This window comes from Harpia harpyja, chromosome 22 (assembly GCF_026419915.1).
Source record: "Harpia harpyja isolate bHarHar1 chromosome 22, bHarHar1 primary haplotype, whole genome shotgun sequence".
NCBI classification, from domain to species: Eukaryota; Metazoa; Chordata; class Aves; order Accipitriformes; family Accipitridae; genus Harpia; species Harpia harpyja.
The window spans coordinates 17,288,770-17,432,948 of NC_068961.1; the positions used below are offsets into that span (position 1 = coordinate 17,288,770).

At 41.9% G+C, this 144,179-nt stretch overlaps 1 protein-coding gene across 2 annotated transcripts; it reads left to right on the plus strand.

Moving 5' to 3' along the window:
- Nucleotides 1–18,478: 18,478 nt before the first annotated feature.
- NCK2 (NCK adaptor protein 2) lies at nucleotides 18,479–106,949 on the plus strand. Of its 2 annotated transcripts, none has more exons than XM_052773851.1 (5): nucleotides 18,479–18,684; nucleotides 52,062–52,133; nucleotides 73,531–73,772; nucleotides 94,355–95,076; nucleotides 104,543–106,949. In XM_052773851.1, exons 3-5 carry the CDS (start codon nucleotides 73,547–73,549, stop codon nucleotides 104,735–104,737), a joined length of 1,143 nt encoding a protein of 380 aa, XP_052629811.1. In that variant the 5' UTR covers nucleotides 18,479–18,684; nucleotides 52,062–52,133; nucleotides 73,531–73,546; the 3' UTR covers nucleotides 104,738–106,949. The 2 variants fall into 2 exon arrangements, with proteins under 2 accessions (XP_052629811.1, XP_052629812.1); XM_052773852.1 differs by lacking the exon at nucleotides 18,479–18,684 and adding an exon at nucleotides 20,821–20,841.
- The last annotated feature ends 37,230 nt before the right edge of the window (nucleotides 106,950–144,179 follow it).

Below are 144,179 nucleotides of genomic sequence, written 5' to 3' on the forward strand. Positions count from 1 at the left end.
GGAGAGGAAGGAAAAGATAAGGCAAACATCTCTGCCCCTCCAGCCCCGAGGTGCTGAGGGCTGGTGTCCGTGGGGCTGCGGGGCCGTACGGGACGGGCGCTGCGGAGGATGCTCAGCCCGCTTTCGGGTGTGGGAGGAATGCGGACCATCCGGAGAAGATCCCTGCATGTACAGATTTCAGAAAGTATGTTTTCTTCATCAGTAAACAAACAATGAGTCATTGGCTGTCGCATGGGAGAAAATGAGATGACAAAGAATGTATAAGTAAATAAATTAGTTCCCTTTAGCCATGGCAACAACTCAGTGTTTCCACCCAAATGTTTTATTCCAATTCATCTTTCTTCCTTTATTTTTTAACATTGTTGCCCTTGTACTTTGGGGAAACAAAACTCTAACACTTGAAAAGATATATTTTCAAAATGCAGTTCTTGTGTTAAACTGCATTTGAAGAGGCAGTCTTTATTTTCTGACATTTATGTCCAGGGATGGAGCTACGGAGGAAGGAATGGAGCTGTAACCCACTCTGTCCTGATGGTGCTGCAGGTCTTGCGTGTGGCATTTATCACTCGACCTGCAAAAGGAGCTTTTACCATACAGACGTCTCTTGCTCAGCCCCCTGCCCCAAATGTGGGTGCATTATGCTTTATCTGTTTTACAGACGCCATCCATAAGAAGAGCTTTGGAGGTTTGCTGACCCCTGTCGCCAAGCATCGATGCCAGAATATTGTGGTCCAAAGAACTATATCTCTCCGGGGATATCTCTATTTAAAAACATGCTTCTGGTCCAATCCTTTCCATTGCATCTGCATCTTAGAGCAGTCGATGCAAAATTTTTTGTTTTCCCCAGATCCTGCAGAGGTGGAAATCTTGCTTAAGAGCTGTGTTTCAATCCTTGGTTTAAGTTTTGTTATTTCAAAGGCCATGTTTTGCTCATAGTAAATAGTCTAAAAATTATACAAGATGTTTTAAAACTGTATATGTATTACAGCTCCTATAACCTCAGTCCATGCCAAAAGAGTGCTCTCCAAAGTAGGGGAAGTTGGAAATTGTTGGAATCACATCTTGATTTAAATGCCTCAACACAGTCCTCATCTATAGGCTGCCACGAGTGGATGTTACCTTTTTCACTAAGATGGGAAAAAGACTTCAGGGAGCATTCCAGAGAACTGAATTATTTAAATATTACCTTCATTCATAGATTTCCCCAAAGCTATTTTCCCTTTGGTTTTGTCTCTTATTATGTGAGAGGGAAGGAATTTAGGTAGATGGCACAAGCACCTTTTCTGGTACACTCTTCAATGTTTGTAACAGAGGAAATAATTACTTCTTTTAAAATAATATCAAAAAGCATTTTCCCCCTGACTGCAACTGTTTCTATACCTACATCTGAGTGATGTTGTTGCATATATCTGTTCTAACTGTAAAATTCACTTAGGCTATTCCAAGCTATGAAGGTGATGGCATTTTCTTGGTCAGGAGGACTGCAGAAGTATGCATGCGGCCAACATCAGCAATATACATCTCTTCATACTATATAACTGAATCAGTTTGATTTGGTTTGAATGTTTAGGTCAGTGGACCAAAAATGTACTTTGACCTTTTGTTCCGCTGTATTTCCTGTATCTCCAATGACAGCATTTTATTGAGAATATTGTCTTTAATCACCCAGCAGAGATGATGCGTGAGGGGAGGAGAGGGAGAAAAGCAGGGTGGAAGGGGCTTTCGCCCCTGTAGGCACCATCAGCTGCTGCAGGGTTTGCAAACGCAGCAGGTAGCCAGCCTGGAGCCATCTCTTCCCTGCCCTTTAGACAAGGACTCTTCTTATTCCCGGTCTTGCAAAGATCTTTAGGCTGCAATAAATTGAAACTGCCCTGTCAAATTCTCAATGCTCTCGAAACTCGGAGGCAATGTTAGTAAAGATTTAAAATAGGGGACATCACAGATTATTCATGCAGGCAGCTTGAAAGGCTGTGGGATTTGTTCCGGTATGGCAGAGAACTTTTTCATTATCGGTGGTAGCAATAATCATAAGCTGAGGTCTGTGGTTCAGTTTATGGTGGTCTTAATTTACGATGGAAGACTTTATTTTAAACAATAAAAGTGAGGGGATAGCAAAATTCTGTTAAAGGTAATTAACTCCAGGGATGCAGGACTGAAGGCTGCTCTGAAGAGTGAAAAAAAAAAAAAATCTATATGGGTGATGGATTTTATCCTCTTTCTTCCCAGCAGGTTAACTTTAAGGTATCTTTTTTAATTGACACTCTTGATGAAACAATTTAAATACTACAAAACTATATTTAGTTCTTGTTATTGTTGATGTCAAGGACATTTCTACATGAAATCTGAACAAGAACAGGTCAGGCGGAGCAACGTGTGGGTGAAAGCACTTCCTCTACACAAAGTATAGTAAGACAGACTGTATGTAAACAAGTACTGATTCATGGTCTTGTCTTTCTTTGAATGAAAGGAGCAAATTTGGTTCTAAATTCTCCATCTTCAGTTCTGAGTGAAGAACTGATTCTCTGATGCTGGACTGAATAAATTACAGCTCGTGCTCTGCTATTTGTTTTTTCCTTCTATTTAGGTGGTTTTTTTCTTTGAAGGATGGAAAGTAGATCTTTATGAGAGTCTCATGGAGAAAAAATAAATTAATTCCTTTCAAGGCAATCCATCTGATTTCAGCTGTTCATTTAACAGAGAGAAAAGAGATTAAAAACAAACTCTCCAAAGGCTGGCTCTGGTAGAGCAAGAGGGTAAGACTTTACCCATCACCACCTGTCGAGAGCTGATGCTATTAGTCCCTATGCTGCTGTCTAACATATAAGTAGGGTTAGTGGTTAAGGGATGGATTTCTTCATTCATTAGATTATAGGTGAGGTAAGAAATTGAGGGCTGGGTTTATTTTTTTGAATACTTTTGAGACATCAGAAGCACTTGAAGCAAAAGAATTTCAATTCTTATTTTATGAAGGTAAAAACATTTATTTTCTTGCTGAGACAGTGGGTGGGAGCAGTGGAATCAGGAGCTTTGTGCTGAATTTCGTCTCTGATAATGAAATGCTTTTTGATCAAAGGCAAGTCTCCTAACTGCTGCACGCTGTGATTTCTTTGTCCTAAATGTAGCTGTATATAAAGTATACCTGCCTCATGGGATACTCCAGCAATGAATAGAACTGTCTATAACGAAAGTACTACATAGTGCAACTATAGCTGATATTTAGGTTGATACCTTACAGCCTAAGTGTCTGGAACACTTTTCTCATTACCTCCTTATTTTCTTTTCTGCTTATATGTGGCCTGTCCAGGCAGAATCAATTAAGTAGTTACAAGGAAAGAGGCAGAGGTGTTTATGGTCAGGTCACCAAAAAGTCCAAAGATCTTTTTCTTTACAAATTTAAAATAATTTGCAGCCGGGGCGGGGGGGGGGAAGTTAGGTTTGGGGATTTTTTTTGCTTTGGTTTATTTATTTTTTTTTTTAAGACTCCGGTATTTTCAAACATGTGGATGGGTTTTGTGGTTCCCAACTGTTGCCTAGCTCAAGATGGTATATAAGATGTAAATGTACCAGCTATTTTCTGAGATTCTTGGGCAGTCACAACATAGGCAAAGGTTACCATCAGAACCACACTGGAAATGTAAAAACTCAAGCACCCTAGAGTATTTATTTAGGTAAGGAAAGTTTATGCAGCTTATGAAAGAATTACTCTGTGAGGAAATTCAATTTCAGTAGCTTTTTTATCTCATTTCCTCAGTTCCCCTGTCATCCCCCGAGCTCGACCCTTTCTTTAGAAGCCCAGAGCAAGCAGGGAGAAATGTATTGAATTTAATGGCTGGCTTGGGAAAGTTTTCCCCAAAGGACCGTTTGTCCGTTGTAACTGGCTATCTGCTGCATTTATTTTATTTTGTTTTACTGGCTGTAAGGACATGAGTACTTACATTTACTCTCTTTCTCAAAATATTGTGGTTTGGCTGAGTGGTTTAGACTAAACTGAAGAGCTGCATCAGTACTAGAGAGGATGGTTTATTTTGGTCTTTTTACCTGGCTGTTTTCAAACTCCATCTGTACCCTGAGCATCGGGCTGTGCGTGGGAGCGATGCCGCGGCGGGAGGACGCGCAGGAGCCCTCATCGCCCGTTCCTCTGCACGCACACGCAGAAGCGCTTTCCCCACCGGCTCCGCTCTGTTGTAGAGGGAAATTCGGAGATGGGAGCAAGGCCAGGGACCCCTGTGCGGGGGGCTCGGTGTGTTGGGGAAAGGCAGATTTCACGGGGACTCACCGCCGCGTCCCTCGCAAGCGCTGCAAGATGTAGCTGTAGGCAAGGCAGGGTCGACCACGCTGCGATTCGCATTAATCGCGCCGTTCAGACCGAGCCAGAGGACAGAGCGTTGGCGAGGTCGACCGGGGCTGTCCTTGCAGCCATCCTGACCTCTGCCGCGGTGCGGAGGACCGGCACAAGCCCCTTCACCCCCGCTCCCCGAGGAGCCCACGCCGTTTCAGCCGCGATGCCCGGCTGCAGAAGGGCACAACTACGTTTCACCAGCATCCAGACGCTTCCACAAAATGGTTTTTCAGAGGGACAGTCAAGACCCCTGAGCTCTCGCACCTTCCCCGGCAGCCTGGCTTCCATCTCCAGACGCCTGCTCGCCCACGGACAGCCGGGAGCCGGCCGGGTAGCAGGGCTCGGCACCCAAAGAAACCTGTTCGTAGTCCGGCTGCAACGAGTCCGGCAGCCTATTGCTTGCTTGTTCCCTGGGAAAAAACGACGCTTAAGAGCCCAGCAAAGCAGCCCGAGCTCGCTCCGGTCACGCGCGGAGAGGATTTGGATTACCACACTCTAGCTGCACAGGCAGCCCAAGCGTCCTGGCCTGGTGCAAATGCAGTGGATTTTGCCTATTGATCTATTTTTTTCCCCTCCAAGATGACTTTAATACGAGGAGACAGTTCAGAAATTAATTCATGCTGCACTAGTATTATTATTGCTCCCATGCTGCTATGGATATAGATGGTATTTTACAGGAAATCGTGAAGAAAAGACTATTGCTTTGAGTCGGGCTGTAATTTAAAGTTATCCAGACAAGATGACCCATGCTTGTACCCTCATCTCTGCACCGCTGCAGCGGTACAGCACCAGTCTAGTCCAGCTAATGTTCTGACCTAAGTTTTCAACACATACATGTCTATTCTAAATCAATAGGTTTAACATTTTAGACCTGGTTCATCATCCTAATATCTGAACTCGTGAGCACTTAAACCTGAAGCAAAATTTCCCTGTGTATGAATAAGAGATGCAGGCTTCCGGTATGTATACTCAATGTAGAGATGCCTTCTCTTTTTACCTGCCTGGGCAGTATGAGATGTATCTATAGTTCATGGTTCTGTTTTATAGAAGGTTTATTTTATTGCCTCAGACTTAATGAAAATGAAGAAATCCGTAATCATATTTGATTAGTCCAAATGGCATGACTGCATCATCTGTAATGGGAGGTAAAATACTTAAAAATGTGCCAAAGTAAATTGCTTCTTGCATACATATTTCTTTTAAGTCTCTCCTAGTGTGAACATCCCCCTTGAACTCTTTCCTGTATTGGACATACTGATTACGCTGTTCATTTAGCAAGCAGTAAATGAATGGAAGGGTTATTAAAATACACAAGAATTTGGATCGGAATACATCCACTTCCTCAAAAAATGAAAGCTGGGAAGAGCATGTAGGAATAACAGCAAACACACAAACTTAGGAGGAGCAGTTCAGTCAGGAGCCGAAGGCGGAGGCGATGCTCCTGCGTCTGGCAGCGGCCGCAGGGCTGGACAAGCCAGGGCTTCTGCTCTCTGGGGCCGGGGGTGTTACTGGGAGCAAAGGGAGCCAGGTGGAAGGGGTAGGGTTACTGCATGCTGCCTCTCCCTACCAGAATTAGGGTCATCCACGTTCCACTGATTTATTTGCGGGAGAGGAGTTAGGGGAATTCATTTGCTAATCCTACACCCAGTCTCCCTCTTCCCTGGCTGCAGTCTTCCAATAATTTCCCGATATAGACTCTACCTCCCTCTCTGCAGCTGTTTGTTATTTGCTATTTTAATAACAAAATGCTGTTGCCTAAGGCTGATGCTTGGAGACTTTTGTTTCTTCATCAAATCCACTTCCACCTAAAGTACGTAAAGGATTTGTTCCTAGTACAGGAAAATCTGTAAAATAAGCCACTCGTACTAGATTTTTTCTTGTCTAAATACATCTATCAATTTAATCTGAAGAAATTATACACCTGCTCAAACAGTAAACCAAATGTTCAAGAAAATTAGGGAGAATCGGAAGACTGATTCTCCAATCACTCATAAATCATGAAGGTATACTTTACTTTTGAGTAGCCATGAAATAGTTTGCAGCAATCATTTTTAGGTGGCTAAGGATGGCTCACCGCACTCCTGCAGTTGTTCAGCAGGGACAATGTGGGGGCAGTGGCTCTACGTGACATCGCTTTGGCTTCCTGATTGTATGACTGCAACTTAATGAGCTGCTCAGGGCTTGACCCAATGAAAGGTTTAAGTGACTAACAAAAGACTTATGTATTATTAAGATGCCTATGCTCAACATCACAAATCCATACCTTCCTGTTTGACTTCACAAGTCTCTAAACACGGCCAACTCTGCGCCTGCGTGTGCCTGGGACCGGCCCTGATGCTCTTGTCATGTCTGGGCTTGATCGTAATCCAAAAATACAGCGCTCGTTTGCCTTGAGGGCCTGCCACAGTGGGCTTGGCACACAACCGCAGGATGGATCCACCACGGGAGGTAGCAGTGGTTATGGAGCAGCTTTCACTACAAATACCCTCCACCTTTGCTGTTGAAGGTAAAGACAAGATTTATGGGGCCGGAGAAAGGGTGTGTGGTGTCACTGCTTAATAAGTCAGGCACTCACATGGAAAGGAGGGAGTCAGTAAAATCCACAGATCTCCACCAGCAAAGCAAGTTCAGGATCCCTCCGTCCTGGCCAGAGGAGCAGGGGTGGGATCTCTAAGGGGTCCTCATGTACCATGTCTCCTGGTGCCGGGCTGCAGGCGCACCCTGCAGAAGGTGCCGGCTGAGGGTGTTGTTATTCTGACTCCTTTGCCCCAAGGGTTTGGTTTCACAAGTCCTGGGGAGTCAAATAACTGCTTTGTGACCCCAAAGGTGGAGGTCCTACCCATCTCTCACGCCTTGCCACCGCACGGTCCCACTCTGTATCTCACGGTGACACTGTCACTCATGCGTTGGCTTTGTACTTGAACCACATCAGTTCAACAGCCCGGAAGAAAAACAACCAACAGCAAAACCTACATAGCTTTGTGCCACTCTAGTGAGTCAAAGGGGAGGTTCCAGTCAGGGCCAGAGCTGGTGTAAGCAGGACGCAGGATTGGGAAAGGAGGAGAGGGACGCGCAGCCTCTCCTCTTTGTCCCGAGCTGAGCATTTCGGTGGCTGCGTCCACAGGCTCCGTGTGTGCTCTCCATGGAGCACCGAGCCCAGCTCCGGGCTTCGGTCCTGCTTGCACATGATGAACACCTCTGCTGGTGAAAATATTAGCAAAGATCTGAGGAACGAAGAAGATCGGTATAACTTCATCAAAAAAAGGTTAATCAGTATGAACATAGGTGGCTGTCCAAATAGTTACATACAGCCTAAACGGTGGCTGCTGGGGATATGTTCATACTAGATACATGCTCTCCTAGCTTTGAATAAACGTTTTCTCCCAGAGTATAAACATTTATGATTTAATCTAGGAATTAGCCTTAGGGAAACCGCAAATGTCTAGAGTAATATTTACATTTGTTTCAGATAATCAATTGCTGTTGGTCAGCAAATAATTAATCTGAATTAAAGAGGACTCAGGCGACACAGGTCAAACACACACGCTTCTGCACTGCTGCAGGAGAAGAACTGAGACCAAATATAGCTCCAAATGGGACAGGTTGCTTCCTTCTTGGCATTAGCCCAGCTGATGTACGTAGGCAGCAAAGACCGAACAGACTTATAGCTTACCAAGACCCTTCTGCCCATCCGGCTCTTCAGAAGGCAAGGAACTGCCAGGTGAGGGCACATAAGCAGATCATAATTTGACACAGAGATACATAAAAACAGTACAGCATTCATCTAACTGGGAAAAATTCATCGGCAGATATATTCCCCAAACTGCTTTATTCAGTTTATGCAGAAAGTTACCTTTAATTCCATGATTCTGCATGCCCGCAAGTCTATTCTTCCAGTATTTAACCAGCACTGATAAAAGACATAAGCAGGAAGCACCTGGGAAATTACAACTGAAAAGTCAAGTGGATTTGCTATAGGTCTTAATCTTAAATTATAGCAAAAAAAGTCATACAGGCCCATTTGAGATAGAAATCCTTTTCTCGATATGTTTCTATATTAGAAAGAAAGAAAAAGAGAAAGAGAATGAAAAAGAGAAAAAAGAGAAAGAGACCGAAAAAGGAAAAGGAAAAAGTATTTTGAGAGTTAATTCTTCAGCCATTTTCCTCTCTTTCTGAGTTGGCACTTCATGACATTTCCATTATGTGCTGTCTCTGGTGTATTGCTATCAAAGCATACAGAATTTTTCCATTGAGTAGAAAATTGGCAAGGCTTTCTTGTTTACAACTGCAAAGGTAACAACTCTGATAAAGTAATGCACCTAATTATGCCACTTTTAGCCAAATTGTGGGAAAAATAACTTTCCATTCCGTTAGCCTGGCTGCTGCACCTGAATGTGTTTTTCTTAAAACCAACGCTGATGTTGCTTATTAGCAGCATCCCTGCTCAGAGAGGGCTGCACTCACTTAGTGACTTCCTGGCTTCACAGCAAATCATAAAATTAAAAGGGTTCTCCCTGCAAGTGCAGTTTAAGGATTTTCACAGTAATTGGTGCTCTCAACAGGCTCAGCTTTGGCAGAAGAGTGTGAGATTGATATTACTGTTATCCCACAGGTTAGAGGCAGCAAGTGAAGCTCTGGGCTAGAAGAGGACTGGGCGGTTGCACCCATCTCAGCAGATTCCGCCGCAGTCCTTTCGGGCTCCGCTGTATGCTGCTGCTTCGTACTAACCACCCTTGAAAGACCAAGTCAGGTCTAAGACTGAAATATAAATGGGTAGATGCTGCATTGCTGTAGCGATCATGCCATCCCCATTATAAAGATTCACAGGCAAAGCAGTGTAGTGCAAGCCCACTTAAGAAAAAAACGCTGAATGCAGTTGAAAGTAGACCTAGGCTATTTAGAAGCACTTAAAAAACACAGGACTACTATTCTTTCAGTGCTTTCCCTTTGTGGATCTCAAAGCACTTTATGAACATTCATCGAGCCTCACCACCACCCTGTGAGGTGTTATAACATCGCTCCTTTCCCAAGGGTGGGTAATGCGATTTCTGGGCGCCCACATGGAGATATGTGAAAATTTCAGAGATACCAAACACCCAGAACTGCCAGCCACTGGTATGCATAACTCATGACCCCAAATAAGCACTATTAAAAGCGCGATGGCAGGCTTATTTTTATTTACCTCCTAGTAAAAAAGAGCTTAGGAGTACACATTTTCAAGTGTGCCTCCACAGCTTTGAGAGCAAGAAACTTTTTATTTGCTTGCTTTTTTGCCTAAAGAAAGCTGAGAGTAGATGACCTAACTAAAGATGCGATCCAGGCAGTTCAGTCTGTAAGTAAAACAAAGTACACACCATATTGGATGACTCACAGTGAAATTGCAAGAGCAGATGAAATCAGTGAGAGCCATGAGCTTTTCCGTAAACAATTTCAAAGTTACAGACACCAAAGCACAAGGCAGCACAGCGTTAGGCCCCCGTTAGGGGAGGAGACCATTAAAACACACGGCACTGTGATGCGATACGCCGTGCCGGGCAAAGAACAGTGTGGGGACGAGCACAAAGCCCAGTTTGCAACATCTTTAGACCTATGTGAACAATAACATCTGGACCTAAAAGCACAATTCATTCCCTCTAGCCTGAATACTTCCCAGGAATTCCCCTCCCGGGGTTATTTCGGTGGAGAGGGCCCAGTGACTAGGAGGTTTAGGACAGGAATGGGGAGAATGCAACCACTCCCCGTTATCGTTTTTCCCACCCACCCTCCCACGGCGTGGAGCTTTTCTCCCGCCCCGATGCTTTTGCGGGAGCTCCGAAGGCAGCAGCTGGCAAGGGGAGGCGAGCCAGCTACAGCTGTACCCGTGGGGGCTTTAAGGGCGGCTGCAGAGGCAACGGACCCCGAGCCTCGACCCTCTGCAGGATTCCCTGCGGTCTGCTGGCAAACTCCCATGGTAAATGAACCTGTTCTGTGGGGTGCGGGCAGAGGAAATGGTCTTTTTCCTGATTGATCTGCGAAGGGACCGTCAGGGCCTACCATTATCAACACAAAGTAAATGAGCTGCAATTCAGGTTGCTTACACGATTTGCCCTGTCAGCTAGGGACCTCACCCACCAGATTAAAAATCCCAGGAGAGCGGCAGGATACTGCGGTGGTGAGCTCTGCAGAAAACCCTCCAGGAGCCAAGGAGGAAAACACCGTGTAAAAGTTTGTAAGAATTAACTCGTTTCACATACATTTAAACATCAATGTGTAGGTAATTTCAAACCTAGAATAGACCTGGTCGTTAGTATGAGGTCAAATAACTCCTTGGATTGGACCACTGCATTTTCGTACAGCAGCCGAGCAGCACGAGGCCGCCTGCTCGCCGTGCCTCCTGCCTGACGGCAGAGCGTGCGTTCACAGCTACGGCGAGCAATCTCCACTCAAGAGAGGTTTGGCATTGAAAGAGCTGCGATATTTTAAATTGGGGATTTGGGGAACTATGCGGACCCCTCATCCGGAATAGCCGATTTCTTGCCAAGAGTAGAAATTGCTCCTACTTTTGGCAGATGGCACTGACTCAGATGCTCGTCCGGAGTCCTCTGCTTCATATGCCCATGTATGTTGGCGGACTACAGATAAAGGTTCCTTGACTTACGTCATACTGACAAAGGTATTTGGCTAATGAGTGTCAAAACTACAAATAGAACAGATCTACCCAAAATTTATTTAAAACAAAATAGCACCTGATATGTTTCAGCTGAGCGCTGGATTTTTCAGCTAAGTCAGAACTGACTTCACTGCTGTGAGTCATAACACTAAAATATACCACCTGTATACGATGCCCTCCATGCTTTACATCTACAAATTAGCCCTCCATCATCCCAGTGAACTATTACTATAATCATATAAAAAATGGGAATGCTAAACTGCCAAAGCTTTACCAACTAAGCTAACGCTATATAGCGCTTGGGTGACAGTGACAGATAGAAAACAAAGGCTGGGAACACTGATTTCTGAATTATTTTTCTTGTCTCTAGACAATACTTATATGTAATAGAGATCAGCTAAAAGAATGGTAGTGGAGCAGATCTGAGGTTAGATATGCTCAGCCATTTGCTATCGCCAGGTTGCTGTCTTTGCAATAGCTGCTTAAAAAGGGATTGCTCTAAAGCTGAACCCTCCCCCCCCCCGTAACTGTATTTTGCAACCTGGTTATTTTTTTCCCAGCTCTTTTGTCACAACTAAAAAGTAAGATTGCTCCTTAAAATAATTAACTCTATAGAACATGAGTTCTGTTTAAAATACAATCAATATTGAAAATAAGTTTTACTTTATCTTGATTTCAGTTAACAAACTCTATTTAGAATTTTGTATAGTTAAATTTTTTTCCAGCTCTGATTTAACAATTCATTGTTTCCAGATTCTTTTATGTAGTATTTGTATTTGACCAGTGATTTTTATATTGCTGTCTAGTGTTCAGTTTTTCTATTATGTATAATCATTCAGCAATTTCAATTATAACTGATGGAGTCACAGAACAATTTCTCTTTCAATCATGTTACTTCTTCATACTATTTTTCTTTCAGCTAATTCTAATTTTAATTAGTTAGAGCAGCAATTGATTATACTGATGTACTACTCAATTAATTCCACAGTGGTGACTGAGGTTATTTGCTGAGTGACAGCAAAATACCAGAGTACACCGTATTTTACAATAATTACGTACCAGTTCTACTGGAAACAGTGGTCCATCATCTTGTATATCCAAATTCTGATTTTAAAACCACACCTATTTACATATTTTTTAACCTATTTCCCATTAGAAAACAAGGACGACTTCACTTGTTAAGTGTAGAGATCATAAGCTCTGTAACGTTAAGAAGGAATTTTAAAAACTGACCATACAAAACATCTTAAGTTTTTCATCAGAAGCAGGTGGAGTCTTGGTTTGTTATTGTACGTCCATTGTGTTTTACTCCCTATTATTGTAAGTCATGTAGATGTAGGGAAAATTATCTAGTGATCACTCTACTGCTACAGTCTTTTTTGTCTTTTAATTCCAGATTGAAAGGCAAAATACAGACTATACTTTCGTATTTTCTGAACCAGACAAAGCAGATTTGGCCATGACCCGTGTAGATTGTAGATGATGTTTGTTCTGTGTGGATTGTACATCTGTGTAGACTGTAGACTAAAACCTTGTGTACTGATTGCAACAGTCTGTATTCCCTATTCAAATATGAAATGTTGCATGAAGGTAAACCTCATGCCAGCATATAATAGCAAAAAACTACTTACAGCATCTGACCTAATTCAGAATCGCTAACCTCAAACATTCAAAAACTCAATCAGGACACCAATCATGAAACTAATGTCAAATTCTGATTTAAAAGCACATTGATTTTTCTTTTATCTACAGGTTTCTAAGTTCACAGGGATCAGGCTTCCAGCCTTTCCCTGGCAGTCATGAAGGATGAAAACATCGTTTGAAGGTTGAGCTTCTCACATAGCCTTATGCTTCTTGGAATCGGTGCTCTGAGAGATAACAAATATTTTGTGTAACAATGACAATGCTATAATAATTAGCAATACGGTTTTCAAAGGCAGGGCCTACAATTAGTCATCAGTTATTAGAAAGGAAATGGGAAGGCTAATAAGGAGCATTCATCTCCTTCTCTGCAGTCAACTACAGTATTGTTAGCTTGTGAAACTCTGACACCAGCTAGAGCTCTTAAGGATGAAGTCGCCTCTCGCCTATGAAGTTGGTAATTTAAGGCTGTAGACACATAGTACAGAGCTGAGTAGGAACATAAACCCAAGTCAGCCTCACATTACAGGATTGTTGCATTGCCTTCACTCACAACCTGCAGCTACTTTTCCAACCTCTTGGCCCAAATCAGTGCCACCGACCCCTGCTCCGTTTGCACACGGGCTTGGGCTGACAGGGTCCACCACGTAACTATGGATCTGCAGCAAGTCTCTTTGCCCACCTCCCCAGGCCGTGGCTGCCATGCCAAGCTGGGATGGGCCAGAGAAGAAGTCCTGCCCACGCACGCAGATGCTGCAAGATTGCGGCTGATGGGTCCCCAGGGAAGCTGCCATGGAGTTTAACCAGGTTGAGGGCCCTCCGGGTTGAGTTTCCCTCCATCAGTAGAGATAAACAACCCCATACACTTGAAAAATGCTCCTTCCAAGCAAAGAAAGCACCGGTCCCTGGGCTTATGCAATCCGTAAATCGGTCATGCAGCCTACTGGAGCTCCAAGTAAGAGATAACTTCCTCTCTTTCTCTTCTGTTGCCTCTCCCTGCATGTTTTTCCCCGTGAGAGGGGAGTATCAGCTTGCAGTCCTGAGCAAAGTCCAGTGTGGGGAACTAGATTTTGCCAACATAACCTACCCTGGCAGCGGGACGCTATATCCTGTGCCGCTTGCTCTGAACTCTTGCACGGCCCTGCCGCGTGTCAGGGTGTTGTGCTCCTCCCTCGAGACAGCTGCACCCCATGGCTGGAAGATGCGATGTCCGGGTCTCTGCAGCGTGCGGAACGGCCAGCTCTGGGCAGGACTGGGTACTTAAATGCAAAATGGAGACTATGCTGCAGAGCCAAGCCATTTAGCAGCAATATTTTGAATTTCAAAACTGTATGAAAGATCAGTTTTAACCTTTGAATAGAGTTCAAAAGATGTCCCTCAGCACACTTTCACTTTTAAATAAACAGGAGAATCAAGGGCCCTGACATTTCCAAAGCCCAAAACACCAGTTTGTTTTCCTTACATAAATACTTTGAATCTTAGCAACTGTCTACAAAAGATAACGATAGAATTTGTCATAATAAAATGCGATCTGCTGATAGATTTAGCTTGCAGTTTTACAGCACCTTTGGGTAGCTTTGGTCCATTGAAGAGAAGAATTTGGATGTATTTTGAGCTCTAAGGACACGTTCTTCCCCCTCAACATTTTTCGTAAATGTCATTGAAGATGCAGCAGCCATGCAGCAAGTGAGAAAAGCAGCTGCGTTACCGTCAGGCTGAATTAGAATCATTGTGCAAATATACTTAAGTGACTCAGCAGTAACTAATTGAGTATTTGGGATCCGTTCTCCCCTGGTAGCGGTCATGTAATTCCCCTTCATCTACATGGGAACCGAGCATATGCTTTAAGCAGAAACTAGATGATGTGTAGTGATGGAAGCCCTTTAAAGAGGTTTTTTTTTTTTTAGAGAAAAGACACTGACACTGCTTTCAACATTTTAAAATTAAGTGAATAGAAAGCTGGGAAGTTTTCTGAAAGGTGTTATTAAAATGAACATCTTTTTCAGATTAGAGAGAATTAAAAATCACCTTTTTTTTTTTCCAGAGTACCCAGTGTTTCTTCACCTCTCCATCTGTTAGTGACACAGTATTACAACCCCATGCGTATAAATGGAGTTTATTACAATATCAAGGCCTTTAAAAGGCAGTTTTGAAAAGCAGTAGTAGTGATTTTTAAAACAGGTTAATTCAGATTTAGGTGTATTTTCTCCCCCATGGACTAACACAGGGTGACCAAACGTCTTTGTTGTCCGCCTCTGAACTGGACAACGCCGTTTTCCAGATTTAAAAAAAAACTTTCCAGTCCCTCCTTCTCACATCCCCTCTAAAATATCTCCCAGCGGCCTACAGGAGCGGGTATTAGCTCGTACTCTAGACAGAGCAACTGGTGAGAAAACCTGATGCACCTGGAAAAAGGATCAGGTATTTGCACAGAAGGTGGAAGGCGTCCCACCTGGGAGGTGGCAGTTGTCTCCTCGCCACAACAGGGTGTAAATACATTAGCGTGGTTTGGATCTGCATGGCTGGGATCTGTGGCGGAGATTACGGTCGCATGCCCATCCCGAGGAAGCCACCTCTCTGCCGGGCGGGTGGTAAAGCACAAGCAGCATCACATAGGGGACAGAAAATGGGTAGTCATAAAAAAAAGAAAGGTGAAGAAAAATGAAGAAATACAAGCCGTAAGACACAATACGATTTTTTAGCCTCTTGTGCAAGATACGAATGTCAAGATGAATTGACTGCCATTACGTAATCGCGAAACAGGTCGGTCACACAACCTTTGGGTTCGTTGTTTGCCTGTAACCCTGTTCGAAGCAGCAGCATGAGGCAGGACGTTTCTTTGCCAAAGATGAAGGGGAATCTTTCTATTGCTTAACCATTTTTTCTTTTATTTTTACTATACGGTTACAGCCTTAGGCTGGGAGAAATATTCATGCTCTTCTCTCCTGCGTATCTATTTTCTAAGGACTGCAATGCTGTTATGCATATGCAAAAGTGCATGCTTTGCATATTTACTTTCTTTATACAAAATAGCGTGCCCGCCACATCGTGTACCGCTTTCACTTCTGTGCAGATTCCCTCAAATTTATCATCTTCTTATATTTAGAATGTAATTCTCACTCAAATCACAAGCAGCCAGCTCTTCTTAGTAACAGTTATTCCAGAGATAACAGCTAATTACGACATTTAAAAAAGTGTACATTAATATTTCAGTAGGCTCAACATTTTGAAATATACTCAGGGCAACAACTTGGGGTTTTTTGCTGGCGAAACATAAGGATCCGTTCAGCAGACAGGCAGTTAAAACACCCTTCGACATACTCTTGCAAATCCTTTCTACAGTGTCTTCCGTTCATCATAAGCCACAGTTTGGAAAAAACAGCTTTAATGGATCATTTCTTAATGTAATTAAATATATTTAACAACGGTATGCTTCAGAGTCCTTAAATTAGTCCTTTGCCTGAAGACAATGTATTCATCCAAATCCCTCCCTAAAACATTCTTCTTCTGTAAAGCCTATTAGCATTAATCTGCTAAAGCTAGGTGTGCTTTATCATTTTTTTTTCAGATACCTGGAAAGCTTTTAGATCTACTGCTCACTTGACGTCTTACGGTGCTGAACAATTTCGGAGGTCTAATTTAGCCTGGAAACCTTGCAGGGTCACGTCACCTTCCCCTGGACATCCTCAACTCAACGGCAGTGTAGGGGAAACAATAAAGTGGAAGGTTTCTGTAGGACGGCATTAGCAAGGGTGTGATAAGAAGGGACAAACCTGAGACTGAAACCTAACTGTGTATTATAAATGCAAAAGAGAGCAGGGATAATTCACCTCTCCTTTATCGCTCCCATGGTGCATTTTGTTCCAGGAACAACAGAGACTTCTATCTGAAAGTCCTTGGATGACCGATCCCATTTAAATTCAGCCTAACTCTCTGCAGGCTGGAGTGAGGCCTGACCGCCTGGTGAGGCGGAGGCAGCAGGGACCCCAAATATTTTCCAGCTCTCAAAAAGCACGGTCAGATTATTGTTTCAAAAGGAAGATTAACACCTCCCTGAATCGAAGTCAAATGCGTGCATGAAAAGCCTGGAAAGGAAAGGGGCTTTCCGTTCCTCCCTGAGGTGCATGCAAAGTCTTTCTTGGAAGAAAGAAGTGGCTGCATTTTCCTTTCAGGTTTATCTCACAGCCACGTGAAAGGCGCTTGGGGCTTCCCAAACCATCAATTAAACGCTGCAAGAATTAGTAAAAGTTAACAAAGGGAAGAGGGAGTTATCTGAGGATTTCTAAACTATTTTAAGTAGGAGCATGGAACCATCTCGGAGCCCACATTTTTCAATCGTTACATTTAAAGAGCTGAAACTCTTTGTCCAAAGTTCACCCTGCTGCTTTTAGCTTGGTCAGAGAAAACAACACAGCGGGGCTGCCGACTTTATTTTGGATTTGGGAAGGGTGGTGTTGCGTAGCCTTGCCTCCCGGGCCGGGAAACGCGTCCTGAGGAGAGCCCGAACCAGCGCGGTAAAGGCGCCAGCCTCCCCTCTTGGGAAGCCGCCATGTTGGGAAGGGTTAACGGTTTTAGAACCTTTCAGAGCGGCTTCCCCCCCCCCCCCCTCCCCGCAGCGCTGCTTTTTACTCTGAACTCCCCGGGTTACTCCAGAGGGACGATGATCTTTCCCCCCAGCCCAGGGACAGTCACCCCCGCCGAGGGACTGTGCCCCGGGACCGTGACTGCCCGTGGCCGGTGGCCAGACCGGCACCTCGGCCCTTCCCCGGCCTCCGCGTGTGTGTGGGGGGGGGCTTCTGCCCGCCGTCTTCCACCACCCGTGGGGAAACCCGTCTTCCACCACTCGTGGGGCGGCCCGGACCAGCCCGGTACGCGTGGACAGGCCTTTCTTTTGGAAGCTAAAAGGCGGCTCGGGGTGATTTGCGCGCTCCGGCGCCTTTTCCTGAGGGAACGACACCTGGGCAGGTACGTACCGCGCCCCACCTCATAAAAATCACCGCCTCAACGCGGTTAATATGCGGGGCGCTGAGGCTGAAACTTCGCCTCGGCGTGGAAGGGGAGAGGGGAGAAAAAGGGAAAGAAAGGGGAGAAGAAGGGAAAGAAAGGGGAGAAGGGAGACGGAGAGAGACCGGGACCGAGCTGTTCCCGCCCCGGCCCCGGCCGCCACTGTGGGGCTGGGGCCACCGCCGCCCCGCGCGACGTCACGGGCGGCGGCCAATGGGCGGCGGAGGCGCCCTGATGCCATGGCTGGAAGTTCCCCGGCGGCGGCTCCGTCCCCGTCCCCGCTGCGGGGCTGCTCCGCCGGCCCCGAAGTGCTCGCCCTCCCTTCCCCGGTTCTTTCAGCGCTCGGCAGTACTCTCCCCGGGCGCTTCCGCTCCCGGTGGGGGAAGCTTTACCGGGAGTACCGGGTCTCCCGGGGCTTGAGGGGGACGGGCGGCGGTGGGGGTGTGTGTCAGTCAGTCAGTCAGTCAGGGCGCTCCCCCGGTCCCGGCCCGCAACCCCGGCGGCGCACAGGGGAAGGAGCCGCCCGGCCCGGCCCGGCCCAGCCTGGCTCGGCCTTCCTGCGCTGGGGCGGAGGGGAACGGCGGTTCTCCTCGGCGGGAGAAGAGAAGGGGGAGTCCGGGGAGCTCCTCCCGCGCGATCCCGGCAGCGGCAGCGGCAGGAAGGGCAGGGCGGGGGCGGGGGGGGGCGGGCGGTTGGCGGGGGAGGGGCTGCCGCCGCCGCCGCCGCCGCCGCCGCCGGGCGCAGCAGGCTGAGGGGAGGCAGGGAGAGGAGCCGGAGCCGCCGCCGAGGGCCGGGGCCTTGGAGGCGTCCGGCGCGGAGCGGAGGAGGAGGAAGGAGGAGGAAGGGGAAGGGGGGGAGCCAGCCAGCCGGCCCCTCTCGGAGGACGCGGCCCTCATCCGCCCGGGGAAGGGCAGAGGGAAGCGGAGGGGGGAGCGAGCGAGCGGGCGCCGCCGCCGCCGCCGCCGAGGAGACAAAGAAGCGGAGCCCGCCTGGGCTGGGAGCCTCCCCGCCGCCTCCCCGCTCTGCTCCCCGCCGGGCCGGCCGGCCGGAGGTAAGCGCGGCGGCGGGCGGGACGGGGAGGGGGCCGGGCCGGGGGCCGGGGCCCGCCGTAAACTTGTGGCGGCCGCGGGGGGGGGGGGGACGGGGGGGACGGACGGGAGGGAGGGAGGGAGGGAGGGAAAGGCCGCCGGGAGCGGGGGGAAGGGCGGGTGTCACCTGGGCGGTGGAGGCCCGGGGGGGGGGGGGGGGGGAGGTGTTTGTGTGCCACGTCCAGCTGCGGGGGGGGGGGTGTTGTGTTGGGGGGGGTCGGGGTCGGCTCCTCCTCATCCTCCCGAGTTGCCTCTTGTGAGTGCGTGCGTGTGTGACAGCCGCTGCTTTGTGCCACCCGCCGTTCTGCCGCGGGGGGTGGCGGGGCGGGGCGGGACACCCCGCTTTCCCCGTGTGTCCCCGTACCCCCCCTCCCCCGGTCGGGCGAACGGAGGCGGGGGAAATCGGGCAGCGCCTCCCGGCCGGAGCGCGGCGCAACCGGAAAGTTTCCCGGGCGGGAGAGCGGCCGCGGTGCGGGGCGGGCGGTCACAGCGGGGTACGGCCTCCGGGGACCCCCGGGTCTGTCTGTCTTCGTTCTTTCCCTTCCCGACTTTATGAGAGCTGAAGGGGGGGGGGGGGGGGGTCTGGAGGAGCACGGTGCAGTATGCCCCCCCCGCCCCCCGGGTCGAGGTCGATGTAGGTAAAGGACGTAAAGCTCAAAGAAAAAAAAAAAAGAGAAAAAAAAAAAAAAAAGGTAAAATTATACCTCGCGTACCGACTGTTCGGTAAAGCGCATCCCTGGCTGTTTTGGCAGGAAAATTACTTAAGCTTCTAAGTCTTTTCACCCTGTTTTTAATTAAAAATGTGCCCACGCTAACAGGTACCCCTTGCTGGCAGGCTGGGCGCTGTGGCCCACCCCAGATAAAGTTGTCAGATCGGGATTCAGGTTTGTAATTCAGGTCTGACCTGCGACTGGCTAATCGTGAGTGCCTCTCGACTCTGGTGCCTATGTTAATGTCTTCCACGGTTGGTTTTTTTAACAGTACATGTGGCCCTCTGCATGTATCGTGGTTATTCCGTGAATTTCGTGTAGCATTTGACTCGGAACTGTCTTGTTCTTTTGTGACTTTAAAACTTGAATGCTGGCCGAACCTCGGCAAGAATTTGAAGCGTTCTTTAGCTGAACTGCGTTTCTTCCCCTTGCTGTGAAGCAATGTTTGTTTCTGAGGAACATACCGCTACTGTTGTAGCAGCTCAACGTAGGAGAATCAGGCTTCTCTTTCATGAAACGTGGTAGTGGCCTTTGTAAAAACAAATTTTCATGGCCTAACCACGCGTGGTTTGTATCATCGGGAGTTCAGGCTGGTAACTTAATATGGAGGAATTTGAAAGGGCTCACTGGGTAGGAGCGAATGAAGAATTTCTGTTTGAAAGTACTTGTTTTGCCACTGCTTTTTAGGAATCTGAAGCAGTTAGCACCACATAGGTGATGTTAATGGTACCGTGTTTCCATTTTTAGGATTATAACTTCTGAAGTAAAATAATGTTGTTGCTTCGTAGAAATACTGATTTCACAGCTCTGGAAATTGAAATCCTCTGTCTGACCCAAGTCAGCCTAAGCAGCTAAGCAGATTGCTTTGTCTTTGTAACTGACTTGCTTCTGGAGACTTTGACAGAAGATGCCACTTTTGGGAACAGTGAATAAGTGTAGAGATAGAAGGCACCTGTACTGAGAAGATCAAGACTGTAATTAGCAAATATTTTTATATAGGCCATGAAACAGATACAGACTCGTTATGGTGTTAACTCTCATTGCTGTCGTTCTGTCATTGCAACGTTAGCTGTTGTATTGCCCTTTTACTTCTACCAGATGACAGTTCTGATTGCTGTTGTTGTATAATGATCCACAAAATCTCTTTTGCTGTATTTTTCCAAAACCAACAGCAGAGTTACTCCGTGACTGTCTGGACGATCCTTTTTATTACATCCTTGCTACTGAATATACGATAAATTCAAAACGTCAGCCTTTGGCTTGTTACTGCAGTGGAAAGGGAACTTATTATCTCCCCTTCCTCTCTTTTCTTCTATAGTTTCCTGGCTAGCTGTGTGGGAGCGTAAGGAAAGGTATTTGCTCTCTTATGTGTCACCTCGCATCTACCGTCAGCTAAAGAAGAGGGACAAGGTCAGCGGTGTCCGCTTCTTTTCCAGCCTTTGTTTTTTGTACCTTGTGTTGCTGTTGGCTTCGCAGAGCTCATGGCTTTCCTCGGTAGAAGCTACAACAGTAGCAACTCAAAAAGCAATGCCCAGATAGCTTTGTTTGCTGGTCATGGTCTTGAGCAGCAGCAAAACTACCCGGAGTATCTGTGTTTTTCATGCTCCTTGGGCATAAAAGCTGCTTCCAGACTCATGGAGACAGGTGCTGTATCAATTTACTTGCTGCAGGTTTGAAATCAAAACCAAGGCATCTTTGAATCCGAAGCGTATGTTCTAGAAAATGTTTCCCATTTGCGTCGGACTGATGGTTTCTAAGCCGTGGATATTCCCCCCCACCCCCCTGCTCTGTGTTTTGAGGAAGGGGGATTGCAGGTGGGGATTTATTAGAGGTGTCTGAAGGAGTTTTTAGATGGCTGAAAACTGGCTGTGAAACCAGATGCTACCGTGTTTCAGTTAGTTTATTCAGACCCGGGGCAAGGTGCTGGGCGCTCGTTGCTGGACACCCTGCTCCCCTGAAGTAGGTCATCTGGCTTGTTGAAGAGGCGGAGAGTTGAGGCGCTCTGCAGGAAAGCTGCTTTCTACTTCTACTGAAATAATAAACTTAAAGGCAATACGCTTCATCCTTGTATTTACTAGGTATACAGAAATGTTGCAGAACAATAGTTTCCACAGAGTGAAAGTCAAGAATCCTTATTAGTTCCTGGAGTGGAAGACCTTCAGAGAGAACCGGGATGGTGTTTGTAATGTGGGAAGTAGCGTTGTTTCTTCCTCCTGAAGTGTAGAAATGAGGCCTGTGCTGTTCGTTTAACCCATGCACCGTTGTTCGGTCTTCTGAAAAAGGTACTACATGAGATCCTGGTGACTTACACCTTTTGAAAAATGACTTTTCTGTTTGTTTTGCTTTGCAAATTTATGAATGTCGGCCCAGGAATCCTAAGCTCATTTCTGTTTTAGGTAGTTCCATTTAAATTTTTCTTGCCGATTCAATTAGGCCCATTAGTTTCCTCATAATAACGTAGTCGTCGGTGTTCTGCCCAATTAAACCGTTGCTCTGTTCAGTGGTGGGTAAAGTAATTCTTTCAAGTGTTGAGTTGTTTTTTTTTTCTTGGAGTAATCTTTTTTTTTCCCCATCATAAGGATTCTTAATTGTTTCATAAATGCTAATGAAATGAGTAAATTGGAAGTGCATTGAAATATGAAATACACATTCTTATATTCCATTAAATATATGTGACACAACAAATGAATTTGTTTCTCACCATTAATGAAGTGAGTTCATATTTTAAACCCAGCAGAAATAACTTTGTGTGCGGTGGGGTGGCCTGGCAGTGTATATTTTTAAGCATTAATACGAGTATTGTAAATTTTAAGAATGCAGGTGCAGAGGAATAAATCTTGATTAGAGAATAGCAACCCATTGTGTTTTAAATTACTGCAGCTATGCACAATAACCCAGTGTCAGTAAAGTTTTAGAAATACTCGTGCTAAAAAACCCATCTGTTGGAGTGGAAGTTCAGGTATGTTCGTATAGCCAGTATTTGTTCAAAGTTGTAGAAACAAACTTTGTGGCTTAGAGGCTTTTTTCCTCTGTAGGTTTGTTGTGCTGGATTTGGTCCGGATCTCATTAACAAGTATTAATATGGTGACGTGTAACTAATATTGATTATTCTGTGAAGCAGACAGTGGGGTGAACATGCTGGGACTCTTGGTAGATACCTGAATTCTCAAAAATGTTGCTTCTCTTACAATCATGACAGAATACAGATGCAAAATAAAATGCAATACAGGTGTGTTTTCAATCTAGGCTGAAGAAACTTGATCTAGTTTTCCTCAACTCATCTAAGTTACTAACTGCAGAGTACACACAGCTGTAGAAATGGGTGCAAAACCAGGTAGTGAGATGCACCACAGATAGAGTATACCTGAAATTTTATTAGATAAAACTGGTATATTTAGTATGTTTACAAAATCAGGTAGTAAACTTCTTGGGCAACCTCCTTTTTTTAAAAATTTTTTTAAAATCAAATGAAATATAAACTTTGTTTCCAAGAAGATTTTTTAATTAAAAAAACCCACAAACAACCCCCAAAATATGGTTACATGGTAACTCATTACTGTTGTGTTTCAGCAGGTTGTGCTCTTTTGATAGGTAGAGTGCTTTCTTCTTCTGTTGCTCCAGCGGGTATCTAACATGTGGTCCTTGGAAGCGATGTGGATAGCATTTGCTGTGTCGGGGCTGGACTCTTTAGCCAAAATGGATCAATAACCAAAAATAAATGAGCAGGCCTTCAGATTATTACTTCTTTTGAAAAAAGTCAGATTTTAGCCTTCCGAGCCATTTAAAGTTTCTGAGTTCTAGAAATGATCAGAGTATTTGTGGGAGCCTTAATAAGGAGAAGTGACAGGGGTGTGAAAGTGGGTACCAAAGTTTAGCAAGAGGCTAGAGGCTGCGAATGCTCTTCCTGACACAGGTGAACTGGGTCATGTCCTCTTATGGTGTGAGAAGCTGCTTTTAGCTGAGTGCTGTCTCTTGGCTGTCTTTCCCTACAGGTTACACTGGATCAGCTCCATGTGAATACAGAGGAGCCGTCAGACCCTGCAGGAGAATGGGAGGAGGGTTAGCAAAAGCAGGTGCTTTTCTGCTTATGTTGGGATGAGATTCTGGGTTCTGCTAGCAGTGCAGCATTTAGAAAAAAAAAAAAACAAACAAAAAACCAAAACACAAAAACCCCCAACTTTTTATTTTTAAGAAAATAAAAGTAAGCTGTTTAAAAAAACCCTAGTCCATTTCTCTCCTGATGTAACTATATTGTCCTTATTTACATTATTTTTAAAAAGTCATTAAACACTGTTTTAGAACCTTTCTTTCAAAATGAGAATAGAGGCTTGCGGGGTGGGAAGGTTTAGAAAGGAAATGTGGTGTTCATTAAGCACACAAACTATAAGTTAAATATATTGGGATTTTCTAACTTGTCTTTCTTGTCAAATTTAAGTTGGCTGAAATAATCCTTTTTGTATACCAATTAAGTTTTTAGTTAACTGTATAGTAAAACAAAGCAGTTCATGAGTAGTCCCTTCAGAGGTTTAGGGGAGAAGAGGAGCACTAAATCCTGTTAAAATTTCCTCTACATATGGGGAGTTAAATTGGTGTATTACTCTGAATTTCTTTAGGGCATTCTGAACTAATAAAACAATTCAAGGAACAGCAATAAATTAAGCCTCCTGTTTAGCAAACTGTGCCACTGATACCAGAGGAGAGGAGTCCCAAGCATCGATCGGACTGACCTCTTGGTTTTAATGGAATAGGAACACCCTCAGCGTAGCACGGCTGCAGGGTTTTTCCTTCCTGTCGTTGCAGTAACAGTGTATTCATCACACTTGTTTTCTCCCGCATCCATTGTGTGTCGGACTTGGCTCCCAGTGCTGTCCTGGGCTACCACTGTTCCAAGGGAGTTGGCTTCTTAGTTGACACCCTAATGATGTTTCGGGTGACGATGAGGAAAGTATTTTTCAACCTTTTAATGCAGAAGGAGAGATACGTGGCTGTATGATATGTTCTTGGGCTGAATTTTGATAGCTGTCATGACAACAAATCACACGTTCATTTCCCTGAATGGATGGTGTCCCTCCGGACACACACAGAGTGTTATCAAATTTGACAGATCTTGAATGATGACATGTCAAGGATTCTGGATTCCACCACAGGAGACTTGGGCTGCTGCAAATGCACGTTGCCGCCTGGCTTAGCAAAACTTACTGTAGGCTTTTTCTTGGTTTTGAGTTCAGGTGGAAAAACAAGTGCCCTTTGGGTTTTTGTTTGTTTTGTTTTAAACAGATTCAGTGTGTGTTGAAAATTTAATTGGTAACTTTAGATTGAAAGTTTGCTTGCTAGATTGGTAGAAGAAAAAAAAAAGGTGGTTGGAATTGATCCAGCAACTTAAAAGGTGTGTATGATTTAGATGCTTTCACTGTTTTTAGTAAGAACTTCAGCAAAACCAGAAGGACAAGTGTTGAGTATTTTTTAGGTCGGAAGTGAGCGCTTCATTCACTGATTTTTCATTTTGTGTTAGTGCTATCGGTCGGTGATGATACAAACACCCCACGCTAGTTCTGCTGTGGAGTGCAGGGACGGGAGCTGACACCTGTGTAGACGGGCTGCGAACAGGGGCAGTGGCACAGATGGTTTGTTTGGCTTATTTTTAGCCTTGGTTGTTGTTTATTTGTGAAGTTGCAATTTCAGTTGGACAGCTGTTTCTGGTTTAACCAGACTGCAGAAGTCTTGTAAAGTTGGATAAAAACCTGTAAATACTGATTTTTGTGTGTTTTGTATGGGAATGTTGTGCTGGGTTATGGTCCTTGAGCATCTAGAATTCTGGTAACTCTGACTTGGATGATCTGCAAACAGCAGTTTTACATGAGTGGGGTTGTGTTTATTTATTTATAGTTGCGAGTTATTTTTTGTTAGCAGTACTGTCTGGCTATACCTGTAACGTAAGTTAATTAAATTGGTACCATTTAGCTGCTGGAAAAAAGGTACCGCGTTTGTATCTTTAATTTGTCCTTCCTACCAGAACTCCTTGAAATCCTGTGCACGTAGCAACTTTGGAAATGTAAGTTAAGACGTAGTGTTTTTCCCAGCGAGTATTGAAATTTTGTAAAAGTCCCTGCTATTTTTGCAGCTTTGTGGTTTTAATTAAGAATGTTTTTGTTCCAGTTGTAAAAGAAATTGGCTATGGTATATCTTGCTTAAATGTGTTTTCCTTTTAATCATTGCATGTTGAATACAAAAATATGTAGATGGCATTTATAGACGTATATTTCTACATCAAAAAAAGAGCGTAAGCCATTTAGAATATAAACATTGAGCTTCACCTTTCCTGTCTTTCAGAAAAAAGATTAAAAGAAAAATTGATGATCAATCTCCTTCCTTTAGACTTTCAGGTCTGTAAGCAGTCTTTCTGCTAGTGCTGCAGGGATAATATAGAAATAATTATATTGTGGACTATTCATAAATTCACACTGTTTTGAATTCCATTTAATTCAAATAGAGAAAGAAATTAATGCTAATATCCCAAATAATTAATGCTATAATAAAGGATCTGCCTTCCACTTGACACTGAATGACTTATGTTTCGTTACATCAGAGGACTTAAATCATTTTGAGCATTCAATATTAAAATTCTAGTTCATGAATATTAGAAATTTAATCAGATATCTCAGTAAGGACTGTGTGGATTGTATTGGGTTTAAACACTGGTAATAATAAAGCTTTGTGTTTAGCACAAGTATCAAAATATGACACATCGTTTTTATTGAGCTCTGAGGCTCTTAAGGGATGCATGGGGAATCGTAATGAACTGAAATGTTATAGACCTCCTATGACAGAAAACTATTAAAGTCTCTGTAATGTTGTTATTGCGGCGATGTGTGTCTTCTGCTGTTAGTCCTGTCTTGTAATACTGATGGTTGTATTCCTTTAGGATCTTTTCCGGTTCTGCTGACAGGAGATCCTGGATATTTATTTTGCTCAGATATTCCTTTTGCCGCTCTGGAACCTCAGGAAGATGCAACGTTGCAGCTTTGCCAAAATGTTCATTCTTTGTCTTGTATCCCAGCTTTTCCCACTGTTGCTGTGGCCCTGTGAAAATGCGAGCATGTGCTTAGTACCGCTAGTGGTCCTATTGGAATGAACATCTCTTATTTACGAAACACGAAGCTGAGCCATAAGTACGTCTTTTCAAGACAAGAACCACAATTACATTGCAGGTCAACTCTTTTTTAGTTATACATTCTTTAACTTGTCACGACGTGTATGTTAAATTGCATGTTGAACTTTTGCCTGCAGTGTCACATAGCCAGCTTACTTTTACAGACAGACTTTACACCTATACATTGTGTATTACGTTACTCTATCAGCAGTCCCATAGTGTCAGTGGGACTGCTAGTAGTTTAGTGTTGTTTAATGAATGATGATACTGAGATGTTAAAGAACAGGGATGGATCAGGCAATGCTTGGTATAATGCCTGCTTAAGTTGATGGAAAAAGGAAGTTAGTTCCTCATGGGGGAAAACAAGGAATGGTTTAGTTTGGTGTTTAATTTTAAAATATGGAAACCTAGAATTTAAAACAGAAAACCGGACTGTATGAAAGCAGAAAATTAAAATGCGATGCAGGAAAAGCCCTTAAATGTATTGAGGGTTATAATACCTGTTTTGGAGGAATCGAGGTTTGAAGATAAGTGTATTAATGCAGATCACTGAAATAAACAATTTTTAAAACTCTTCCCCCCCCACCCCCCCATTTTAACTATAATACATTGTTTAGTGATGCAATTAGACTGTTTCAATCTTCTATGATAAAACTCATTTCAGCCTGCCCTTGTGATTTATCTGTTCTTTGATTTTTTTTCTTCTTTCTGAATGGATAATTTTAGCGGTTAAGTAGTTGGTCATTTGGATTCCTTTGAGATAACATAAGTGACATACTCGTGGTTAAAAGAAGATACCATACATAACTGCAATATGAATTAATGGACATTGCCTTACTCTTCTGCAGCAATGGCATGCATACCATTACTAAGTGTACACAGCGTTAGAAGCAGCTTGGTATTCAGTAGATTATACTGTGCTTGCTAAGGAGGTAGTAAAATTTTAAATGTGTCATTCTTCAAAGATAGCAATCCTGAGTCTTATGTCAGCGAATCGTGAATGCAGGTGAGCCAAGGTGGAGTTACACTAGAGAGAAGGTAATTTTTCTGATGGTTGAGGTAGAGCACCTGTTGCTGTACTATCAAGTCACTTCAGTTACAGAAAAACCTGGGAGGAGTCCATATGTATATATAGACCATAGATCAGCAAGATAATAATCAACTAACTTGTGCTCATACAGCCTTTTTCTTGTTGATTGTGTAGAGAAGAGCTTGGCATTGCTAATTCCAGGTGCATTTGGCAGGTTAGAAATTGTTTTACAATGCCTGAACCGAACGTGTTTGGCAAAGGAGCTGGTAAGGATGAGGGAAGGGCCGGTGTCCCCCACGTCTCCCATGCTCCACAGCTACGTGGGGAGGGGTTGATAAAAGTGCAGGGCAGGGCTTCTAAACTGTGAGCAGCTCAAAACCCAGGAAAACGAAATGTGGTATCAAACAGCTCCAATCATGTCCCCTGGTTGGCTCTCATCCCAGCCAGGTGGGGGAAAAAAAAAAAAAAAAAATCAGGTGTTGCCTTTCAAGCCCCAACCCTCAGGCAGTGCCCGTCCTGCCTGCAGGTGAGTCCCTGCCCTGTCTGCCTGGGCAGTGCTGGCAGCAGACAGCTGTGACCTCTCTGCCACACCGCTGGTCCGTCCTGCCTGCCCTGCCTGCCCTGCCTGCCCTGCCTGCTGCCTGCCTGGCAGCAGCCCTCGGCTCTCGTTTCTGCTGGCTTCTGCCCCGTTTTTCTGGGACCAGCTTTTTCAATGGAAGGGATGTGCCCAGCTTGCAAGACGCCGTGCCTGGTGTTAAGCAGGCAGATTTCAGCGGGTTAAATTGCTGACACCGTCCTAAAATTGTGGTGCCTACTAGATGTAAGAAAACCCCAACAAACCTAACCCCCCAAAACCCCATCAACAATCAAAACCCAGTAAGAATACTTGCCCCTGGTATCAAATGTAATTCATAGTTTGGGTGGTTGTGTAGATGCACCCTTAGATTTTCTTAGGGAAATACCATTTTATTTTACAAAGTCTTAAATATTTGATCTTCATTCTAGAAAAACTTTAATTTAGTTGGTTCATACGTTGATTGTCGTGTTATCTAAGCAGATGGCAATCACCTCTGCTTTGTGGCTTTTTTAGTCTTTTTCCTCCTCCTTTTCCATTTTGCAGTGTTTTGTACATAGGATTGGGAATGGCCTTGATTGTGAGTGGATGTCTTTTTGTGTTGTCTGTAATCCATTCATATGGCAGAAATATTTCAGCAAATATTAAAAAAATCATTAGATAAAACTAAAACCCCCTCTATCCTATCTAGCATGATTATGCTTATTTGGGAATAAAATGAGCAAGATTTGACTGAAATATTGCAGTTAAAAGTGATGTTCAAAAATACAGTTGATGATGTTTCTGAAATGAGGACAGATTATCCACACTTGTGGACCCTCGCATAGAACATTTCTGCATAATTGTTTTAAACTTTCTTCTTCCATGACTATGTTCTGGCGTTGCATCAGGGTATTGGTGTGGGCTCCCACATGTTTCAGTCAATAAATGTCTTTCACTAAATAAAAAGAAGCATTTTCACACAGAGAAAAGTCGTGAGTGAATGTTTTACGGTTTTTGTATCATTTTCAGTACAGTTGTTTTAAAATATTGTAAATTTACGGAAGGCTAAAATGAATGTGTGTAACCATCCTGTGGAGAAGTCTTTATGTTCCTGCAGCTTCTGTGTGAGAGTGATCATCATACATTGTCTTGAATCACGCAGCCCCTTGCTCTAATCCCTCTTTCAAAGCATCCGAATCTGCCTCCTCCCCCCCATCTCCCTTCTGCTCTCTTTGCAGTGCCAGGGGGCACTGGTCATTGCCTTAGAAATACATGTCTTCTTATTAATTCACTTTTTCCAAGCGACTTAGAGGCTGTCAGGTAGCTGAATGGCATCCAGCCGCTGCGTTATGAAGCCCCTTGTCTAACGGCCTGCTCTTTAAAGTTGCCGTGGAGGCTATTACTCATGTATTTTTCATGTTGAAAGAGTCTTTCCATTAAATTAACAGCTGTGAATAGGATTTGGATGGAGATGGTTTTGTTCTTGTTTTGTTGGCTCACTATTCTAAGCATGTAGTCGCATGAAATAAGGTTGTTTGCTTTATCTGCTCAGGCTGGGAGTAAGTACACGGTGCCTTACAGGTTATTCTGTTGAATATCATGTTTTCTTTTTCTACCTACGTACGTATATGCCTGCAACTTGGTATTCGGGAATTACTCGTTAAATCTGAACTTAATTTATGAATACCACTGTAGTCCAAATTGGGGTAGGATTTACCAGCGTGAGCTGGCTTTGGACTAACATGAATTGTATAAAAATAGCACTGTACTTTTCTTCCCTATGCAGCATCTTCTTCCTGCTTGCCCACTCTTTAGCATGGGGGAGCTGCCCTAGTGCGAAGTATGTGATGAGGTCCTGCGCTGGATCTCGGTGTGATAGGGAGCTGGGGGACAGCAAAAACAATCTAACTTTTCTGTTTCCCAGTAGCTGGATATTCTCTTCTTAGTAATACTTCTCCAGAGCACCGCTGTTATGAAAAGTCTCTGTTCTTCTGTACTGAAACGTAGCCTGGGGTTTTCGGCAGATGTGTGTGTAATATGATTTGTGACAACCACTGATTCTGAGGCTTTTATATGCAACGCTGATCTGAAACTTCTAAATTTCTAAGGGTAGGTAAAAGAGAGTGAGTTGGGGAATAGAAATTGTGAGTTTAAGGGGAGTTCGACAAGAGATGCGTGATTTACAGCTAGTAGTATTGAATGTGTATGTAGCTGTTTTGAAAGAAGAATGTTTTATTTGGGCATGCTTCTAAGATTGTTTTTTAAAGTTGATTCTTTGCTTTTGCTGCAAAGTGGACATAATGGAGGTTGCTGAGTCATTGACCCTTGTAATCAACAATTTATATATCTTCAGCTTGTTTAGCTTCATACTAAGAAGCAGTAGAAAAGTGATTTTTATATAAAATCACTAGGTGAATAAACTTGTTCACCAAGGAAGGGCTTTAATTTTTCTCTGGTACGTCTAATTTTTTATCATTATGTGTGGACCTACAGAATGTGCTCAGCTGAGATTGATCACTGGTGTGTGAAATGACCAAATTATAACAATGGAGAGTTTTCTGAGGTGGGTAATATATTTTCATATGTAGCTTCCAGCAATGAGTTTAATACACTGAAGGCCACATTTTCAATGCTTCTGTTATTGAAATGTAGTGCTCTGATCGTTTTTCTGCTGAACTTCAATTTAGAGCTTCATCTGGAAAACATCCAAGGAAAAAAGCATCAAAGCAAAATAATAAGAATTGTCTAGGAATGCAGGAAGATCTTTAAGTATAAAATTAAAATATGCAGCAAGAGCTTGAAAAAGTGCATAGAACACCTTAAAGGCTAAATCTGTAAGTAAGAAAGGAAAATAGCTTTACTGGCACGTACCTTAAAGTTGTAATACTTTGCTAACCTTGGGTACAGGAAGTAAACTTTTATGTTCTTACTGTTTATAGCTTCATTTCCCATCTTGAATCTTTTGGCTTTGCTTCGGCTAAAGGATTGTTACCGTTTTATTGATAGATCCCCAAGGAGTGTATTACCACCTGCAGAGCTCTGCTTTGGTCCTCTGCTTCACTTCAAAGCCACCAGGTGAACTCTTCCAAATATTTAATCAACTGAGTTGTTACACTCAAGCCACTTACGAATATGTTTAGTTAACTTTTCTGAGGCTTAGATTTTGGACTTTGGCAAGAAAAACACATATGTGAAGAAGAAAACTGTGATTAAAAGAAGTGTGTGTATAGTTGAGAATCGGTTCTTCTGTCTCTTCAGCATTTTAGTTGTGACAATGTGAGAATTGCTATTGTAGATACTTTTGTCCATCTAAGGTAGTTTGTTAGGATTTGGGCAAATCCTAGATTGCTATCCTAGATCTAGCTAGGCTAGTATCCGGTCATTGGCAGTGCCTCTTCACTTTTGCTTCAAAGGAAGGAAATCCTACAGACTAAAACCCCGTTTTAACAGGAAGACAATTATCTACCTGCTGTATAGGATTACTATACGAATGTATTCATTAAATGTTAATACTACAATCAAAACTTTCTTAACATCATTTTGTAAAACTTTGTCTTGCTATCCTTATGTAGTTACTTCAGAGAGTCTTAGTATAGACAATTACCGCTGACTTACTGTCTTAGCAGGAGGTAACCGCGGTGACGACAGGGGTAAAACGTGGGGTCGCAGCTACGTAGGTGTTCCTATATGGGCACATACAGTTACAGCTGTTACTGTTGCCAGTGCAGTAATAGCAGTGGGAGGATGGTAGAGCGTGTGTAACTTCAATAGCTGTTTTTCTCTTTTCTAGACCTAGATTTAAGAATATGATAAAAGTTGAATTTCAGACTGATGGCCAATATGTTTTCTTGTAAGAATAATTAAAGAAGAAATTTCTTCTGAATTATCCAGGAATACCTCCATCTATCGCACTGAAGTCATTCCCTCGCTTCGGCTTCCCATGTGGGATTTTCATTTCTTTGCAGTAGGTCTGGACCTGTCAAACACAGACTTGTGTTCTTGGATTGTTCTGGCAGCATCACCAAGTGGTTTCCATGCAACCTGCAAAACATACAGAAAGTTCTGTAAAGTACAGATTTTGTAGGGTTTTTGTTTGTTTTTATTCTGCCTTGCAATGAATATTAAAATGTTCAGGAAATTTAGTGCACTTTATTTGTCTGCTGGGCACAGTAAAATTTGCTGTAGCATGTGAAAGCAGCTTTTCATCCCACCCACAAGCTCAGTATATGTAAAAAAACCCAGGTATTGGCTGGAGATCTGCTCATCAACCTAAATCTTAGCAGACATGGGGATTTTCCTTACCTCTTTGTTACAGAGGACTCTTCTGCTTGTTTTAGGTTCTACATTGTCTTTCCAGCTCAGCCCACACGTTTTTCTTGCTTTTCTAGGAATAGCTTCCCTAGATGGCAACACCAGCGGCTGGCAGCTCTGTGCTTGTTAAGCCTGGGGAAAAAGCCCTGGCTTTCTCGAAGCCCACTGCCCCTAGCAGAATGAGCAGATACGCTGTCGTCATTAGGAGATGTGACTGGCAGATACGCGGTAGTCTTGTCTCTGGATGGCTGAAACGCTCATCAGCTGGAGCAGCTGAAGGGATCCTGGTCTTGGATGAACATGATTGATTAGTATCGTGGAACAATGTCTGTGCTATGTTAAATATCCCAGTTGCTGCTGCCGTAAGTTTTTTTTGTGGTAGTTTTTTTTTTTTTTTAGGTGCTTGCAAGTATTCTCTCCCAGTTAGGGCGAAAATGCTCTTGATTTTCTTCCTTATATGTAGAAACCTTGCAGTAGGTCTGGATTAGACTCTGATTACAGAATCACCTGTACTTGCAGTCTTTCCGTTCACCTCCCCATGCTGGATAAATTGTATACATACACTGTCTCGAAAACAAATTTTGCTATGGAATATGCACACAGGAAGTTCTTCAGAGACTCTAGGATCCAACCCTCTGGAGTACGATTTTTCTTGATTTCTGTGTGTGTTTCAAAATAAAGTACTACCCCCAAAGCAGTTCTTGTCAACAGAGTTACTACTTGCTGTTAATTTTCGTCCTTGGGGTAAAAAGATGTGTGCTAAGATAACTTAGTTTCAAGAGGCAACATGAGGAGAAAAGCATGCCAGCAGAAAGGTGAATGATTCTCTGTTTCTCTTTCTCTGTATCTGTGTCAGAAAATATCATGTTTTGTGATTCCAGCCTTGGCGGGGGGGAGGGGCGGGGGAAGGAGGAAAGTTGTTCTGGTCATGTATTGTCATTTGATTGCTGCTTGCTAATCAAGTTTTCTTTCTTAGAAAAAGAAACAGGATCATTTCATCACAGATTGCAAATAGTGGGAAGTAGACGACCTTGGAAAGTAGAAATTGTAGTAGAAGGATGAATTAGTTGCTTTCTACCTACAGCACAGGACTTGCTCATTTTGGCAACAGCAAGGTGTTTAGGTCAGCTCCACCAATATTTTTTTTTTTTTGAAATCTCACTCTAATTTGCTGAGTTTGGAGAGTGTGTTAATATTTCAGCCAGCAGGAGAGCCTTATTTCTTTTTCAGGTTTAAAAAAAAAAAAAAAATCTGTTTGCTAATTGTTCTGGGTTTTTTTTTTTTTTTTGAACGTTTCTTCATAATGTGCACCATTAAGCTCTGTATGCAGGAATGGGAAGAAGTAATTATTTCTTCTTCAGTTGAATCACACTGAAATAGCCATAAAACTCTTGATCCTGATTCACCACTGTTTTGCAGCTTGTAAATCATTTATTTTGTGCTCCAAGTGCAACGTGTTTGTGTAATTCTAGTATTGATGTTGATGTATTATTTCTACTTCAGTCTCACTTAAGGCAATTGTAAATAACTTTACAGAGTTGCAAAACAGTAGGGAAATGAGCCTCCACAAGCTAAGGCATCAGATTTATTTTCTGGGGCAAATGAAGAGGTTCTTTGAAGCCTGATCAAAGCCCAGGCTCTCTAGTTGCATGTAGTATAAAGTTGGTGGCGTTTGAGCAGAACCTGTTGGCTTCAGGAGCGCTCTTTTTTTTTTTTTTTTTTTTTTTTTATTGGGGCTTTATATCTCTGGAACCCATATTCAACATATTTCTGGAAATGACAAATGCACTGCCATATGGCACGCCAGATTTCAAGCCACTCCGAGGTGCATGTGTGAATTTTAGAGTGCCTGGAAGAAATGAATGAAAACCACATTCTCAATTTTATCTATTGCCGAGCTCTGTAGGCAGAGGAGGGGGGGAAGCTTTGAAGTAAATCCTGCTGGAGGGATTGCATGCTTATTTCTGAGCTGCTGTCCTAATGCAGCAAGGTGTAGATGTAATTTATGTTTCAAAATACGCACTAATTTCAGCAGGTCTGTCAGTTTACCTGCCGCTGTGTTTGTTCTGGGAGATGCTAAGAAATACTGAGCATCCTTTTGCTGCTGGCAACTCTGTTACCATTTTCAATCCTTCATTTCCAACCCTTTTTGTACCTAACCCTCTCTTTCAGGCTTTAATGCCTGAACTTAATTCTTAAGTATTGTTGAACTGTTATTTTTATATATGCTGTGTCTCCTTAAAAGGTTCTGTATTGATTGTACTTCATGTGCAGATTTCTTAAGCTTTTGTTGGTTAGTAAAAGCTGAGGAAGCATTACTGGAGATATTTGTACCAGGGTTATTTTTAATCCTGGAGACTCTATGAAAACTTTTTAAATGCAGAAGAGATGTTTGGGAAACTTGTGTCAGGTTTTGGTTAGAAAAAACATCTCCTTGTGAAGGGTAAAGTAATAAGGTAGTTCCTTATTAAGGTTAGTTGTGTTCATGTAAGCTTACACAGATTCTGTGAGTTTTCTTCAGAATCAAAGAATGAATTTTGAAATTTTCTTCATACAGAAAGAGGGGGAAAACAACTTACTTGTGACATACATAATTTGAGTGATTAGTAGTTGCTTAACTGGTAGAATTTGTTAAAATTAATTCTGTCTTCCTGTGGCAATAAGAGAGAGTTCACAGGGGAAATCATGTTACTCTACTAAATCATTTCCCTAAATTTTTCTTTTTAAAAGTGTTGTACCTTGATACAGTAATTGTTCATAACCGCTTCCAACCCACAGCCCTTATGCTCTTTGATTCATATGAAACCCCAAGGCTTTTGATAAGGTCGTGAGTTTCCTCCATGTTAGATTATCTCCATAGTTCAGTTGAACTTGCCATGTACCCATTAATTGCTGTTTCTGACCTTGAATGAAAGCGTGTGTTGTGCACTCCAGTTGCAATAAAAATGTGACAGCGAAGGGATGGTATTCAGTGATGTAAAGCAGCAGTTTTACGTGCGTTTATAATTACCGACAGTTCTGATGTTCTTAGTCATACAGCCTTCTGGTGGAAAAATGTTTTCCTTCCTCCTGGAAAACACCGATTCATTAGGCCACTCGTAATTAATAAATCAGTTTGGCGAGGATGGATCTTCTGGTGAGAGTCAATCACCGGCGGCAGGCAGGAGGGCCAGGAGCTGCACCTGGGATCTGGATGTGTGCGTTCCTGCTCCGGGCCATGGGGCAGCTCTCCCCTGTTAGAAATCATGGTCAGGAACGTGAACGGGCACAGGGTGGGGAGTTCCTGATGCTGAGAGTGTGTTCTTTTGTGGGGGGCAATGGGTAACTGTCTGAAAATTCAGGGAGATTTCTAGGAGGGGAAGACTATATCTTTTTTTTTTTTTTTTTTTTTTTTGAAATCTATCTTCAAATGATGTTCCTCTTTCTGAGATGAGTGATTTTTTTTTTAATAATTTAAGCAAACTTTTTTTTCTTTTTTAACAGAATCTCAGTTGATATCTGTACTCCACTTAAAGACTTCCGGAGTATAAATAAAAACCCCCTAGGACATTGTTCTTTGCTCTTGAAATTCTGTAATACCATATGTAGCAGTAAGCATGTACTCAATGTAATGTTTATTTGTGATCAAGGATTTGGCATTTCTGAAATCCAACTTCTGGGTTTTTTGGTAGGAATAAAATAAAAGACACTTCAGAGTTTTTACCTTTACCTGTTTTCCACAGAAAACAACTTTTAGGCATAGTGTTCTGTGTCAGAATGGTAACACGCTTCTCAAATTTCCATCCGTATAGAAACTGGTTTTGAAATGTTTTAAGAGGAGTATTAGTGGATTTGTTAGTTAGGCCTCTTCATATCTTCATTTGAAAACTCTTGTCCTACTTTCTCTAGAAATGCTGTATGTATTCACATCTTTAAAGAAACTTTGGAAGGAAACTTTGAAAAATCACAAAATGAACACGTAGTCAGACATTTGAAGAATCCCTGTATGCTGAACCTTTTCATCTTGTGTCTTTGACTTGGGTCAGAATTAACAACAAAAATCTCCGCAATTCTTCCCGTTCTGAAAGATTGGTTCAAATTCACTGGTATTTTATTTTAGTTTTCAGGATTAGAGTTTAAGCTGTCAAATACAAAACCTTAACTAAAACCTGAGATCTTTTGGTGTGTACTCAGTGTAGATGGTCTGTTTCCTTTATTGTTTATAAATTTCCTTAAATTTATTCTCTCTGAAATTTCAGTGTATCAGAAAGGATGTCTGCACCTAGGCTATTACCAGCCAACCCTTGTTTTCTGTCAAATTGTTCTGAATACTTTAAAAAAACTGTTATAACTAATGGTTTGTCGTCAGCTTAATTAAGAAAACTAAACTCTGCATAGCTCTTGTGTGTGTATTTTTCCTTCCCTGTCTGTGCAGGGAATTGCTAATTGCGTAAAATCTTTCTGCATCTCTCTGTGTTTTTCCTCTTACGTTTTGGCTGCTCTTGTCCTGTTTATTCCTCTGCTTTTGCAGTGCTCAACCTTCTCATGTGAGTTATCACACCAGCCTCCCGCTCCGTATTGTACGCAAGGCATGGAGTCTTTACCAGCTGCTTACTAAAAGACTACATCTGCTATCCAAGCTCTCCTTTTGAAGACACCAGTGAGGGGCAATTTGGCAGATCTTTCTGCAATAAAATTAAGTTGTGATTGTATGCCCATCCAAGCTTTAATCTAGATATTGCAGGTAATGGCAGTAATGAAGATGCGATAGTGTGGTCTAGCAACCAGGATATATCCCTGGTAGATTTGTACTCTCGTTTACATGTTGGTACTGTTTGGAGAAGCTCTGTAGACCTGAAGCAGAACTCATGCTGTCCTCAGGCCATCAATTTACACATACTTTTAGTTCTGCAAGTTTTCTTTGAAACCATAGATGTGTGGGGTGGTTTTTTGTTTTGTTTTGGGTGGTGTTTTTGGTTGTTTTTTTTTTTTTTAGGGAAGAATTGTTTCGTAACATTTGGTGGTAATTAGCCTGACTCAGTCTTTCGAGTTGTGGGGGAAATCCTGCCCTGCGGAGAATTACAGAAGTCCTGTGGTTGATTTTTGAGGACCCCACAGTCTCATTCTGTTTTCCAGTAAAGCTTTTGTATAGGTACACAAGATGCCTTCAGAGTTTGCGGACGTGTGTGTATTAGTCTGATGGCTCATTCTTTAATTTGACATCATAAATTTGACTGAGTAACATGTGCCAAGAACTTCTTAAAGCTGGTGTTTATGTCAGATTACCTACTCTTCTGCTTGCCAGCGTAACTCTTCTTCAAGTAGCAGGTCCAGGCAGTCCTCCTGCCTCGCAGCTCTGGGGAGAGCACTGATGGGAAAGAGAAGTTTTTTGCCTGTGGGTATATTAAAAGGCTGGAAGAAGAAACAATACCACCCTCCTTTGAGGTGATCCTTCCTGCAAGAATCTGAAGCTTTATTCAAACAGGAGGCGTTTTCGCTCTGTGACGGCTTTGAGTTTGGTTCTCAGACCCAGTGTGCTCATTTGAAGCTCCCATCAGGTTGTATTCTGCAGAAAAGAGGAGTCATGTTTCTGTGGTGAAGCCAGCCAGCTTTTTTAGGTGGCAAAGACAAAATTGGCTTCTGAAACATAAGTTATGCAAAGTGTGTAACATTTAGCTTTGCAGTTTATAAGTGCAGCACTCTGTTCTTCAGAACTGCATTAGTGATTAGTAATAGGCATAGAAGCCCATGCTAGGGCATTTTGGTTGGTATGTGCTCTGGAGGGTCGCTTTTTTTCCTGTCCTCTGTTTCCCTTGGCGTCTCACAAAGTGAGACAGTAATCTGTAATAAAAATAAGTAGACCCAAGTTGCTTTGTTCCATGTGTATTTTGAAATGCTGAATATTGATTGACCCTCCTTGAGCTCATTAATGCCCGTCATCAGCAGGAAGGGTAAGGTAATTGTAGTCAAACAAGTAAGCTTACACATGTGAAGTTGCTACAAGTTAGGAAAATGTAAGGTGAGAATCATTTTTTGGCAAAGGAATGAATTAATGGTGTACCCCATAAGGGGCAGGACCAGTACTAGATGATGCATCATGCTTTTTGTCCTTGGTATTGCTTCACTGTGGTATGTTTATTTCTGACTGTTGGACCATCACCAGAATTTTGAATCCTGTTTGCACAGGATGTCTGTTCCTGGACTTATTTATTTATTTTTTTCTGTAATTTTTTTGCTACCATATGTCAAATGTGCTAAGAACTTGAAGCTTGTTGAACTGCTTTCTTAAGGTACCTAGTGCTTCTAAAAATACAGTAGCTATAATTTAAGCACTTGATATGTTCGTAGTCTGTATTTAGGCTCCAGTTTTGAAAATTCTTCATTTTTACTGGGAACTGTTACTTTATATTTGTCAAGAAGAAAGCATTTGTGGCATCTGTGATATCGCTGATTTAAATGGAAGGTTGCTGTAACTGATTTTTTGAAGAAAAATTGTGTGTATGCTTTAGCAATCAACAGTGGGTTTCTGAGACTGTTACTCTTAGGTTTCATGGAAGTAGGCTTTGTGTTCTGAAGCATGTGGGATGTTTGTGCTCTTTTGCAGCTCGAGAGGTGTAACTTCCCTAGAGGATAAGTTCTTGTTGTAGGAACCGTATTTGCCACCATAACCTACTGAAAGGAATGGTGAAATACAATGAAAGCAAATATGATTAAAATCCTGTAGAAAGGAGGAGAAATCGTTCCACCTCCTTGAAGGTAAACCAGAATTTTGTTTAATTTTACAAGTACAATTTAGTGTTTTCAGTTCTTTATTAGCTTTAAAAACTAAGAGATGATACTTTTAGCTTAATTTTCAGGCAAAGACATTTGGATCATGAAGCTGGCATCTTCGTATTTTTGTAAGCGAAGCTTATGTTCCTTAAGGTCTGTTATATTGCTCAAAGTTGCAGGCAGAGTTAATTCAGGGTCTGTGGTCTTTGGCTTTTGTTGTTCCCTAATGTGGCCTGCTCATGGTTTTAGATACAAGATGAAGATAAACGGGGAAGACTTAAATGTGAGCAAAAGATAGACAAAGCACTGGTGGAGGCGTTTTAAAGAGCATGCAGACGCAGCCCATGGAAATACACTAGAAAAGACCATGTGATTGAGTAATATGCATGGAAAAATGCCTCTGCCTTTTGATTCCTTTTCTAGCAAAAGGGAAAAAACAAAATCAGTAATGTTACTGTCTTTATAATCTCCGCACAGAGAAAGCTCTGGCCCAAATCTTCCCATTCTAATTGCAGAATTGGAGCACAAACCTTGAAATGACTTAATTACTCTCCCTTCCCCCCATCAACATCCTCTCTCCCTCAACCTGGAACTTACCTATTTCTCATGGTTTTACTGACTATTGGTAGTAGGCACGTAAAGGACAAAAATTAATAAAATTATAAATAAATTTGTTTAATGGGATGACTGAAATATTTGAAGTTGTTGAAACTTTGAACCTTTCTGTCCTAGCAACAAAGTGTCTGGGGAGTATGTTTGAAAGTGGACAGCATATGTTTTCCTGGCTTTTGTGCTTTTAACAACAGACCATGTGTTTAAATGTCAGCATGACATTTTGATTTCTAGCTTGCACGAGGAAGATGATTTAGTCGGGTCAGCTATTAAGAAACAGCTATTCAACAAGGCTCTTATGCATCCTTCAGAGAAAGCTTTCACTGCGGCAACTGCTTACTACAAATGAGGGATTTTTTTGTTTGTTTTCTTTGGGTTTTTTTGCATTCCCAAAAGAAAGGCCAGTCCTGGACGTCTGTAAACAGTAGTCACTGGGTAGTGACACAAGCTTGGGAAATATTGTAATGAAGGTAGAGGGGACATGATTATAATATATGCATAAATTAACTCCACTGAAGTGGTGAGGTATTCAGAGCTTCTGAAAGTTGTGCAAATTTACTTTGCAATATTTAGCAATGATAGGTTTTTTTGTATCCAGATAGGATGAGAGCTTACTGAAAAATGCCATCATCTTTTTAGTACCCTTCAGGTTGGTGGGGTTTTCTTTCACTCTCCCCTCCCTGCTTCCCAACCTGATGTTACCCTGTGTCAAAGGGTTCCTTGCCTGGGAAATTTAACCCCCCCCCCCCCCCAAAAAAAAAAAAACCAAAAAACCAACCCAACTGTGACACCTTTGGGAGTAAATGTTGAATTCACTAGGTGGTGGTTGGTAGGGTTTGCATGTGCTTTAATCATTGAGCACCAGGACAAACTTCAGTGCTACAAGCAGAAGGCTCAGGTGTTTGAGAAGTATGAAATAGCGAAGGCCAACTGGCTTCTTCAAGGGAGGGTGGGAAGAAGCAGCATTTCCCAAGTATCCCTGAAACGCCTGGCAGAGAAAGAGAAAATGCAGAGCTACCTTCCTTGTAAATGAAATTTTATTAAGCTGTGATTGCCATCTATGTCATACTGTAAAGATGGTTGAAAAACGTGCTGATGCTCATTTCGTTTAGTTTATTGTCATACCGTATGGGATTTAAATGAGACCTAATAGAGTAGTAATTGGATTTGCAGTGCCTGTGTGACATAAAGGAGGATTCATGGTACTGTGTTTGGTGCGTTCCAGAGAGCAAATGCAAAAATGAAATCTCTTCTAATAAAGAACTGGCAACAAATGGATTCCTTGTATATATTCTTAAACTTAAAAAAAAAAAAAAAAAAAAGAAGCTGAAGAAATTTGTTCTAGGCTTTGCCAGAACGTTTCTGGCAGCCTCGTTGACTGCATGGTTCAATTGGAAGCTATTTTAAATAAACTGTATTTTCACTGTAAGAAAACACTCACAGTAAAGTATATTATTATCAGGTTTAGTTAAAATTATTTTGTCTGATATTTTAAGTTATGCTTTAACATCAGAAAATGTGGTGGGTTACTGATTTGAATTTGGTCCAAACTGGTAATGTCCAAAATTGCTGGCTTGCAAAGGGATCTCTGTGCATGCCTCTAGAAATGATTTTGAGATTGAATGCACTGAGCGGGTGAAGATGGTAGCTGGTCTTCATTGGTACTGCTTTGAATTAAGGCTACCTGGAGTTCTGGAGTGCAACCCTGCATTTGCATATTACCCTTTTCTTTGAATTTCTCTTTGAATTAGCTGTACGCTCTAGGCCAAAAATGCTTCTTATTTTCAGACTTTTCTGAATATCCCTAATGACTGTGCTCAGGAAAAAAAAAAAAAAACCCACAACAACCCAACAGCAACAAAAAACCCCCACCTCTAACTGTGTGAGTCTTGGTGTAAGAAGCACAGCCTGGAATGTGTAATCCTAAATATAGGCCCATTCATAATGAATGCTTTACTCTCTCCAGAATTTGATAGTGTGTTGATAGCAGAAGCACTCACAATATGTGTACAGTGAGTTATATCCTTACCTTTGAAAGTGTTCTCTCCAGTATACGGACAGATCGGGGTTAGAAACTTGTCTGAGCCTGCTATTTTTTATCATCATTCACTTATATTTATTTAAAGGTTTATTTATCTATTCGTAATAGAGATAAACATTTCTAGTTAGAATGTTGTTACTAACCAATATATATTACTTCAGTTATTTGGCACGTGCAGTTTTTTCTTCAGTTTTGTAGCAGTCTCTTGAATAGTTTCATTTAAAAAACAGATAAATTTATCTGCAGCGTCAAAAGCAGTTACTTTAATATGCCTGCAAAGAAAGAAAATAACAATCCTTGTATTCTTTTCTTTGTTGAATTAAAAGGGTATTTTTCCCCCCACCTTGATCGTTGTCTTGTTTTAAAACCACAAATAAGCAGAATCTTGTGGCAAGGTTCAGCAAACTGAATTTGCCACATAATTAAGCAGTTACACAGACACTTCCAAGGCAAAAGGGAAACCAGTGGTTACAATGGTTTAAGGAAAGCAGCAAAAGCAGCAAGAAATCATACTCTTGAATTAAAAGCCCTGAATACCATTTGTCACTGCTGCCTAATATTTAAGTGAGGGAGAATATTATTTTCTTTTGTGTAGGTTTTAGATAAATTTAGTTCGTGCTTCTAGGAAGTTGGCATGTTCTACTACTGCTGTTAATATTTTGTTGGGAAAAAGAAGTTTTGGAAAAACCAAAGCGGTAGTGGAGGATGTAAACAGAAATCTTTTTAATTACTGGAGTCAATACATCTTTTTTCGAAGAAGTGAACCTGGAAACTATTATCTTGGGGGGCAAATTTCGACAAGATAATTGGCTTTGACCTTTTGCCAGATGTGTAACAGTTCTTTTTCCCCTCTCCTTTGTGTCCAGATAAATGTCATGCCTTTAGGATTTTGTTCCCCTGTTCTGGTTTCAAGTGTGGAGCTGCTTATGTAGCTAATCTGCACTTAAAATTATTTCCACTTCTAACCCCAGTAGGACTCTCTTTTGGGGTATTCAGAAAGAATTGACATAATTGGATTTCTGCCCAGATACTGTATTTAGATAGCTTTGGAGATGTCATTAATTTGACAGCTGCCATAGGAAATCTTTGTTTTGACTATTGTTACAGGGCCTGCAATGTTTCTATTGCATTTTCATTTGTAGTCTGCCACTGAATTGGCGTGATTAAAATGAGTAGAATAAGACACCATCAAATGTGTACAAGACATGAAAGGGAGAAAATCAGTGCTGAAAACCTCAGAAGGTAGGCTGTTGCCAAATTTTATTTGGGTATTACGAGATTTTGGAATATCTAGTTATCTTTCAAACAGCAATAATAGCAGCGCCTGTGGCTAGGGCTGCTGTATGCTGTTGTGGAACCAAACCTGTGTTAACATTTCGCTTCTTGTTGTCAACCCAAAGCAAAGTTTCTGGGGCAGTTCAGGCAAAAACTGCTTCAACAGTTTCTGGTGATTAACTTGGAAGAAAAAGGAGGTGTTTTGGGGGACTCTCTGTTCTTGGGAAGTAGCAATCCTGGCAACTCAGGCATTGGTTCCTTTTTGTGGGTCTGAGGAACCTAGCAGTTTCGTTTCGACCTGCACATTGAAGGTGCTGACTTTAGGGACTGCCATCCTGCCACGTCCAAAGAGGACAGTCACGGTACCACACGTCACTGACTAGCGTCTACTACCTACCAAGTCCTGCAGGAGCCAAAGCCGCTTCCAAGTTCTAAGTGTTTGTCTTCCCCTTACCTTTGGGTCTTAGTTGTGAACCCCTCGTTGTGGTAGTTTTGTACTTGAACTGCATGAAGCTTGTTGTTTTTCTTCAGTGGGGTCATCAGAGGAGACTCAGAAAAACTTTAAATCTGGAATGCCGGTTTTTCACAGCCTTTGATATACAAATATGTTGGGACAAAAATGTCTTGCTCCTCCCAGGGAAGACCATTTCCATCAGTGCATTACTGAATACTAACACCAGGTACTATTTGAGCATATTCCAGTTTTAGTAAGGGATTTTGTGTTGTGGTCGTTGCTTTTTTCCCCTCCCTCAATTTTACTAATGGGTTCCAGTTTATGTTTGTGTGAGTTTGCAGCCCTGTGCTTTTCAACACTGTAAATGAAATACCAAGTTTGAGTAAACAGTAAATCTATCTACTCTTTCTGCTGGTGGTGGTTGGGAGAGATTTTTTTCAACTTGCTCCCTCAGCTGAAGTCATTATAGATTTCTTCACCTGAGGGCCAAGATGCCTGGACTTCTTTCTACCATCCCTTCGATATGAAATGGCTCTCATTTATGCTGACAGTACTACAGATGCAGTTTGCCTGAACGGAATAGGGCAGAGCTTGCATACTCTTCAGAATAAGATTCCTCTACTTGGACAGTAATGCCTACAGCATCTTTATGTACCCGGTGGCTGTGCACCTGGAGGCAGGGTAAAACCCAGAAACACCCTGAGCAAACAGGCTCGGGCGCAGGGAGTGATCGCTGCAGCTGTTGGCGATGACAGCTTTTACAGCAGGCGGGGAGTGCCCACACCAGGTCTTGTTCTATTGGCGTAACGTATCAAGTTGCCACTTGGCAGTTTGAGAGTTATCAAGAAGTTTCTGACAATGTTTTCCTTGAAGACGTCAGTCAGGATCTGCTCTGTGCATTTCCTCCAACTCCTTCTATCTGCCTGGTGGTTTCAAAGACAACCATGGACCTTGACTTAGCCCTCTTAAAATCATCTTATCCTTATATTTTAGCACTGAGACAGTAGTGGCACTTTTATTTCAAATTCAGACAATGCTGTGTTGAATGTACGCATAGGAAAGATTTTCTTTGGACTAAGAAAGAATGATTAATTTACCAGAACAGGAGCTCTAGTAAGGATTGCAGCCAGCCTTTAACTTTGAATTGCCAGTGGGCTAAGTCTGCCTTACTTGACTCTACTGTATTAGTGATCTGTAGCCCCTGTTACAGCCCGTTTTCTGTTACATCTCACTCCAAAGCAAATCTTCTCTAACTGTGTAGATGTGAGATTTATTTGCTTATTTTAAACATTAGTCTCCCTAGCCAAGAGTAGTAACCAGGCATCTCTGCCTAGTGTTTCTCTGTGAGTGAGTTAGTGTTGCATCCTTCTGTGGTAGCTAATTCATCGGAATCTGTGGTTTTCACTTCTTTTCCAGTGGGGGTGTGCATTTTCAGTAATTTACACGTGCAGATTACTAGATTACTGTAAAGAGTATATTAATAAGCTGTTTGTAGTCATCTTTCACAGCCCTGAAATTCACAAGTACTGAATTAAAAGCTCTGACTCTAGTAGAGAGGTTTGGAAGAACTGATATGGTTTGGTGGGTCGTATATGTCTTTATGTAAAACATTTTAATGGCAAAGATGCAATAGGAAAAATAGATTTGTGAAGGAGCTGCTTGGGCTGATGAGTTGTTAACCACTTGGGTCCTCAAAGATTCTGAGCTGATTTTACTTAATGGAAAAGACTGTCATTGTGCAGTTTTTACAAACAATAAAGTATCAATCAGAAAAAGGCTAAAGTTCCACTGGAATGCATTATTAAACTGTATATACAAAATACTAATTTCTAAAGTGCTGAAGAAAGTTATCCAACTATAAATGCTAGGATGTTTCTAAAAATGAAATCTGTAATTTGAATAACAAGGTATCCTGCTAAGGAAACCAAAATAATTATCTCATGTTCAAACCATGGCCTGAGAAGCTTGCTTAGTTAAGCACTACATAAGGTTGAAGTCTAATCCTTTCCTTTCCTTAAAGATAATGTGAGACAAAGTTTAAGAACAGCCTTGGTAAGTATAGTTCCGTTTCTGCTTATCTATCTGCAATTATAATTGGTAATTCAGGTCTTTCAGCATACATTTGTAAGGGTTCTTGAGGTGCTTAGAGCTGTCCTAAGCATAAATCAAGACAGACCTTTGTTGCTTCTCCTATGTGGGCTTTAGGGATATTTATGTGTGCGCTTACATAGCCAGCTGGTAAACCCTTAAATAAGGAAAATTAGAAGATTGTGAGTTCCTATTCTGTATTGTAAAGAAAAAATAGGGGAATTGAGACAAAATGGAGTTTGAACTACTTCACCTTTCACAGATGGCCCTTGAATACAAATGCTTAAAAAACCCGGGGCTATTTTGGTGGCACAGTACCTTTGTTGTGAGCCTCCTTCAGCTTTTGGAGACTGGACACAGCTTGCATTTATTTTGATGCTTGATTATCAGTCTGAAAAACAGGTGTGTGGGTTTTTTGTTTATTTTTGAGACTGCAATATTACATGTCCTCTCAAAGAGTTTGTCCCCCTTGCTGGGGGGGAGGCTTCCTGGCTTCCCATTCACTATTTCTCTGCTCTGCTTTGTGGGTTTTTTCTTTTTCTCATTCAGGGACTGCCCTGGAAGTGTTTGCAGCTCAGCATAATCTAATTTGAATTAAGTCAGTATCAGTAAGTATCAAGATGGAAAATCCTGCTTAAGCCAAGAATTAAAAAATTTGCATATCACAGTGAGTTTAGGTAGTAATTTGGTATCAGTATTAGGTTTTTTAATAGCTCAGACTTTTGGGGGAAACTTCTAGCTGAGAGAATGTAAGAAGCATGTGACTCCTCTTAAGAAAGTAATGTAAATCTGTACAATATATATAGTAGAATTCTTAGCAGATGCAGTCACTAACAGATGTAACTCTCCTCATTATTTCCAGTTTAAAAAGATGCTAGTCATGCATGTATTTGGATTGCAACTACAGAGGAAGCTGACAATGGAAGTTGGTTTCTGAAATACAATATTTATTTTAAATGTTGATATTATTTAGGCAATCAACTACTTGTGTTTCATGAGTAGATTGGGAGTTGGTGGTTGTGCAAGTAGACATAAAAAATGTTCTTGTTTTTTGATAAACGTATCGTGTATACACCAGAGTCTCCAGGGGATGTGCATTTGACTGCAGGAGTTGAAGGGTAATGTAGGTCAGCATAGCCTCTTTCATTGCATGTCGTTAAAGTGTGAGCCATTGCACACTTTCTCTAGCTGCATTCTTCTCCCTACCTCTCCCTCCAAGTATATGTTTGTTTAAAAAAAAAAAAAAAAAAAAAAAAAGTTGTTTGAGTGAGCAATGATACATGTCTAATCGCTTCCTCTTTGATACAGACAGCGTGGTCAGGAGGTGTACTACAGCTCGCATGCCAGGTAGGAGCACAGAGAAGATACACAACCTCCTGCCCGTGCACTGTTCAGAAGAGACCTGAATTTTGTAGGCTAGCTCTTACAGCCTCTGGTGATGGCTCCAGACCTGGACCGCTTAAAAAAAGCCTATTTAAACACAGAAGTTCGTCTTTGCTTCAGGAGCTAGGCTCGTTTTCACAGCTGGCATACAGGCTTAAATCTTTTCCAGCATTTTAAGAATCTGGCAGTCTTTTCTGCATGCAAGGCAGCGAACCTGTTCTTGTGCCCCATTTCACTTGCTTCCTTGCGGTTAAGGAACCGCAATCTTAAGAGAAGAAAAGCGTAGTTGTGTAGAGTATATAGCATGAAAGGATTTTAATTTTTTTGTTTGTTTTCAGAATGTTATACCCATTGTAATGCAACATTGCAGTTTGCTGCCTTTTTGAAACCTTAAGTACAATGCGAATCCAGTTTTGCTTTCTGTTTCCTGCCAGTGTTTCATTAGTTTTTAAAATGTAGTATTCAATGGATGCCTTGACTTACCCAAGTTAAAGAATACTTGGGTATTTTAACATTACCATTTTCTTAGCTTTAGGAGAAGGTAATATTAAGTGAGTTTGATGAGGATATATATGACTAGGAGGTTAAAATACTAAGCATATACTAGAGTCCTGAATAAACTTGGTGGATTTCTTTTTCCTTTAAGCAAATTCAGGCACTGAGCTTTTGAGTGCTTAGGCTGATCTGTCTGCTGCTCCGTGGAACTGGATTGTGCTTGCCCAATTGTCTGCATAGTTAAAATATTTTGAACATAGCCTATTTTGATGTAACTTCATTTGAAATATCTGCCTAATGGAGAAGTCTTAATGGAATACTTTAATAGCCCAAAGTGGTTACCTGCAATTGCTCCAGTGTATTTCAGGCAATTACAAAGGAAGACAATATTTAATGTTGGGAGTGGAGCTAGATGGTGTAATGAACTGGCAGATTGCCAGCATGATCTTCTCCAGAGAAGAATTTGTATTAATGTGATGCTTTTCACTTGTTATCCAGAAGGTCACCAGTAATATGTCAATTGTTGAATTTTATCATAGTTATCGAAGTCACTTGAATGCCTTACCATTGGAGTTGAAATTCCCACTCTGTGCAATACCGGTTTATGGTCGGGTCATTCTTGTGTATTAGCATATTAAGTATCAAAGAGATTTTTTTAGCTATTTCATGTCAGAATTTAAATAGGAGGTGGTTGGGTGTTGGGAAGAGAGCCTGAGAGAATTGTCATTGAAATAGTCATTGTAAGGCTGAATCTGGATTTTAGCCATGGGGATAAAGAAAATGGGGCACATTAGAGCTATTAGTGAAAGGAAAGGTGGTTAATAACTTTGGATGTTACTTGTAATCATTACAAGACTGCTAATTTATTCTTAAGGTTGTAATCTTTAAAGATTATACAGTTAAAGTGCTTATTATATTAGATGTTACTGATATTTATCTTCTGGTGCTTGTCGGCAAGCATCAAGTTCAAACTTTTATTTCTGACTATTCAAAAGTGCTTTTCACTGTGGGATGTGTTATAGTCCTTGTGTTCGGAAGGCCTTGATGGAGAAAACAAACGAGAGTGACTGAGGTTGCTGTTCAGACATAGACAAATTTGTCTTTCTGCCTTGCATGTTTGTAATCACATGTTCATCCAATTCCTGTACTCTGCCATTCCTGTTCCTTGTCGTCTTCTGTTCCTCTGCTCTGGGCTCACGGTAAGCGTAGGATCTGAAGGCAGTTGTGAGTGGTAAGGAACCGTGGCATTTTGGATGCAGCAGGGCTGACGTTACTGCGGTAGTATTGTTATTAAGATTGAGATAATGACAAATGGACATCACACTAAATGGTACTGAAGTGATGGGCGCTGGTGATACCATGGGACATGACTGCCCAGCTCTGTGCCTCCGTTTGCCTTACAGCCTTTCAAAAAAGTTGTTGACTTCATTTCCCAAGTTTTCTTATGTTATGCCAGTTTGTCTTTTGGGTGGACGTTAAGTGTTTGCCATGTGTGCCTCAAGGCTTTTGAAGGCTGATGGAGAGCATTTTATACTCTCAAAGTCTAACTATTCATTCCCCAGCCTGGCTTTGCTATCAAATACAGCTGTCTAGAGCCCTGGCTGGTAGGACACAGCAGCAGAACCAGAAAAACCCACCTACGGTGCAAACCCTTTGCCTGGGAGCGATAGTCCCAAACCCTAACCACTGTTTCCATTTACTGCCCTTTGAGAAGAAAGATCTTAAACTTCTGTAACTGAAAGATTGTTTCAAGGAACATATTTAAAGTACAAGCGAATTATTTGCGGTTCAGGTTTCCATCCTGAGTTTGAGTCACTCTGCAAGTCATGACGTTTTGCAGGCAAAGCTTTGGGCCGTGGGGGGGTGTGATGGAAATTGGTTACTCTGCTGGGGAAGTCACTCTCAGTGTGACTCTTAGCAAAAAACTTCCTCTGGCTCTTCCATAGCAAAGTGAAGATTTTTACCAGGAGAAAAATAGAAAAGGAGGTCATAATGCAATGGAATTGAGCCCAGAGAGGACAGAGACCAGTCTTGCATCTTGCGCTCGTTAGCGCGTTAGATTAGCAGAGTTTCATTTCAATCAAAGTGTTGATAGGAATGAGGTTTTCTTGTGCGTCTTCTTCCTTTGACTCTGCACTATCACCATTAATGTTCTGAGCTACTTTTAATGTATGTTAATTGAACTGCAAAAGTAAAAACCATTCTTGCTGTACAGAAGGAACTTAGCATTGTTATATTGAGATAAACACGACTCGTGTTTAGATGGAATTTGGACTTTATTTTGCCCAATTTCATCTCCAGTTGACTAACACATACGAGGTTAGTTTTTCAGGTATTGATGATTAACAGTACTGTTTTTCAGCTCACTTTCAAACCCAAGTTCTATATGCAAACGTGCATTTGTGAAGGTGGAAGCAGTAATTGAGAGAGGTGTTGTTTTTTTCTTTAAGGAAAAAAACAAAACAAAAAAAACCCCAAACAAAATCAGAAGCTTGGTACAGTACTTCAGTGGTGGGTGGTAATGGGCAGTAGATGATTTGTGAGGTAGGAAGGGGAAAGATAGTTCTGTTCCGAAGATCTTGTAACAAAAAGTGAAGTGACTTTTATTTTCTCATTTTTTCCCCTTATTATTAAAAATGTTCTTGCATTATTGACAGGAGGAAAACATGTACTACAAAATACTCACCCAGTAGGAAAATAGATCTGCCCTGCTTCTGGGTTTTAATGTTGCTTCATTTGTTAAAGTATCTTTCCCATTTACTTTATCTGTCCTATAATTTCAAATACAGAGCAGTTTTCAGCGAGAACACAGTTAAGGTCTGTAACTGGGTAGGAAAATTGATATAGCAAAGTGTGGTTGCCCATGGTCTGTGTCTGCAGAAAGCTGAAACCCAGGTCGGGCGGTGGGGCAGCAGGCGTTCCAGCCGGCAGCCTGGCAGAGGAGAAGGGGGTAGGTCACCTTCCAGTCCCGTCTGTCCTCTGCTTTCACAGGCATATCTTCGTTCAGGTGATGGACTGGATCAGGAGGCTCTTCTGGTTGAATAACACTGCCTCATGACTTGCCTTCCTCTGTTTATTTTTTTTTTTTTCCTTGTATGTTTTTCAGAAGGGCTAGCAATGCTCTGGCTTCCCTTGCAGCTGCTGGGGAGCTGAGGGGCAGGGATTCGCTCGTGCTTTATCCCCTAACAATATGTTTATGCTTAAATGTTTGTCAAACTGTGGTTTTAGTAGTTCTGTTACTCCACTTATTAATGGGTGGAAGTCTAAATCTCACTTTTAAACATCTGTGTAAGGTGTTTATAATACCTTTGTCAATATACTTCCCCCCCCCCCCCCTTCATTATGATGCATGGGATCATTGGATGAATTGCTCTTTTTAATTGAATTTCTTCATAGGATGCTTTTGTAGAGTGGCAACTGGTTGGAATCTGTTCAGAGAAGACTTTGAACAGAAACATTTGTGCATGAGTGGCCTCAGGTTGAGTAGGAGTTGTAATATATCGTCCTTACGAGCTAGGGGCTGCAGCGCAGGAAGACGCTCAGAATTTTTTCCTTCTCTTTGAATTGGATCTTAATGGGTTTACTCTCCTTGAATTTGTCAGACATCCTATGGAGTTAGAAGCGTCATTAAAAAACAGAAACAAATGTTTAAAGACTTTGAAGTCCCTTCTGAAAGGTTACTTTTGTGGCTAGGAATACTGAACAGAAGAATGGATGCTGGGAGGGACTGCTGGAGGCTTGTGCCGTCCAGCTCCTGGCAGGGCTAAGGCTGGGGCCATGTCCTGGAGAATTTGAGACTTTCCCAGGAGGAAGGTCCCTCACTTCTCAGGGGGCATGTGGCTGTGCTTAGCCACCCTCGTGGCTTCTTTACATCCAGCCAGAATTTCCCTTAACGGAGTTCTCCAGCCCTGTGCCCAGTTTCACCGCCTCTGTCAGAGCTTTCTTGTCGGGTCAGTATCGCTATTAGACACGATAGTAATCCAGCTGGATTGCACATCCAACTGCGTGTGACTGCCTCCTGGGTGGAAATAGTCATGTCCCCAGAACTGCTGGCTATGCTTTTGCTGATGTACCTCAGGTTTCCATGTGCAACAGCATTTCTCTTTTCTTAGGAAGTATGGGCAAGTTAAACTGACTAATGTAAAAGTGAAGGAAACAGTAAATAATGGTGCTTTTTAAAACATAATCTTTCTAAAACTGGACTGAATTTTTAATTCCATTTTTTGACTGGTTTATCTCTGTACTGTGATGGCTGGATTTGTAGTTACTTTCTTTCCTAGATGGTTTTGATTGTCTGTGTATTCACATGGAGAAAAGTATGAAGATGGATTCTACTTATGCTGAACAGGTGGCTCAAGTTGGAGCCATTCTGCCTGCTCTTCAGCATATCTGAGGAGACCTTGGTAGTATGAAAACTAAATTACCTAGCTGAAGGTCTTCTAAGTTTAGTGCTGAAACTAAAATAAGTGTTGTTTGTTGTTTCAGATAGTGGTGTACATAACTTTGTTGGAGAGTCCTGCCTTTTACTGCCTGGATCCTTTTAACAGTGTGCCAAAGGTGAGTGGTTCAAGTTCAGTGGTTATTTTCGTAAATAAAGATGATGAGTGAACTGGATGTATTGCTTGGTTTTTGCTTCTGTGCAGTGTAGTACTTGTGACTTTTTTTTTTTTTTGAACTGCTGGATGGATGATTAAATAGCAAGTCTTTTTCCTTCAGTGATCTGAGACAAATCAGTTTTAGCTCCTACTTGCAGAAAAAGACAAGAAAAAAGGATATGCTCAGACTATTAATTAAGCACCAGATATTGCTACCACTGCTTTTTGGCTCCTGTCTCCCTTTACCTACTGCTTTGACTTGGGACGTGTTCCCTTGAAGGTGCTGTAGGCAGGATGTGGTGGTGTGGGACGTATGGAGGAGTAGCAGCCATCCATAGCCTGTGGTGGAGCAGGCTTAATATTATTCTTTGATTGAAATCTAAAAACTAAGTAATAGCTTATAAAGCATTGAGAGGAAAGGAGGTTTGGGTTTTCTGTGGGAGTAGAACAGAACTGCATTCAGTATATATAGAGAATCTTCCTGGGCTGGCTCTGAAGAACTGAAGTAACCTAATGAAGCTGATGTTTTCCATAGGATTCATTTTGTGGTGGAGTCTGGCTATCTTTTTTCTGTTAATTCATGTACCCTGTTGTCTGTTTCTAGTAACTGTAGTTATCTCTGTAGCTTAGCAGAGATTTATTAACAGAAGCTTTTAATAAAAGGAAACCTCATTACAACTGTACCAAAAAATAAAAGCAAAAAGGCAGAACACTGAAAGAACTTTCAGCATTGTAGTTGCTGCAGACCGGAACAGAAAACTGGGAATCTTAGTTTCATTCGTTACTTCACCAGGTGGATTTATTATTTCTTACTCCAATTCTCTGTTTATAAAATAAAAGTAATGTTACCTTCTTCAGAAGGAAGTTATGAAGGCTCATTATTGACATTTTGGAGCCTTTAAATGGAAAGCAATGTATGAAGTCCTTGTGTGCCTTGATATTTGTTGTGAGTTCTGTTAAATACTTGTTCAATGAAGTGTTATCAAATGTTGAAATTAGACTTAATTTGTTTAATAAAGTGCAGGTGAACCAGTTAGAATTAAAAATGCAACCCAGTCTTAAGTATAACATCTACATAAGTTTTTGCAAATTATTCAGTTTCCTTCAAACTGACAAGGAAATTCTGAAGTACTACGATAGAAACTCTGAGATGCTAGAATTGGCTCTTGCGCTACATTTTCAAATTGTCTGATATATGTCTTTAAGTGTAATGGACGAATTTATAACCCTGGCCTTTCCAACAGATCAGAGTATAGCCAATGATTCATCAGACTGTAGACTTAATCATAGTAAAATTATTCTATTTTTTCTACTAAAATTTCTACTCAAAATTAAGCTTGTATTTTACTGACTGTGTCCCAAATTTTGTATTGAGTTCAAATGTGTAATATAAAAGTCTTTAGAATTTTATCTTTGGAATCTCTTTCTTGTCATCTTTTATAATAGTTTTCAGTTAAATGTTCAGAGAAAATAATTGTTAAAAAAATCCACTTATTTGTTCAAGGAAATAGGTGTTTGGAATCTGAGTTATAGAGTTAGAGTCATCTTTATTTGTTGAACTTATTTCTGTGATATTTGGCTTATTGAGTAATTTTTTCTTCTACTCTTTAACACAAGAAGGGGGGAGGGGAGCCAAATATGCCCAAAGTGAAGGTGTTTACAGCAGGTGAAGGTTTTCTATACTTCCCAAAAAGTAATAAATAGATAATAGCTCACGGAAGGGAGGAGAGGAAGAACTCTTTGGACATCTCAGTTGACAGGGGGTGTAGGAGTCTGTCTTTTTTTTTTTTTTTTTTTTTTTTTTTTTCCCCTTCTTTTAAAGTATGGGTACCCAGAATACTTGCTGTGTCCAATGAGACAATACTTAATTTCAGTAACAAAATTAAATCTAACTTTTGTATTAATATTTTATGTCTTTTTCCATCCTTTGTGTGCATGTTTCTGATGGACTATGTTCAACTTGGTAAAGATGTGATTCTGCAAAACAGGGAGCATTCTAATGCCTTTCCTGAAAGGAAATGAATGCATAGGTGTAGGCTCAGTAAAGTCTACGCTTGAAATGCTTTGTTGAACCAGAACATAGTAAACCATTTGTCCTTTGAAAATGAAATGCAATTGACAACAGAGTAAATATTCACAAATTACACTCAAAATATTCTTAAACTTCACTGAACTGCAGATGATAATGTGTCATTATAGGGTTTTGTTGAGTCAGAACTACAGTGTAATTAGTATGTGGTTGTCAAGATCTGCCAGCTCATCTTTTATCTAGCTGGGCAAGCTGGCTTTTTTCAGTTGTTTGTTTTTGTTTCTCTCTCTCTCTCTCTCTCTCTCTGAAGACAACTATATGGAAAGCACCCTTTTTTAAAAAAGAAAAGATCTGTCATTTCTGCAATTAAATTAGTATGAAGTTACAGATGAAGCCTAATGTTCTGGCAATTTATTGCAATCATTCAGTTGTTGCAAATCCGAAACTATCCAGAAAGCATTTAATGTATTTTAGAACATCATGTTTTATGTAGTGGTATTCTGTACTTTTGAACTTGTTCCTCATTCACTTACGGTCTTTGAATCAAAAAATAAATTTCATCTTGTATTTTCATAATAGAATATTTTAAAAAGTGATTGCAATATTAATATGTGCCTTGAGCAGTTCTTTTTTGTTTTTTAGATAAAATCATCTGGGAAGTGTTCTTTAATAGTATAATTTTTTGAGACTTCATACACCTTTATGGAATGTACTGTTTGGTTCTTCAGGGATACCTCTGTACATATCAGGAGCAACAGGTACAAGCAAAGTTATCAGTGTCCTAGTACTCAGCAGATCTGCCAAAATGCGATCAGATGTCAATGGCTGCAGTACCACAACATTTGGTGGAAAGCCTAGTCTGTAAAGGTACTCGGAACAACTGTGAGGCCAATGCACTCCTCGTGTTGTGAGACTGGGGACCTGCTCGCAGCTTCTGAAAGACTGATCTTCCTCATTTAAAGGAAAAAGCACCACAGACATTTCAATTTGATGGAACTGTCTGCTGTACCAAAATAGTTCTTGGTATTTTTCTATGGATCAGCATGTTTGTAGTTGTTGATTTTTGAGGAGTTTAAACCCAAGGAAAACAATCCCTGTTCTTAGTGTTTTGTATGAGATAGTTATGGGAAATTTTGATTCTGACAGTAATTAAGAGAATGAAAGGTACGTACTGAATGTACTGAGTGGATGTCTGGATTCCTTTCCCTTAAGAAAAAAATGTTTCCTGTAATTACATCAATTATCCCAGGTGCCTAAAGTGTTGCTTTTAAGCCTTCGAATGCAACTTTAGCATTACTTAAATATATTTACAGACATTTAGTATAATAAATGAATTTGTAGAATACTGCCCATTATGCTATGCTAGTGGCAGAATACTTTCTGACCTGTAATTGTGGACAGTAGGGAAGAACACTTTCATCCCAATCCTACGCCCCCATAACCACAGGTATACAGCCCACCCCACCCCCCCAATAAATTGATCTTCCCTGAATTACATAATTTTAGTACTTTCTTTTTTGGATTTTTTTACATTTTTTCTATTTCTCTTTGTAATAATTGTAGTTCTTCACATGAAAATACAGGCATGCTGTTATTTACTAATAATATAAAGCTAGATTATTAAGAATCACTTGTCTATAATTTTTTTCCAGCTTTGATAGCTTCAGGTGCAACTCAGGTTTGTGGGTATCAATGGTACCTGCTGTGGCCCACAAATGGCCTTTGCAGTATACTTTAACTGCAATCCCCATGGAGTCCTCATCAGAGGACACTGTACAGCTTTCATCAATATGTGAAAATTCAGTTCAGTAAAAATAAAACAATGACCACGTTTTTCCTGGTGGAAGTAGTTTTGTGGTTTGATAGCTAGTGTGGGCTTCGGCTGTCTTCTCATCCAGCATGTCAGTTTTTCTGAGCCAAAAAAAGCTTTGCCTGCTGAAAAGCATCTAGCATGTTGCTCATGAATATAGCTATTAGTTAAGGTGTGTGTATAAAATAGATATATATGAGTCGGCTAAGGTTAAGCTTGTGCCCCAGTATATTCGTGAACTGAGTACAGAACGCTCAGCGACCAACCTTGGTGTCTTGATGAGTGTTCAGAGGAATGCCACTGGCAGAACTGGTTACTGAGCCCGTATTTCTGTGGCTTCTAAATAAACATATCCCTGCGTTACACCAGTTTCAGTTAGATTTGAATATGCACTGCACTTCTGAGGGACAACTGATGTGGCCAAGAATATGATCTTGAGAAACTCTTCAGGGTAGCTCACGTAGTTAAGCTACATCACAGGGAGGTTATCCCGAGATGCTGAACGCGGCCATGCCTTAGGTGAGTGTTGTACGTGGAGGCGTACGTCGGGAAAAGTCCGCTTGAGGCTTTTGGGACGCGGGGACGGGGAGCAGTCCTTGCGCCGGCGCTGTGCAGTGCGATGGGGCTGTATCGGTGCAGGGCCAGGTCAGGGATCCCAAACCCTCCCGAAGGAGGAAGCAGATTAGCGGCTGAGGCCACAGTCACCGGGTTACTCCAAGATCTAACGGCCCCATAAAGGAGCTGCTGTCATCTCCCGGTGGCAAATGCCTCCTCGGGTTTCTGAGGGGTGCCGACCCTGTTCCATAGCTCTTTGGGGCTGGCTGCTTGAGGTGGTGCTTTGCAGAAGCGGGTACACAGCCAGCGTTGCTGTAGGTCACTTAAAAAAATCTGTTGAAGGCTTTTTCCTCCATTTGATAATGGCTGGAAGGCAGTTCTTCTGGTGTGGAGGCTTTGAGGGAACTTTAAACGCTTTATTGTTCGTGTTGGAATTGGTGTGTAGTAGAAATACAGCTAAAGCCGTAAATGTGTGTATTTTCAGTAGTTCTGTTAACGTATTCCATACAACATCATATTTAAATGGTATGTGTTACATCAAATGTATTATGGTATTAAAAAACAGTTCAGCTTGCTGAAATACTGCCTTTTAATGCATGGGAAGAGACTGTACATGCAGTTCATCTCGTTTCGTATCTGGAGAATGGTTTTGCGTGTGTTACCCACGGGCATTCTGGATAAATGCTGAAATTGGTGAATTTCGCAGAACAGAAAATGTTTAAAGGTTAGTGTGGTATGTTTGCTGTGGAATTCTGTTTCTAATAATTCGGTTAATTAATCTTGGATTACAATTACTGTTTGCACTGTAGTAACAAAGCTCGAATTGTACTAAGCAGAGAGGACTGAGAAAATGAGCTTGTCCTGTTGTTTATTTTTTTAAGCCAGTAGTAACACAAAGCATAGAATACCATGTGTACAGATACAAATGTTTTACCGTCTATTTTTCTTTCCCTGACTTTGAGAGTCTCACTTTAAGACATCACAGCCTCCTTGCAGTCTCCTGGGTTTAACCCCCGCTTTCCTTTGTGCTCTCTTTTCACACCCTTTTGTTTCAGGGTTCCCCTGCAGCTCTCATCTTATCCCTCCTTATTTTGGAGGCTGTTGTCTGTGTCAGCTGCTTTTAGTTGTTCCCCATAATAGAGCCTCTGTGCAGCTTATTTTCTACCTGCTCCATCACTCTCTCCCCCTGCCAACCCCTTTCTTTTAAATGATCCTACTCCTGCTTTTTGATTCAGCAGCTGTATGCATAATCCTTCCAGCAGGTCCCCTGCTACTGTCATCGCTACTCACACTGTTCTTTTTCCTCACTAGTTTGAGTGCTTGCGTTTCTTTTTAGCATGTCTTTTCCTTGCGACCGCTTGTTCCACCTCTTCCTCCTAACCTTTACAATTTACCCATAGCCTGATATTTTTTTTAATGTGAAATACAGACATCTGAACAGACATGTTCCTATATGCAAGTTAAATATCTGCCTCTCATGCAAGCTGGCTGCGGTGGGTGATGTCAGAGAGATCCTTTCCCTGCAGCAGCAGGCAGTTGGGGGATCCGGATTTTCCCAAGAGGCTGGTTTTGAGTTCTCCATCTTGCACCAAAATCAGTAGTTCTTTGTCTGTCACTTGGCAGGTTCTCTGATAAGCTGGGTTGTCTCATACCATTAGTTCTCAAGTTATCACATACCAGCCCCAAAAATGCTGTTGAACGAGGGTTAGACCTCTCTTCATATTTGATCTCTGAATTTGTTTTTCAAGATTAAACAGTCAGAGTATTAGTTTTCCTTTCTTAGTTCTCCCTGAAGATTACTGAATGGCATTTGCTGCCAGCCCTGGATTTGTATAAGATCTGGAAAGGTCTGTTCCATTATTGCTAGAGAGAGTGCTGGTTTATGATGATGAAGATCAGGGTGCCTGGTGAGCTGAAGTATTTATCTCAAAAGAAAAGGGTGTGACATCCTTGGGTTTACTTAAGTGTTTTGACTAGAACTACAAACCTCGTGTGTGTGTGTGTGTGTGTGTGTATATGTTTATAAAACTGGTTTTGAAAGTAGCTCCTAAGCAAGGTTTTGACAGTTGTACTCCTCAGAGAATTGAATTTACTGTCAGAGGGATAATGGAAACTTGCATTCTCAACTGCTGACTTGCACTTCAGGCACTCATTGGATGCGTGGCTGCTATAACATACTTTCTGACTGCAGTAAGTTACTGAAACTTCAGGAAGTCTTGACCTGTGAGCTGTAAGCCTTCTCCCGTGAAACTAGTAACACATCATCGTGTGGCCAAAACGGGGGTGTCCCGTATGTGTGCTGGGCTTATGTCCAGTGGTGTGAGGAGTGGCTGCTGCTGTGTACTTTTCAGCAAAGAAGGTGTTGCAGCAGAGACATCAGTAGGTGGTTGTGACTTGCTCGCTGGCTGTGCTTTAGGAGGAGCGGAGGAAAATGACGACACTAAGCAGGTCACTGGTCAGACTGGGGATTCTGGCCTGTAGGTAGTGACTGGGCATCTCTTCATCCTGAGTCAGTACCTGACTAATTCTGCAGAATCCTTAAAAATAAGAGAAACAAAAACTGTGAGGGCAGCATCTGATGCAATGACACAGTCCTGCTTACCTTTATGGAACTAAAGCTTGATTTCAGGGTTGAGTTTTTTTTAACTACACACTAGAGGAGCAGGAACAAGGCATCAAGTAACACTTCAGTCCCAGACCTGTTCCTCAGAACTGAATTTTCAACTAGAAGCTTAAGAACAGGAACAAATAAAATAAAAAAGCTTGGTATTAGCCACTCGAAGCATTCAGAGGTTCTGTGATGTAGGAAAGGAAAAGGGATCTCTTCTGTAAGTTCTCCCTGAGGTCTGGGGGTAGAGGGGATACATGTGTCTTCCCCTTTCTCCCTATTCTCTTCCCCACCTTGAGGTAATCTGTGAATTTTTATATACTTGCTCCTACTTTTGATGAGTCAAGTGATTGTAACTTGCTGCTCCTTTCATATACTGCTCCACAGCTCCCAATATTTGTGTATGAATTTTCTTTAAAAAGCCTTTTTCATTGAGGCTTGATGCAGATTTGGTAACACTATTGGCTTCTCTTCTGTTGTAATATAAATTTTTAAATTTGTATTAATCTAGAAGGAACGAGAACTCTGTGGCTAAACTTCCAAATTTCAGACCTGTGGTTTTGAACCTGTTTTTCCTTTATTTAGTCTTTGTTCTAGCACAGATATTAATCCCCACAGTCTCTCTCCATGTTTGGAAATTATTTGGCTACTATTAATTCCCTTTCACATTTGTTGATGCGTTTTATTGTTATCTGGTGGGAGTAAGGAAGAAAATGTGTCCATGTGCATGTGAGGATAGAACATCTTCACCAGTGTAAGAGTACATAACATTTCTGTATGAAAGGGAATGTGATATAGCAGCCAAAGCCAAATGTTTAATTTTGAACGGATTTGTTTATTGCAGGGAGATTTTATTCAGAAAAGTGAGCTGTGAAGAAGTTTCTGGCAGAAGATAAAACAGTAGGAGGAGATTTAGAGGAGTTTGGAAAGATTCAGTTTTGTTCAGGCACTGGAGCTGAGAGTAGGCATAAAGGAAGATAAGAGTCCGGCATCGCTAGGCAATGTTGGTCTCTATTGAATGTATATTTTGCTCATAGAAATGTAGACTCTTCTAATTGCTTATTTGTGGTTTTTGGTAACTGTTTCTATGGAAAAAGTCAGATATTCCTAGTCTTTATCCGGTAAAAGTTTACTTTCAGAAGCTTACCTTTTTGAGCAGCAGTGGAAAATCACGTTGGGGTAATAGTAGTGGAACAACTTTTTAGGTTGTCTGTGTAAGCAGTCTTAGAGCAGCTGACACCAGAACAGCAAGGTGAGAGTTCAGAATAAGGAGCATCTTCCTAACATGCTTACAGCAGCCTGCATTCTCTGGAGCACGGCTGGCAGAAGGGTTTCAGTAAATCCCCTTTCATCCGTTTCCCCCTTCAGTGAATGGTGTTTCTCTCTTGGTTTTGCGTCCCTCCCCTTCGACTGAGGATTTAACAATGGCTGGCTGCTGTAGTTGTGTGGCAGAGCACTCACAAGTACTATTTTTTAGAAGAGGACCTCATCTGAATGGGAGGAAGATACGTAACAAATAATTTGATTGAAATATATGAATGCTGCCAACATTCCAGACCAAAAATGCAGTCTTGACTTTAGATTTAAAGCATTTTTAAGAGCTACAGGACAGGTCGTTTTGAAACCTGTTTTATTTGGAAAAGCGTGAGGGATAGAGTTTTCCCTGCACTTGTGTTTTGGGAGCAGTAAGAGAGGATTCCTGTCTTGACTCTGAAGAGCTGTCAGATGGAAGGAGAACAGATAACTTTAGGGGGAGACTGGGGCCTTTCTTGCCTGGGCTGATACTTTCCCAGTTGTACAGCATTAGCACAGCAGTCAGTCTGACTGACAAGAGACTTGTGAAGCTGCAGCATTTACTCATGTCTCATACGAGGTCCAAGAGTGTCTCTTTATTTAAATTGTGCTTTCTCTTGGTACATGTCCTATCAGGAAATTAAAAGGATAGCTGTCCGAGTAACTATCTTGTGGTCCAATCTTCTTCAGGAAGATGTACAGATTTATACAGGAATAAATGTAAGAGTACTAGCTGTTTCTTAATGAAATCTAACACTGTATCTTTTAAGCTGCCTCTTTGGCTATATACATAAGCACAGAATCAAGAATGCTATCTTGCATCCGGTGATTATTTTTACCTGTACTATTCAAAGACTCTGCTTCTAGAAAGTAGCTTTTTCCGTGAGAAAGTCTCCTAGATATGACAAATAGATGTTCAGTAGCTCCAAATTCAGGTAAAAATCTGTGGAACTGTGTGTGCCTGAGAGTTAAATTGAGAAGCATCTTAATACTTTTTTTGTGCTGCTACACGCACCTTTTTATATTGGACAAAAGTTCTGGTCCAGGTGATAAAAAAAATGATAAAAGAAATCCAGAAGTCCAAGAATTTATTCAGTATTTGAAATGACAGTAAACTGGAAAGCTCACGGCAACAGTCTGAACAGGGCCCGTTAAGTTACTTAGGGCTCTGTGAGCTAGAAAGTTAAAAATTGTTTTAATATACGTATTTTTCACATTTTCCTACTGTCATGAGGTAGATTGAATGGGTTTTTTTGTAAAGCAATTGATAAATTGCTTAAGACTATAAAGTGAACATTGTCTAGAAATGGACAATGTACTCTTTTTCCTTAAACAGCTTTGGTTGGGAATAAATGCGGTTTTGAACTGAACAAACATCTCTTCCTCTTTCTAGTTAAAAAGCGAATATATGATTTTTCTATTGGGGAACAGAAGGTCAGCAGTTCAATTTTATTTTCAGCATTTTATAGACAGTTTAAAGTGAAATCCCTTGAAAAGTAGGTAGCAGTGTTTCAAGGGATTAGCAGTAAAACGTAGCAATCCACAGTGATTCTGAGCTTTGTCCTTCTGTGCGAGATCAAGGTTAAACTTCTTATGTCTGAGGACTGTTCTTTGTTTATACAATACATAAATGTACTAACACTTCCAGTGAAGTGTAATTCCTGCAGTCCATTGAATGTTTGAGCTAGGGGAAAAGAAGCAGCAATGGAAGCAAATCATTCAATCAAATGCTTTTTTTTTTTTTTTTTTTTTTAATCTTGAAAGAAATTCAAGGATGTCTCCTTTATAAAATTTCATGGTGTTCACCCTATCTTGAGTGGCTGGCTGTTTTAATTTCAAGGTGAGAAGGAAGGTTTATTGACAGTGAGGATGAAAATGCACAAACAGCAGCACACTTAATTTGTTCTTCCATAGAGCATGTTTCACCAGTCTATCATATAGATAATATTACCTAAATGTCCTCTCGGTAGAGTGTCTGGATTTTTTTTTCTGTGATCTTGTGTGCTTGGCTCCCTCCTTACCCCCTTTTTGTAAGGGACTGTGGAGGGGTTGGTAGGTGTAAAAGGATTTCTAATTTTGTCTTGCGTAGACACCTAACATACGTTGTATTCTTCCTGGTCTTTCCTCTCTCTTCTGTCTTGTTTGTTTTTTTTTATTTTCATGTATTTCCAAATGTATAGGTAAGCTTAAATGTTGTCTGCTGGGAGGAGTGGAGATATAACAGTCCAGAGCAACACCAACAAACATTAAGCTTATCTGTGTCTCTGACTTAGTAGAAATACCTGTAAACCAACGCGGAGGAGGTGTGGCCGTTAATCACTGCTGCTGTTTTAGAGGCGAGATGAGGTCTCTTTTCCCAAAAGTTTCCTTTAGTGCAGTTGAGCTGTTTATTAGCAGCGTGGCTTTTCTGAAACTGCTTCTAAAAGAAATCAAGAAAAGGTGAGCCGACTCTCTTTTCTGACCCTCTCGCTCTATTTGTCTAAACGTGAGGCAACGTTTGGGGTTCTGTTTTGTTTACTCAGCAGCTGAGAAACAGAGGCCAAAAAAGCTGCCTCCTCCCTGTTTGTCTCATGCCGTTTGCAGCCGAAGGGTCTGAAAATGTCCTCTCTGCACAGTCTGGCTTTTGCCATTGCTGTCCAGAATGTGGAAAACCATCGCTCTTGATGGCAGTGCCTTCAAAACAAAGCAAGCAGCAGCTTTTTGCCCTAATAGTGGAAAAAGTCACCGCAGATTGGGTCAGCCGCAGTGGTTGCATCTGCGTAGGCTGCTGATGGAGGCAGAAGAACCTGCAGCTGCTGCCGGCACCTGCCTGAGCCCTGCCTGCTGGAGGAGCTTGCAGCAACAGATGCAGGAAAGGGAGGTTGAGGGCAGATGGTACGAGCATGGGGGGGCTAAAGGCTGGAGGAAGGAAGGGGTTGGTAGGAAGGGATGTTAGCTGGCTGTCTGCGGTCAGAGTTGCTTTATATTCAAGACTTCTTTTTTTTTTTTCCTCTTTTTTAACAGACAAAAACCAGCGATGATGACTTAATAATTCATGCTCCTTGTGTTTTCTGATAAATATATAATAAAAGGGCATGAAAAGATGCAATTTTGTATAGTCTTCAAGGTATGGGGAAATACCTTCTTCCAAAAATACCATCTGGGTTGGATGAAGCACTAATAAAATCATCTAACTACAAAACCCCCCTCTCTCGTTTTTTGCCTGGTCTCTATAAGGTTGCCGGTACTGTCTGTTAATCTTTGTCTTGATTTCCAAATGAAACAAAAGTACAAATTTCTCAAAAACGTCCCCACCCCCAAACAAGCTGAAATATGTTTGTTTGGGTTTTTTAATCCCTTAAGGTTGTCCTTAGCCCATTTCTTAATAGTCATCCCACGTTTATGGAAAGACTTGAGCCAGGTTTTTATTATAACTGTGTTGGTGACCATACTCAGCTTCAGCTTAGCTAAAGACCTATTAGAGTGTTTTCTCTGTAATTTCTATTACTATCATTATCTATATTTTAAGCATAGGTAAGTTATAAGGCTCCTAACTAGTATTGCAAAACTGTAACATATGTTGCTATAATACCAGCTTTTTGCTGTAGAATACCAGCTTTTTGTCCTTTGAAATAGAATTTTCAATTTAAATCATCTGTCAGAAGCTAAAAATGAACACTGCCTACTTTATATCAGGCATGCTGTTCCAAAAAGGGTATAGAAATATCCTCTTCTTTTTAAGTTAGACATCAAAAGATTTAAAAAAAACTTAGCTTCCCAAAACAGCAGAGTGTTTATCACATAAATAGAATCATAGGAAAGATAGTACTTCCTATTATGTGTTTTAAAAACTGTCCCATTGATTAAGCATTTGTATCTTGAACTGCCCCAGACCAGGAAATTTTGTAGCATAGCAGTACTACTAATGAAATTAAAAAAATAGGGAATTGGGAAGGTTAGCTTCTATGAAGGTCATAACATGGAACGGTGTATGTCGTATAAAATTAGGGTGGTATTGCATGAATTAATAGAAGGCCAGAACTCGGTTTTGTGTTCTTTTAGTGCTGCAGTGGCCTACCTTGTAATAGCCTGGATGGCTTTCTCTTTTCTACCACTAGAGATGTAGCAGGCTAAAGTATCTGCTAGTTTCTCATACAAATGTTAGCAATTTTATTCTTACCTAATAATATTGTCCAGAGTCTTACTGTTGTGACAGCATTGTGTCCTCTTCTTGCAACTTCAACTTTTTCTGAGACCACATACCTCAAAATTACGAAGCTGTATTGGTCTGAATAATGGCAACTGTGACTGTGAGGTGACTTGGGCTTACAAGAAAGGAGGAAAGATGTGAGCTGGGGCATTGCCCTCGCTGCGTTCGTTGTGCTTGGCAGTCTCTACCTTCAAGGGCATCCCCACTGGTGCTACACCTTCCTGCTGGAGTGGGGCTTGGAGAGCTGGAAAGGTCCTAAGCATCACCTGCAGCCATCAGAGACGGTCATCACTAAGGCGCTGGGCTGCACACAAAACATAGGTGGGTCTCGCCGAGGAGATGCAGACTCTGTGATTAAAACTATTTCTTTTCCTTAAATGGTGAGCTTACATTTGAAAAGATCATTTGAAGCCGTCCCTGCTTTTTTCATCAGGGCAGACTGATTCGTGTGAACATTCATGAAAACACTGGGTGGGAAATTTTTTTTACAAACATCCTTTTATATGTTATTATATAAACATATATAAAGTGAGATTTCTTTTTTGTTGAATGGTAAAGTGCTGTACTGACTTCTTAGCAGGAAGGATGTATTTCTGGGTGTTTATAATCTGTATTCTCCTTTATTTCTTTGTGTGTCTTTTAAAAAGACTTCTAAGCCACTTACAAGACAAAAAACAAGCTTGGCTTTTGTGCTTTGTTAGAGCTGTGCAGAAATTCGTTACCACTAAACTAGTCTTGAGGTTTCCTGTTTGCAGTTGTTCTGTAGCACAAGATACAAGGCGCCGGAGTGTAGCTGCAGTTGTATTAGAGATTGGGATATCAGATATGTTGTGGGGCCGAGAGAAGCAAACGTTGCTTAGAAGCTGTCGGAGGCATCCGGTTGAAGAAACAAAACCTCAAACCTTGCAGCATTGTGCCCTGAAACAGTGGCAGGTGATACGGAGGGGGAGAGGGTGTGAGGTGTGCAGGGGCAGCCTGTTGGGTAGCATCAAGATGAAGTTATTTAGTACAGTTCTAAATTACTGGTTAATTAAGACTGATCCTTCACTTTTTTTGAAGCTATACAGCCTGCTTATATTTTAGCAGGAAGTATCATGTAGAAGTGGGCCCGCGGCAGGGCAGTCCTGCGTGTGATTAACTGTTTTACTGGGCTGTATCACCCTCACAGTTTTATCTATAATTATTCTTCCCCCCCCCCCCCAAGTGACTCATAAGGAAACCGAGTACTTTTGCACCTAAGAACAGATGTCTCGGGACCTGCCAGAACGGCTCACGGTGTCTGCTGAGCCTGCCTTTGAAGTCAGCCCTGCAGCTGGACCTGTCCTTCGGCTGGTTGTTCGTCTGTCCAGCATGGCTGTGGGCTTGGGTAGATGGGTAGACCTAAATTGGGAGCTCAAATGAAGTGAAAAATGTACCGAAAAAAATAGTTTGTTCATGCCTATCTTCCTTAAAAGCCTTTTGATAAGTACTAATTGCACATCCATAATCTGCTGGCATACTGTGTGGGTTTTTTTGGGCGGGTCCTTTGTCTGTTTCCTTTATTTTTCTTTAGGATTAGAGTTCATCTGACTGCTTGGTGGTGTTATCAAGGATCGTCCAATTTATGCTTTCAAATTAGTGGCACAGCTGCAACTCTCCAGAACTTCTTCATTGCTCTAAATTTTTGTCAGAGTTGACACTAAAACTGTAAAAGCTTTGTGGATGGTTCTGCTATCTTGGGGTGCATTTGAAGATTAAAAGTGTTTAATTTCTCATATTGTTTTCATACCCTAGTTAATGACAGAGAAGAAAATGGTTGTCATTGTAAAATAATCCCATAGTGTAGAAATAAGTGTTAAACATTTTTTTGCTACATCATGTGCAGGAAACTTAATGTTCTATCTAATTCTGCACTTATTCTATTGCTAATATTTAATTTATTCCAGATGCAGTTTAATAACTTTTTATAGTTCTTAATGAGCTGAACTCTAGTTTTTTCATAGCTTCAGTTTGCATTTCCTGACTTGAGCTTGTTGCTATCAGTTTTTCCTTTTCAACTGACCAGGGAGAGGGGACACAGAAAACTTCCAGAGCTTTTTACCTCACTTTTTAAACAGAATATTCTTTTAACCATATAATACTTCTTTCATAAATGCTAAATTGTGAGAGTAGGTTGGGAAATGTAATAAAACATTCCTCCTGTGCAGTGGATCCATTTATTTATATCTTTGTTCACGTTTATTCTTTACAGCTTCCACTCATGCTTGCTTTCAGCTTTGGAAAACTGACCCTCCTAAAGTACCAACAGCAGCTTCTATTGATTGTGATTGTGTCTTCAGTTTGCACATCAAAGTAAATTAGATAATAATCACTTGCACTTACTCAGCTATCACTTTTAGTGCTGTAGTCAATGCATCCTAATGAGACCTAATAGTGAAATACCCCAAATTAATTGTAAAACTTGTGTTAAAACAGTCAGCAATTTTAGGCGGCCCTGGTATCAGTTTGGCACCTCAGAACTGCATAGCAAGATGATGAATGTTTGGTCACTACAGCTATTTAGTTAACTTCCTTTAAAAGAGGGGGGGAGTATTTTACAATAATTTTTGGTGCAGTGACCTCTTTCCAAAGAAATGTGTCCCTTGGGATGGATTGACACACATTATATGCAGTATTAAAGTGTTAAACTGCAGCAGCAGTTAGACAAGGTGGCCTTTATGTGATCCATCTCCATTTGTCTAAGCACCAGCAAATAGCCCACGTAACAAAGCGTGGAAGGGGTTTTACTGGTTTTAACAAAGGGCTGCGATTTGCCATAATTTGGGTCAGCTTGCTTACTCTTTCTAAACCTCTGCATTTTGAGATTTTCTTGTAGCAATCATTAGAAATATATTTTGCTTGGTTTAGGTTAACTTTGGCCTTTGCAAGAAGGAGATGCTATTTTCCTGTTTTTTCAGACATACATACCTTAAGTGTCAAAAATGCTGTGTTCTACTGGAAATTGCTAAAAGTATGTCCAAAAGGTGTATTCTTTTTCACAGATTTTCATTTGAATTCACATTTCTGTTCTTTTTAATGCATTCTGAGTTCTGTCTTTTGAGTTTGGTATTTTACTGATCCCCAAGATCTGAGTGAAACAATCTCAAATGTAGAGATGTGCTTTTTTGAAATCTTTCTATATGTCAAAACTGTTCATCCAGGCTGATTTAGAAAAACCTAACCACAGATGCAACAAAGAGAGCAACTGTAAGTGAAAACAAAGCTTCAAACCTCCTGAAACAGTAGGCAGGCTAACCAGAGATTGCATCTTCATAAATAAGAAAGCTTCAGACTTAGAATGTGCTTCAGATGAAGTGATCCAATACAAGTTATTTTATTAATTACAGAATACAGTAAGCACATCTGCTTAGTATGAAAGAGGCCTTGATGGAAAGAGACTTTTTTTTATTTTTTCACAACTGTGTTACCTTAGAGGACCAAATACTGCCTATTTGCTATAGCTTACAAAAGATCAACCAAGTGGACACCACCAGATGGCTGGCCTGCCAGCAAGATGTGCTGGAGGGTTCCAAACCCATTTTGATTCAGAGTTTGGGGGCAGGAGAAGGAGAGAGGTTGTTCAGCCTCAAATCTTAGAGAAAACTGTGATACGTCATTAGTTAGCTTTTCATTCTCCCAAGACAATTAACTTAACACATAATTACTATACAATATTATGTAACATTGCATAGCAATTACGTGTTTTAATGTACATCAGTGTCATGTAAAAGCCTCCGTATCAATTTAGTGCCTTTCTTTCAGTGTGTCTTAGGAGGGCATCCAATTCCAGAACAGTCTGTTACATCAATTGTCACTTCCTATTAATAGAATTTTTGCTTGTTCCCTTGGTGAGGGATTAAGTTTCAAGCATTACTGTCAGTCATTTTTCAGCCATGTTCCTTTTTGCAAAATAAATTGTGAACGAGGAGAGCAACTGCTTCCTTTCTCACTGCATCTTTAAAGCTCAACCATACCTCCTCCTGTTTGCACTATACTAACTGTGTATCCCTGATGTAACCCTGAGCCTTCCTCCTGAAGGCAAGAAAAGATACTGCTTTTCTGCCCATTGGGCCAGGGCATTAAACCAGTGGGAGTGCGAACTTCTTTCAGTCTATAGGAGAAGATTCCAGTTCAGGTGGCATGCTGGAATGGATCCTTTCTTATTTATCATTGTGGGAGAAACACATTAGACCTATATGGTGGGGGGAGAAATCCAGGCTTGGTAAAAGATAATGAGATCTGTGTAACAATTATATATAGTTTGATATTTGAAATAATATCAACTGAGCAAATCTTTCACATGAAAAATCACTAGCAGATTTAAAAGTTTGTGGGAGCAAATTCTCTTCAGGTCCTCTACATTTTAGTTTCCATAACCTCATATACTGCTTGCATGGTTTAGTTTTAAGCATTGGTTCAAAATGGCATAGGTGGTTGTTTGTCTTTGGTTTCTTTCTGACATTGCTGAATTCTTGAATCATTGTTAGTTTATTGAACATAACCTTTTCCTTTCTGGACTTTTTTCTGGTAAAGGCTTTACAGGAGCTACAGTACTAGACATTCCACTCATGTCTGCCTTAGGGTTAGCTAATGTTCCTCACCTGTCTGAGCAGGCTTTCAGTACAGTCTTCTTATAACTGACTTTACCTTGGCTGGGTTTTTGTTCACTGCCTTCCTAGCCGGGCAGATTTTTCAGGTTTTCCCTCTCTCCCAAGGATGTTTTTGTGTGGGAAAATTTTCAGGTGTGCTTCTCCAGTAGGGCAGCTGCCACTGAAGACAGGACTCCTCTGCTAACAAAACCTAAACTGGAGGGAAGAAACAAAAGTGGCTGAAAATACCTGAGCTCAATCTAAACTAATTAGTTGTAACATTTCAGCAAATACAATGTTGGTAAAATAAATTAGTTTACTACCACTGCTAGCAATGAAGGAAATGCTGGGTTAAAAGGGGTTGGAAGTGTGGATCGGTCACATAGCTAGTGTAAGAATTACCTTTTGAAGGTCTAGGATGTGGAGTTTTGTTTGTTGGCTCATTTAGTGTGGTGTCTTTTAGGTTGGTTTGTTTTTTTTTTTTTGTTTAAAAACTGCAATTGGAAGTTGGATTGCCATAAAAGTAAAGCAAATGATTGCTTGATATGGTAAGCTAAAAACTAAGGCCATACATATACTTTTGAAGTGAAGCAATCTTGTACTGAGAAATGACTGTGTTGTATTTCATAAATTTACAGTTCCTTGCATAGGTATTTCAAAGCTTTTCACTGGTGCTTTTTAAAGTTGGGGGTGTTGTCCTGTTGGGTATGAGGAGAAGACTGCATTTCAGTGCTAGGACTTCTGAGCTTTTTGAGGAGGAACATTCCAGAACGTTGTACACTCTTAGCAGTAATGGACTTTCATTTTCTTGATGTGAAGGCGTCTCATGTTAACATTAGAATCTATGGGGACTGTGGTATATTTTGTTGTGCAGTCTATAAGCAGTATACTGAAGAAATTTCACATTTTGAGTGTGTGTCAAGTTTTTATGGGACACTCGCCTGCTTTGGAAGGCTATATTACTCTTTTTTCCTTACGTTTTTCCCCAGATCTAGTTATGTCCTTTGCTTCTAATCTTTTGTTTGACACACAGCTGTGCTGCAGAAGCATTTCAAAACTATTAATTCTACAGCCCCCCTTCTGGGGAACAAATGTGTCCTTATTCACATACAAGGAAATCTTAGCTCTGCAAATGTCACAGGAAGAACCTTATTGTCCTTGATGGAGCCAGTCTAGTGATGTAACCATAAGAAAGTAATTTTAAAAACTTTAATACTAGTTCCCCAAATTTAAAACCAACCAACCAAAAAAAAACAAACAAAAAGAACCCCCCACCAAACAAAACAAACCCCAAACCCAGATCTCCCCCCCCCAACCCCCCCCCCCCCAAACTAAAAAACCAGCACAGCCAAGCTCTTTGACACACATGCATGCAGTTTTAAATGGACAAATGCTCAGCTGCAATTCTATGATGCATTTTGAGTCTTTATAAATCCTCTCCCCACTTGGGTAGGAGTGCTTTTGCCATTAAACATTCAGCAAAACCTGGAGTGCTTTACTGAAATGGGTTCTGCATGAGCATGCCACTTGAGAAACTTGGCTTCTCTACACTTCTGCCAAAATTGCATCATGCAAGGCGTCTGCTTGTGAAATGACATTGTTTCTCAGGCAGAGTGGCAGTTTTACACCTCAACAATAACTGGAATTGTAGAAATTGGGTGGCCTTGGGGCTCCCTGAGTGATATTTCGGAGGACTGTGTAGTTGATGTCGTCAGCCCTGACGTGTGGTCTTTTCCTGTGCTTCTGTCCTTGCCCCAACACCTTGGAGAAACACCTGGCGACTCTTACAACAGGAGCCAATTCAGTTATTTATTTTTTGTTGCTTCAGAGGGATAAGAAGAGTTTAATAGTTTTGCATCAGTCACTAGTCAAATATTACACCTAATTGGTTTTTTTATTATTAATATACTGTAATATTGATAGATAACTTTAACTTGCCTGTGTTGTGAAAATAACCTTTTTTAGAAGTGGAGCCTGTGTGTGGCAGCATGAGCCAACTGCATTGATAGTGTCCTATTTCTTCATGTTCTCCATGGCCCCAGGAATAGTAAGAATTGACCATTTTACAATTGCTGAGATAAACTAAACTGATCTAAATTAGAGAGAGAGATTATATTGACAATGCCGGCCTCCAGAACATGCTTGATTGCAGTCCCCCTGTGGCTACATCAGCTTATCGACCTGTAGGCTATCTGTCCATTTTATGTGAGTCAGAAACCAGGGCAGTTTATTGGAGACTGCGGTCCAAAGCTCAGGCTCTCCTATGTCCTTGTCAGACGGGATTATTATTTTAGGGGAGAAAAAAAAAAATTGTTGAAGGGTATGGTGACTTATTTCTTGTAAAATCCTCAATTCCACCTGCATAAGTCACTGGCTGTTTGAACTCTGAGAGTGCTGTTCTTCTCAATTGTTCAAAACATTGTAACTTCTTTTTGAATTAATCTTGGGGCTCTCAGCTGTGCAAACACGCATTTGAATAATGTTTTAATTATTGTATGTTCCTTTGTGTTTTCTAATTGGAAAATGAGAATTTAAACCTGTTGATTTCAGCTTCAGATTTTCGAAAATGTCATCCTACCTTGGCCATGAGGGGTGATGTTGTTGGTGCTTTCCAGAACTTTGCTGTCAAATAGTTTAGCAGTGATAGGTCAACCCTATGTGATGCTCTCCTGGAAACAAAAATGATGATAAGAGGAGGCTGTTAAATTATAATAGAGTCCACTGTTGTGTCTTATGATTATAGGTTAACTTTAAATAAGGGAAACACTTCTTTTCCTTTGAAAGAGTAGACTGCTGGGCTGTCTAGCATGTAGTTTTCACATCTTGTACTGTAGCTAAAGGGAGAAAGTGTGTGTGTTTACAGACTGCAGAAGGAACCTCTCTGAATACAGGTGATATAACTTACATGCTGAACAGAATTTCTGAATGAGGTTTGGGTTTTTTTTTTAATTACCTTTTTGTCCCATAAACTATTAGGTATCAGAGTTCATAGGGTTGTGGACTGCTAAGAACTAGGCAACAAAGTCAAATGTTAAAAAGATCCTTGGACATTAATAGTTTGAAGTACTCTGGGACCTGTTTCTACTAATCTGTAAATTAAAGGAAATCTACAGCTTTTACTTTTTAAAAAAAATAATCTGCTACATTGATTTTCAAATATATTATCACCTCCCACTCTCTCCCATCCTCCTCCACTTCCCTCTCCCCCAAAAACTCCCAGCAGCGGTTAGAAAATTTTAGGTAACTTCTCAGAATTTAGAGGGTAAAATCAACATGTTTTTGTTGGCATTATAATACGTTTGAATGTCAGTGGTACTGGCATGGGAGTTTTGTCTTCCTTGTACACTATTGTGCTCCCTCGCATTGTTCCCGGTAATTACTGGGATGCGTAGGAAAACGTGGAGGCACGCAGCTGTCTTTATGCAGCTGACAAGTAGCTTTGGGAAAGATTGTTCTTGTTACAGGTAAGTAAAAAAAGACAACTCATTCAGTCTTAACAGAACTCCGGATAAGTTTTGGGTAGGGAAGAAAAGCAATGCATCGAGGGAAGCGCAGCGGGTGCTCTTCACCCCGCTGACTCATGCCCAGCACAGGAGTGCGGTGAGCTGGGATCTTCCTTGGGAGCAAAGGGGGAGCAAAGGCTTCTCCTAAAATGCAGTCTTGTGCTGCCTGTGCAAAACATTGTGAACAAAGGCTAACTGAAGACAGTACCTTCTTCTTGATCGTGGATTTCTGTGCTGAGTTACATTACTTGAAGTATTTTTAACTTCCTATTAAAAAAAGATGGATAACTTTTAACATATTATTTTTAAGTTTTCTGCATTTAGTATGAAGATGAGGAACTAGGGCAGAAGGAAAATATATTTTTTGAATGCTGCTATTTTTTTTTTCTCAGATCAGAACTTTGAATGCCAGATGTGGGATAGTTTTATAACGCTACATATGAAAACTAAATGGGTTTTATAAATTAGCCTTTGTTAACGTATTTCTGAATAATATTTTATATACATTCAGGGGAAGTGAATGTAATACATTATGACTAGAATTTGCTGTCAAGGTGTTGTCGTATTTCAGTGGTAGAAAAAGCAAGAAAGGTCAATATGACTTCCCTTATTTTTGAAAGAGGCATTCCAATCTGTGAGGTGTTTCTCTGTATGGCTTTCTCATTTTTCCCTACCCTTCTATTTCAGAAGAACTCAAAGAAAAAAATTAAGTAAGAATTACATGATATAACTTACTGATGAGCATGTTTTAATATTTTGTTGCAGAAGGACTCCATGAAAGATGACAGAAGAAGTTATTGTTATTGCAAAGTGGGATTACACTGCACAGCAGGACCAAGAACTTGACATCAAGAAAAATGAGCGTCTTTGGCTATTAGATGATTCGAAGACATGGTGGAGGGTAAGAAACGCGGCCAACAAAACGGGATACGTGCCATCAAATTATGTGGAGCGAAAAAACAGCTTGAAGAAAGGTTCTCTGGTTAAAAATCTAAAAGACACATTGGGTAAGTCCTTTTGTATTTTGGAAGAAGTTTAGTAGACTTGATGGGTTTCAGATTGGGAATGCAATGTTCATATAAATATTTTTTTTAACATGCTTGTTTGGATTTTCTTAATCCTTAGTTTGAGGTGACATGGTGGGGGAGGGAGGGAGAGCATGAGGGGAGAATCATGTGGAAAAATCTGTAACGGGTTTTCTCGTATCACATCCAGGAGAATAAGATGTTGTTTTTGTTCCAGTTTGTCAGAGATTGTATGTTTTCAGTGGCTGAAGAACTGTGTTTTCATTGAGATACCAAATGCTGAATCCTCTCCTCTCATGCCAAGTCCTCTTGCTCAGAAATAGGATGTAAACTGTATTGTTCAGCATAGCTATCACAGCAAAGCTAAACCACTTTATGAATGGGATTATATGATGTGGCTATGTGCAATGTCAGGGGTTAAGTTTCTGTGGTCTGAGATGTTCCTTCTGCTTCCAAGTCCTTCATATGTACTCTGTTTTATACTTGCACATAAATTCTTCACAACGGTATATCATATATAAAAAATAATATACCTTTGAAAAATTTTGAGTGTATTTTGAAGAAATGTATTTGGAAGTCAGGTGAAATGAATTCTTTTTTCTTTATTTTTGCAATTACTTTTAGTGACTGCTTAAATTACTAAAAAATAAAGGGCTTTGCATATGGCTAGGAAATGTTAAACAGTGATAAGTGATCATTTTACATATAGAGGCCAAAAAACCCCTACTAGTGGTATTTTAGGATATAGTGAATAAAACAGAAACAGATATGCACCTGGAGGTGTTTTGAGGTTATTTTTTGCTTGTGTGTTGGTTTTTACCTGTGAAGTCTTACATAGGGAAGACTTACTCTGTTGCAGTTTGCTGTAGAAAATACTGACTCTTCAACAGAAAAATTAGAATTGGATTGGACTTGTTAGGAAGCAAAAAAGTTCGCTTAAAAATAAAATGGCAGTAGCTCTTATAGGTTTATTGCATGTGTCCTGTGCTAGTGTTGTGTCTAACAGGTTAGACTTCTTGGTCACTTCTTCATTACCATATCCTCCACTGCTGAGCTGCCATAAAGTATGTGGAAATTGAGGTCTACAGGACGGGTGGCAAGCAAACAAGGTTATCAAAAGATTTACCATGGTAATATTTAAAACCATAGGCCTCTCTACAGATACTCTTGGAATATACTTGTTACAGTGCCAGCAAATGTGATTATGCCTTTTCAAAGATTTGTATAAAGAATAAGCTCCAACATCAATTAACTAGTTAAAATCAAAATCCCAGTTGTGACTTTAAGCTCCTTTTATATGGATTTATGTTGTTTAAAAATATGTATAGATAGCCTAAAAGCTACTTTATGAAAGGATTGCATTTCTGTTGTGATAATGTATCAAGTGTTTGTGTAAAATGTGGACAGTATTTACTTGATGTAAACAAACACATTTTTATTTATATCCAACAGAAAAGTGTTTAAGTGAAAGAATAGAGACGTGTCCTAGCATATATGCATGTTTACCTCCTTGATCTTAACAAAGCTGCATGCTGCAGGGTGCTTCGCTTCACTGTGGTGGCGACCGATGAAACGGTGTGAGAGCAAAGCTTGGTGGTTTCATGGCCGAGCCTTCGCTAGTGTTCCGTCTTCCAAACCTCAGCCCCTTTGCTCACATGTACACAGGTTTTTAAGTTCTGAAGGACCGTTATTACAATCTACTGATTCCCCCGTACCTTTTCTAATGGTTTTCTCTGTGCGTTGTTTGTTCAGCTGGGGCAGAAAATACCACGTGGCAGTGCTTAGCTTTTTCTTTTGCAGTGACCACACGTGCCTGCTAAGCGTACAGAGCGCAAAGCACCTCTCATGCTCTTTTATGCTCGTACATCCTGTGACAGTAAGAAACTGCCTAAGCCATACCTAACCCACAAATTGGCTCAGGATATTCTTAACACCCCCTCAGCTAAACTATATAGTCTTTAAGCCATGTTTGTCTGGCTGTACAGTAATTTCCCATTCAGAACAAGGAGAGCATGTGTCCTTTAGAGGATCCTTCGTTCTGAGCGGCCATCAAGAATGCAATTCTTGGGTTTGTTTTTTTTTTAAACAAAGGCTTGCAAATTGCAAGGCTGATGCTTGATCTAGTGAAACAGCTTTTGAAAGTTTTGCTGCACCCAGTGAAACAAGTTCTTAAGTTCTCTTTAAAGAAGTATGTCTAATGTCTCACCAAACATGCCTCTCCTAAGATCACAAGAAAATTCACATTAAAATACCCGCTAACCTAGCACAGATGGGAATGGCGGTCAGGAGTATTAGTCCTTAAACCAAATCTGTTTCCGAGTTTGATCTTGAAGTTATTACCAAAATATCAGGTGCTGAACTAAAAAAAAAAAGTCATTTAGTAATCAGTCAATAATTAATCGTAAGTTTTGTGAAATCTCAGGAGGGAAACAGCAGGCTCTAAGTTGCTTCCAGTGATAAGACTAGCGGGCTTTAAAGAGAGGGATGGACCCTCTGATGTACGTGGACCCACCTTTCCTACTTGTGGCGCTCCAGCAAACGGTTGCTCCCATGGAGATGCACTTTTCCCTACCTATACCTTAATCAGTTAGGTTTCCTTGTGTTCAAACATATTTCATCTGAAAGCATTGTTATCGCACAAATGATGTAGTGTGTTGTCTGTGTGATTGCCCGTACCTATCTGCCACTCTTATGCTTATCCACAGTAATTACTGGTGGTTGATTTATACTTACTTCCAGATATTCAATCAATATGAAGAGTGCCAGCCATAGTTCAAATTGTGGCAGACCCTATAAAGAGCTATTACTATTTAATTAACAGTCCCCATAGCCGGCTGTTGAAGATGCATCATCTAGATAGTTCTTAATCCATGTAGTCTGTGTTCTAATGAAAGTTTATGGCACCAGTTAATACATTGGTGTCCCGTTCATAAAAAGCCAAATATACCACGGAAGTTTACTACCTTTTACAAAGTTGCCTTTATCAGGAAAACTTCTAATCTCATCAGAGAATGAAGTCATGCCTGTTTGATGCTGAAAACTAATTTTCCTGGAACTCTGTTGACTGTCATTAATTGAATCTCAGCCCTTGAATACTTTATTAATAGAATCCCATCAGCTTTACTGTTTGGCTTGGTGTTGGTGGAAGGTTAATGGGCATGTGGGTACCTAGAACACGCAGCTTGATTGTTTAAAACTTCAGCCCGTTTTCAGCAATGTCTTAAGGCTTCTAGAATTTCCATTGTATGTCAGTGTTTTTGGAAAAGAACATCAGCAAATAAAACGTGTTCAGAGCCAGCTCTTTTAAATGTGTCGGGTGCATATTAAAATGCTGATTAACACTTTTTTAGCATATGTTCATTAAATCAATTACTTGTGGACTGAAAAAAAGCTCACCTCAAATCTCAGATGACCCCCAGTAATTTCTGAAGAGATACTTTCGGATCATCCTATGTCTTTTTACAAAACAATGTCCTTTTCTGCACCATTCACTTTGTCTTTCCCCTTCTAAGGGCTTACTCTGTTATACCATATCTTCTTTTAGTCCTGTCATGAGGGAAATTTTCCAGAACTTTTAGCTTTCCTTAAGTGACTTGGAGACATTTTGAGACTTGTAATTTTTCTTTTGATGGCTGTCTGTTTTTCTGTTTGATATACGCTACTTCTGTGTTCTTAAATCTCTTTCTTGAGTGAACTCTAATGGATACTTAGCTACGATGGCCTGGGTTTAATTATGGAAATGTGGCATATAGGCCACCTATTAAGTATTTTAAATGATTCATCTTCTCATTCCCTTTTTTGTCTTAACTGAGTGATACTGTGAGTAAAAAGTTAATGGCACTTTAGCCATTTCAAATTACTGTCTTCTGTTTGCTCATATTGAATGAAATCTGGTAATTATTACTATTCTTAAGGCAAAAGCCAGCTTCCAGGCCTGTGATTAAAATTTCATCTTCATTCATCATAATGAAGTTTAAAATAGTTTCCTTGTACAGTATTCTTTTGTGGGGAGGGTATTTTTTATGCATTTCGATTAAGCCTTACTGAGCAAGAGACCTCCAGCATGCATCTTCCAAACTGTAATTTTCTGTAATGCAATTCTTCCCATGCACCGGGGGGGGGAAGGAATTCCCGTACCCATTTGGATGGAGCGGGTGTTTGCCAGCACCACCCTCAGAGCTGCCTCTGAGCGCGGCTCCACGGGTTTCCTCTTCTGCAGCAAAGATGATCTGTGCTGGCTGGCTCATCTCTGTCACGCTGAACATAAACCTTATCTGAAGGAAGTAAAAATAATTGTGAAATCAGTTGTTTGTGTAAGCAAAATAAAACTTCTGCATTTTTTCCATCCCTTTGCAAGTCATTTTCCTGGCAGCAGCACAACTCCCCAGGCAGCAACGTGCCACGGGTGACTGATGCGTGTGATCCAGCAGCAGGGTGCCATTTTCATGGGAATCCACGATTTTCTGAACGTTGCTGCTTTTGCTTCACAACCAGCACTGCATAAATGGGGATTTCTTAAAGGTGTCCAGTCTTGCTCCCTTTAGTGAACAACCGCATAAGAAACCTTGAAGACGTTTCCACTCAGTGTGGGTTTTTGAACGGATGCCCAGCAAAAGAAAGAAGGTTTATTAAAAGGTATTGAAAGAGAGATTGGACACCAAGAATACAGGAGATAGGTTTGCAAAACGCGTAGGAACAATCGAAACACTAGAGATGAGTGTTGGCAATGATGGCAAATAACAGTAATCTTGATAACATTTCACAGAGATCTTTAAGTTGCACGAGGGACTCTTCAAATGACTTCTTTATTAAGCTTCTGTAAGTCGGCAAAACATTTCAGTAACTTTTTAGTTTTAAATCGCTCAGTGTGCCGGCTTTTCACGTGGAAAGTAAGAACTGCCAAGTGAGATGTAAGTACAGAAACGAGTCCTTACTTGCCTCACTGTTCCTGGTATGTTATTTCAGAAGTGTTGTGAGCGTCCAGGAGTATTTCCTGTGTTTGTCAGCCTCCACGGTGTCTACCTGGGCCAATCTGTAGATCTGTGCAGCAGTTCCTGAGTGCTGTATATACTGTCACTTCCAGGAATCAACAGTTTTACACCTCTCCCCTTCTCCCCTGGTTATTTTTATTTATTTATATGAAAAGGTTTGGGGGTTTGTTATGTGTGTTTGTTTTTTGTTTTTTGGGTTTTTTTTCACATTTATAACTTCACATTTTCCCGTTTGAGAGCTACTTAATACCACTTTCACCATGCCTTTCTGGAAATTGCTGGGGAAGTTAGCTCTCTTTTTCATTAGTCAGTCACTGCTTAGTAACAAGCAGAAATGTGGAATAGATCATTTTTTAATGCAATGTTTTCTTTAGCATTGGAAAACACTGTTGGTTAAGAGGTTTGATGTACTTCCTTTTTAGATACAAATATTTCAACTCAAATTTAAACTATTACCATCATAGTTCTGTATAACATGGTCATGAAATCTCATTCTCTAAATAAGTAATCAATCTTTTAACTTCTGGTGTGTGGGTTAGTGGTCTTTATTTTTTAGTTTGGTTTTGAGGATTTTTTTCTTTTTTAAAATATCTTAGTGGCCCGATTTCGGTAGTTCTGACTTGGTATGTCTAGTAGATTTAATTGTACAAGGTCGTATTTTGGCATTCATCAAATCGCTTCTAAATCTTGTCTTTAGTAATCAAATTTCAGTACTCGAGTCTTTCACTGGTGAAAGTTACTTATATGACTTTGATTGTTGTGGGTTTTAACTGAACTTTTTCCAGTTCTTCAGCACTAGTTTTTTAAAAGCATAATCATGAGAAGCATACGCAGTCTTTCTGGCACAGTTGTAGCTATAAATACAGTCTTTCATACTCTTTGCCTGATCAATTTGTGTTTATCAGCGAACTGCCTTAGCCATATTAGCTTCAAAATCACAGAAAACACATTAAATCGGTAATATGACCAAGTACTAGTTTGAAAATATTTCTATTAGTTCTTAATTAGTTGTTTTCCATTTTAGTATTTTCTGGACACCATGTGGGTGTAAAATTTACTACAGGATGAAAGAATGGTGGAAATAAGAATAAATATGGTATCATTGTATAATAAATACACTGTTGTATAGCACAGCCTCTTAAGCTTTGTAGAGCTCATGTTAATAAAAACAGAGCTGCCTTGTAAGACAAACAGAAGTTATTTTAATCTCTTTAGAACTTGGAGTTCCCAATGTTGTTGGACTTCCTTGTCACAGACCTGTAAGAAATGCTAGTTTTTCCACTCAAGAGCAGGCATTTAATAAATTTGATGTAAAAAAATAAATAACCAACCAACCTTCAGAACTTTCTACAGTATGTAGCTACTTGTCAAATTATTTATCATATATAAAGATTTCTAAGAAGGAATGATACAAAGTCTTTCATTTAGCCAAATATCTCCAGTTGAAATCAGCAGTAAAATCCCCTTGATAGGAATTCAACACAAAAAAAGTATTTTTCCTGTGTCACTTTATGTTGCTTTGAAGCTTTCTAGCTTGTCAGAAAATGTGGGCATGACAGTAGTGGCACGTCTGTCGTGCCTCTTGGAGGACTGGATGAGGCTAAGCTGTCTGTACTGGCACTTTTAAGCAGTCGATATACAGGAATTTAAGTTCTTCTTTACAGAGAGGAAGTAGTTGAAGTTTTTACATGCAGCACAAATTCTTGCTCAGTTGCCTGGAATCCATGTGTTAAAATAGCTTATGCTATGGTTGAATTTGTTCAGCAAAAGCACTTTCCCTGCTGCACTGCGTCCTCCTTTTTTAGTTGCATTGCTCAAAGTAAGCATGTTTGTTTGTGGGACAGCGTGGCAACAGTGGTGACTCTTCACCAGTGATGAAACTGAGGAACATGGTTTTGGGGTAGTGAGAGAAGCTGATGGGAACTCCGTTTAGGTGTGGTGTCTTTGGTGGTTTTTAAAAAAAAAAAAGCTGGAACAATTGCATTTCTTTCATCTTCACAGTAATGATAGATCAGTCCGGTTGCATGGATTCCTGTCAATAGATGCTGAGAAGGGAGAAATGGGAGATGCTCACAATGATTTCAAAACACAGGGAAGAGATTTCTTCCATTCCCATTAGAGCATGTGGAGTTAGGAGCTGGCAGTGCTAATACCACTGGAGTGGTAGCAGATGATTTGATAATAAGGAATTCAAATGCTTTGCTACTTTCTGGAAATATATCTGCCTCATGATCATCATAAAAACCTAGACTTAGCTTAAGTGGCTATTTTCAGTTCATTGATGGTCTTTGAAGATCTAGAGGCATATTCAATAGCAGTAGCTCTGCATATGGAAAATGATACAAGAAGATATTGCTGATGCAGTAGGGTCTGCTATCTCACTATCAATCTGATATATACATAATGGCAGAAGACTATATTAATTTTGAAGTAGTGTTACTATTATGGGTGTTAAAATAGTTACCCAGAATGCAAAACAAACTCACAAATTTATGGTTATGGACTTATTGTATGCCTGTAAAAATCTAAATAACTTTATGCATATCAACTATGTCCAGTGAAAGTAGCATTCAAGGAATTGAAGTCTCTGCTTTGTGTAACTAAAATCAGACATTCTAAGAAATACCATGTTATAATTTCTAAAGGAACGTGTGCTTAAGAAGTAAAAAAATCTGAAATTGCAGAACAGACTAATGCAAAAAAAAAAAAAAAAACAAACACCCCACCAAACCCCAAAACAAAATAAAACACAAACTTCATGCTTTTTTGTTACCTGCAGCAAAAAGACTTGAAAGCAAAGAAAATTGGTAAATATTCTGAGGAGCTCAAGGTACAGAGTAATGCTTCTTTTACTGCTTGATAAAAGACTTTCTCTGCCGGATGTATGCATCAGGCCCTTTATCAGATCTGAGGTGAAAAGCCAAAAGCAGCAGTGAAAGCAGAACCTGCACCTTGTTGCGGTGCCCCTGAGCTCCAGCGCTGGCTGGTGATGGGAGCAGAAGTTTGCTCTTTTTTTTCAGTTTACATTTGCATGTATTATATTCTGCTGAAAGTTTGTCTTACGTGAATTATTTATTGGGCTGGATTATTTAAAGGATTTGCTGCTTCAAGAGTTTGAAACAAACATATAATGGAAGCCATGATGCGTCCTACCTTTCAGCAGATTTTTCTCATACAATGGTTGCAGTAAAATGTTTCAAGGCTGAAGGCATAAAGAAATCTTGCTGGTTTTAGTCCACATTGAGTGAATAAATTTGTTCTTTATGTTGTAATAGAAGTTTTGTGTCTCCCCCCCCTCCCCGTGCAGTGTATGTGTGTGCTTGGAGGTACAATTTGACATTTACAGATTGCAGAACGAGCCTTTATTTTAGTCATAATTATGTTCTGAAAAGATAAAAGGATCGCCTTAACTCAGTGTGGCTGTGTGTACTGGTGTCTTTGGTGGTATTACTTCCCTCAGCTGTCACCTTTGAGGACCCTTGGTTTTGCCCCTCTCTGAGCCAGTTACGTTTCAACGTGTAATTGTGTTTGGCCTTAGAGCAAGCCCAAAAATTAGCTCCCAAGGTAGTTTCATTGTTCCCTATTAAAGAGAGTCACCCCATTGCCGGTAGCTCTTCCTACACCCTGTTCCACCCGTGGAGGCAGAGCCTTTTGCTCTCTTAGCATTAAAAGTTTGTGTCTGAACCCTCAACTCTTTTGATGTTTCATTTTTTCCATAGAATAAAATCCTTTAAGCGATCTGCTAATGATGTCTCGTCTTCTGAGGCAGTGACTAAATAGAGTACCTCTTTTTTTCCAAGTAGCATCGTACTGGATTTCTTGCATTGTGTTTCCTTCTGTCTTCCTTTCCCGCAGGTTCCTGGGAGGACCGCAGTCCGCCGAAGCACCAGAACCGGGGCCGCAGCGTGGGTCCCCGCATCGCACCCTGCTGCTGCCTGGGTTGGACCCACCCTGTAAACGTGTGCTTATGGGGGGATGCGGTGACCACAGTTCTCCAGAAAATGTGGTCTCTGCGTGCTCTGCGTACTGTCCTCTGCGTTAGCTTCACGTCCTGGCACGTGAGGGTGGTAGCAGAGAAGAAGCAGTCCGCAGTAGCTGAGCTGATTTTGAGGTCTTGCGTATACCTTGTTTGGTGTGTATAGTTGGGTCACCCTTCTAAAGACCAAACTAAGATGGCCAGCAAAAATCAATAGTCTGTCTATGTAGTCTTGGGGACATCATTTTCCAAAGAATTTCAGTGACTCAGAGGACAAGAGATTTTTCTATATTAAAGTGACAGTGGCTGCTCTTTCTACTGTCTTGGCATCGTAGGGGAATTCTTCTCATTTAGGTGTGGGTATTTCCTCCAGTATGCATCCCTAAATAATTCTTTCAGTATTACTGGATCTCTCTTTTTTTGAGGCCTTGGGCTGTCTTAACATTTAATCTTCCAGTGTCTTTCAGAGTATTAATTTGTTTCTTTTTCTCTGCGTGGTCTCACTTGGGTTCCATTGCTTTCTGTTTCTTGGGTATTTTGAAGACCTGAACAATAGGTGGCCATCCCGGGACATGTTTTCACACTATGCCAACAAAATCTCTAAATTAGCATTCACGCCAAAAAAAATGGGCTTTATCTTAGAATGTACAAGAGAAGATTTCCTTCCTTCTTCTGAGTCTCAGAAATGTTATGTGGAGTGCGTCCATAAAGCAGGAATCCAGATGTGTGCAATGTATGCAGACTCCCAGCATAAACCTGCTACATGAGAGAAAATGCCCACCTCTGTTATTTTTCAGGAGGAGGGTTCCAGTGGCAGAGATGGCTTTCTTGGAGAGTCACTTCAGTGCTGAACATGGTTGTTTACTGACAAGTAGTGTTTGTGTTAACAGCAAACTGATTTGGACAGACACCGCTCTTAACGTGAATGGGTGCTCAGGTTGGCGAGGTGGACATTCAGGCGTGCTGTTTCTACTAGGTGACTATTTGTAGCTGTATTTTGGACCAGAAAATTGATCTAGGACTTTGGCTGTAGAGTGTCTAAACTATATGCGATCATTGCCATCGCTTCTATTTAGCAGTCTTTGGGACCTTGTAAATGAAAGAAAATGGAAAGTGAAAGAAAAAAGAAAGGGAAAATGTGTTTTGATGTAGTGAAAATGCCGTTGTTCTTGTACACGGGTTATACCAATTTACAAATCTGTAAGATATTTTTTTAATTGTTCATTCAGGAAGTTGTTCTCCAGAACGGGAGCTAAATTTATTCCTATATTACTTAATAATTCATTCTTGAGTTTTAATCTACAGAATACATTTTTTTAGTTTGTGTGTGAGTTTGGGGGTTTGTGTTTTGGCCGTGAGGGCCAAATCTCAGAGGAGACGGGCTGTTTTGTTAAAGGAGCCATTTTCCCCTGTTACTTCTCCTTCAGTGATGGGGAGGTCTGGTGTTGTGTATGAAGTTGTGAATAACCTGAGCGCCCTTGATTAATGAAGCTATGGGCATTGCAATTCAGAGAGGAAGTTAAGAAAGAAAAGGTGGTATTGACTTTGCTTTCCTTTCCTAAAAGGAGCACTGAATAAAATTGCAGTATCTATGACAGGCTTCTAAGGAGTTCTGAGGTTTCAAAGAAAAAAGTAATAAACACCTTGGATTTTGTTGTAAGATGGTATTTAATGTTTGAAAACATGAGTATAGTATAGCATCGTCATTCTGACCTTGTGGTAGAATTACTAAGGCTTTATATCATGCTTGGTGCTGGTAGGAGCCAAGTGGAATAAAACGCTATAACCTCAAAGACTATCTGACCGTGTTACATTGCAGGGGGACTATCTTGAGCTTTTTGATGCTGAGAGATTGTCCTTTAGTCAGTATTTGCATCATTGTCTTCTAATGCATTTCTTTGAATTGAGGGGCTGTATAATTACTCGTTGTAATTCATCTGTTCAGGTTTGGGCTTGATGATCTGAACTTCAATCTGTATTTGTAACACCTCTTAAGCCTTTCATTTTCATGTACAGAATTGAGAGCAAATTTGAGCAAACAAGAAGTGAAAAGACAAAGTTAATACTATAATTGCCTGTATCCAAAATAGAGTCATTCCATCTCAGTTATCTGGAAGAGTCTTTAAATTGGAGGGTCATCATCATACATTCAGGGTAGTCTACTATGTACCTGCAGTATATATATATTTTTTTTTTTCAATAAAAAATTGAGTGGGTTCATGTTAGCAAGTTGGATTTGTATCCTCAGCTGTCCCGTGCACCTCTTTTACTTAATATAAATGTGAGATAGCTAAAGAGAAGTCATCTTTCCATCAAATGCTGGAGGAGGAGGGGGAACATAAGCTGTTGTATACTTACTAAGGGACAGGAGCATGTATTGGGGTAGACAGTAGGGAGCACCTCATGCATATTAGGGGTTTCTTTGTCAATATTCTGTTAATGCTTGTGAAGGAGAGGCAAAATGGGATAGCTTTCCTTCTCTACATCAAGGGAACAGAAAGCACTGGGAAGTCTTACAGGGCTGGGGGGGTGCCTTCTCCCCATACCGTATAGATCTGTTCTGAGAACGATAGGTAGTCCTTGTTGTTTTTTCTTATCAGGGCATCCTACAAAACCAAGAGAGCATCAGTAGTAAGATTACAAAGTAGGTGGAAATGATCTCTATTTGAAAGCAAAGACTGTGTATTTAAAGCAAGCTGTCTTCAATTTAAATTTGTAGACAGAATTTGGAACCATAGATCTTGAGAAACCCCATTCATTTTATATGCCTTCTCTTTGAGACTAGGACAGCCATTTTCCTATTCCATAGAGGATTTAAAATCCCCAGGCCATTTTGAGTTTGCCTAGTAAGACTTCATCAACTTCACTTTTCCACTGGGGTAAGAACATACACGAGTTGGTTGATGGAAGCCTTCGGATCGTGTGTTTGATGCCTTTGGAAAACTCTGTCCACATGTGTCCCTGTAGTACATCTTTCATTTTAACCTCTTGCTCTAAAACACTCTGGGTACAGGAAACTCCTTATCTAGTACTGGAATTTGAATGTACCTTTCCTGATAAGAGATAGGCATGTTTAACACAGTCTAAATTACAAGAATTAATGCAGTAGTTGTTTTTAATACAGTTGTTGAGTTGATTTCTTTATGGAAGCCTCCATACCAAATAGTGTTTGATGTATGGGAAACTTTGACACTACTTTTTCTTGTGTTTGAAAAACATAGTGATAAAGCAGGCTGGTTGTTGAAATGACAGAATTTCTGATTTGTTCTACTGTGGCTTTTTTTGAGCTTCTTAAAGAAACAAAAAGTCATTAATAGAGCTGTAAGGTTTCATTTCTGTATCACAAATGCAGTTAAAGATTTCTAGGCTTTATAGCAGTGTCCTTTAAAGAGTGCTGTTGATGGACATGTTTCTTCTAAAATACTGACTATCCCATATGGATCTTGGCCTTTGAACATTCGCTTGGAAACTGGACATGTAGGTGGAGGGGGAGAAGAAGGGGTGGGAGGTTGCAGACTGAAAATGTACAGAAATGTTTGGGTTTTCTTTCTGTGTAACAGAAGAAACTTCAGTCTGCCGAATTCCTTTTTAATAAAGAAGCAAAGACAAGTTAATTTAAAATTATAATAATAATAATAAATAACATAAAGCTAAATGAATGTCTGATCTGGACATTCCAGCTGTCAAGAAGTTATGTGTTTATCTCTGTATTGGGTGAATGAATTACTTAATTTACATTGGTTTATGGTTTTTTTCTTAAGAATTTTCCTGAAAAGTTAATTACTTCCTTTTTAATACATTTTTTTTTTAAGAAAACACTGTACACTTTGCATACTTATTAACTGTATGCATTAATACGCAGTATAATTCAGAGCCTTAGTATTAGGCGATGAATAATTTATTTGGTAAACAGAGAAGGATCATTTTTTTTTAACTGCATATGTGTGAAGCCAGATGGAATTGCAATTCTATTAAAATGCACAGGAAAAATCATTACTTTAAGTATCTTAAATATAAATTGGCTAAAATGTTAAATAAATGTTACCTCTAAATAAAAATGGGTTTTGTTAAACTTGCTTGTTCCTGCTGCATCTTGCATAAAACACTTGATTAGTAAATTGAATGAGAATGTCTGGTTACCTTGTCTCTGAAGATTTTTAGAACTAGGAGAGCTGTTCTGTAAAATTTGGTTTTATATTTGGGGGAACTAAAACATATTTCCATCTCAGCTGAAATTGATTTCTTTAGGTTTTTATATAAGTTACTAAACTTAACAGAAATTATTTTGAAAATACTTTTTCCTAACTCTTTCAGAGATGACTATTCAGTACTTGAACAAGCTCTTGCTCTAGGTATTTATACTAGGAGTTCTCCTAGCTCATTTGTTTGACTTCCTTAAATTTATCAGCCTCAAACTTGTTTTGCTTGAATGTTTCAGCTGTTTAATGGAACTTGTCTTAATAGATTATAGTAGTGTTAAATTTTTCAGCTCTGGAGTGCCTGGTTTCAAATTGAATTATAATGGGTTTATTTTTGAAGAAGAAAAACATTATTTTAAAAATCTGATTAAAATGAAAATATTTTCATAAAAAAATGTACTGTACTTATGCTCCTTGTGGTGGCTTCTATGATCATTTTTTTTAACCATAAAGCAAGTAGTACTGTTTAAAGCATTTTACTCTAGAAGGAGGGTACACAAATTGAGGTGCATTAAAATTTGTATGAAAAATTTTACAAGTAACTGCTTTGTTGTTGGTTTGGTTTGGTTGTTTTTTTTTTTTTTTTTTTAATTCAGAGAAGCATGACCAGTAATGTAAAGAAATTTCAGTTACTGGGTAATTTGTAAAGCCAGTGAAAGGTCTTTTTTTTTTTTTTTTAATTATTTTTTCCCCTAAATAATTTTTCAAATACTCATTCATGTTATGTTTAAAACCCATGCTTTGACAGTTTGCATGAGAGTTGTGGAAGCATGGATAAGATTTAAGGTAGAAGCTGAAGGAACCGCCTCCCGGAATTTTCTCCCTTTTTCCTCCTCTTTCCAATACCTTTGGTTTTATGTATTAGTCACTTTGATACAGAATAGCTGCGAAGTCAAGCGCTGCAGTTGAGCGTCGTGCTGGAAGGCATTGCAAACTGGGAAGCCGGGCGAGGGTGTAATGGCATGCAAGGAAGGAGGTGCTCAGCCCCGCAAACCACAACCCCACCGCCGCGGCACTCCTGCGGACCCATCGAAATCAGCCCGGTGTTGCGTTCGTCTTGCAATTTTTTTTTTTTTTTTTTTTTTTTGGGGTGCTAACGTGACTGCAGAGCAAGTCTTTTTGGGGAAGGCATGGCTGGTTTGGGCAACTTTGGGGCTGGTGGGGAGCCACGAGGTGGGAAGGCAGGGATCCTCACTAGCCCCGCCTGCCTTTCCCAGTGGGCAGAGCATCACGTTTCTGTTTCTGGAAGACGTTAAAAAATAAAAACAAATAGAAAATTTAGTTTAGAGAGAGAAAAATTAAATATACCAATTTTTACCCACCTTTGTTTTTGACCGTACATAAGCGTGCTTTTAATTCAGCTTTAGTATCAGTTCCTGTGTTTTGACTAGGTCAAATAATTTAGTCTTTTAATTGAGAAAAAGCTTGCTGTATTTGTAAATACACTATGAAAGAAAGTAGCTGGCAGTATTTGATGTCCTATTAATTCAAGATATCAATTTGATGACCCTTACCATATTTGAGGTAACTTTTTGCTGATTTACAGCTTTGTAATAATATGTAATAACTGATGGAAGACTAATTTCAAACATGAAAGGTTGAATACATGATACAAAAATCAGTTCTGACTTGTTATGAAAAAGAATCTATTACAATATGTAAATATAGCAATAAAAGAAAATATATTAAAAGTTGATTTTCTAATTGCCACAGGGAGAGGGAAGGTAACAGTATTACTCAGTAGCATTTGTTATTATATCTCCGGCTGTATATTTAGACTTAAAACTAGCTACTTCAGAAGTGATAGAGGATATTTGAAGGATACCATTTAGTAGAAATTTAGTAGTTTCCAAGAACTCAGTTGTATTGGGGCAATTTCGTTGTTGGTTTTGGAGTGTTTTTTGTAGTTTAAAGGTCACTCACTTTGGGGGCGGGGGGGGGGGGGGTGTTCTTCCTTAATTGCTCTCGGTATTTTAATAAGAAGTTGTTGGAGGCTTCTTAAGCAGTTGTATCTGGCATATTTAGTGGCATGGTCTCTTTCGTTGAGTTCTGGATTGAGGAATTCTGTTTTCAAAATTGTTTAGTGTTGCCTTTATGATTTCTCAAAGCAATACAGTTTTCTTGTATTGCACCTTTTTTCTGAAAGGCCTTTTTTTTTTGTCCTGTGAATGTGATTTGATGCGCAAGTAACCTACAGAAAATATTTTTGCTCATGATTTATGTATTAAAATCGGAAAAGGTTTTAGAAAAGGTAGGTTGGGAGAATTCAGATGACACTAGATTCACTTGCCAACGATTTTTCAGAAATTGGCTTTGGGTATTGACTGACCTTTTTTTATAAATGGGAGAATGGAAAAGTCAGTAATCTGAGGTATCAAACTTAAAAATCCTTTGGAAAAGAAATGCAACTGGTTTTAGTCTATTTAAAGTTAAGTGACATACAAGATGTAATAAATTTAGGGAGCAGTCTTGGGGGGGGGGGATGCTAGACAATTTGACTGCAAATATCTTCAGTGTTTAGTGCATGTTATTCTTAAATAGAACTTAATAAAATAAATATGAGTACGGATAAGCCTGCGGAGATGCATTATACAGCCATGTCAGTGAATCTTCTTTCACCTCTGGGGATGAGCAAAAGCAGTTAAAATACAAAACGTGGTCACTCATCAGTTTCAGGCAAGGACACCAGCTTGCAGGAGCATGGAAAGACTCATCAAATAAGTCTTCCTAAAATTAGGAAGATAACCTGTTTTGTAAATGGGCCTTTTCTAGTAAAGGTAGTGTGTAATACAAACCATAATTAGCAAATGGAGTATGAATTTAGTGGCAGCAAAATCCCTTTTTATACAAGTATTATGTATGTATTTGATAAAGTATGTATCAAGATAAAGTTTTAAAGGTAATTAAACTTGTTTCTCCTAAGCACCAATTTTCATAAAGATCGTAGCTACACAGCCTTGTTTCAGTGCCTTCGCTGAAGGAAGAGAAATTAGTTTTAGCAGGAGAAAGCTGGGCAGTCAGGGCGTCTGTGCTGTCTGATGGGCGGCCGAGCTTTGGGCCAGGAGCGTAGCCAGCATGGCAGAAGACATAGGTAGGGGTAGGGGAACTGGCACTGTCACGGTGTCGGGCCAAAAGGGAGTGACCAGAAGGAAATTCCACCACTTTGGGGTTTCCTGGGGGAGCTTAAGGAATGCGAGGTGGGAAGGCTGGAAGTGCTGCAGGGAGAGGGCATTGGAGGTACGAGCTGGAGGAGCTGTGGGTACAATGGGAAGGCCGTCACGGGGACAAGCTGGTAACGAAAGGGTGTAAAGTTGGGGTTTGCACAATGGGGACTTAAGAGACAGGAAACAAATTCATAGGAAACTGGTCTTCCTTCAGCCTGCTGCTCGCCAAACAAGCTATTCTTTAGAGCTGCAACTGAGCGAGGAAAGGAAAAGGGCATGAAATAACGCGGGAGGCACATTTCTGAGTCTCCCTAGGACTGACCTTGGGGCCAGAGGATTTCTTTCACTGCGGAGAGAAGGAGGATTTGCAGTGGATCCCTTCTCTGGAAATGATGCTAACCAGTTTTTTTTTAATCTCAGCAATATATCCACCTAAAAATTAAACCTACTCACCTCATTTGGCAACTTGCTTGTAAGAATGAAAATGAGCTGGCTTAGTGTGGGTCAGCTGTAGATTGTGAACAACATTATTTCCTACGAGATGCCATCACATAAACCAGGCTTTCTGCTGCTTTGCAGTGCATTTGCTCCCACTGTTTTCCCCTCACTTGAAAGCTGATCCATTGCTTTAGATTTTAGTTGTATTACAAAGGATTATGGCTTCGGGGGAACTGTAACCAATGAGTCAGAATGGGAAAATACAGTTGTATCTCACTAGTAGATAAGTTTTCATTAAAACAAAGACAATAAAAATGCCAAAATAATGACTACCATTACAAGTATATTTGACTCTTCCAAATGTGATTCCCAAAGTGCTTGAATGTTTTCCATTAAATTCATTACACGGGTCTCATTCCATTTGGACATAAGAATAGGGATACCCTTACAAATCGTAGTAAGCGAACATTTCTGTTAGTAGCGAGTAATGGCAGCATTTACTCTTCCAGAGATGACTCATGTAGATTGTACTTTTTTTTTCAATGGAGTTGTGATTTTGTCATAGATGCATACGAAGTTTATAATCGTGCTAAGTTTATTCTTGCTTAGCTATGACCAGCCACCCTACTAAATTATATTTTTAGACTTGTTTCCTAAGGAAATGAAGCTTGCAGTAGTCATGCTGTCACAGTCAGCTGTCATCGTCCGTCCATCTGTCCACCCCTGATAACTCAGCCAATTTTAAGCAAACTTGACAGACTGGCAGAGATAAGCTAACTAGTTTTCTCCAACTTGGTGCCTGGGAGGGTCATTGTTGGTGTCCCTCACTGGAGGAGAAGCCAGAGCAATTCCAGCTCTTTGCTCGGTCCAAGCGGGGCTGAAGGACAGCGGGGCGCTGGGCACGGTGCTTGGCTGGCCAGCCCAACCAAGGTAGGGAGGGCAACACCAGGGGACATGAAGTATGCTTTGAGGGCAGTTTGGAGATCGCACTGGGGAGCTGGAGGTATGAGAAGGACGTGGGGGATGCGAAAGCGGTCATATGGTAAGGGGGTTTATTGTGGATCCTGCAGGAGATGGGGGAGGCAGAGGAGGAGTAGTGCGGCAGGAGGTGTAAGGAGAAAAACAGGAACAGATTTCCTTCGTTCTGCTCATGGAACAACTTGTTTCCTCTTCTGTCATAGACGCGGTTATGAATGTTGTAGCCTCACAGAAAAAATGAGTGTTAGACTATGTTGTGCGTGCCCTTTGCTGTGCTTGGCTGCCGATGGGTCTCTGCATAGTCAGTTACCTTGCTCAAACCAGCTGGAAACAGAGTCTTTGGTGCATGTCGCTGGTATTGCAAAAGGCTAATCGTTACCATGCTATCGGCCTTAAAAAGTTTGGTTACATTAAACGTTAAGCTTAAACTGAAGAGCTCTGACTGCCTTTTTTGATAAAGAAAAAAAAGTGAAGTTTCTGTTGTTTGTTTTTTTCTTCTGTGTTGTTATGGTTTGTGTTGAATGGGGAGGATAGAAAGGAACATTTAAAATGTCAGACGCAGCATTGGAAAGTTTGTGGAAAAAGATGCAACTTCTGAAACTCCAAGTGAAAGAGTGCTTGGATGATAACCTTTTGCTAAATGTTTAGACACCTTTATTGGAATTCAGAATTTTTTTTTCACCTGTTTGTCAACAATTTCTTCTCTAGATACTTCAGTTTATGGCATTCTCTTATCACACTACATCCCCATAGCCCACAGTTACCTCTGTGCTCTGATTTTCAACTAGTTTTCTCCTGGCTAGCTACTTCATCATCTGCTGGGTTTTTTTATTTTATTAGTTCTGCTGCTGTAATTCCAAGAAGTGGTGCTGCAGATCTCCGTTACAAAGCACATCAAAACCTAAGCTTTTAATCTGGAAGGTTCAATCTCAGTGTAGGGCTTTATGTAGAGTGAATTTATTGAAATAAAATTGCTTGTTTTCCGTGAAGTTATACAAGTAATTTCCCCCCTTTCCTAACAGAACAACCCTTAAGTTGTGTTTGTTTCTATCACCCTAATTTAATGCTCCTAAGTTCTGATACATCCTTGTCTTTTGGTTGCAAACGATCTCTAAACTGATGAAAATTTCCAGTCTTGGCAGAGATCAGAGCCTGGCCAGCTTCTGATTAGCACTTGCTTGGACATTCTTTTCCTGCGATTGTCTCCCCTAGTACAATAAGCTGCTCTCCCTCTTTTTGCCTGAAAGTGCAGCCGCTGGCTGTTGGCTGAAATGATGTAGTTAGAATGACATTAGGATGTAAGCAGGCTCCAGCAGGAAGCAAGGAGCTGCTGGGGAAGGTCAGGAAACACTTTAGGATGATTGGAATTTTCTGCTGTCTTCTGAGACCTTAAACATGTATTAATTAATGTATTTAACCCCTCTAGTTAGCAATCCCTGCGTGGTCGTGTGTGCACTCTTTGTGCTGTACAGCTAACCCTGTGAAATAAACCAGGTAGTTTTGCACTGAACAAACAGCTTTGCTGAAGATATTAATTGTGTATGCATGTACATATTTATGTATATATGTATTAAAAAATGAACACACTTTTCAGCAGTGGAGTGGTCAGATTAAATAGTCCTGAATTGTTAAAAATGAAATAGCATGCATCTTCTTCTATCAGGTTATTTGAAGAAACAAAAGCAAAGTCTTTTTTTTTTTTTTTTTTTTTTTTTTCCATTCAGTCTGCCATAATCAGTGGGTACTCATTGTGTCTCAAGTGAATCTCTCGCCTGCCAGCAAGGCTCTAGGAACATGGAGAAAAGTACAAAAGCTCCTGTTTCTGTGTTGGTTTTTGCTTTCTGTCCCCTGCATGACATTTTGGGTGTTGCTTGGTTTGTGCTAAACTGAGACTTCATCTTTTGTTTTCTTTTCAGAACTTTTGTAAGTGAATTTCACAAGAGAGGGCTACTTGTTCACTTTATCTTTCTGTTTATATATAAGCTTCAGCAGCCCTTGCTGTGAAGGTTTGAAAAGTACACCAAGTGTGTTGTGCAGTTTTTTTGCCGTATTTAAACAGACATTAGCATGGTTCCTCTAATTAAGAAAATTTTTAAAAAGTTATGTGTTTAATGTTATTGTTGTTTCTTCTGTACATTGTATTTCATGCTATACATAAAGCCACGACAGTACATCAGAATTTACATATTACAGAGGAACGTATGCAAATGGTCTTCCTCACAGTCAGGTTTATGCTTTTATAGTACGTGATGAAATGTAGATGAAAGAGGTGTGGATTTCAAAAGGGGGCTTGCAGTTGGAAGGAGTTGTAGCTGTAGCTGCCTGGGGACTGACTGAAGAATGAAGAGAGCAAAATGTAATCTGCAGTGAAACTTAAGCTTCTGTTGCTGTGCTATTTATTTTTGTAGATTTTCTTTCATCTTTTGCTTGAGCCAAATTAAAGTCATCACTAAAATTAAAAGGCATGATCATTTGGCTGGATTTTTAAGAGACAGAACAGCAAGCTGTGCAACTGTTCCAGTGATTAGCTGTTCTCCTAGTGAAGAAACCACTGGTTTTAAGTGTGTTAAAACTCTGGTACTTCTGGAAGGGAAGAGAGCCATTATAATGCACATTGCCCCTTACCTGATGCTGCATCAGCTGGATGTTAAAGATAATCTCTTAAAGGTGTTACTGTTTCCTGACTATGCGGTGTTACAGAAGAGATCTCCGTTTAGCAGTGTCGTTAAAGTGACGGAGGAGCATGCCACCAAATCCAGTGTTTGCAGTCTGGGGACAAGCATTCCGAATGACCACTTTACGTTTCTCTCTTTAACAGGTTTGGGAAAAACCAAGAGAAAGACGAGCGCGAGAGACGCCTCACCCACTCCTAGCACGGACGCAGAATACCCATCCAACGGCAGCAGCGCCGACCGGATTTATGACCTTAACATTCCAGCCTACGTGAAATTTGCCTATGTCGCGGAGAGAGAGGATGAACTGTCCCTCGTTAAAGGATCCCGAGTGATTGTCATGGAGAAGTGCAGTGACGGCTGGTGGAGAGGTAGCTACAATGGACAGATTGGCTGGTTTCCTTCGAACTATGTGGTAGAAGAGGTTGAGGAGGCAACTGCAGATTCACCCAGCTTTCTCAGCTTAAGGAAAGGCGCTTCCATGAGTAACGGCCAGGGCACCAAAGTACTCCACGTTGTTCAGACACTGTATCCATTCAGCTCCGTCACAGAAGAAGAGCTCAATTTTGAAAAAGGGGAAACGATGGAAGTCATTGAAAAGCCAGAAAACGACCCAGAATGGTGGAAATGTAAAAATTCCAGAGGGCAAATTGGTCTTGTTCCTAAAAACTATGTAGTAATCATTAGCGATGGTCCTACCATTAACACTTCCCATCCGCCTCAGATAAGCTACACGGGACCATCTTCCACCGGACGGTTTGCTGGAAGAGAGTGGTATTACGGGAATGTTACCCGACACCAAGCAGAATGTGCCCTGAACGAAAGGGGAGTGGAAGGAGACTTCCTTGTTAGAGATAGTGAATCTTCGGTAAGTGGTACTCAGCCCGGCAGGCTTTGTAATACCCGATGCTTGGGTTAGCAAGCATGACAGTTAATAGCTTCCCTATCTGTAGTAAAGGGCTTTTCACCCTTAAAGAAGCAAGCAACGCTTTGGCGTTACCAACCGATACGCTTACTGCTTGCGAGAATCGGTCTGTTACTGAAATGCAGTGACATTTACGCTGAAATTTAGCAGCTGTGGTCTGTATTATCCAGGGGGTTTTAATTAGTGGACAAGCGAGTAGATATTTCAGGCTTCAATTTGACTTTTCAGGCATTCCTCATATGCAATCCTCCTCAAATTTACAGCGCTACAAGATAAAATAACTCTTGTGAATTGCAAATTTGGTCATTAATTAGATTTTAAAGCTAATTTCAGACGGGATCTTTGCATTGGTCAGTTTTGTTCTGCTTTTAATTGAATAATAACATAGGTTCTTTAAACTATGGGTTAAAATCCCATTTTAATGTATTTCTGCTCTACTTAGATTATTTAGGTTGTAATAAGGGAAACTTATTATTGTCTCTAACTGTTAAGATTATGATACACAACAGAGAGGGTCAAGTCAGCAGCTCATATGCTTTGTAAATTGAGCCTTGATGACATCAGAGGGATACGAGTAGTGCTGATTAGGCATCATTGTGATTCTGAAAGTTCAAATTTAAAATTACACTGAGAAGCCTTTCATGTATGCTAAGGCCAGAGAATTCTTAGTCAAAGCACTCAAAATTTAATTAACCCTTGACTGTGATTTTGAAAAGGTGACAGATTTTAATAATCCCTTAATATATCTTTCAAAAGGTACCAAAAAAAAAAAAAATCTGAATTTGTGATTAGGGCTTTTCTGCATTTATTGTTTCAACTGTAGGGCCATTCCATGAAAACACATTGTTGTTTAGTAGATGTCTCCATCTAAGTGTTTTGTTGCTTCACGTATAAAAATTAAAAAATAATGTAGTTACATTAGCTCAGTCTTCTAATTTGAGCATACAGTACTACTAAAATAAGTATACCTTATACAGCTATGGACATCTATCTCTATGCTGTATTTGTATTGGGTTTCACTGTGCCCATATTATGGGCTATCTTGGTTTACAGCGTAGATTGTGAATAAAAACTAAAGCAGTGTCAACAGCATACAGTTTGAACCATAATATTGTTTTTAAGACTTCTTGATTCTAATGTCTTTAGAAGGCTGTACTGATTGCATATATCACTTCTGGTTAGAACTTGTGATATTCTCTATCATAATTGTCTATAAACTGGGGGAAAACTGTTCCCATATACTATTCCTCGTGTAAATGATTTTAGTAATTAGTCGGTAGTAGGTGTTGGCATGGCTGCATGCTGGAAAACAAAGAATTTGCTTTAAGTAAATGGGAGGATTAAGCTTGAGCTCAAATCTGGAAGTAAAGATCCTTTTAGCTCACGATACTTTTTTGGAAGTATGTTTCACATTTCATTTGCTGATTCTGTTCTTCCAAAGTTGCAGTTTCAGCTACTCAGAAGAGGTCGTAGAGTGAAGTCAAAATCTGAGGTAGTATTGAGGCAGATTCATTAGGTAGTGCATACTAAAGGATACTCTTTAGTGGACAAGCAACTGAATATTTCAGGCTTTTCATGTATTCCTCATATGTAATACTTAAATTTGGGGTTGGCTGGCATGTTGATTCCTGGTGAGAGAGATGAACAGAGGCTTCTAGTGACAGCAGAACAACAGCTGAAAGACAAGAAAATTGTTAACTCTGTAGGATTTTCTAAATCCAAATAAAACTTTGCATTCTAATTTTTGGAAAACAGTAGTAGTTTATTATTATTATTATTATTATTATTGAAGTTAAGACTCTTGCTATTCCCTGAAATTTTTACGTCAGATGTAACATTATTGACAAAATACAATTCTGTAATAGTCCCAAATATTTTTTTCTGCATACAGTATTGTCTGATTAAATTTCAGGCATCTTTCCTTGATGAATTTGCTCTGAAGAAGACATGGTAGCTGTCAGACTACCCTTCCTTTGAAGTTCTCTGTCATTGAGTTCCTATTTCTGCTCTTAGTTTTAACTGTAAGCACTAAATGAAGGCAAATGCAAATAATCTAGAGGAGAACAGGAAGAAAAATAGAGATGAAATAAAAATAAACCAGAGGAGAACAGGAAGAAAAATAGAGATTTAGAAAACATTTCTGACTTAGAGAGGCTGAGAGGAATCAAGTTTGTTTAGTCAACAGAAGAAAAGACTGACTGAGGTTGGGCATGCAGTCTTCTAAAATGTAGAAAGCCACCAGAGGATTATGGTAATCATTAAATTACAGTAGTTCAGCTGTCTCTTTAAGGTAGCATCCTGTCTCCCGGGGGCAGGCGGGTATCCTGGATGCGGTATACCCTTGGTGTGTCCATCCAGCAGGTAGAAGCTCACTTTCAGATTTGGATGCTGCATTTTCTTCTGTCTTTTGGGAAAGTGCCAGAAGGACAGTTTGAAAATTAATACATTACTTAAAATACAAAAACGCGCAGCCATTTCTCGGCGCACGTCATGTCACAGTGACCACTGTGCTACGGCTCGTTTCTTTGCTCTTAAGAGTCTAACCTCTGGAGTAAACAAATTTCCTTGAAAGGACACAAAAACCTTTTAATTTAATATGACATCATAACACTAAAGACGCTTGTATTCAAAGCAGTTTCAAATTTGCTGCCTGCATTGTTGCTGGGGAAATTGTTGCTTGTGGAGCACAAAAAGATTCATTCAGAACGTGGTCTTCAAGTTGTTTCTAGCATCTAACTCTTAGTGGAATCCCAGAAAACTTGCTCCATTCACATTACAGCAAGCTTTTTCACACACGCAAAAAAAAATGTGCTGAATTGAGGAACTTACGGCTTTTTTTTTTTTTTTTCTAATCTTGATGGGGTCTTGCAGATCCTGTATTTGGGGGGGGGCGGGATTTGAGCAATGAGAAAAACTAACTGTAACTGAACATGTAAATGCCTCCTTTGTCTTGGTACTACTTGAGAGGTTTAGTTTTTATTAGGTTTAAAGAAATATTTTACTACATCTCAAACTTTTGTCTACCCTAATCTTTATATATCGTACTTAAAATATCATACCATCATGTAATTTGCTTATGTATGTGAATTATAAAAGCATTGGGCCATGCTGTGGCTAAAAGTCACCAGGAGTGTCTGCACAATCAGAGCGAAGGATCTTGATTAGAGAGATCAGACTGTGAACCGAGTGAAGTTGTGAGCTCTCTGGTTTGCTCATCTTTCCACCAAACCAGCAGTTCCCATTACATTGTGTTATGAACCCACCTATTAAAGCTGTAGTTGCAGGGGTTATTCCTTTCTAAAAAGGCCCATAGATAAAACTGAGTCATCCTGCTAATCCTGTGCCTGATTTTTGACCTGTTTTAGGGTTTTCTATAGACTTCCATCACCATAGTTACGAAAAGTCGTCTGTGTAAAAGTTTTCCTTAGATTTGCGTTTTGCTCTTGTTACTGAGCTATGAAAAGCTCTCCTTGGATAGATGAAGGTTTGTATTATTTTGTATTCACTTGATGAGACTGCCATGTTTCTCCATTTCAAATTTTAGTAGTTGCAAGATTTTACAATGTTTCTTTAGATTTAACTTACCAGATGTTTGTCTCACAGCTAGTTTGCTTTAGCCAAAAACATTCTCCTCGGATACATTTGGATCTAAGGGATGCTGCCATAGTGGAGAATATCCCGAGATGAACTCTGTCAGGTAGCTAGGAGCCTGATTATCTTCATTAATTACGAAATACTATTATTAGAACTATAAACTTGTTTGAACCATTTAAGCCTATAGTTTATGTAACAGGCACAGTTACCTACTGGTAACATTTTTGCCAACTCTGTTATACCCAGGTAATGTGGCCTCAGTTTTGGAGATGTAAAGGAGGAGACTGAAGTGGAACATACCTAGTTAGAAATAACTGCTCGATTCATTCTTTCTGTTGCAGGCTGCTCGGTCGATAAAAACTGAAGTTTGTTGTCTCGTTTAAGTAGCACTCCTGAACTAATAATGCAGATTTAATCTATGCAGTCTCTGTACAGCCACTTCTTACCCTTTTTGAATTGCAGGCTCTTTAGCGGTCAGATTTTTGTTCTCTCTGTGTAGTACCTAACACAAGGCAAACACGTCTTGGCTGACACCGTCGGCCTGGGCTGGGTAGGTGATCGTCATGCTTTGAAGATCTAAGGTTCCACTGGGGAGAGAAGCAAATTTGGAAGGAAGAGGGTTTTTTGTTCGGATTCACCCTGGGAAACAAGTGCGCTTGCTAGCGCCGTAGCTAACAGGAGGCAGCAGTAGGCTGTGGCCGGTGCCGAGGGAGGGCAACCACAGCTCGCCTCCAGCTGCTGAGCAGGTCCCCAGCTGCGGGCACCCCGAGACTTCAAAGGGGGCTTCCACCAGGGCTTGCAGTCCCCTCGCACTCAGCTGCGAGCGGGTGCGAAACCGGCGATTAGACAAACACTGCTGTTTCATAACCCTATGATGTCTTCTCGTGAAGCAGAGATGTTTTTCTCAGACCAGCCCGATTTATTAGCATGAGTGATCTATGCAATTTCTTGGAGGATTTCAGGAGCAATTATTCATTGGGAAGTAATGGCTACCTTCTGCCAATAGTGTCACAGCTATCAAATTATAGTAACCGATCCTAAATGGGGTTGCAGGCTATATAGTATTAAGAAGATACTGAGGATTGTAGGTGCGGCTGGATTTGTGTCAGTCCTTTGAGGTCGCATTTAGCTTCTGTGCTCTTTGTCCAGCGATAGTGGCAGCAGAGGGAGGAGGCACAGGTTGAGAGTCTGTATACTTTTTGAGGTGCTAATTCTGGAGCATTCAGGGTTTCCCATTTTTTCCTGGGGTTTTAATCCTGCAAGTGTTGGATAGAAGCAACGAAATGTGGCAACAGTTAAAAAACTGAAGCATTTGTCATGTTCTGTGACATGCTGTGATTGATGAGTACAGTGGAGAGGAGGAGAAAGTTTATCTTTAAAAACAGGCTTAAGAAGTATCCTAGTGGTTTATTTTAAATGGAAGAATAGAAATCTTATTAGAGCTGTATTTGATGATCAATGGAGCTAATTCATGTTTCTGACCTGCGTAATGTTGATTTTGGAACATGGTGAACATTACATAGAGGAAGGTATTTGTTTATATCCAAACGAGGTGGAAGGGGTAGAAAAAGGAATTTTTAACCCTCCCAGATGGTTCTGTCCAGCCTGACCTTAGACTTTTGAGCTATGACTTTTTTTGGCTGGGTGACTGAGTAGGAGGAGGAGTGAGGGAAAGCCTGGGTGTGGAGGTAGAAGGAGTTGGGGAGCTTCAGGGCAGACTCACAGGTGGGAGCTCGAAGGGTCTAAAACAGTTTGAAGAACGAGTGCATGAGAATATCTTCTATGGAGAAAGGGCATTGCCAACTGGAACTGGATTGAAAGGAAAAACAATAAGTTACAGGATCAGTAAAAGGCTTTCAGAGGGAGTTATTTTTCCCAATATTGCTATTTATGATAAAATTGTCTTGTTTCATTCTCAAATGGAGTTTGTAAAGAGGGAACTTTCTTTCCCGGTTTCACTTGTTTTCCCTTATATTGCTTTATAACTTGTCTTCATGATAGTTTTCCATCTTTTTTGAAAAGACAGTGAAGTTCCTGACCAAAGAAGTAAAATTAAAGGAACAGCTTCCTACCTGTTGTCTTCCACATGCTGTAGGCACCAGCTGGCTTATGGTCATCTTAGTCATAAGCAGGAGTTAAAATAAAGGAATCTGAAACAATTCAAAGAAGTACTACACCTGGTCTGAAGAGCTGTAGATGCATAACAGCTAATCTTCAATTTTCTGTTTTAGGAATTAATTTAACTTCAGGTTTAGGTCTTCACAGTTACGACAGTACAGAAATATTCACAGGTTCCCTGCCATGAAGCTATGCTCTGTAATTCTGTTGCAGAATCATCAGCTCCTCTATAGATTTCAGGGATTAAAGCTTACTTCTGATGTGCCCTTATTTGGTGTATGTGAGGCTTTTATTCCTGGAAAAGTTAGTGTGCAAACATCCAAATGTAGCAATTAATTTAAGAGGGAGAAGGGAGAAAAATTGGCCAGCAGTTGAAACAAAATAGCTTAAACAGTAAATAAAATAAACAGACTTGGAGCAAATCCAAGGAGGACAGCAGGGAACCAATTCAAGCTGCATCGAACCAGCGTACTTTGTAATGGAATGTTTAAGAGCAGTAGTTTATCTAGAGATTTTTTTTTTTAAATAGTCTTTTTAACCATTTTGCATGTTTGTTAGAGTGGGAAAGAACCAAAATAAAAACAAATGCAAGTCCAGTTGCTTTTGCTGTTTGTTCTTGAATCCTGTAGAAGTTACTGTGCTGAGGCCAATAAAGGGTTTCAGGATTCTTGCAACAGCTGTTTGAGCTCTTCCATCTCTTTGCACCGGATGATGGCTCTCAAAAGAGTTAGATCAGCCTTTCCGTTGTGTGTGTGTGGGGGGGTTGTTTTTTTTTTTCTTTAATTAAATCAGATCACGGAAAGAATAAACTTTGTAACATATTCTGGAGAAAATAAGCGATAATAATGTCTTCTATTTATGCATCAATCTAATTAGCAGCTCTAAGGCTGGGAAGAATGGACAATAGTTCAGGAGAATGTTCATTCATTAGAGTTATAATTAAAATGGCAGGAAAAGTATTTAATGTATTGTGTAGATCACCTCACAAAGATCTAAGTCTGGCCAGTGCCTGGGACATAGGACAGTAGATCAGAGCTCTAAGACCTATTCCAGCACCTCTGTGTGTCATTAGCACATCCTTTCTGGTCTAAAGATAACAATTCTTAGCAGATACAAGGAACGATGAAAACTCATAATTTTGGCATGCTGAAAACAACTGTGCTTTGCCAGAAAACATTAAAATTTTGTTGAGCTTGAAGTGATTATTTCACTTATTTTTAAACCTTTGTCATAACATCTTTTCCTGTTCCTAAAACAAAAAAAAAAATGTGTTTGGTTCAGATTATGAACTTACCGTTTGTAAGTTCTTCTGTTTTAAATGAAGGCCTTTTGCTCACTGGTTTTCGTTTGCCATAGGCATCGCCCGTGGAAGCAGCAGAACTTAGTCAGCAAGGCTTGATCTTGTTTTTTGAATCCTGAGCAGCTAGTCCGTACGTGCTCCCCTCAACTGAAGAGACCCTACAGACTTGCCTGGCAGCCTGTGGTTAGAGCACAGCGATCAGCTCGCTGCCCAGAGCCCGTACCCTAAATTTCTCCTCCGTGAGCCCAGGGTCCCGGAGCTTCTGCAGAGCTTCGTTGGTGCAGGCCTGTGCTTCGTTACCGTTTAATGGCTGCCCCTTCTGAGGGCTATGGAGATGTCCATCGAAACGGGTCCTAGTGGTTATGGCTGCTGGAGGGTTTGTCCACGCCGCGTTCGGGCTCTGAACCACAGCGCGGTGTTGGTGCAACTGGGTTAGCTTTAACCCAGCGAGGTCGGTGTTGAAAATAGGTCAGTCTTGGTGTGAGTTCTCTGCAGCCTTGTTTGCGGTGCTCCTGAGGCAGGGGTTTCATATCAGAGCTGGCTGGCCTAAAATAGCAGTTTTTGAACCTGGAGCTAGGGATGGATGACCGGGCACGAAACATATCTTGGGTGGAGCACTGGAAACCCCAAAGATAGGCTCTTACGCACATTTCTTTCCATCCCTTTCCCCCACCCTCCCCAGTCCTCTCCTCTTGGCTGTCACGGGGGGTGTTGCCTGTATTTTGAGCCGGTGTCTTTGGAGCTGCTCGGAGCCCGAGGCAGCCTTCCTGATGGAGCCTGCGCGGACCCGGCCAAGGCCCCGTGACACAGGATTATAGATGGAAGGAGTAATTCTCCTACGGGTGTTAGGTAAAAACAATTTTTAAAGAAGCGATGGAGTCGGAAGGGAAGGCAGAGAAGGCATCGGTATTAAAACAACTGAGGGGGAGATGCAAGGGATGAGATTTTGGGGATAGGCAGAACGTGGGGGATGCGTGGGGCAGAGACCCACATCACTGCAGGAAAAAAGATAGCGTGCCTGAGAAAATGCTGTCCTTCAGTTTCCTTGGGTAGGTACTCCGTGTGTATCTGACCCCCCAAGCGCAGCGTGGAGGGCTCCGGAGGCTGTGGTTTCACGAACCGAAGTCTGGTGACACCAGTAACGTCCGAGGGCTCCCAGTCCCCCCAGCTCGGTCCTCTGCTGTGCCACAGCTCCCCTCGTGGTTGTTCATAAGGCGATGCTGTGAACCAAATAGTCCCTTGTGGGTTTTGTTTAGCCTGGACGAGTTCAGGTTCACGGCGCTGGCTTGACCACAGCAGCAGCGTGGCGGCGGGGAGGACCGAGGGACTGCAAGAGGGCCGTGTCTGAAGTCTAGCCACGTGCCTTCAGCGGGCAGAGACCCTGCAGCAGTACCGTTACTTATCTCCATTAAGTGCTTGCTACAAACTCTGGTGTGTGCTTTTTATTTTTTATTATTCCGTTTTCCCACTGGCCGGCAACACCAGCCTCCAGCCTCCTCTGGCGGGGCAAAGCCCATACTCCGATCTCTACAGCCAGCCAGCAGCGGTCAATGGCTAGAGATGGAGTTCAGCTGGAAGCGAGGGACAGCGTGTCCTTTCTACCCTCCCTACGGCAGCATGTGGCGCAAAAAGCGGAATGGTCTCATCCCGGCTGTTTGGATCACAGCATTGTCTTCATTAAAGCAACCGATCGCCAAGATGAAAAGACTTATCGTGTGAAGTTGTTCTGTCCTGAATAACTTAGTGTTTAAATTTTGTGTTTTGTGGGTGGTGGTTTGATGGCGAGATTTGTACTGTGTTTTTATTCTATAGTTTGTTTTTTTTTTTTTTACAAAAAAGCTGTACTTAATAGGAGAAATTATTCCCCATACATGTGGTAAGAAGGTAAAAGGTGAATGTGTATTTTGTCTTTTGCAATGCAAAGCAAGAACAGCCCTCTAGTGGTGGTCACGGCTCTAAAAAAAAGCAATATGGGCAATTTTATTCATCTCACCCAAGCAATATTGCAATAATTGCTTTCTCCAGGACTCTCTAGCAAGGAAGCCATAGAGGATGAAAGTTTTTCTCTTCTCCTTGACATTCTTGTGCTTCTAGACTGAGTAACTAAGATAATATTTGCAATTTAGTCATGTAATTGGCAACTTCAGACTGTGCATCTGGGGAGCTTTCACTTAACTGTCTTAACTGTGCACGTTAATAATGATGGCAATTATTTATTGAATAATAGACTATTGGGTTTCTTAAGTAGCTAAAGCACCGAGCTGTGGAACAAAGACTAGCATAAATTACCATCAACTATGTGACACAGTTTGTTCCTGAAACCACAAAATTACGCCTTCATTTTGTTCACTTTTATGTAATTCTTTTTTTTTTTTCTTTCTGAATTCTTCTCAACAGCCCAGTGACTTCTCAGTATCTCTAAAGGCGTCGGGGAAGAACAAACATTTCAAGGTGCAGCTCGTGGACAATGTCTATTGTATTGGGCAGCGTCGCTTTAATACTATGGATGAGTTGGTGGAACACTACAAAAAGGCTCCCATCTTCACCAGTGAACACGGGGAAAAGCTATATCTTGTGAAAGCACTTCAGTGACGTTGAAGATGGACTTGGCCACCTGGGCCTCTTATAATTTACAAGCCTTAGGTCCTAAATTCACTTTTATAGAGCAGAGCAATATCTGAAGCAGGCTTAAGGAATAGGCTCTTTCTAAAGTGTTTGCTCTGTCGGTTGCTGTTTGTCCTTTTTTTTTTTTTTTGTTTGCCTCTTTTTGTGTTCCAGTTCTGTTAATCTCCGACCACCTCTCTTCAGGTTGAGAGTTTCCCTTGGGTGGCCGTGGCAAGCACTCACCTTCCCGGCTGAGTTCAAAACTCCCCTCTCCTGTGTACGTTTACATAGTTAGCTCAGATCAAGGAGGGGCGTTTTCAATTCAAACCAGTGTTAATCTGTTCAGATTGCTCACGCAGGCAGAACTCTCCGTTCAGAGACATCGGGCACAGTTTGAATGCACTGAAGCTGCAGCTACTTAAGTGAGAGAGTAGACATAACAGTTGTGGCTGTGAGTTCTGTAGCTATATTGCTTACCGAGTAGTATATTACAAAAACTCCTAGTTCCTAGAAGCACTCTTTACACTGTACTCTGCTATTACATTGCCTCTCTGACTCTTTGTAAAGAGTACACTAATTAAAAGCATTTTGTAATAGTACTTCTTAAACTACTATGGTAAGATTGTAGTAAAAGAAAACTATCTAGTGTATTTTGGTCTTTAATTGCAACAAAGAGAAATTTTATTTGAAAGTTGATTACTAGAGAAAGAATCATTGAATTGTAAAGGCTGAATGTTTTGGTAATCTACAACCAAATGTGCCATCCACATAATGCTTTTTCCTCTTGCCCTTCTGCTTGTTTGAATTAAACGATTATGTATTTAATTCTCAAAGTACTATGTATCTGTAGCTGATTGTTGACACTAATACAGAAGATTAATAAAAACTGATCTTGGGATGGGGTGGGGTGGGCTACCAACACTATATATATATTTGCTTTACAGAAAGAAATCTTCGGGTTTTACAGAGGATGGTGTGGTTGGTAGGAAGAGACACACAGAATGTTTATGAAGAAAATGCATTTTTCTCTTTTCTTTACATTTAAACTCCTTTATGGTTTAAATATACAGTCTTTAGATGGCACATTCCTGAGATTGAAGAAGGGATCGTGAGATCTCAAAATCTTGCATACTCAGTTTTTTGGATATTGTAATAAAAAAGGTATTATGTCATGATGGAGTACTGGATTTATCCTTGGGTGGTAGTCCTGGTGTTGCTTTAGCAAGGTGAAATAGAGTGAATAATGAATTTGTTTGTCTTTGGAATTTGTGTGGCCTAAAAAGAAAACTTCTGCGACTGCAGAGAACGGTTTGATATGAGGCAGTGTCTAATGAGCTCTGTGTTACTTGTTTCTGTGATAAGTAAGTCTGCTCATAGCTTTAATGAAAACTGCAAGACGGAGCTGTTTCCTGGTACCTTTTTGCAATTAAAACATGTTCCTTACCTATTCTGTATTTCAGCCAGTGGTAGTACAGCTACCTCTGTGCATAACTCCAGTGTAGGTTAAGCAGACATCAGCGCTGTCTAACTTGCTTTGGTGTAAATCATACCACTACCAGGAAACTACACCGCTACATCTGCGAATGAATTGCAGTCTTGCTCAGACCCAAGAGGCAAGTACAGTTTTTGAAGTTCTACACACATACTATTTTCCCACCACTCTTGAAATCTTATTTCTGTAAGGTCATCTGAATTGACAACTGTATTTGAATTAACTAACAACTGTATTTTTCTGTATGTGCATTAACATACAGTTAACTGGGCAGTGACGCTTCTGCTTGGTCCAGCTTAATGAAGGAAAGCAGTGATTCAGAGCGATCCAGAATGGTCATGCATTATCCTGAAGAGCACCTACCCATGACTGTCTTCTAAGAATATAGCAGCTTTCCTTAGGAAGTTGGTGAGAAGTACCAGTTGTTTACAATCTACCTACAGAAGGACTCCACAGTGGGCTGCTGCTTAAACTTCATAAATGAATTCTGCAGAGAATGTCATTTTTTGCCTTCTAATACCTAGTTCTTTCTTTAGGTGAATCTAAGCATGTACTGAGTATGGCAGTGACATTAAAGTCAGCTATATGTTGTATGAGCATTTTCAGGTTTGACTGAATTGCTTTTCAGTCTCATTGATTCTTTGTAGTATTTGGAAAAATGATATATGGGAATGGTTTTCCTTTTCAGTAAACTGATTACTGCAATTACTCTTTCATGCCCCATGTTCATATTTCTGAAATGTTCCCCATTTTTCCTCTTCTAGGAGACTTCGTATGCCTCTCTTGATCCTTTTTTCACTTTTTTTTTAATAGTCACTTTTTACAAGGTCTGTTAGTTCCTAACCCCTTTCTAGCCTTAGTAGCTTAGAACCAATTCAAATAGATGTTTAAGTGAAGTTTTTACCATATGCTTTATATTGTAATGGATTTATCATTTTTTAATTTTTTTGTGTGTGTTACCTCATCCTCTGTAAACAGCTTCTGTGTATTGAGGTGTGAATTGTTAAAGTATTTTTCTTTGGAAGCAGTTAGTTAATTTACAACCAAGCAGTGTGAATGACTAGCTTGAGGTTTGGGTTGTGTTTTGTTTGGGGGTTTTTTTGGTGTTTTTGTTTGGTTTTTTTTTTCTGAAACAAGCCTCACCTTGGTTTTGCCCACACTGTATTTAATCAACGTGCTCTCCATTCAACAGGCTTATTAATAGTTCTTCAGTTCTTCCTGTCTTTAAGATAAGTTTCTGCAAGTTTTGCTGCATTTTTGACCTCATTTGCTGGATTGGGCCTAAGCATTAACAATTTTCAGTACTAACTGCTTAATAAAGGTGCAATAGACAATTTTATTTTTATTTTTATTTATTTTTATTTTCCTATTTATATGTACCTTTCTATCTTTTGACAAAACCTCACCCTTATTTTTTGACTACTTAAAGCCTCTTTGTCAAAGCTTGGGGTTGGGGTGGTGTGGGGTTTTTTAAGATGAGAGCAATTGTGGTGACCTGAGTTTCTTCACCTGCAGTTTTCATTAAAGGCTCAAATAATTTCTGATGGAGTAGAAGTGGTGATTTTTCTTTATGGTATTCAGTCTGGCTTTTCCCATCATCCCTGGTTTGTATAGGTGCGTAAGTTGTACTTCTAAGTATTATTCCTGTATGGCTGTTAATGTTTTCTTGCCTTGCTGGTGTTTACATAAGAATGTGAATGAGTTGCCTGAATCTATAGCAGTTGCTGTACTTTCCATGCAGTGGCAGGAATTTGAGATCCATGTTTTCACTTTTAGCTCCAGGAGCTTGTTGACAAGCTCCCTCTTCCAGTTATCTCGACTGTTTGTGGTATCACCGAATAGCCCTACCTTGAGCAGACACAAAAAGATGGTCAAAATCCTGTCACTTCTGAACTTACACATCGTAGCCTATCTATTCTGTAGCACTCCTCTCCTGAGGATGTTTTATTTCAAGGATGCTGTGGTAGCTGTTCTTCATAAATATCTACAGTGTAGTCCTTGATCCCAGCTTTTATGCTGTTCAGTCTCATGAAAGTATGTGTGTATGAGACCTTTTCCAAGGGGTGGGGAGACCAGTGTTACACCAGCCACTCCAGAGTGGTGTACAGCCCCATGCCAACTGGGAGCTGCTGCTCTTTGCACAAGCACCTACGCTGCCACACTACTGTTACTGATGGTGGTGGTATTTGGCCAAAAACGTTGGAGGACTTCAAGGCTTACACTGGTCTGCAGGTAAATGCTCGTAAGCTTCTGCATGGGTCCTGGGCAGCTGCCAGCCAGATCCAAATCGGAAGAAGCGTGAACCCATGGCATGGTGCTGAGTCTCAGCCTGAGAGTCTTGCAGAGGAGTACAGCAGAAACACTGAATACGGGTGTGCAGTGTTCAGCTGGCTCGCAGCGTCTGTCAGCAAAATAACTGCACGGTTGGGTACAAGGTAGCGACGGCTGACCTGATCTAGTATTGAGGGTAGTCACATATTAGGTGGGGACAGATTATTAGAGGATTAATCAAAGAGTGAACCAAGAGCATACCGGGTCAACTCACATGGATCTACTGTATTATAAAAGCAAAGGGTTTGCTTAGTCTTTGCTTTTGGGGAGAGAAGAGGTGATAAAGATGTGCGGTTGGGTAATCAACGTGAATATGGACTATATGAATGGACTGTAAAGTCCCACTCTTGAATGATTCTGTTTAGTGTTCTCTATTCAGGTATTGTTGTCTCATAAATTTATATGAAATCCTTAAAATTTACAGCTGTTCTTCCAAGCCTTTATTGTAGCTTTTCTATACTGTAAAGTTTGCTGCCTGGTTTAATGGTTTCACTAAGGGGAAATAGAGATCTTCCACATGCAGAATGATAACTTCTGTTGTAATGCAAAGTTGAATTACTTTTAAAATACCATTATACAATTTTAATTATAAAAATGAGTCAGATTTTGCCTAAATTATAAATCAAAAACTAGAATAGGGGTCACACTTCTTTTGGATTAGGTCTGGCAATTTACTTGGCAAAAGCTACTAATAACTGTAAGGGCTTTTGTTCTTTCTTGGTATTAAACCAGTTTAATTCAGTGATTTAGAGGTAAATGAAACCTGTGCAATCTCCAGAATCTGAATCTGATGAGTTCTGTTTTCTTACTCCAGTGGGACGGGATGACTCATTTTTAAATGGAAACTTGTTAACATATTTATACTGACTAGCTGTGAAAGGTGTATTGCTAAAGTAACTCTCAGCTCTTAAAATGCACTAGGAACTGTGAATCTTTCTATTCCTTTCTCTTCAGTACATCCAAAATTCAGTGCCTTTTTTAAGAAATGGAAAAGTGTAAACCAGCAAGAATACAGGGTGCATAGTCCTGAATAGTGTTATAAATCACCTGGACCACGTGAATGAAAGGTTTTGGAGTAAAAGGAGGATGCAGGTAAATGCTGCTGTTCATTCACTAATTGCTCCTAGGTGGAATAGGCTTTTAAGTAACAAGTACATCAGTTGTGCAATACCATTCTAGAAAGTATACTGCAGCTGCAACCCAAATGTGCACCAACTTTAGTATATGAGAACAATGCCTAGTATCTGTATGTTCCTGTGCTGGTGTCTTGCAAAAGCAATAGCTTATTGTCTTTTTCTCTATTTTAGGTGGGTATTCATATCTATAGCTGTTGGAAAATCAACACACAGAATGTTTTTTGACCTAAATTGACTTAACGTGAAATATAACCTATTTATAATACACTTAAAACGATAATATTTACTGGTCCTTTGCATGCCTCTGGAACCCTATGCTACTTTTGTATTTTAAAATGCAAGTTTTTCTGGCATATTCTTGGTGTTTCTTGTTAGAAAATAGATTGTCTCCCTTGTTATTTGAAATATCTACCCAACCTCATACGGAAGCTGACTAACAGAAGTGGCATGTAACCATTGATAGATTAGGCAAGTTTTTCCTTGCATTTTCTTTCATATGTGGTAATATTAAATGGTTTAGGAGTGGGAGGCTTAAAAAAAAAAAAAAAAGAAAAGAAAAAAGAAGACTCTTTAACTTGACAGATTATCATCAGCAGTGGGAGTCCACAGTTATGAGGAAAAAGTAACAGGTAAGAAATGTTCTTTTCTGTTCTCTTAAGTGAATTTGGTTTGGCATTTAGCTTGATACCATATGGCACTAGTGCCTGAACTATTACAAAGGTTAACAAATTAATGCTGACTTGATCCAGCTTAATGAAGGAATGGATAGATAAAATTGTAAATCTCAATGGCCTACTCCAGAAGATAGTAGTAATCTTCAAAAGGGGCGAACTGTGATTTTGGGGATTTTTTTTGTTGGTGGTGGGTTTTTATGTTTTGATTTTTGAAAGAAGACTTCAAAAGAGGTGTCTTGCTCCAGTTTTCAAGCCAAATTTTGCTTCTCAGCTTCTTCCTGAGAAGCACCTCTTTGGGTGTGAGCCAGGCCACAGAGAATATGTTAACTGGACTTATTCTCCCAGCTGTAATTGAAACTGGTGGTGAATAATGGGTTACTTTTTTTTTTTTTTAATTTTGATCTCCATTAGATTGGATACATACATCTATATGGTAATTAATTAGTGGGTTCTGTGGGTTACTGACTTAGCTTTTTTACCTGGGTTTAACTGTCAAGTTAAAATAAGCTTGATGATTTTTTTTTTTTTTTGTTCCTTTTTATGTCACAGAACCAGTAGTGCATTCAGTGCAATTATAATTTGTAATGCAAAGAAGCCCTTCAGTTGTGGGCAGCTGGTATGTTTGGAATACTAAGTCCATAGATGATGATGATAATACAGCCATAAAAAATCGTGGGTAAGGGCACCAGCAGACAGGCAGAGAGAACAGGCTCCTGGGATCATGAAGCAAGTATCGGATGGTTTCTCTCTGGAGAATTAGAATGCTTATTTTCATTTGAATACGCATAGCTAATTTGTAAAAGTGAAACTTAACTCTTTTTTTTGGTGTACAGTCTATTTATTCAGAAGTAAACTCCGGGAATTATCACTGTAGGAGGGAAAGTGGATGTTGAGGCCCTAAGAAAAGGGAAGGGTACTGGTGTTTGTGGCAGCTTTCCCACTGAAAATCCATCCAGGTTTATATCCCAGTGAAAAGTGGGATACTCCTCCGTGTTACTTGGTTTCGCTCTGGCGTCAACCTGACTTTGTGCTGGCATAACCTGTCTCCACTGAAGACAGGATAACTGCGATTATGGTAGAAGAGATTTCCATAATGTAGTCAAGGCGCTTGGGCTAAGCACAGAGTTCAAGGTGAAGAGGAGAGAGCAAGCTGTTGAATGAGTGTTCACCAGTAATGGATGGGTGCCATAGAGAACTCTTTTAATCCAGTTATTTTTGTCCTTTGCCTTTACAAATTCAGCAGTGGGTGCTGACATTTATCAGTGTTTGATGTTCTGTGTTAATAAGGCACAGAGTTGTTTTTTGTGCTAACAGGCAACTTTGATCAGATGTGCCACTTCTCTGGCTTGTCTCTGTGAAATCATTCTGCTATGAAATTCAGGATGGTTTAAGAGAAATTATTACATTTCTTTTTAGCTGACATTTCTGATGTGGTATATAGCACACCTACATTGCCAGTCCTCTGATGCTCTTTGGTGTAACCTCTTCTGGAAAAATGAGAAGTCTGAGCATGTTTCAAAAGTTAGCAATCTCGGCTCAGTCCTTTGCCATGTGGCGAGTGTTAGATTACCAATGATGGGCCCCTTGATGGCAATATCTCATGTTTTTTTAATGGTGGTCTTTGAGACTTGTGTCCCTAAATGAACATCAGATTTGTCGGGTTTTTTGTTCGTTCTTCTTTTTTTTCTTTCCTTTTTGATTTTTCCTCCACCTTTTCTTCAGAAATGCACATGCATCTGTCTTTGGCAGTCCTGTTACTTCCCAGAAAGTCTCCTTGGCTGCTGTTCTGAAACTTTGTGGGCCATTTGGAACAACAGCGTTTCCATCCAGTATTGGCTTAATGGGAAATAATACCCTTCTTGATGAATTGCATGATCCGGGGGGTGGGGGAATAAGAACCAAAGGTGCTTTCCTACTTTATGCTAGTTCTTGGAAGCACTTTGTGCTAATGGAATGAACTCTGGCCATGCTTTAGAAAAGAAACAAAAAAAGGGAACAGGTTACAGGTCTGGTTTAAATCAAATCACTCTGTAAATTCTTGCAGATCATTTTAAAACTGTAAGAATGGAGGAGCTTATTATATAATGCAATGCCAGGAACTACTTTAGTTACCGATGGAAGGAGGAGACTGCTTTTCTCAGCATTAGCAGAATGTTAATTCTGCAATACTTGTTGAATTTTTGAAAAGCCAACCCAACCACCTTCAGAAACATACCCGAAACCAAGCTGCGCTTACTAAATACAGTTCTGAACCTTTGAGGATAAGGGACCACGCAGTCATCTAGCTTGAATTTTTGTTATTTTTCTGTTAACTGCAACGATTTTACTTTCATGATGACTCAGATGAATGAATTTTCCTTGTGTGTTTTCTAGCGCAGTTGCATGTGGTCTAGCATCACTTCCATTCAAGCCGGTTGAGTTTCCAGGAATCCTGCTTGTCCTGTGCGTTGTTCTTCTGCGCTGCTTTCCTGCCCCATTTGCTCTTGGGTCTCCTACTCTGCCTTTTCTCTTTTCCTCCTCTGTTTTCTGTTGTACCGTAAAGCCTCTCAAGTTTTTCAGCTCCTTCTTCCTTTCTTCAGTTGTCTCTACTCTCCCTCCATTTTCAACCTTTAATATTTAGAACCTACCTAATGAACAGGAAAAATTGCTGTACTCCACACTTCTCTCTTTTAAATCCAGGTTGCAGAGAAGCAGGCCCACTTCCCCGGCTAGAGCTGTATTTGTGCTGTGGGCACCGCAAGGAACAGGCCATCAAGCGACTGTATTGCTCGAGCAAACCTGTTCTTATCATTCACAGAGGTGGTTCGCTGGACGATATAATCCCAGCCTAAATCAGCACCTTGAATTTAGGGCTTCACTGCATGTGTTCTCACTGCTGAAGGCTTGGTGCTCAAACTAGCTAAGAAGCTGCGACTCTGAAATGGAGAGGGGAAAATGACACGGTCAGTATTTCCACATATTTACCCCAAATGTCACACAGTGTGCTCCTCAAAACAGGGGCAGTGAAATTCTTATGTTGGTATTTGGGGGTGGTTGCCTACCCCTCCTTTCCTGCTTGCCGAAGTTTCTTCTCCTCGACCTGCTGGATGGTATTTTCCAGTACTGAAGAGAGAAAATACCAAGGATTCCTCCAAGAGAGGAAGGCTGACATAGTGGAGATGTTATGCTGGCATATAACTATAACACTGTGTTGTAGCTGTAAATGACAGTTCATACTGTTTATTGGGACTGTTATAATTATGGGGTCTGCTATAAGTCTTCGTTCAAAAACCTGATACTGTAAACAAAGCCCTTTAATTAAAAAAAAAACAAAAAACAAAACCAACCCAGCCCACGTACAAAAGGAAGGAACAGCTCAAACTGAAGAGAGCAGCCAAAATAATTGCTGGGTACTGTACAATGATGATGGAGAGCAGACAAAGAGCATACACCAAGGAGCCATGGAAATGAAGCATCATAAAAGGACTGGTGACAGATAACACTATTAGGAGCGCGCTCACCCACGCGAATGTGATGATACACATGTTGGCATCAGTGAGCAGGAGGGAAGTTCAAAACGATTGCGCAAGGTGTTTGCTAAAGGACCAGGCTCAGCAGGCCCAGGCTGGAGGAACTTCAGTTTCGTTCTGAAGCAGTTCTTGCTTTTTCACTTGAGATGCAGAGACTGGGTATAAACAGCAGCGGGCTTGAATAAGCAGTCAGCCTCTGCTTCTGCGGTAGGAAATGAAGACATCTAAGAAGTCCCCTTTGTCCCGGGTAGGTGTGTGTGTATGTGTTTACTTTCCCTCCATGTAAAGGATTTCTTCAAATTTGATTTGTTCCAGAACTAACTCACTTATCCTTTCAGAATCAGTGCACACATTTCTGTAGCAGAGTGTTCACTGGGGAAAGCTTTGATTATATTTGAATATGAGTGCTGACTTGTCCTAGACTGCACATGGGTGACTAATCCTTGATGAGCTCAGTGCTCTCTGGAGGGAGCACCAATGTTTGAACAATTTTAGTTGTGCCCATGATTGCATTAAAAGTCCTCGACTCTTCCACCTTCCCCACCACACTGATTGCTTGGGGACGCATATCCCTTTGGCTTCTGTGATCTGTTTTGCAGCCCTACTGCTTGTTCAAATTTATTCCAAGTTTAAGTCTGATACTTGGAAAAAAACCCTGGAGTCTGCTTCTCCTCACACCAGCCTTTCCCATTGAATATGAAAGATGGCTGCACTTGTGTAGCTGTACAGATGCCAGCCAGAGAACCTGGTGACATGTCCACTGCCATAACCAGGTGAACATGTTGCCTGCCATCAGCATCCAGAAAATAAAGGATTGCTCCATCACCAGTGGAAGAGCAGTATGAGGCTCTTTGTCGAGCCTATGTCATTCCACATCCACATGCATATGAGTTGGATCGGGAGCTGATGATGTGTAAAACTCGAGGAGGAGAGGTAAAATATGGTGCGTGTCAGTTCTGAATTGGCTCTTTTCAGTGCAGAGGTCTTAATGACTGTGCTGGCCCTCCTATAACCGTACAGTTGTAATAGTTGGCTTACCGGTACACGTACGTCAGGGCGATGCAAGGCCTGAAAAGCACTGAAATTCACTGGGGTGTTTCTGTTTCTAAAGCAGGAGAACACAACTGTTGCAAAAGCAGTGGATCTGGACTACAATACACCTTTCTTGTTAGTGGTATTGACTGATGCAGTCTCTTTGCTGGTTCCCCATCAGTTCTTGCGGGGCGTTCTGGCTTCTGGATGGGACCCATGTCCTCCCAGGTGGGATGTGTGGAAGTGAGTTAGGAACTTTTAGCATGGTGCTCTGAACTAATCCTTCCCTGGCCTTTGGACTGCTGTGCTTCCCGGTGATGAAAACCACATCCATCATTTACTGGCCTGAAAAAGAAAGCGGAGATGTTTTCCCAAAAGCTTGGATCTGAGTCAGCAGAAATGAGAAAGAACAGTCTTTTGAACTTAAGCTCTGATAAATTGTGATTTAGACAGCTAGAGATTTTCATGCTCATCTAAGATGACAGCTAGCCAGGTACTGCAAAAATAGGAAGAGTTAATGAAGATACTTCTTTCTCTGAATGTCGTTCACCCTTCCTGTAAGCCTCAGCCTTTCCAGCCCATAGGGAAATTTGGCAGTGCTTCCTCCCCTCCTAATTTCTTGCCCTAGAACTCAGGAAACTGGCCAGTCTTGGTACTGCCTTCTGGTAAATGCTTACAATTTACACTTGCCACGTGTTGAATATACAGACTTGTTAACATACTTGAGCAAGATTCTTGTGTAATTATGCAAGCACAGACACAAAATGGCTGACCCTCACTGATGCTGCCTGCACTGGGTAAGTGCACGTGTACCTCTGCATATATATATATTTTAACATTTTTCTTTTAGGTGTTAGAACATGATAGCGCTTACTTAATTTATTACGTGTTTTTGTAGACTTGGTCCTTTGTGTGCGTGGCTACTTTCCATAACTAGATACTGCATGCAGATTCATATCCTTTATCTGGCACCCTGATTGTCAGTTTGATAATGTTTCGGTTTTTAATGGGCAGTGACCATGAACTGAGACGCAGAAAGACAAAATCATTTGCAAAGAGCCTCATAATGTTATGCAATAACCACAAAGAGCATCAACATTTACTTTGCATGTTTTCTAAGGGCTTATAGCAAAGCAGGCTGAAATTTAATGAAAAGATCAAAGTGACTAGACTTGGCTTTGGTTCAAACTCTAATACAATTCATTTCTTACAGACTTTTGCTTGATATCAGAAAGTATTAAAGCACTTACCCTTATGATTTTAAGAGGCCTAATTTTAGAGGATCGAGGGGATCAGAAGAGTTAACTTCTGTTCGAGAGCAGCTGGCTGAATTATACATCTGTGTTTTCTAAACTATCATAGGCAAAGCATGTTTACTTTACCAATCTTGCAAAAAGGATAAAAAGTGGAGGTAGTGCCAAATCTGCAAAGAAAATGTCATATGAAAGAGGATTTCATGCTTACTTTGGTATCAACTGTTGCACTGTTCTTTAACTGAACCTGACTTCCTAGGTTTTTTGCTATAGAATCACTATGGCTTTTCCCAGATTTTCTGGTTATTAAAATTCAGCCTTCCAACTCCAGAGCTCCCTTTCCTAATGTTATTTTATCCTAGCTAGAGGAAAGTGGTTTAAGCGATAGATATATTTTTAATGGACAAAACCTTCCTACTATTAAAAATGTAAAGAATATTATACTGCTTCTGGACTTAGAAACCTCAGGTTGGAGAAGAAAAGGATGCTGTTGCTTTTTCTTATTTATTTCACCTTTGAACAACATTCCGGCTCCCCAGGAACACTACGGTATTACTGTGCCTGTGCTCTTGGACCTTATGTTCCCATCCCACAGGGATTTTGCACGTTTTGTTCATCTACAATAAGCCAGCATGAAAAAACTAAACTCTGGATCTAGAAATATGCTTTCCCTCAGTCTTCTGGAATTCCAGAGCAGGCAGTCACCTGGCGTATTCCCAGTTTCGGGACTTGTTTTCGAGATAGTCGCTCGTTGCGTCATTGTAGTGAAAACTTTATCAATATGTGAATGAGCTCAAAGGGTAGATTATGAATGGTTGTTTTCAATTCATTCATCTCATGGGTTTTGATGTTTATCTTTGCGATGGTATAGCGATACAACACAAACCTTAGCTTAAGTTAGGCAGTTTGTTCTGCTTGGGTTCTCTCTGTTTCAGCTTCTCAGTCCTTGCTGCTTAGTGATGTTCCTTTCTTCTCTACTGGCTGGAGCTGGCTGGATTCACAAGCTTAATTTTGCAGTAATTACTCTGGAATTCATTATACGATGTTTAGTATCAGAGCTTGGCTACTTAAAGAGAAGAGCAGCAAGTTTTCAGGCAGGGATCAGGTTCTGACAACTGCTTGCAGAAGGATTTAGCAAGGTTACACCTGTTTATCTGCTGCACGCTGGTCTTTTTTTCTTTCCCTTGCTGCCATTTTCCCACGTCTTCAGTGATTCACAGCCTCCTACACTGCAGTCCACTGGGACTGCCAGAGATGACTTTGTTATTAGATGATGTTTCTTGGATGACCCAAGTTTTCCTTGTAATCTGACTCCATCAAGCGGATGGTGTTAGGCCTTTGGGACTTTTGGGAACGGCTTGCATTGCACACATTTAAGGGAACCTTGTTCGAAGTGACCTAAAAGCTCAAAAGTCTCAAAGCAATCACCAGTTTTCAGTTCTGGGCCCCGAAACGTGAGTAACTGAAGTGCCCAAGCTCTTTTGAGCGAGTCCGCTTTCTCTGTGCTCCGGTCTCCTCGCCTCCCCTCCAGTCCGAAGCTCCTCTGTGCGAGCAGGGTCACGATCCCGTGTGGATGTGGGGCCCCCGTGTCAAATGGGTGTCTGTACTGCCCCGACGTTTCCACTGTTGTGCCTTTCTCTTGTATCTGTCTGCTTAGTCTGTGAGATTTCTCGATCACGCATTGAACTAAAAGCACAACCTGCTTATGAGACACCATTAAAAAGCCTCTACGGAATTCTGCTTGTCTTGGACGTGTGAAAGTCCACCTTCCTGACAGAGTGGTATGTTTCCATTTTCTATTTATAAGAATGGTAACAAATCACAAAATATAACAAGATTACTTCTGCACACTGTATACACTCTTTGCAGACCACCCGCCCCCCAAAAATAGAGGCAATTACAAAAAGGAATTAGAAAAACAAATGCTACTGTGTGTTTTCTGCTGCCGGCTTGTTAGAGCTCCCATTTCTTCCGCATGCTTTGCAGCACTGAGAAATACAAACACAGCTAGTCTCTTCCTTTTCTAGAATTGCTTAGACAGTGTATCCCTCTGCTACTCAAATTCCTTGCCGGAGTTGCCAAGTGGCGAATCTCACTAGTGAATGGACATTCATTCACTTGAAATTGCATTGGCACTGCAAAACTGTTTCCTATAGGTCACTGATTTGCTGTCATTCAGGTGATTAGCGTTGTTATTAATCATTTATTTTTGCTGTTGATCTGAGCCACACTTTAGTCTGTGAAGAAGGGTGCAGAGGATATTCAATATAAATCTGAACGTGCGATTTGCGCTTAAGGTACATGTCGTAAAGATGCCAGGGAATTAATTCCCTCGCTGCTTCTGCCACAAATGGGATTTAATGCGAGCTGATGAAACTTCAGCTGATGTTCAGTGTTTTATTGTGTGTCAGGCAATCCCAGAAACTTTCTCCATGAGGGCTGTGCATGCTGTTGACTGATGAAATATTTCACCCACTTCAACAGTGGGAGGTTGTTTAATTAAAGAGAATAGGTAGCACGTACTATATCAAACACTTACTTTAATTCTGAAAACTTGGAAATGAGAATTAATAGATTCATGCAGAAGCACGCTTACAGGGGATTAATGACTTTTGTTAAGCTGGTAATCATTCATTTCCATTTGAATACATTGCTCGGAGAATACACTTGGGATCTAAAAAATTAAAAAAGGGGGATGTGGGCTTGATGGTGGGAAGGCCAGGACCGAAATGTGTTTCCCTCCAGTGGCATGGAATTAAAACCCCTTGGCTGATGCTTCAGGTAACTAACTGTGAATGTGGTTTCAGCCCTGGACATGGCCCTGCAGCTTTCTGCTCAGTTCTCAAGCACGCTGTAATACCGAGGACAGGGCTTAAAGAGAGCAGTAAAAATAAAGGTGTGAAGCGTTAAGACAAGCCCTATTTCATGCCAGCGGTTGGGCAGAAACACAGTGAAGGTTTGCATGATGTTGCCACGGGCTTCAGTGTCATCCAGCTCTCGCTGACATCCAGAGTCCTCCCACAGGCTCGGAGACTTGGATTGGATCTAGTTTACCTGGATTATCAGCGCAACCTCTTTTCTTTTGCCTTGCTTCATCCAGGATAAAAGAAACTGCCTCCCAGTTCTAGGACTGGGGTTTAAAACAAATGGGCAGTAGTAGGAGATGTAAGCAAGCCCTTTTTAAGGAGGTGCCCTGTAGAATGGTATTTGAAGAAAAACTGAGCATGGGGTGGAACAAGAGAAAGCCGAGGTAGCCAAGTGTGGGGGTTTGATGCGGTAGGAAGGATGGTGGGTGACGGGGAAGATCCGGAGGAGGGATGAGTCTCCACCGATACTCACACAGAAAGGGAAGAGCATTAACTCAGATCTATTGATTGGCATCGGTACAAAAGTAATACTTTTCCCTTAAGCACAACTGTGCTGTCACAGCTGTTCGCTTACTAATGTCTCCTCCCAACACAAGACATTACCTTAATGCAGAGAGGTTGCCGTAAGCTGCAGGCATAACTGAGGCCGTGCCATATTCTCAACCAGTTATGCACGTATTTTTTTTCTAGTGTACTTTTACATCTGTATTTTTTTTCTCCTGAATGCTTCTGTTGATATTCAGACTTCCTCAATAGTTACGGCTCACATTAAATGGTAGGAAGAGGGAAGAGTAAAAACCTCCATGATCGTGATGGGAGACTCCTTTCCCCCACTCTTGCAAAATGGTTATCAGCAACAATCGAAATCAACATGGGAGATAAGAGAAACACAAACAAAAAAAGCACATGAGGGGTTAAAAAGACAATGTAAGTGGCTGTAGAACAACATCTTCCTCTCTCAAATAAAATGCTGTCATCCACTAACCATCTATCTCAGTCCTCATTAAAGTTAGTGGGAGCCTTTCCATTAACTTAAAAGGATATTGGATCAGCCCCAGATCCTACGTGCTGGGTGTAACGGGCACAGTCTTTAAGCTCAGAGGTGAGCAGAAGGAATTTTATGACTGAAGAGTTTGTGTGAAATCCCAACCCTCTTGAATCCAGTGGTGAAACTACCATTAACTTCATTAGCGCTGAGATTTTGCCACTAGGCTCAGCATGAGGTGAAATCAATGTGGTGAGAGACGGCGGGATGTTTGACAACAGAGATGCTGGCTATGTTTTATCCACGGCTGGAATGCCTGAGTGTAAACTATTTTCGCTGTTAAAAGTTTCATGCTGCCATTTCAGTGGCAATAGGAGTGAATGGAGCCCGATCGCAGCTGCCTGACTCGTACGGAGAGAAATTCTGGCGTGGCATCTGGCATGGGCTTTCCTTCCAAAAACGCTCCCTCGGGAGTTTTCCAGTTTATCCAGAGGTGGCTGTATCTAATATGCAGTGGATAAGTGAAATATAGTACACTTCTATCCAGCAGCAGCCACCATGCCCATAATCCGTACCTAGGTGGAAGAAAGCATAAAGCAAGAGTTAAAATAGAAATAAGGAGTTTGGAAGAAAAGAAGCTTCTAAGAAAGTAATGAGCTGTACCCATCCAGCTGTGCTATCTGCAGGGAAATGATGTATTTTTGAATTGGAAGGAGATGGGTATGTGTAAGAAGGAGGAAAAAATGATTGAAAACACATGTGAATGGAAGGGATTTTCACCAAACTCTCCCCCAATCTAAAAACGAAAGCTGTCCATTATAATAATTGCAATGTAAGCCCCAGAAATATGCTGCAATGTGAGGCCAGATCCCTCCCTGGAGGGCTTGCAGGCAGAGATGAATATAAAAAGGCGGCACAGGAGTTCAGGGGTAGGTCAATGCAATGATTTCAGTTTTTAAGCAACTAGTACAGGATTTTCTAGAAAGGGCTGAAAATCTATTTCCCTTAAGCAGTTGGAGTTGAACTCTGAAAGCCAAGGGCTCTTAAAACCCCAGTTGCTTTCAAAACTGTTTGTGGTTATCGATATCTAATCCTGTCCTGCTTCCCAACCTTGGGCTGCCTTTGAAGTATCGCTACCGAGAGCTGCTCTGCCCTCCGCCTCTGCCCTAGCCTGCTCCCTAAGCAGGCTCCAAAATGGAAGAAGGGTTTGTCGTAAGCATGTGATTCACCTTTTATTTCTACGTGTTGTTGACCGGTATTAGCAGTACCTTCCTCCAAAGAGCTGGGGATGATAACAAGGTGACGCTTAATTGAGATCCCTCAAATAAGAAGCCACTGGCTTTACGTTCCCTCCCAAAGATCTTTGTCCTTGGGGAGAACACGTAGACCCAGATGCTCCATTGTAGTGCCTGGGCTTAGACGGGCTGCCTGTGAGTCTGACTTCTCCTGGGGTTAAATGGTTCATCCCTTCAAATACTATTTTATCAGTAATGCCAGCGTGTCATTCATGTAGAGAATCATTAAAAGGGGAACGCTTTTTCCTCTCTCCTTCTCTGTGTGGTAACGCTAAGTGTGGTCCCCTGTGGCCCCCCCTGCAAATCCATTTCTCTTTCTGGAGCATCCGGAGTGCATGACTTCATCTGCTTGATTATCTCGAGCCTTGGGAACGCTGGCTTTGTCTCCGAAACCACCAGAATGTGCTGAGCAAACACCGCTCCTAGTCAGGCTGCATCAGGGCCGGCGGTTAAAGCCTCCTATGCAAGAAAACTTCCTAGGAGCTGCTTTTCGATGAGATCATCTTTAACGATATGGGGTTGTCTTATTTGGTGAACTGGATTGAACACGAGGGCAGTATTACGGCCAAATAAAAGAGCTGTTGTTTCCGAATGTTTTTGTAGCTTTCTAGGATTGCGTTTTTGCACAAAAGTGGGCATTCATTCTTCGTTACGTTGCAGTTTCATCTTTCATACTGACAGCGTGGCTTCTGTCATTAGAAGCAGTTCCAGTAAATTCTGCAATGGAGTTTTAAAACGTTATTGGGGAGGAGGTGTTTTTGCTCCGAGAGGGATGAGGAGCTGCTTATCTGACGATGCAAACTTCTCCTTAAGCAGATCTACGTTGTTCACTCAAGTCTGGCTGGCTATAGACCGTTGCTTTTCTTGTGCATCGAACAGCTAGAGTAAGCTGAAGCAGTGGAAAGGGAAGGATTGCTAACAGGCATTCAATGGGGACCAGTCCATGGAAACTCCTGGGATGTGAGTGCAGGAGCTCTCCGTGCAACATCTCCAGCTTGTTGAAGGGGATATTTGCTGCCACAGCTGTTCTGACGTGCTGTCTCCTGAAAGAAACAACAGGAAATTAGGATGGGTTAGATATTAATGGGATACTAAGAAGAGGTATTATGTTTCTGATAATCTCTAGGCTATGCAAATGCAATCTTTATGGTCTGCAAATATCTCCTCCTGCCCTCCATGAGGAAGAGGAGTTTTTACACCTTGCTCAAAACTTCACAGAAGGTCAAGCTGCAGCGTTACGTTGTCAGAAGTGATCCAACAGAGAGGGGGGTGGTGTGTGGAAAAAAACACAGATAACTTGTGTACCCTGACCCCCAGCCTGCAAGAGGGAGGCACGTATTAACATCTTGAATTTCCTCCTTGAATATTCCAGAAGCGTGGGCCTGCCACTGTTTGTACACGGCAGAGGCAAATAATGCAGATGGCAATTACAGCTGCTGTTCAAATCTTAGTCAAGCATGTGCTTGTTAGTCTGAACAGTGTCAAGGTCCCAGCTTTCTCCCTGTCAGGCAGTCCAGCCCCTGCAGGTTTAGGAGCTGCCAGTGCATGGGAGGACGTTTGCTGGTTTCTGTCACTGTTCTTGTGATGTGTGTGAAGTTGAGCGTTACCCTGGTGTTACGGTGATTGCTTCCAGCACGGCTTTTTGGGGGGAATAAATCAATCTGGTCAAATTAGGAAGTGATCCAAGGTCTTGCTCGTAACCCACGTTAAGTAGAACAAAGCTTTTTACTTTATCCTAGTTTAGAAGAGGTATAACTCTCCTTGGCATGAAGCCCTCTATACTCCCTCCTAGTCCAATAGGCAAGCGTCAAAGAAGTTGTTATAGCTCAGCCAGAAATGCTTAAAGATGTTCTAGAAGAGAAGTTATTCTCATGGAGCTGAGAGGATGAGCTCTTCCCGAGCTGAAACCAGCTTCCAGGATATTTTCAGGTGGAACCTTTGAATGTTCAGCCTACAGACTGGCTCGGTTTTGGTGGTTTCTGTTGGGATTGGTGTTCAAGCCAGTGCTAATGCATGAGTTTTGCATGGCCTAGCAAATGGAAGATGTAGCTCTATCACAGACGATGAAATTCAAGTATTTTCCATTGAGACAGCAGCTAGAGAAGGTTACACAGGACAGCTGCTGCCTCTGAACATTTTAGAATCATTAAATCCAAGAAATTCTTATCTGAGAATTTTTAAAGAGCTGGAGAGAGGAGCTCTGTTGACCTCTATATGTTGCTTTTTAGTCAGTGAGTGGAAAAAAGCATATCGTTAACATGCTCTGAAAATGGAGTGCTGGTGGTAAGTATAGGTCTGTCAGCTTGACATTGGTCCAAGGCAAAATAATGGAACAACTGAATAGGACTCCTTTAATAACAAATTCAGGGAGGGCCACCTCGTTAATGTCTATCTACCTGAGCCTAAGGAAAACGGACCTTGTCAAATCAGCTTGATGTATTTTACTTTACCAAGATTACAAACTTGCCTGATAAAAGGTGCGGTAGTCTTCTGAGCGGGCCTCCTTCGCATCTTGATCCGGAGACAAAATGAACAATGTCCAACAGAAAATGGTTTTGACACTGACAGACCTCCAAATGGAGATGGATGGGGGGAATCATCGCTGAGCCGGTGTGTGTATAGAGGGGTTCCTCGGGGATCGTTTGCTGGCCTTTCGCTATTTAACACTTGTATCAGTAGCTTGCTGGAAAACATATAATCATTACTGATAATGTTTGCAGATGTGCGTGCAGACTGGAGACTGCTGAGGTGATGAATAAGTCAGCTCACTGGCAGAGCCACCTGCATTATTTGATAAACGGGGAGAATGTAAGAAACGCTCATTTATTATTTGCCCAGTACAGGGGCTTGTATTTAGAGCTCAGGACAGCAGGTCTTGCGGGGGCCCGAGGCTTCGGTCCTGCGGAGCAGCGACTGAGAGGCCCCGACGGATGGAAAAGGGAGTTTAAATCCTGACGCTCTGCCAGGGTGTGGGGTTTGATGAGGCACCGTTGTGGATGTGGAAGGGAACATCAGAAAACTAATCTCGGTATTGGTAGAAGGAAGTGGGTTGTTTACAAAGGCACTGTACGTTGGATAAAGTCCACTTTTGTGCAGAGGGCTAGCACAGATGATACAAAGGCTTAGAATGAGATTTTCATCTCGGGCTGCCTTTCAGCGCAGGGCTGGAGTTTACCCTTTGAGCCTCTGTATGTAATTGCACTACATAAGGATTTAAATTCTGTATTTACTGTTTTCCTGGCAAACATTTAGGTAAATGTTGCATTAAGTAGACATTTATTTTTAATAACATTGACATTTATCTTGCTTTTCTCCTGACATTTTTAGCATCTTCACAGATATCTGCATAGCTATTTCTGTTCTAAAGTTTGCACTAATTAATTGCTTTTCTGTGTATTTATGGGAGCAGCTATCAGCAAAGAGAAAGGGAGGCACTGCAGTTACACATCGTTTGATTAAAGATAAATTGAAATAATTAAAGATGTGGTATTTAACGTAGGAGCTTTAGGGCTGAAAACCAACATCCTGATACCTGCTGAGAAATACCTTACTCCACAAATAATCTCTGTTCTAGTAACTTCTGCCCTGACTAAGGCTAGCATTGGAACGTGGCCCACAGTAATTACTGTTTTGAGACAAAGGGGACGCTTTCTCTTCACCCACAAATAAATCACTTTGATTGCTCTTCTCCTATGGCAGAGCACTGCATGTATAATTTAAGATGTACAACGCAGCAGTGGAGCCTTTTAGAACTGGATCATCCCAGCAGTCAGCAGCGAGAAAACTAATGCAAGTGATGGGTGAGCAGATAAACGCCAACAATTTCAGGAGCTGGCTGATGTCAGGGATGCTCCACGGTACTTGCGCAGCTGAGACCGCCGTACATCTTTCAGGCACTGGTATCGATCCTTCCAGAGGTGAGACCCAGCCTGCCCAGGTGTGGCTGAGCTGCAGGAACGTCTCCGGATTGCTCTTTGGGGGATTGCCTGAGCGCTGAGCGGAGCTGCGGTCGTGTCGAGCAAACCAGTCCGTCGTGTCAAGTGCTAATAACGGGAATTAAGTCATTCTGTGAGCACGTTTTGGAAGTATAAACAAGCGTAATTAGTTCGGTGTCTCTTAACAGGCTAGTATGCGATGACTCTGGAGAGCCTTGGAAGAGCTTTTGGAGAGAGAGGCAAGGGAGAGCATCCCCTTGGAGAGCGTATTTGCTGGAAGCGCGGGGCTTTCTCGTAGCCGTGCGTGGAGCCGCTCCATGCGCAGCCAGGGGTTGCCCCACGAATGCAGGGTTGTTTGTTGAGTTATTACCCAGCCGCTTGGGAAGGGTTTCTAAAACCAGCTCTTTTTTATTACTTGGCAAGCACTCAAAACGTACAGTCTAAGGCAGAAATTGCTGATGTGCTTGTATGAATTTCCTTTCGATGGTCGTCTCTTCCTTCTTTAGTCTGGGGTCTGAGATACTTTGGGAAGTCAGGGATCTTCCTCCCTCTCTTCCCTGACTCCAGCTCCTCCCCAGGCTGCAAAGTCAGCCTCAATCTCTCTGTCTCTCATCCTGCTCGTAAGTCTTTAAACCTTTAACCAACACCGCAGCTAAACAGCCCTTTTCTCACGGTGCTGCAAAATCTCGCGCTGCACGCCCCGAGTTCCAGAACCGGAGGCACGGCAAGAACTGGAGGAACCGCCTCTGCCGGCAGCCCCCCGCTTCTTCCAGGGCTTTCCACCCGAGCGGGCAGTTGTCGGCACTCGGTATCGTCCCTGCTCTGTTTGAGGGGAGAGGAGGGCAGTGAGCGCCGAGGTTCTGGTGTGACGGAGCGTCTGGTGAGGTGGCATCAGCCAAAGTGGGTGAACCTGGGCTTGGTACCGTGTTTTCTCTTCTGGCTCAGCTGAAGGGCTGACTTGGGAAGTTTAGTGAAATGTGTTAAGCAGGCACCCAGCACTTGCCACAGACGAGGTTGCTTCATTGTCTCCACTGTGTTCGTTTGAAAAAGCAAATATATGTATGTAGTTTGCATGTCTAATGCAACTAGAAGAGCCAGGAAAAGACCAAAAAAGCAGGTGGTTCTGTTTCATTTCTGGAGCCATTCTACTTTTGTGTAAAATCAGCATTGTGATTGAGGCATTCGTATTATAATTTTGCAGATACGTGTTTGTAATGTGAGGCATTGCCATGTGGCATTCTTACACCACCACCCCTTTTTTTTCCTTCTTCATAAAATTTTATGCTTTCAGCTCTGAAGTAAATTAAAGTTTTGGATTGACAGGTCCAGACGTAGATGCTGTCTGTTCATAAAGCAGGCACTGTACAGTAGCAGAATTAAACTGCCAGTTTAATTTCACTTGAGCACCTCTGATCTGATCCGAAGAAACCTTCATGCCAGCAGAGAAAGTTAGCAATTGTGTTTGCAGTACGAGCATGAACTTTTATGATGCAGAAGTTATGCAGCTGACCGAAGTGAACCGACTGGTGGTATTGCTGCTCTTCCATCCCTGTCCTCACTTACTGGTTATAAACCCCTGCCTCTTTACCCCCGTTCATAGCAGGTTTCCTACTTTCTGGATTTGCTGGGCTTCAGTAACATGTTTGCTGAGAAAAATTCCTGTTGCCTAATCTTAAACCTTATGCGTTTTTATGCATTTTCTTGTTATTTGCATTTAAAAAAAAAGGGGGGGGGGTAAGCTTGGATCCTAACAGAGAGGCTATTTAAGCGGTGAGTGCAACTTGGAGGCTAAACCAAACCTTTTCCTTTTGAATCACTCCATGGGTGGTGCTGCTTCTGTACAAGTACAAGGTGCCCTTAGTATGTTTGTAATTCAAAATTATTTCCAGCAATATGAGTGCAGATGGAGCCAATAATTGGTGCTTATTTCTAGGCTCTTTCTATCTTCTCATGGGGGGAAAAAGTCTTTCTGATGCCCTTTTGAAGCTGAGCATGATGCAAAAATGAGGCAGACCTTTCATCTTCCTCTATCTGATGCTCACCATCTTCTCTGTTGAAACATGGGGACAGTGGCATGTGTGTAGCATATGGATCGAGACTCCTATGCGGAGACAGTCCACAGCCATCTCTTCTGTGCAGGACCCCGGGAAGGGGCTCATCCCAGCCCCAGCCTGTGGAAGGAGCAGTTTCCATGCGGGTCTGTGCCCAGCCCTACCGCAGGGCTGGATCCCCATCTCACACCAGTCCCAGACTGGAGCTGGTGCGGGCTCTGCCTCTTCCACGGGGACAACACGCAGTGCCGGGACAAACAGCCCTCGCCTGCGCCTGTTGCTATCAAAACCCCAGGGAGGTTTCTTTTCCAGAAGCCTAATGGGAGGTGTTTTCAATCTTTTCTAATTGAGTTTTACTCCGAAACAAAATGCCATTTAAAAATCAATGTTCCTCTGTACGCGGCTCTTCTCTCTCACCTCTTTCACAATGATGGAGGCATGGAGCTGAATTACAAGCCCTGCAACAGCTGGGTAACGACTGGCAACGGGGCACATTCGCAGGGGGCCAAAACTTGGTCTAGCCTAGGGTGGGTAGGGAAAACCATCTCCTGTAAGGAAATCTGGTGGCTCAAACAGACCGGCACGGTTTCTCTGCCCCCCCTCCCGACCACGGTTAGGCACCGGGCCAGCACGCCGGTGGGACTCTCTCCGCACCCATCCTCTCTCTGCCAGGCACAATCTGTCCCTCCGTGTCGGCCGCTGGAAATGCGCGTAGGGGTTATTGAACAAAGGTCTGCCTGTGCAGCTGGTGAAGTGAGAAGCGCTTGCTCTCGGATGGAAACGACAACGGCTTTTTTTTTTTTTTTAAAACCAAATCCTTTATTTGAGTAGGTTAGATGGTAACTGTGCACTGTCTTCAGTGTCATTTAAAACCAAATTAATGGAGTGCACTTGTAAGTTAAGGCATAGGGAGGCAAGTAAATCATTCCCAAGTCTCAGGGGAGTTGCTTTTTCCCTGCAGCATGTGAAAAGGACTCATGTGTGCTTAAAATGTCATGTATCAGTTACAGAGCCCACGCTGCTGTTCAGATGACACCACTGGTAAGCACACAGTTTTCTTCCCTCTCATCATCATCCCCCATTTTATTTTAATAAGAACCGGGCTACACCAGCAGCATAACAATTGGTTTCACAGGGGTTTCTCCTCATCTGAGGATGATTAGAAAAAAACTGGGGTTGGATGGACACATGGGAAATCACTAGACTGAGGCTGGAGTGTATAGAGAGTCTGGCCTAACCCATCTGCATTCAAAGCTAATGCTACTCTTGCTTTTTAGGATTAATATCTGGCAGAAATTCAGGCTGGGTGCAGCAACGCTGCTGTTTGCAGGTGGAGGGGCAGGGAGAGGTTTGCTGCTCCGTCAGGCACCATCAGTGGCTGTTGGGTCGCTGGAGAAGCCGGCGAGTTGCTCCAGATACCGCCTGGGTGGGGTATTTTTGAGTAACTGCTGCTGGGATTGCCCTCAGCCCAAAAACCTGTTGAAGTCCGTGGTAGTCTGCTGAACAGTGATTTCTGCTCATTGGCATAAAGTCTAAAAGTCTGGACAGAAAAAGCTATCGGTTTCCAGTTCTCCTTGAGCAGATGTTTCTGCCCAGGATAAGTCCCGTCTAGGGGTGGGGATGAATGGAAATTAGTTACAGGGAGTTCCAAGGGAAGGCAAAAATAAAAGCAATTTCATTACAAACTGTTTATGTTGCAGAAACAACTAAAGAGGTTTGAGCAATAGTGATTTTAGGATGTAAAATAGAGAAATGAAATATTTTATGCATGGAAAAGATTTTTGGTAGATTCTGAATACTGGATTTTATGCTGGAGTAAATTTGTACCATTAGTTCTGTCCAGAAAAATGAGATTTTTGTAATGGAAACAGTAGCCAGACATTGTCTTGTAGAGATACGTGATGAAAGAGGGGCTTTCTCTCACCCTGCATTTACACCCAGAAAATTTTGGGTTTTCCTGTTAGTGCCTTGACCAAAACCCCAAACATTTTTAATGCATGCTCTGAATGCTGCTTTGCACTGTACTGCACAGAGTAGGGGCAGCTGACTGAAATAGACTGATGGGGAAAGCATAAAAATTATTGTACAAAGAGAGATTGTTTAGATATCTTTATTTAGCAAGTGAAGTACGTTGCCAATAGGAAGGAGAAAAATGGAGACTCAGCTGTGTTTACAAAGGCAACAGAAATTTTCCTGATGTGAGGCCAAATTTGATATGAGCTATTAAGTTTGCTTGATTTTTGCAGGGCTAATTCTGAATAGGATTTGAATGTCATGTTTCTGAGCAAGGGCATAAACAACTTACTTTCAGTTCATGTTAGCTTTGCACCCGTGCTTCTAAAAACTGATGCTTGGTCTGGTACTTTCAGACCTGTAACGTGGCTGAGATTGCAGCAGGACCTGAAACGTGTTGTGCCCTGAGCCCTCTACGCTTTTGGGAAGAGCTGGGACCCTTGTGGCACCAAAACAGGTTCTTGATTCTAGTGCCAAGTGCATTGTTTTGATCGTGTATTTTTTGTCCTACTCTTCTTCCATCCCAGCGAACGTTTCCCTTGTGGCCTTGATCCAACAAGCCGTTTAACTGCGTGCAGGTGCAAGCACGTGATGGGACCTACTAGCATGTCTCACTGTGTGCTAAACTGCATTTTCAATGAAAAACAAACTGCAAGACAGCCTCTGCCAGCCCCAGCCTTTGTTAGTGCCGAGTACGAACATCCTTCCAGAGCACCAAGCTCAGGGTGGCAAACCAGGAATCACCAAATTAGCTACAAGTCCCAACGTTGCTCTCTCTGACCTCCAAAGATGAGTATAGCTGCTGGGAATTACCTGCGGCACTTTGGCTTTATCCGTGAGAGCGGTTTTGCTGGGTGCTTGATGAGGTGGCTGGGCAGCACGGCAGGCTCTTCTGGGTCTCGTTGCTCCAGGAACGCAGTTGTCTGAGCACAGGTTGACTGGTCACGCAAGGCCACCCGCAACACTCGCACCGTCAGTGATCCACGTTGTGCAAGTTGTCGGTGGCGGGCGCGGGTGGTAGTGTCCTGGAGATCGCCATCCGTGAGACGTTAGAGGAGGGTGAAGATTTTTCCACAGGGTTTCCTATAAATCACATTTTTTCCTGTTACCTAGGCATGGCTGTTAGCTGGTGGCTTCGATACCTGCAAACCTATGTGAGATGTCAAATCTATTTCTGCCTCCACCCTGCCTCAGATAAGTGCCAGGCATGAGTGCCAGTACATGAGCGTCCTTTCTCATCCCACTAGGCCACTCATGCTCCTGACCCATTGACCATTAGCTTGAGAGTCTTGCTCCTTGGCCCATTTACTGCTGCAGATGTAGGTGAGAAGTAGCTCTGAAGGGTCTCCTGTATCTCACGCCTGCTCTAATCACTACCCTGTCCCCTTAACAGGAGCCCTTGGCCTTCTCTTTCCCTACTGATTCCTTTCTTCATAATTTCACCTTTCCTATTATGCCCCCGTTTCTCCTTAATCCAATTTTTCTGCCAGGAAGAATTTATTCAAATGCTTTTTTTTGATTTCTTGCTGTACTCAAATTGCAGCACCTCAAAGTGAGCCCTGCCCCTCCCCATCACCTTCTTAGCAGAGCCAGGTTGTAAGAGTGTACCATTACTTTACTTCCTTCCACTCCCTTGTTGAAGAACACATTTAGTAGGTATTGTTCAGGTTTTGGGGCTAGTGAACCCTCCCACTGATTCTGTTAAGCAAAAGAGAAAAATTGAAGGCTAGAAATTTTCTTGACCTGCCCAAGCATGCGTCCTGTGACCCATTTGGCTGAAACTCTTGCATGTATGACTGCCCACTGAAGAGCTCGGTGGTTGTGACAATACCGTGTTGAATTGGCCATGTCCCAGGAGGGACTTACTTGATGCTACTTAAGTGGAAATGTCAACAGGGATGAGAAAGGACGCTCATGTACTGGCACTCATGCCTGGCACTTATCTGAGGCAGGGTGGAGGCAGAAATAGATTTGACATCTCACATAGGTTTGCAGGTATCGAAGCCACCAGCTAACAGCCATGCCTAGGTAACAGGAAAAATAACAGTATGAAGTTATGACCAGAATCTGCTCATAAGCAAGGACTGGTAGACTTCTATCCACCTTAAGAAAATGATGGATTTGTCTGAGTATCATATCTTCTGGTTTGCACAGCCAAGAAGCATCAGTCCCATGGAGTTATTTATGGTGTCTACCTCACATCAATGATATTTTCCTCCTTTGGAGCGCTGTGAGCAATCATTGGGTACAGCCAAGTTTGTGAGATTTGGGTGGGAGTTTTATTTCAAAAGACTTCTACATAACATCTAAATAAGGTTTGATTTGAACCCTGAGGAGGAAAATACAACAAATGGACATGACCGAACTCCTACTGACTTAGGGAGAAAAACATCTACTGACATCCCTTGACAAATGGACTTGACTGAGGCTTAACCAAGGACACTAAGCCATGGGCCCAGATGAAGACGTTCCCAGAGAAGTCTTTTTGCAGCCTGTCCTTTCCTTTGGCAGCCCCAAGCTCATGGCAGCTCTAAACTTTGTTCCTCTCCCAACCCAAACCCTAACCCTAGGCATGGGCTAAGCCCTTTTACAGGGACCACAAGCTATAGCAGAAATCAAGAAGCTATCGGGGAGAAATATTTTTGCAGCCTCCCTTTTCAGCCACAACCCAACTGAAGTTTGAGGATTTTCCTTCTCCTAACCCTAAACACTGGCCTTGGCTGGACTATCACCAAGTAGCACAAGCCACACCAATGATGAAGTTTTCAGAGGCAAAATCCTAATGAACCCAGTCCCTCCTTTTGAGGGAGTTCCTTGGCAGCTCAACATCACGTGGAGCTCTAGGCTTCAACATTGTCCCGAACCTAACCCTAAACCCTGTGTGTGAGCTGAGCATTTGCCAAAGAGACCAAGCCATGGCCAAGATAAAGAAGTTGTGAGGGGACAAAGCTCTTTGCAGCCTCTCCTTTCCTTTGGCAGTGCAGTAACAACCCCATGCCAGCTGCAGCTATAGGACCTGTAAGTGTCCTCGCCGTAACCCTAAACTGAGGTGTGGGCTGCTCTGTAGATAAGAACACTTAGCCATGGCTGAGATGAAAAATTTAGCGTGAGCGTGGGGGTCAGGTTTTTTTGCTGTTCATTCCAGCCTTTTCCAAACCCTTTGCAGACTTGTGCCAGCTGGAGCTCTAGGCTTTGTCCCTCTTCCATCTCTAGCCCTAAAGCCTGAGCACAGCTGATCCTTAGCCAGGCACCCAAAGCGATGGTCCAGATGAAAAAGCGATCAGAGGAGAAATCTTTCTGTGGCCCACACTCCCCTTCAGAAGCCCCTCACCAGTGCCATGCTAACTGGAGCTTTAGGCTTTGTCCCTTTCCCAACACTAAACCCAACTCTAACGCCGTGCGTGGGATGAACCCTTTGCCGAGGACCCAAAGACCAGATCAAGCAGTTACCAAAGGAATAATCTTTTAGGAGACTGCTAATTCTCTTGGCAGCCTGTAGGAAACGCAACATCAACTGAAGCTTCAGGGCTTCTTTCCCTCCTAAAGCAAAATCCTGACCTCGAGTTAACTATAGGTAGGGACAACCAGCCATGGTCCTGGTGAAGATGTCGGAGGAACAATCTTTCAGGTAACCCATACCTTAACCCTAAGTGTGGAATGAGCCCTGGGCCAAGACCCCCCCCCCATCATTTAAATAAAAATGTTGTTGGGCAGAACTGTTTTTGCTGCCTCCTCCTTACTTTGGCAGCCCCTTGGCAGCCCCATGCTAAGTGGAGCTCCTCTCCCAACTCTCTCCCTGTTTCTGTCCCAGCCCTAACCCTGCCCCAGACTCTTGCCTTAGCTCATTTACAGCCAAATGCCTGAAGCCATGGCCCAGAGGAAAAAGTTGTCAGGGGATACATTTTTTTTTTCAGCCTACACATTGCTTTGGCAGTCTAATGCCAACTGGAGCTTTAGGCTTTGTCCTGTTCCCAACCATTAATGTTACTGTAACCTGAATTTTAACTTTAACCCTATCCCTAAACCGGACTATTCAAGGGATAACTGGGCTGTTCCAGTGCTGAGATGTTGACAATCTCTAGCCTTCCTTCTAGCTGTAGTGACTCACTTTTACTCTCTAAGGCCTGTGTTCCTTTTGACTCTTTTTTTAGTGCCACAGCTAGGCACAGCACAATTAAAGATTATTAACAGAGCCATGTGTTGCTAGTGTGCTTGTGAGCACTATTAAGGGTTCTTCCTCTCTAATTAAAAAAAAAAAATCCTCTGCCAAGTAGCACTGTTGTGTCTGTGATTAATTAGGGGGAGGATGGAAGACCAGATTACATCCTTGTGAAATGGGTGCATTTGTCCACTAACCTACATGGACTGGGACGGCGGTGTGATGAAGTGGTGATAACATGGACTCTGGACACCAAGTATCATCCTGCCTGTTCTGGTGCAGACGAAGCACCATTCCTCCCCTCCCAAAGACTCTCCCCTGGCATCCAGCTGGGCAGAACAGAAGGATCAAACCGGTTCCTTGTTCTTTTGCATCCGGCTCTTGCTGTTCCTGCCAACGGAGTTGAGAGGAAGACTGTGTGTTTATTTTCAGGTACTGTCTCCCACCCTTCAGCTGGAGCAAGCCATGGATCCCCGCCATCTGAATCCTGCAAGCAATTTCCCTTTCCTCCTCTTCAACTCTGTGCGCCCATGCTGGAAAGTAACTTCATAATAATAATAATAAAATAAAAAGCTTCCCATATTAGGAGAGATTATTTTCTGTAGCTCCTGGTACAACGTATTCCAGTATTCTTGAGTCACAGGAGTCCAACTGGGGTCTCTAGATCTCCTCTGTTGTGCTTTAATGCTGGGAAGTCTGGGGCATCCACCCGCAGGGCACGTACAGAAACCTCAGCACCCATCTGCCACAGAACTATAGCCACCGTGTCCACATGGGAGGGCTCACAGCATGGGACACTAGCGGGTCATTCTTACACACACCAAAATCACCCCCGTGCCCACAGGTAACTGGGTTGTGGAGGAGTTCGGGCCTTTTTGAGGTGGAGCGTGCTGGTAGGCAGGTGCTGTCAGCCCCAGCAGGTCTGCTTAGGAGTTGTCATCCCTGCCAGCTCGTGAGACTTCAGCTTTCCTCCACGCTGTCCTCCGCAGCCAGAGAGCTCCTCTCCCGTGCAAGCAAATCGCAAAATCTTATGCACCTCTGCATAAGATGTCATAAATTCCCAGGCTCAAGCTCTGGGGCCGAGAGGGGATACCTATCCTCCTGAATAAAGAGACCCAGGGAGATGGTGTTGGGCAGTCAGATGGAGAAAGCAAGCAGTAAGAGAAATATTTTCCATCAGGAAAAAGAACGAGCCATGCGCCTGGAAAATGGAACAGCGAATGTTAACGGATCCTCACCCTGTGGTGTGCTCGCTGGTGATTAGTATTTCAGATGGCCCCAAATGAGGGTTATCTCTTGTAGCTTCTCAGATCCTTAGCAAAGCAAGGAAACCTGCTTCTTGAGATTAGCCCAACTGCACCTAAGGTTGTGAGTCCCTAATCTGAGCCACAACTCAAAAGTTTTAGGATCGAATTTAGACCAGTGCAATGGAAATCACGGTGAACCTGTGGCACGTGCAATTGCTTTTTCAGAAGCTTGAGGGTGTGAGGCCAGGAAGGGAGGATGACTCTGAAAGTTGGAGGGAAAATGGAAAAAGTCACTGATAGGAAAGAAAATTGCTGTATTCGGGATTTGCATAGGTGAATACGAGGTCAAGTGCTGATGAATGGTAACTGCCCAAGCCTCACTCATGGGTTATTGTGGGGTGGAAAGTAATAGACTACGCTGAGCATCCTCATTCAGCAGGGAGAGCCCTGCTGTGCTTTCACGTGATGCACAAGGGCTTACCTAAATGGTTCTGGCAGTGCTTTCACTCCATCTGTAACAATTAAATCAGGACAGCCCTCTGGCATGGATGTGGCTACACCGATGGGACCTGATTCCCACACGTCTAGCAGAGAAGGCTACATGGATGTGAACGACTCCAAGCCGATACAGCCACGACCCACACAGAAGTTTGTACTTTTGTGATGACGCTGGCAGTAAATCACAACTCTCTACCCAAAGGTAGAGTAAATCACTAAAAAAACCCAAACCAATCCACGTGTCATAGTTTAAAAAAGAAAAGACAAGCTTTGTCTCATTGCATGTTCATCATTCCAGCTCCTTGAAGCCAAGAGCCAGAGGGACACGTGGATCCGCAGGTAGCAGAAGAGGGAAAAGGCAAGGTGAGCTAAGGGTGGAAGAGCTGCCCTTGGCACAGCACCCCGAAGCCATCCCGTGCCATGCCCACCGCAGGGCTGTTGCCGCACGGTTTAACAGGCAGCGCAAAAGGAGCAGGGTCTAAGGGAGGGTTTGACGAAGCTGGAGTTGCCAAAGGGCTCCCCAGCTGTAGGAGACGGTGATGGAGAAGGTGCTGAGGGGAGGAATGAATGGTGGAGCAGGCGCAAGGGTAAAGCCATTGGCAAGGTACTGGAAAGCAGTAAATCTTCAGCCCTGGCACATATCTGACCATTTCATTTGTTTGCAAGGTCAATGACAGAAGGCTTATTCATCAAACTGTTGTATCCTGAAATGTGCTGCATTTTAGTAGAAATAACACTTTGGAGCAAGATATATTATTTATTCCCAATCCTTTCACCACAGCCAGAACACTTTTTCATGTGATTCAAGTGAATTAACAAGTAGGCTGTGATCTGATGAAGCACTGAATTCTGCAGCGGTGCTACAGGACGGAGTTCCCCTGTCCTTGGGGATGGGGCTGTGCCACCAGATCAGAGCTTGAAAGAAGCAGCTAGCGGGGAAAAAAAAAAGTAAAAAGAGCTAAAAAGAACGTTTTTTTAATGGGTGTTGAGGTGGTATGAATGGGCAGGCTGGGGTGAGGGCTTCAGCTGGTCTTGCCACGATGTCGTCAAACCTGAGTCAACGGTCACGCAGAGCAGAGAGAAAAAAATGAGGAAGCAGCAGAAATAACAGTTTGCCAACAGTTGTTGTGACGTATTTTGGTTAACAGCATTTGCAAAAACTTACAAAAGATCACAACCTGCTCACAGGACCAAATTAAGCTGAGGAACATTTTTTCTAGAACAGAAAAGAGGCTGAGTATATTGGATTATGTATCCACCACAAGCAACGTGCCCATTCTCAGTACAGAAATCAGGTGCATGTCCAGAGGTCCTGTAGTCCTGTTGCATTACATTTAATTGTTAGGAAGCTTCTGAAGTGCAGTTTCAGCAGGAGGCATGAAGGATTTTATGACCACCACTCACGAAACAAGCTGAAAACGTGCTTTTACATGATGGTCCTCTCTGGCCATAGTGTTTGGGGTGACATTCAGAAGCCCAAGGAAATCTCGTGAGCCTGGGAAAAGGCTGGCTGCATGGAGGTAGATTTTATTCTTCCAGCCGTAAGTGACCATCGCTTCCCACGGTTTCTCTGAGTGGGGTTTGCGTTTGGTGTCAGGGCAGAGCCTTGTTGCACGCCCTGTTCCCCAGCTCAAGGTCCCTTTGCGATGCCTGAGGGGGATGCATGGGATGAAATGAATTTACTAAGCCTTTCTCAAAAAGTCCAGCGGGAGGAAGAATAGGGCCCCCTCCCCTCAGAAAGCACCAGCATTAACGCAGGACGTGGTAGATATGGGTTAGCCTCCTCCTCTCTCCCTTGGGCTCCCTGGGTGCGTCTCACACACCTTCCTGTTGAAGCTGCTCCGCTTCGCTTCAGTAGTCACTTGGCTAGAGAAAAAAAGAGCAAACATAAGGCAATTGCAATAATAATAATGATGATGATGATGATGATGATGATGATGATGATTTACTGTTGACAGCTGCATGGATCACATTGGGATCTGACCACTTTTCTGATCAGTTTTGCCTCTTGCACCTCTGAGAGGGCAGGAGATTTGCTGGCCCTGCTCTCCCCAGGGGAGGCAGAAGGACACCGAGGAAGCGAATCTGGATCAGCGGAGGTGCAGCCTGCTGTCCCTGCAAGACCCTTCTTCTTCCTCTCCATCAGAACCAGGAATGAAGGGTTACAGCCTGTTCAGCTCTGCCTGGGAGAGAACGCAGCTGGTGCTCAGAAATCAGGGTGAATAATTCCTTTTGCACAAAATAAATTTCAAATGCAGGGAAATGACCAGAAGGAAAGAATATGCAAAGGTGTTGAAAATTATTAGTATTTGCAGATGCAGGATTTGCCTAAGCAGGAAGGTAAATGGCTGGGGCAAGGCGGAGGCTGAGCTGGGAAAGCGAATGTTTTTCCAGCTTTGCACATTGCCACTCTGGATTTAAGGAGGCAGGACATGGGGAAGAACTGGCAGTAGTGACTGTCGTGTCCAAAAAGCAAAACCAAAAGAAACCTCCTACAAAAGCTAAATCTTGATCCCCATCTCCCCTTCACCCCTGCTCTCAGATCACTAACAGTCGGTCGCAGCTACTCCAGGCTCAAAGTGGAAAATGCTGAACTAGGGCAATTCTTCCTCCTCCGGGAGATTTATTAAACTAACGCCTTTATTATTCAAAATATTTGAACAAGTGGTAGCATGGTTACCTCCCTCTTTCGGAGGTCTGCTGACGCTGGCCATAACACAGAGAACAAAGCGGAGACTTTTGCTCAGCACACCATTTCTCCTCTCTCCCGTTCCCCCCCACGTGAAGTGACCCCTGATGAAGGGCAGGCAGAGGCCTGAGCTTTAGAACAGATTATTTTGTTCACCCTTGGAATTGAAAGCAAACACTCCTGAGTCTCCTTTGATGCCAGCTGACCTGAATCAAAGCTCGCAGACCCCTAGCTGATAATGTTTACCAGATGCAGCAGCGAAGAAGAGTTTCCAATCTAACTTCTCGCTTGCTAGGCATCCATACCGAAAATTAAGTGCATGGGTAGGAGTTTGGCATCTGACTGCTGTGACGGAAAGCTTGCAGAAAAGAAAAAAGCAAATAGAAAACGAAGCTATGATCTTTCTGCATAGCCCAATACATTCAGATGCTTGACTAACAGCTTGTAATAGTCCGGGTAAGTGCAAAAGACCCCGTTACAGGTTCTGCAGCTCTGGGGTTTGCTTGCAGCTGGCTCTGTGCTAACATAGTTTGCCTTTGGGGGAGCGGGGGGAGTCATGTGCGGCACATTGGCAGAAAGGCAGAGCGGAGTGAAGGGAAGGAGCAGCAAAAGCAACGTTTGTGGTTTTTGCTGACAGAAGCAGAAAAAAATGGAAAGTGTCACCTGAGGGACTCTCAGTGGTGGATAAAGGCACTGGCAGGGCTTGAAAGCGCTGGGGGGACAGATATCTCTGTCATCTGCCGCAGACAGCGCGAGAGAGATGGTGACAGCTACCCTATCACCCCGTGTCGAATAAAATAATGATGCGATGCAGATATTACTTCATAACCTGCAATCCTTGTCTCGGAGAGTCCAGTTCTGCCTGCAGCTCTGTGATGACAAAGCAGAGGTGCGTCGGTACGGAGGGGGAGGACTGAAGTTGTCTTAGGAGAAAAGCAAAGGCACACGAACGCCCGACTTCCAGAAGCGCAGTCTGTTACGCGAGCACTTCAGCTGAGCCTATTGAGAAGGGGAGAAGGAAGGGGGGGTAAAATATATGCATTCATATTTCAGAGGCCCAGCTGCCCAAAGCAAACCCAGACAAAAGGCACTGTTGTCCCTTTGCTGGAAATAGCGGCAAGATGAGGCTTTTGGGGCAGCAGGAGAGAGCTAAGCATCGCACGATGAGACACATCCACCCTTGCGAGGGCCGTAATGCTGTACGTACAGCTTCGTATAAGATACGGAAAAATACTAAACAAAAGAAAAAAAATCCAGACCCCGCAACTCGCCGCGTGTCTTCGCACCGTGGGGTTGTGCCCATACCCCCGGGACACGGCAGCTTGCCGGCCAAGCAGTCGCATCAATTCTCCCGGGCTCCTGGGAATGTGCCGGCCATCCTGGGGGACGGACCCCCCTTTTCGGAAACCGCCTTACAAAGCAGCAGTGGGCTGGGGGCAGGGAAAGCAGCCAAAAGATGTAAGGCTCTGCCGAAATCCTCCGAGTGAGCAGGGGAGCTTTTGGGGAGCTGCTCCTGTGAAACAAAGGCTGGTAAGTGCAGCCCCGAGAACTCCGGGGTTCAGGGCAGTGACAGGGGACCTGGCAGGGCTGCGAGTCCTGCATCTGGGGAGGGGGAACATAAAACAGGGCTAGGTCTGAGTCCACAGGGATGTTGTCCCATCCTGCTTCTCCTCTGGCCTTTTCTTTTTTGTGTGTGTGATTACTGATTAATTGCCATCCCCGAGAGACCGCATTAGGATAGTTTGACCTGGGCTAAGACCTCTCATCTATCTTTGCTTTTTAAAGAATTGGGGCATAACCACATCGTGTGGCCAGAGGGCTTCATGCTGCCTGCCCTCCTTCACCCCAGGCTTTGCTGTCTTGGAAAAATCATTAGCTTGCTCTCAGCTCTGCGAGCCTCTCTGGGCACGACAGCCAGAAAGCCAAAGAGCACTGCACGGGATTTGTGCGGAGGTCGAAGCAGCTTCTGCAGGTACCTGGTCTCTCCATCAACTGCCAGACCGGCATCAGCTGCGTTACAGCTGCTGGGGAGCTCCCGCGTCCCCCCCATCCCCGTGTATCCCTGACATACAGGGGCCGTAGCCTCTTCCCCGGCACTGGTCCTGGCTAATTTCTACAGCTTTCTCCCAAAGATGTCGTTCCCTCTGTTATTCTGCAGTCCCTTTGCCTGAGCAGGACCCTGACACTTCAGGATTCAAGGACACATACTTAAAAAGCATACGTGACCACGTCTATCGCATGCAGTTAACCCTTTCTTTGCAAGGAGCGAGCGGCAGAACCCATCTCTCCTCAGCAGGTCTCATCCCTTGCCTCCCAGGAGCCTGCCTTCTCCACTCCCCACCTCCTCGCCGAGCTGATAAAAACACCAGTCTGAGCCAAAACCCCATACAGGTCCGAGGTTTTGTTCTTTCCAGCTCCTTTGGGATGGGATGCAAGGTGCAAGCCAAAGGATGGAGTGAAAGGGACCCTCTGCCGTCAACCTACTGCCTGATCCCCAACGTGCAGGTGAGAGAGAAGGTCGAGGCTCTCCCTGTCTGATCCCGAATCCTGGGATGCAGCCTGCCTGGCCCGCCTCTGTGTTACTGTAAGAATTTCAGTCTCAAGCTCGCTATAAGCCTGGCCCAAATCCTCCCCACCCCTTCCCAGTCTGCCCAGTGCCTTTGGTTCGGTCTCGGACTGGAGTCTGAAGTGAGGCAAGGAAACTTTCCCAGCCAGGAAACTTGGGCTGGGGGCCGACGCAGGTTTTAGGTTTGGGCAGCACACCCGCCTGGCCCCCGCTCCGTGCCCGAACGATGCCTGCGACCTTTCTTTCCCTTTTTCCTCCCAAAGCACCTCGGGGAGGTCACCCCGGCACAGAGCTGCCTCCCCAAACCAGGGGTGCTAAAGAGGACACGCATTTAAATATTATTTAGCATGTGGTTTGCATGCTGTCTAGTCTTTGCTTGAAGGAGCGGTGTATAGGAAGAGAACCGACTCGTCACGTTTTTTTAAAGTCCTTGAAGAGCTATAAACCTGACCGCTCAAAAGTAAACCGAATCGCTGATGAAAGGAAAAGCCATGTGTCGTTGCCACAGGTAAGAAGCCAGGCATCTGCTTTAAAAAGGAGTGTTTAAAGGCCTCCAGTGAGCACACCCTTGCTCAAGTTCCTATCAAAAGGAAATTCAGTCTCAGGAGGATTTTTTTTTTTTTCCCCTGAGAAGTTTTCCAGCCATATGGTGTCTCAAAATTTCATGTCTGAATCATTTATTTTTAATAGGTAAATATCTTCCTTCTGTCTCTCCCTTATTCAGGCTTCCTTAGCGGGACCAGAATAAAATGCTAATTTTTTTTTTTTTTTAATAGAGAAGGGCCTCCCTGTCTTGATCCCTTGGATTTGTGGAAGTTTTTCCTTGAAAAGTCTCCCCAGAAGGGGAAGGCGGCCGCACTTGTTCCATCTCGTGGGGCAGGTTGAGGAAGAGCCACTCTGCACTGCCTTGTATGCAGCACAGGGCTGCTGGCAAACCTCCCTGCCGAAGTGGGGGGAAGTCCCTCAGAAATTGCATTTATGCAATAATATACTTACGTTACAATATATGTGTCCAGCTCCTCTTACAAAGTTCAGCATGGTTTTCTTTCTGCTGGCTGTATTGCGGCGCCTTTGGAAAATATGCTTCATCACTTCGGACGTCCTCTTGTTCTCCAAGTTGTCTGCAATCATCTCTTGCAAGCTGGAAATGAAACCGTGCTTTCTATCTCTCCTTTTATCTCATGGAAGCCAATAATACGGACGTGTGTGTGCCTGGATGGGTGTCGTCGTTTTAAATGTGCCGCCTGTTTGGTTGCTATATACTCAGCAGCTGAGCAAGAAAACCAGCGGCTCTCCTCCCCTTGCTCCTCTAACTGGGCTCTGCCATTTTAGTGCCAAAATATCCTCCCAACAGGGGACTGAAAGCAACGGTGGGAAGGTGCTCTGCAGTCAACCTGATGTACTCAATCTGGGATGCAAAAATATCTGAATTACGTGCTGTAATTGGGTTAGTGTCTGCAGCGATGAGATGTGCGCTAGCATAGGTAAGCAAGTGGATGCATCCAACTTTGGGAAAGATTTTAAATAGGCAGCTTAGGCAGTCCTCTTGATTTCTCTCAACATGAGGATTTTCTGCTTTACTGGTTTATTTTTGGACACATAGACTGCAGGAAAAGGAGTTTTGTTAATAGAGGCGTGCAGTCTCATTTGTGAAAGTAACTTCAGGAGTACGAGAGAACATTGTGCTGTTATACTTAAATCTGTACATGTTTTGCTGACTTGGAAGTTGGTACCGCATTTCAAAGACTAACTGGCTAAGCCTGATTGGTGTCCTTTATCTTTTGATGTTTAAGAAGCTTTTCTTTCCAAAGTCTCCCTTTCTTTCAAGGCACTTCAATGAATCTCTTCTCTTGCCCACCTTCAGAACTGCACGTAGCATCCTTCTATTCTCCCTGATTTATCTTATGTATTCTCTTGACTAGAGGCAGATCATAAATTTGCCCTAATTTATGATCCGATGTTTTTCTTTTTCCTTCTCCTTCAATTCTGCCATTTTCTGAGACATTTCAACCTAATGAAATAATGTATCTACTGGGGTACGTTCATCCCTCTGAAAGTAAACTATGGTGGTCTACCACTGCAGTAAGGATATTAAATGCGTCAACTGGAAGCAAAATCAACTGATTCCTTGCTGACATTTCATCAAGCATCTGGGCCTTTTTTTTTTTTTTCCTTAAACTACTACTACTTACATGTTCAAATGCAAAAAAGTGTGTTTAAAAATAAAGTGGAGGGTCAAACTCTGACCTTGTCTTCTGTGGGAACTGCATGGATGTGGTGCTTAAGACCATGTTCTGGTCAGAATTCCACAGTAGAAAGAAGAGCATTTTTATTTTGTTTTGGCTTTTTTGGGGGGCAGGAATAGCTACAGGGTAAAAGACCCACTTATGTCTTGTTTGGAGGCTTTAAAACAAACCATAGTCTTCAGTGACAGTTCTGGGACTTGTATATCACTTCATTTTTGTATTTCTTTGCTTCTAGCTTTTTGTCACCAAAGGTGTTTGCAGGAAAAGAGGATTATTATTATTATTATTAATTTTAAAGAGGTCATCTGCTCCTGCTTCATCTCTCTCTCTCCTGGAATCATTATTTTCTGTTTGTCATATCAAAATTGTTGCTGTGGAAGTGTTTATCATCTCAAAAATAGAAGAACATGACATCATGCAGAAAAATAACAGCAGGAGCTGAGGAACTTTTAAAGGTGCCCTGATTTTTATTTTTTACTTTCTTACACTCTGATTTGAACTGTGTTTCCCTGAATAAATTAATTTGGCAGGCAATAGGCCTCCTACCTACCATGTCCCTTTCTAGCATGTATGACTTCCCAGAGCTTTCATGTTTCAATATGAGATGATCAGCAACGGCTCAAGATTTAAACTTCCAAATCAGGGTTAATCATGAAAATGCAACTAGATCCTCAGCCACAGATTCCCTGGCAAAATGCTCCATTGATTGTGACTCCTGCCAAGTTGGGATAAAGATTAATGAATTCCATGCTCCTGATGGTCCTTTGTAGGACCCAGAGCACATCATGTCTTCCCTTGATGCTCGCTTTAGCTGTGGGAAATAGGGAAGGTTTGGACAAGAAGCCATGCTTGGTGTTTCTCCTCCTTCTGGAGGTCAGCGACTGGCTACAGCGGGAGGGGAGAAGGTGGACAAGAGGCAAAGCTTCTCTGCATAGGATGAAGCAACCTCGTGAGTGGTGGGATCATCTCTGTGGTCCTCAGACTCAGAAGTGAGATGATCACCAGGTTAGAAATAAGAATCAAATCAAGAACCAATGGTGATTTTGCCTCCTGAGGTAACACAGGGTGCAGTCCACCCTGGAAGATCATCTGCACTTTTTTCCCAGATGGACTTCTTACTCTGGCATGGTCCTAGGACATGAGGACCCTTTTTGCTACCTTTCTGTGGTTCTTTGAGGTGCTGTTGTGTGCTTTATTTCTGCACCAAAGATCTTGAGTTTGTCATGGATTAATGAAGTCTTTTGTGGCAAAGCAAAGAAGGGGTGTGGATCCTTCCATTACATGGTTGCCTGTGACTACCAAAGACTGGATTTAATGACTCAGCAGGCTTCTTCCAGTTGCATTACTGATACTAGTTGTTCAGGCTGAGCTCGTAGGAGAATCTGGACTATTGCCCTGGCAATGTTTTACTTGCATTCAGGCCTGGGTTGGGAGTAGGACTCTTGTAATGAG

Coding starts and splice junctions, on each gene's coding strand:
- NCK2 (XM_052773851.1), top strand. CDS start 73,547: ATGACAGAAGAAGTTATTGTTATTGCAAAGTGGGATTACACTGCACAG. Junction 73,773..94,354: donor AAATCTAAAAGACACATTGG/GTAAGTCCTTTT, acceptor TCTCTTTAACAG/GTTTGGGAAAAACCAAGAGA. Junction 95,077..104,542: donor TTAGAGATAGTGAATCTTCG/GTAAGTGGTACT, acceptor TCTTCTCAACAG/CCCAGTGACTTCTCAGTATC.